Source organism: Micrasema longulum, unplaced genomic scaffold, assembly GCF_059751315.1.
Source record: "Micrasema longulum isolate JH-2025_06_02 unplaced genomic scaffold, ASM5975131v1 h1tg000581l, whole genome shotgun sequence".
NCBI lineage: Eukaryota > Metazoa > Arthropoda > Insecta > Trichoptera > Brachycentridae > Micrasema > Micrasema longulum.
In genome coordinates, this window is record NW_028277777.1 from 488,812 (window position 1) to 628,155 (window position 139,344).

Genomic DNA, 139,344 nt, shown 5'->3' on the forward strand with positions numbered 1-139,344 from the left:
GGCCAAGCCAACCGTTTTGCCTCCATTTGATGACAGTTGTCACCGGAGTTTACTGCGTCCGTTCTCTTAATACTTCATTTCGCACAAAGTCAAACCACCGCATACCAAATTTTTTTCTGAGACACCTATTCTCAAAACTCACAATTTTGCTGTTTTGGGCCCCACAGACACGATTCGCATCCATAGAGAAGAAGTATAGTGGTTATGCAGGCGTTATATAGGCGGTATTTGGTTTTTACTGAGTAAACATCTGAGTTGTAAACTAAAATAAATAATTAAATAAACTCGAGCGTAAACTTGTGTGTTCTGAATAATATAATTAAAATGATAAAAAATAATAAATAAACTTTCTATTTCTATGAATAATAAAATTAAATCCAAGTACACGCATTTTGCTTATTTACAATGGCATAATTTATTTTAATCCACCCTAAGAACTACGTTTTTTATGGTGTAAGATTTTGATGAAGTTATATTTCTTACATAACAATAATTAACAATAGAGGTGGAGAGGTGGAGAACATTTTAGAGACAGGAATCAGTGTGACCCCGTGTTTGTCTGAATGAAGTGAGTTTTTAATACACTGTAACATTGACCATTCTGCCGTGTTAGAGCATCCAGTCATTCTTTACAAATAATTGAACAAACTCAAAACATTGTTGAAAATTCCTTTGATTTGCATAAAGTGCTTTGTCTTGAAGTATTTTTGAAACATTTTAAGATGGGAGTGGTAAGTAAAATAATAAATCTGGTACTTTTACCCCTCACACGCAGTGACACCCTATTCAAATTGTCAATTTACATATTGTCAATATCCGATCGAAAATTATGGCCAAACTCCGCCACAGCCTCCGACCGGAAGGTGGCGGGAGATTCATTGCCGAGTTCCGCCAATGGGCGGATACAGATTCCGGATTTAACCGATATAAGCCGATTAACAACCCCTCAATTATCTCGAACCTGGCTCCCCTAAATGGACTGTATATTAATAATGGCCACCTTTAAAACGGCGGAAAAGAAAAGGATCCTCAATAAAACGATTGATATAAAAGTTTGTATGCATGAAAAGAATATTTGCTACAGTACGACTATCATGTTCGCAATAAAAAAACATAAAAGCGTTTTATTTAAGTCTCTTCTTTGATTTTTAAATATTTGAAAATAGTAATACTGTACATTTTTAACATTATTTATTCATGCGTAATTCGTTTTTTCGTAAAAGTTACAAATGATTTTTATTGAAATTTAAAATTAATTTGATGAAACGGTTTTTTCATTAAATAAATTGATTTAATAAATTAATTTGATCAATTTATTTAAATTTTTGTAAATGAGTTTTTCCTAAAAACTCTTTTTGTATGTGATTTTGAATAAAAAAGTTTAATTAGTCGATAATTCAAAGCATCTTCACAGTACACTGCACCACAAATATCGCGAGCAGCTTAGGCAGCTATATTTGCTCCTTCGAACGCAAATAGAAAAAGGTGTCGAAAATGCTCACCTTCTTCTACTTGAGATTGAACTTTGAAGGCTTATAATCACATTACGTAAAAGCAATTACAGTACCTTATAAAGCAGAAATTTTTATTTCAAACGACGCTTATTTTACTTTTAGCGTTCATTTTTAAATTAGGATAAAACCAGACATAACTCATGTTAACACCCAATACAAAAAAAAAACAATTTACTCCTTATAGAATGCTCATTTGTTCAAATTTCTTTTTAATGATTTGAAAATAAACTTGTCACCGATTGTGAGATGAAATAACGATACAAATTTAACGTAGATAATACTGATTTCCACGCTTTAAAAATTTTATGAAAAATTCTCATTTAATTGCTAATTTGTTTTTAATTACGGCTTCTATTACGGATTTGATGCATAAATTGCATGTTTGCCGCAAATGCGTGTATAAAACACGTATGCACTAGTGCTAGGGTTTAGTTTTGCATGGCAAGTAGAGTGGTTCTGCGGCCCTTTAAATAACCATGCAATAGTGAAACCCTAGTTATACCTATGTAACCAGCACCAAGTGGTGAAAGTAATTTATTACTACTGCATCGAATCATATTTTAGTCGACCTAACAGATGACCGAAACTCGCTCCTACTGAATTCTTTATAACGTCCGTCAACTTGCACTAAAAACATAAATAAATACACAATTTAAGAATATAATTCCTGAATTACTAGATTTTAAATTTGAAAGAGGTAAATTGAATTGGTTTGTATGCATATGTAAATGAAAAAAAAAATGTTTTTATTTTTACTTTAATCAAAAAAAATTTTAAAATATAATCCTTAAAAAACAAAAATTAAAATTTTAAATAAAAAAAACCTTATTCGAAAGCTTTAATCATTCCTTAAAAGTCGTTTTTTTTTAAACAATTTTTTGCGCCACAAAATGCCAGGAGGCTAACTACAGTGGTGAATTACAGATTATTACATATAATACTCAGGCTTGATAAATATTTAATTCACGTGATTTCACCAAAAATCAAACCAAGAACCCGTCATGCGCGGAAAAAGCGTCTAAGTCATTACACCACGGAGGCCGCCTATTTTAAAAGTTATTTGCCTTTCGAATTTGAAACTCTTCGTTCAATCTATAATTCCCGATTAATTTATCATTTTTTGCACCTAAACAACATTGGAAAATAAATTTGATCGTTTATCGATCATTTGATAAATGTAGGCAATATGATCAGTTGTATGCTTTGTGCTAGTCCGGGGACTACGAAATATTTCAGTGTTAAAACAAAATGTAAAAAAAAATATTACGCCTGAAACACATTTTACCATATAGAAACTTGCTGACAGTTAAACTACGATAGGGACATTTGTTTTTAATTAAAATTTTATTTGTTTAAGAATAAAACATAACAATTAATTTTCGTTTACCTTGACAAGGGTTTTTCATAAAACAATATTAGAAATAATAAAGCCGACATAGAAATCTGTTGCCACTTCGTGAATGTTTCCGCTTATTTGTGTTATTACCAATTCCGATCACAATGTTGTACCGTTAAGCCTACGAAATCGGAAAGTTGTAAAAATAACGAGAAAAGTCTGAACTTTGCAAATTCCCCGAGAGCCGATAGGCCTCGCCTACGCACGACCTACACATAAAATCACGGCGTAGAGGAATCGTAGACCGTAGAGCGAAGCGTAGACGTTTTGCGAAAGCCATTATAAGGAAAGGCAGGCACGTGTGAAATTGAAATTGTCTTCTGCTTGTTGTCCCTTTTTTATAAGTCAAACTCGTCTTTTGAATGCGAAATTATATTAAATGAATGCACTTTCATCTGTTTCCGAGTGGTGAATCAACAGAAAATGCATAAACGAATTTCCAAATAAACAACTTTTAACCACTTTTTTTAACGTTCGTATTTGTGTTTTGTTAAGTAAGATCCTTATAAAAACAGATTGAAAATGTTTGTAACATACATTATTTAACATATTACAACAGAGATGAAGAACATTTAATAGAAGGTAATATAGAAGTCCTGGCATCTACAGGGCTTATGACCTGTCAATGGCTGGTTTAAGTAGCCACTTTACACACTGTGTAACATTCACTATTATACCTATATTTGAACATCTATATTCCTTCAATTCCATCATCTCTTGATGAAATAATTCAATTAGATGAATCTCACCCGCATAAATAAAGGTTTCAGCTCTTGAACTTCACAAACATCAACAGATGAAAGAATTGAAGGAATATAGATGTTCAAATATACGCATATTTTTCTTGATACGGAATAACGTAGCTTTATTTTAAAGTTTAAACTTATTTGAAGCATTGTATTTTTTACTAAATAATAAAAAATAAAAATTTTGGAAAACGTGGAATAAAAAATATTTTCTAAAAACATAACATGTAATATATTAAAAAAAAAAAAATACAAAAATGTGGCTTTATCTAGTATTAACATGAATCAGATTAAAGATGAGAAAACGTTCTTGAGAAGGGAATATGGGGAAGTTAAGGAATTTACAGGGCTTATGACCTGTCATTAGCTGGTTTAAATGGCCACTTCAAATGTTGTGTAACATTTACCATTTTGCCTATGTTTAAACATCCTTACTTTCTCAAATCTTTTATCCAAAAGATGATTTTGATGTTGGTTTTGGTGAAATAAAAGAGCAAAAACCTTTCGGTAGTCAGATGGCAAAAAGGACCATCTGTAATTTTAAAAAAGTTTAAGAGACCTGAAATAAAACTCTAAAACTTTATAATAGTAAATGACTATTCCAAATGATGATGTTTTTTTTTCCTTTTTTTGTGTGTATTTACTGAAATATTGACTAAATTTTTCAACAACTAAAAAAAATTAAAATTACAGACGGTCCTTTCTGCCATCTGACTAACATTTTATTGATGACGGCGAGATTCAGGTTAACTAATTAATTCTCCTACATAATAGGTAACATTCAAGTTTCTATGTGAAAATTCTAGAAGGAAGTTCATTGTAATTTATTTAAAAAAATATATGAGTGATACTTTAATCCACAAATTTGGAATATTCAGTGACCGGTTTCATCGCTATCACGACATCTTTGAGACTGGTATCTTTATTTAGAAATCGTGTATTATAAATTCTGTATAAATGTATTTATACAAAACAGAGGTAAGTATAGAGAATACAAAATTATATGAGACAAATATAATGTAATTTAATTTAATTTAATGTAATTTTGTATTCTCCATCCTTACCTCTGTTTTGTATATATACATTGACTTTCTTAATAAAGACCAGTCTCAAAAAAGATGTCGCGAAAGCAATGAAATTGGGCACTGAGTATTCTAAATTTGTGGATTTAAAGTATCATTGGTCTTTTATTTGTATAATAGGTAACGCCTGAAAATGCTTTTTAATTTTGTTTGATTATTAGTGAATTTAATCTCATAGTGTGTAAAGTGACTAATCAAACTAGCTCGTGACTGGTCATAAGGCCTGTAAATGTCTAGACTTCCATATTCTGTTTTTTTTTAAAATGTTTTCCCTCTTTGTTACAACAAATTCAGATCTCAATAACTCCTTAGGGAGTACATCCAGCCTGTCTATAAATATTTTGACATACTCTAAACATTGTTAATGTACAAAATGGTGTATGTCATACAGTGTGTAAAGAGATCACTTGAAAACCAGATGATATGTACTCTCGTTTCTGTTTAGAGATCCATATTCCTTTCATAAACTTTTTTTTTTCATGTTTGTTGGAAATGTTTGTTAATCTTGTCTACAAACATTTGAAAATAGTCAAAATAATTTAAATAAATCAGCTATGGTTCCAATTAGGTCAATGTAAAATATTTGAAGAATGAGTTCTATGATTTTTCTCTAAGGGATCATTTCAAGTTAATCAATAAATTATATATTTAAATAAAATATTTTAATACAAACAAACATTTGTCAGCTTTGCGGTCTAGTTGTCTTATGAGACCTATCTTTAAGACCTATCTATGAGAACCATATATCCTCGTTCTCATTTCCCGACATGGCAGACAAGAAATAATTAAGTTTTCCTGAAATGACACACAAAACGTTAACCGATGATCTTAAATTTCAGGGCAAAACGACTGAGAAATACTGCATTTAGTTTTGCGATACACTGCATGATGCACCATTGGAAGCAGATAGACAGGCGTATGATGATACTTATTAAACAACTTTCATAATATTTATAAACATTTTTTTAATTAAAACATTTACGTTTGCAAGTGAAAATTCTTGATAGAAGTTCATTGTAATTTATTATATCAATGAAAGACGAGTGATACTTTAATCCACAAATTTGGAATAAAGTATCACTTGTCTTTTATTTATATAATTATTTTAATTGTTTTTTTGGTGAATTAAACATGCTTAAACCCCACGAAAAGCTTTCTTTGCTTTAGGTCTTTGAATCGTATTTTTCAGAGTTTTAACGTTTATAGCTCCCAAGTTGCTCGTTTGAAATAGCAAAGTTAAAAAGCTAATTACCCAGGGCACCAAATAGTATTTTGAAAGCTCTATTCTGAGGTTTTTGTAGAAGACAATACATTTTACTTCTTATAGAAACTCTTGTATTAAGCTGCATTTGAAATAATGAACAAAAAGATTTATTTGAGTTTAAATAATGCTATTTATGCATTATTCTCACTGATTAGAAAATTATACCTATCACATTATGCTAATTGAAAGTTTTATTTCCCTTTGACTACTAGTGGTTAAAAATCCACAAAAAATATTGATGCAAGTGAAGTTTGTCGGCCTTGTGGTGTTGGTTAGAGCGTTTGCCTGCCATGCAAGAGGTCTCGGGTTCGATTCCTGACATGGTTGATATAAAATATTTATTTAAAAGGGTGTTTTCACCCTAGAATATTTCATAGTCCCTAGACTCGTACCTAAAACGTGAGACTGATCATCTTATCTTTATGTAACAAAAATGATCAAGATACGCGATTAGTGTACCAATGCAGTGCCCTATGCACCATTAGGTGCGAAAAAGAAAATACGATGATGATTAAGTTTAAAATTACGCTCCGAGGTCTAGTGGTTAGCAGGTTTGTCCTCCGTGCAATGAAACATTTATTTTCAATTGTTTTTTATAGTAACTAACCCTTTAGTTATACACCAATGGCAGAGTATTTTAATAATTTTATATTACGTAATTGGTAAGGTGATTTATCTTACGCTTCAGGCTCCAGTCCAGATACAATAAAAAAGTAAAGTTAAAGAGCACAAACATCAACAGATGAAAGAATTGAAGGAATATAGATGTTAAAATATGGGCAGAATAGTGAATGTTACACAGTGTGTAAAGTGGCCATTTAAACCAGCCAATGACAGGTCATAAACCTTATCGATGCCTAGACGTCTATATTACCTTATCTAAAATGTTTTTAATCTTTTTTGTAATATGTTGATGTTAACAGCTCCCCAGGGAGTTGAATCCAGTCCTTGTCTACAAAAAATTGGACAAACTCAAAATATTGTTGATAAAACTATTCATATACTTGTAATTTGGATCAGAGCAGTGGTAAAAAAAACTTTTTACCATTGATCCGCTTACCACCATTACCATTGATACAGTTAAAAAAAACAGTAATTGTATCCAGCAGATAGTTGTTTCATTATTTTTTTTAAATGAAATATTATTAAAAGCAATCGAATTATAAGACGTTCCAATTTTATTTGATTTATAAAATAACATTTGCGAGAATATATTTTCTACCGATACCCAAATCACTAATTAAAAATATGAGTTGATCTAAGCTTGTAAATGAAATTAAATGCATTGGTTAGTAAAATTTCAGCGCTACAATTTCTCCCAAACTCATTGTTAGACCGTCACCCGGAGGGAGATGTGAAAATTACATTTTCATCTTAAAGTTTTAACTGTTACAAGACTTGGAAATGATCGCCGTACTCGGTAGCGGTAGCCATTTTTTCTCGTAATCAAGCCGGCGAAATAAGCCTTCTTGAGTTCTGTACTTAATTTCTTAATTAATATGCATAGCCCTTCATTTAATTTCTGGAATAAATTTAACACAGTCAGCTTCTTCCGAATTGAAATGAAACTACTTTTGCTAAACGTGATAATGCATAAATATCACAAAAACAATTAAAAACCTTTGTTTTAGAATCAATTTTGCGAATAAAAAGTTTAATTAAATTAGTTGTGGTGCTAAGAAATTTTGTTAAAAAAGAAAAATAATGATGTTGAAAAGATTTCATTATAAACAATTTTTGATCGATCTCTATTATAAAGAGATGAAAAACATTGTAGAAGTATATGTATTTTTAACAAAAGTTTTTTTTTAATAAAATAAATATTTGCATATTATGACTTATCAAAACAATACTTTTTGGACATTTTCAATGAGTCATAAATTCGAAACTAGCTTTTAGAAAGTATGACATGTATTCCGATCATTAGTTACATGAAGGTAAGGTGATCTGTCTTACGCTTCAGTTACCAGTCCAGAGACAGTAAAATATTGCTGTGTTATTTTACTATTTTAACAAATGTCTTACGTTGGCTCAGGTGGGTGTAGAACCCAGGACCTAAAACATGGCATGTGAATAAACCAACCACTATTCCACGAGGCCGACTTATCCCCTCGCGATGTCCGTTTTCAGGATTTTTATCTAAAAGTAGCCATTCATCCTGGGTTTCGATTTTATTTCACAAACAAAACTAATTTTTTTTATCCACCTAGATTTAAATTTAAAATAAAATCGTATGTTTTATTGTACATATTTCTTAACTATACTTGTACGTAGACAGTTATTACTATCCTTCCTTTTTAAGTACGGTTAATGAAAAAACCCCTTAGAAAAGCCCGGAAAAATATTTGAAGATTATTTTTTTGTAAACTTATAACGACAGAGATGGAAAACGTTTGAGATGGAGACAATATGGAAGTCCAATCTTTTACAGGGCTTATGACCTCTTTAAATGCTTAAGTTGAATATTAAATTCCCACAAATGTTGGTTCTCTATAGATAATTAAAATATGGAGAAAAATAGCGACATCCTTAGCTGAAAATAAGGACACAAGAATAAAATATTTAGAAAACTTTAGAAATACTGAGCTGTTGGTAAAAAATGTTCATTCATCCGTTGTATTATGTCAATCTTAATAACTTCCTAGAAGATAAAATCCAGCCCTTCTAAAAAAAAAATGGATAAACACAAAATACTGTTTTATTACTTGCTTGAAATGTATTTTTCTTATTATTTATTTTTATTATCACGCTTTTGATTTTGTAGACCTCTGTAAAATAAGTCATTTTGAATTTGTTGCAACAGGGGGAAACATTATTGAGAAGGAAATATGGGAATCTAGGCATTTACAGGGCTTATGACCTGTCATTTGCTGGTTTAAGTGGCCACTTTAAATATGAACAACTCCCTAGGGAGAAAATCCAGCCAGTCTGCAAGCATTTGGATATACTCAAAACATTGTTGAATTAACTTTCTGGTAAAAGAAGAAGCACACAAAATTGTAAAATAGTTTTCAGGCGTTGCCTAGTAGATGAATCTCACCTACACGATAAAAGTTTCAGCTCTTTTACTTCACTAAAGTTAACAGATAGAAGAGTCGTTCTCTAATTGTAAATATCCGTGTTTTTACTTATATTTTGTGTAAGTTATGTTTGTTATGTTACTATAGTTGATAGTAAGAAAATGTTCTTGTATATTTGGATACGTTTATTTATGTAAATTGTTTGATAACATTTTTTTTTTGAATAAAAAAAAAAACAAAAGCATTGAAGGGGTCCTGAGAGGTGGGGATGACGTGTTGGCCTATGTCCATACGTCCTTCTCCCCCCTCCTTAATCTGCATAGAGTTTGTATGCCTTAGGAATATTTATAATACCTTTCCTCTATGCGCAGCTGACAGAGAGTCCCCCAGTACTCTATAACAGCTGCGGGTAGATGGTGGGCTTAAGGGTCTCCCCTCAATAGATAGAAGAGTTGAGGAAATGTGGATGTTCAAACATAGGCAGAATGGTGAATGTCACACAGTGTATAAAGTGGCCACTTAAACTAGCCAATGACGGGTCATAAGCCCTGTAAATGCCTAGACTTCCATGTTCCCTTCTCAAAAATGTTTTCCCTCTGTTGCAACAAATTTAAATATGAACAACTCCCTCGGGAGAAAATCCAGCCAGTCTGCAAGCATTTGGACATACTCAAAACATTGTTGAGTCATTTTGGTTCATTATTCATAAATTCATAAGCACAAATTTCTATGGCACTGCATTGGTGCACCAACTTTTACCAACTGCATTGGTGCACTAATTTTTAATGACGTTTTAATGCTGTCGTAATTCTAAACTTTGCCGTGTCCTTTAGCGTGCGTCAGTGAAAAATTGCATGAATCCAAGAAAAGCGAGGTCTGTATGTAACAATTGTTGTGTGGCGTTCTGTTTTCTTTGTATACCCCAACGGAGAATCATCGCGAATGTTTGTTACGTATAAATTTATATATTTTATAATTTATATAAATATATATTATTTGTACAACTATCTTAAATAAATACAAAATAAATAGAAAAAAAGATTTAAAAAATACAAATATATATTATATAACTAAATACAATAATTGATATCAAATTTTCGATTATGTTCATCAAAAATAATATATACGAGTATCCACTCAAATCTAGCAATAGCAAAGCATTGCCGGGTTCAGCTCGTATATTATATAAAAGGGTATGTTTGTGTGTATGAGAGTACGTTTTCGGGTGTGTATAAGCGCGTGCATGATAAAAAAGAAAGTGGGAGTGAATCGCTGCCAGATATAATAAGTCGTATTTTATTTTGAAATGAATTAAGAGGCATGTGAAAAAGGGGCATATCGACATACAAAAAATGCATTATAATTACAACAAGAACTATAGAGGAAAGAGTGTTGTGCATAGTTAGTGCTACAGATCGGCAGATGGAATAAGTATTTATTTCTTTTCACCCGAAAGGGGATATTAAAATTAATTTAGGATAAATAGTAAATACTAGTTAAAGATTCGACTAAGTCATTTAATAATTTAAACAAATAACATATGTTGTCATCATATCATCATCATCATTCCATGTCCGCGTCCTATAGTTCTGACATAAACTGTCGACGAACAGTCACCAGGGGACGTCCAGGAGGTCAAAGATCTGATGCCTTGTTAAGTAGGCAAGCGTGGTTAATGCTCTCGGGAGACATCCGCAGAATATGGCCAAGTCAATCGTATCGCCTCCACTTGATGACACTTGTCCCTGGAGTTTGCTGCGTCCGTTCTCTTATTACCTACTAAATTTCTACAAAGTCAAACCACCGTTTACCTAAGATTCTTCAAAACTCAGTACTTTGCGGTTTTGAGCCCTTGCGATGTGCCACGATTCGCATCCAGAAAAGAGAATAGGTGTTATGCCAGCCTTATATAGGCGGCATTCGGTTTTCATTGAGTTAACATCCAATCTGCAGGCAGCCTTGTATGTGGCGCCTGCTACTCCTAGTCCCACTCCCATTACTTTTGATGTTGGATAAAGTGCGTCTACTTTTAAGAGTAAATAATTTGATTTGTTTGGTTGATTGGCTGCAGGTACAAAGTTTATTTTTTATTTTTTATAATCTAGGTGTTTTAACAATTTCCGTAGAATATTTTTAATCTTGTCAATAAAAGCAAGGTATTGTGGGCGTCCCACAAAACAGATGCAAACTCTAAGTTACTGCGTACAAAAGTATATTTAAAGTAGGTATATAATTAACACATTACAACAGAGATAAGGAACATTTGAGAGAAGGTAATATAGAAGTTTAGGCATCTACAGGGCTTATGACCTGTCAATGGCTGGTTTAAGTGGCCACTTTACACACTGTGTAACATTCACCATTCTGCCTATATTTGAACATCTATATTCCTTCAATTCTTTCATCTGTTGATGTTTGTGAATTTTTATTTTATTTTGATTAGTTTATATTACCTTCTCTTAAATATTCTTCATCTCTGTTTATTTATTTATTTATTATATATACGGCCTAAGCCAATTACAACAGTTACATGAAGAAACATAAATGCAAGAAACTGAACAAAAAGAACATAAAACTATTTGGCAAAGACAAACAAGGGCAAAACAATAATATTATACAATATATTAAAAAAAACGAAAGATCAAAAACTTTAAGCTAAACCATGTCAATCCAACTTCATCCCACACTGTTTGGTCGCGAAAAGATCTACGAAAAGCCGGAATATCTATCCCAAAAAATTCCAAGTCGTGTGATGAATTGACTAATCTACACATTCTGGACATTGGGGCATAAAAACCAAAGTTGCTCTTAGAAGATTTTATAATTAGCAGATTTTGACTTCTGGTGACGCGGTTGGGAACATGAAAAGAAATTGATTGGAACAGAGATGGGACATCACTTAAAGCATTAAGTATTTTAAAAATGCATATAAGGTCCATCTCAGTTCTACGTCTCTTCAATGAAGACAGATTAAGAGATTGCTCTATTTCAAAATAAGAATAATTACCCCTTTGTAATCCGAGCAACCATGCCACTTTTCTTAAAAAACGGTGTTGGACAGACTCGATATGGTCAATATGAGTCCTGTAGAATGGAGACCAAATAAGAGAAGCGTATTCTAGATGGGGTCGAACTAGTGGGCAATAAAGACTTTTGATGGTGTTAATATTTTTGAAGTCCGCCGTCACTCAATTGATAAAACCGAGAAGTTTGAGAGATTTAAATAGGTGCGAAGGTTTTCACGGTCACTGTTATCAATATTATGTATCTTTTTTGGGTGATACCGTGTATGTTGGATTTGATCCGACGTTTTCCCGACAGTTTTCCCTGAAGATGGCTCCTGCAATGGTAGCCGAAACGTCGGATCAAATCCAACATACACGGTATCACCCAAAAAAGATACATAATATTTTGAGAGATTTGTTAACAATATTATCAATGTGTTCACGGTAAGAGAGTTTACTATCTAAAGTAATGCCAAGATCCTTTATTGACGAAACCATTGAAAGTATTTTTTAGTTTGTAGTTGAATTGTATAAGTTTTTTTCGTCGCGAGAAAGATATTATTTTAAATTTGTCAATGTTAAGTTGAAGACAATTGATGTCGCACCATTCATTAAAATAATTAATATCATGTTGAAAAAGAAGACAATCACTGGGAGATTCAATCAGTTTAAGTACCCTGTTGTCATTAGCAAAAAGCCAGAATTTTGTATTTCGAAAAAAATTGATAATATCATTTATAAAAATTGTTGTAATATGTTAATATAAACAGCTCCCCAGGGAGTTGAATCCAGTTCTTGCCTACAAAAATTTGGACAGATTCAAAATATTGTAGGTATATAAGATTATTTGACTATTAAAAAAAAACTTATTTGTTTGATTTAATTTTTTTATTTGAAACAATGGAATGAAACTCGACACAACATATTTATGAAAACAAAGAGGACTGAGATGTAAAAAGCGAAATCATTTTATTTATTTTCAATAAAATTTAAGGAAAGTTTCGCCATCTGCGCGCAACGTGCTTCCGGGCCAGCCGGCAATGCCTTTGAGTAGAAGAGAATCGTCATATAAAATCACGTATACGGTTAACGTAATAAAATTCAAGTTTTTGGTATTGGCCTCATAAACAGCGGGAGAAAAATAGTATACCTATAAAATTTATTATCACCGAACAAAGAAAACATCTGGTGCCTTGGGGTTGTCTCGAAGGGAGAGAGATATGGAAGATTACATACCGCGTTGTATCGCCATAACTCCGACAAAACCAACCCTCTTAGAACTCCATACGTTTCCAGCCTTCTAATATGAGAACGCGTGACGTCATCAAAAAGAAACTTAACAAATTAAGGAGTACCGTGTAGAAGTATGCAACGTGGTTTTTATTAAAACAAATTTGTACACTTTGAAATATGGTCCAACGTTTTCACATGATATTCAATGGTGTGAAAACGTTATAAACGGATGATGTTGTTTTTATGTAATACAAAAACCCACACATTTTAAAAGTATTAGAACAAGATTTGTGCTTGTTCATACAGGGAACTTCTATGCTAGTTGGAAATGACAGAAAAAAAATGACGTCGATGCTTCATTTGTATTTATTACATGTTGAATAAGTTATAAAGCGCAAGAGTAACGGCGATAAATGAATTGCACTGATCTGAACTACTTCATTTCTGAAGTGAACTCTACTGAATTACTAATTGTACCTTAGGGTGCTACTGCTTTTACATTAGTGTTTCCTTTACTCCCGAGTGGGGAATTGAGGTTACCTTGTATTTGTCTTACTGTCAGCAATTTGACATCCGTGCTACAAAATCAGTAATTTAGATTTTAAAAATTATTTTGTTGTTTACGCACAGGAAATGCACGATTTACTTTCTGCACTGTACTTTGAACGATCGTAAGTCAAATGACAGTGGGCATTAGTTTCCGTCGGTTTTTTAAGTATATAACCATAAATATGAATTGAGAACAACCTTGATTTATTGAATGACCATATAATATGCATGGTCTCGTACTTTTTTTAAATTAAAATACAGGCTTCGACCAAAATTATGGCTCCTATGCCGGTTTTAACCGAAATATCCTGAAAAATATAGAGCTGATGGTCAGCTTAATTGAATATGGAAAACTTCTTTAGAGTTTTTCGTTAATTGTTAAAAATTATACACTCTCTGTTAGGTTTTATAGTTATTATAAGTTTTTAAAAAATAATATTAATTAAAAGGTAGTTATATTGTTGTTTTCTCGTGTTAGGAAGTTTGCAGTACTAGGGTGGTTCTGTTATTGTTTTTCTTCTTAATATGAGCGTTGATGTTTACACCTGCTCCCTTATTACTCATATACATCCCCTTCGCGTTCGGCACGTCTTTCGTGTAGGACATATTTTCCAACCAGTGGCGCACCTAACAGGTTATGTTACCTATTCATAATATTTTACAGTGAAATGAATGATTATCTTTAATAAAGTTAATAAACAAAGAGCACTTACGTCAAAAAAAAACTTTTACCCTTTAACGGACAAAATTTCTTTTTTATTTTTATTATTTTATTTTTTTAAAAGAAAAAATAAATATTTGTTTTTGTAAAAAATGATTCAAGTTTTAAAAAAACGCTTAATTTAGGAAAAAAATTGATCAATGCCTACATGAACATAATCATAATACAAGAGAAAAGGAAGACTCCCGTTTAGAAAAAAGGTTAGGTCACAAAATTCAATTTTTAATAGGGCTGTTAAAAAATATTATGAAATGGGAAAAAACATTTATGAAGAAAAAAAAAATTTAAATTCAAGCAGAAGGTTAAAAAATATGTGTTCAATAACCTGTAAATTAAATATATGGACGAGTACATTGTTATTATTAGAGCATACATAAGAATATATTTATGAGTGAACTATTTCAAGATTTAAAAAAATATAAATACCATTTAAGTGTTAAAAGAGGTAAAGAAGTGTACATTAAAAAATACAAATGTGGATATATCTGAACCTTGATTACGATTTAAATGGTTACCAAATAATCAATTGAGAAATTTTTAATTATTTTTTTTAAATCCCTGAAAATTTGAATATTGAAAATGACCTTTATGTATTGAAGAACGTTTATCGGCAACCAGTAATTGCATATGTTTTTATAAATACGAACATGCGACATGACTTTCTGGACAATTTTAGATAACTTCGTTAACTTTCCACAGTAATACGGGCCTTGATGTTAACTCTGACATTATTCTACCACTTTGTGCGAGTTTTGTTATCACACTTTATTACCTTAAACACAAAGTAAAAAAACTCTTGATAATCACTGTCTCTTTTCATCTTATAAAAACGATGCATCTTGCTGAGTGATTTAATTAGATCATTACATATCTTTCTCTCAAATGAATAATTTATATATTTGTCTCAAGTTCTCGATTTCGGAGATCCTGATAGACAACATATTTAATGAAAAATTATCTAATATACCTAAATACGTGATTTCTTTTCTTTTTTTATTCTAAAAGTGTACTTGAAGAAAACGAATTCATGGTAATATTTCTAGTAGCTGCCGAGATATTAATTAATTAAGTGAAGTTTGCAACGCAGGTTACACCACAGGCATGGGCGGGTTAATATTGTTGGTGATTTGTGATTACGAAATTCGCACGCCCCTGTCATCAAGTAGTACATGTAGAATATGTCTTCACGGTACTCACAAAATCTGAAACTTTAAGAATATCCACAGAAGAATAAAACAACTTTTATTCCGTTAGAAAATAAAATGATTACAGTAATAACTCCCTCTCAACTAGCGCGGGAAGTTTATGAAACTTTTATAGGCAAAAATAAAAATGATGAAAGCGTATTCTTATAAAACTCCATTATAACGTCTCTTTCATGAACTCAACAGTTTAAACTGCTTATAAAGATAATTTATTAATAGTCATATACAAATAAATGCATTCTGCGTTACTCAGTTTAAAAAAAGAAGAATATTCAAGTTTAAAAATATTTCAAATATGATAGGTAAAATTTTCTTATATTACAAACATGTGCGTATTTCTTCGTCCGCTTTGATACAAATGATTTAAATACAGTTCTGTGTGTGAAAAAAAAAACGGAATTCCGGTTAAATATATATTAGACTTGATGGCTATTCTCCGGTAAAAATCATGAACATGGAAAGTGCTTGACACTAGGAGGTAAGAATCATAACCTTGCTTTTCTGTAATAGATTATCGAGATACTTTACCGATGCAGTGCTTTTTACAGTATAAGGCGCGGATAAGGTTTCATGATTATAATGATGATATCGGAAGTCTATTTCTTAGAAAAATCGATAAAAATATTTTCGATTCAAAAGGGTCTCATTAAAACCCTTATATTTTGATATATTGATTTCCTTCGCATTATTTAGATTCATTCTCAAAAGTAAAGATAATGTTATCTGAACATCAATTGGTTACTACAGATCATATTGAAAAGATAATTAATTAGTAGTGCACTTCAAAGGCCATATAGCGTAATATTTGAAATACTCCAGAAAAAATAGTTTAAATTAATGTCCACCTGTCCGAAAACCTATTTCTATTCAGTAACTAAACCTTGGACCCACGTTTGGTAGTTCTACGCGCTAACCACTGAGGAAGGCAGTCATGTTTTCGATATATTTTAGAAATTTAAGTTATTAGGTTATAAATGGGATCTTTTATACTGTCAATAAAGTTGTTAGAGGGCAAACGAAAAGAGGCGAGAAGTTTTTTCTAGCAGAAGGATTTCTCAGCAATCCATCTAGCTCAGAGATTTACTCATCGCATTAGGGAGGCTACGTTTATCCCGCGTTTTTGGGGAATATCCCGCCAGCTTTTCCCGCCAGCACCTGTGCCGAGGACATTTCCCGCCAAAAGAAGTCGAGATTAGTGACCCGCTATTTTTTAACACCGTGGATCATTCGAAAAAACGAATGTAATTTGTTACCAATATAAGTGGATTAATCCTTGTCGATCCGATTCCAGGAACTGTTCGTTGGAAAAAAAATCTCAAGAACACGTGTAAAGACTACCCTAATATTTATCAGAATTAATTTTATATAATTCAGTAGAAATCTTTGATAATTACTCTTTTCCGTTTTGCAAAGCTTGTTGGGGAAGTAAACTAAAATGCATTGTAAAACTTATATTTATTTGAAATACCTCACCAACTGTATTTAAATGGTAAAAGAAGCTAAAAAAAAATATTTTTTTAAAGGTCCAGGCATCCCACATAAATAATCGATGTACAAAATAACTAGTTTTCATTAAATCTTTTATACACTTCACGGTTCTTTTATCATAAATCAAGTATCATAAAATAATAAAATGAAAACCACCAAAAACGTTTTCTTATTTTTTATTTATTGATTTTTTGGGATAGACAAATTTGTCTTGGCTAACATTGGATAAATTAAGAAATAGCTTATTTACCAGGAATTCAAAATTAGTCATCATACATAATATTGTCCGCATCATGGTGTTGTGGTCAGCGCATTTGCCTAGCATGCAACATGTCTCAGTTTCGATTCCCGACATGGTTGACATGAAATATATATTTAAAAAGGGGTTTTTACTCTAAAATATTTCATAGTCCGTGGACTGGCACCTGAAACGTGAGACAGATCATCTTACCTTCATGTAACACAAACGATCAAGATACATTGCGATTTGTATATCAGTGCAGTACCCAATGGACCATTAGGTACGGAAAGGGAATGATAATGAATGATCTCATTGTACTGTAAAATTGTAAACTCTCTTTTTAACGTACCAAAAATACTTGAATTGAATAATTTTAGAGTACCTGCTGTCAACACTAGGAGTACTTTATTGTTTCATTGCTCCAGTACTTCTTCCAACCAACAAAACAATTCATTGATACCGAGACTGCATATGTTAGGTAACACTTATGGAACGGCTGCAGACATTCTGTCCAATTCTTTACTATCTTATAAGTATACAATATCAAGTTACTTACTTGTTTATTTTTATTACCTTATACTTGTTTTTTTATTTTTAACTGTTATATCAAATTGCATTGTAGTATTGGCAAATATGCATTTCATTTATACATATTTTAATTTTTTCCTTTTTCGCGATAATATATGCTTGCTTGTTTATCAATTTGTTTTTCTTGCTTACCGTAACACTTTATTTACTGTGTTTGCTTTTCAAAATTTATTTCATAAGCTTTGCATTTTTTTGTTTATATGCTTACTGTTTTTTCTTGCATACCTTTGTTATCATTGTTTTTTTTTTACTTTGGAAAACTTTTTATTATATCCTTTCTAACTAATTTCACATACTTTTTCTGTATATTCTGTGTTTATTATTTAGTATGTTAGCATGTATTTTATTTTTGATTTTTTTGTAAATGCCTTTTGGGCGTTAATGAACAAAATAAATAAATAAATAATGATGAGTTACGTAAGATGAAAAATCAATGTGCTAAATATTGTAAAATTTAAAACCAGTTAAGATTATTAAACATAAATAACACAGGGTAATTTCAAAATAAAAATGATTATTACGATTTGGTTTCATTAAAATATACATCTATATTTTTTAAAGAAATATTTGCGTTCTTATGATTTACCCAAATATTTAATTTTGAGGACCATTTTCAACGAGTTGTAAATAGCTCACTATTAGAGAATGGAAAAGTTGGGGTAGAGAGGGATTTGAACCACGGACCTTTAAGCCGTGAGTCCGAGACACTAGCCACGGGACCACAACCCGATTCAAATTCTTCTTTGCATCTACTTGCTAATCAAAGAATGTTTTTAATAATTTTAAAAAAATACGAAGAATGCTGTATAATGTAGTAAAACTATTAAAACATATATAAATAGTTATAATGTTCTAAAATGCAAGGTTTATTGTTATTTTTTAGGCATATGCAACAAAACTCCATTAGGATACTCCGCCCGATCAAATAGGAAAAAATATACATATTTATGTTTCTATTTCACTCGCAATTTCTAAAAGTTATTTAACACGTGAAGAGAAAACGAAATTTCGCCAAAGTGCCGTCATTATTGTAAAATTCGATATCTTTTGTTTTTATGCGGAAAGAGAACTTTCGTTTCGGAACTTGATATTCATAGGACGTCGCGACGCCGTACGACAAGGTGCGCGCGTCTTCCACTACACAGTATAAGGGATGTGGGTACATATCTGTATATAATATAAGCAGCGTCTGAGGTAATTTCCACAAGACTTACTTTTGTTGCGGCCGAAGGTTGAGCTGAATATAAAACGTATTCGGTTAATGCGAAAATCCGCGGAAAGCCTTAACTCATTATAGGCATGAAGACTCTTTGGGGTTAGGTAAAATGTAATCTCTGGAATACGCATTATGCATGATAATAACGTAGATAACACTTTTGAAAAGAGTAGTAAATACTTACCATTGGTTTTGTGATTTTAAAAGGTTTTTTTAAATCTATTATTTATAAGTAAGCCCTTAAATCAATCATTTGACATACCGTGTAATATTAATTTGTAAGCCGATTTTATTTTTTCATTTATTTTTTAATATTTGTTTAGTGCCTACTCTCTGGTGTAAATCCCTTAAATTAAAACTTAGAAGGAATCGAACCCATGATTGATTGCATGGTAGGTAACGGCCCTGACAAAAGACAAAGCGGACATTGTGCAGTAATGCTTTTAACAACAACACCTCTATAGAACTTTTACTGTAATCGTGTAAATATTATGAATTTCACTTAATCTTTGTAAATAAAATAAATAAAAATTAAGTAAGAATAGACCATGGTCATAAAATGTTTATTCAATTATTCATTTGACAAGTACATGCAGAATTTCATACAACTCGCTTAATAATAGATAAAATTAAATTATTAAAACTACTTTTAAATCCAATCAATAACATTAATTTCCTTACAAGAATTAATACATATTATTTAAATAGCATAAATTTTCTCTACAACAAAACAATGTAAATTAAATTTTGATAAAATATACAATAAAATCAATATAATCGGGTTATTTTATCCCTTACAAAATATTTACAATGGCAGTGATATAATAGTTTTACACATATACAAAATTTCACATAACAATTTTAATCATTTTATTAATGAATATTTAATGGCAATAATAAATATTTTGGTAATTTACTAATACACGATTTAATAATAACTCTGTGGTACATACAAACTTTCTTAATCATTATTGATTAATTTAATAAACGGATTTGTTTCGTCCATTAATTATTTTTCTAATCAAGATTAATTATTGACAGAGGAAAGGATTTTTGCTGTGAAGAAAACAATTTATTCTTTAGAGTATATGAAAGGTTAAAAATATTTTCAATAAGAAATTTAAGTCACTAATTAATACAAAACAAAAAGGAAGTATGGAAAATGATATGAGAATTGGATATGTGTAATCAAATGTTCTAAAGTTACCCTTTGAAAATACCTTATTAAATGAGAAGTATGGGCTAAAATATTAATTGAAATATTTGTAGATTACAAAAATAGAAATGAATGTAGTATTTTTTCAACTCAGTCAAGGTAATAAGTATTTATAAATAATACTGTAATAACGCAGGTAATATTTTGTAAGCTATGAAACTTTGAGATTATTTTTTTTACTAGCAAACACATTTTATTAAAGTAGTGTCCCATTAATACATAAAAATAGGTATTTAGAAAAATTTAGAAGGTAAAAAAGCTACACGATTTAAAAATACTACATTTATTTTACAAGAACAGCTTATTCTTTACTTGAATACACTAATATCAAAAGCAGTCTCCCATAGTAAATTCGGTTATTCAGTAGTTTCTGCAGGCAGTCCTTAAAGCTACTATGCATTTGGTTTTCAGATATTTTTCTAAAATAAAAATTAGCTCACCAGAGAAAGTATGTGCTTAATTGAGAATTTTATTTTCAAATGTACATTTAAGTCATAAAAATACGTATCACAATTGAATTTAACTAGTGCAAAGACTATTATTTCTCAAAATATAAAGTTAGTTCTTTCTTGATCTTCCAAAACCTGAAGTTTAGATTTCAATGATGAAGTGATTCCGTTCACTGGGTTGAATCTTGTCACCATTGCTGCTGACAAAAATATATTTTTTTTTTAATTATTTAAAAAAAAAAGGTTTGTTAACGGTATTTTCACCACGAGTTTGTTATTTTTACATTTTAATGCACAAGCGAGTTATGAAAAATCATCATGCCACATTTAACTTTGAAAGTTTAGTTAATAACACGTACCATTATGCGTCACGGGTAGGCAGGTTCATGCATAAAGAGTATTTATACATTTTCGATTTAGAAATCACTTATTTCTGCATCAGTTTCAGAATTCTTACAGGTAAAGGGGTTTCTTAACCACGAACAGAAAGACCGGTCATGCTGATGCTGTTTATACTTAGCAGTGGTGTGAGCTCTATTACCTCCGTGTCCATGTGACCGATGGGCCCGACGTATCGAATATGAATCTATACTGGAACTCTCGCTGTCTCTTACAACACTGTCATATCCAGATTCAGCCCTTCGAGATATTGCCGCAGGGCTGTGTTTGGAAGTTCGAGGAGTTGAATCATGACCGCTATCATATCCATCTGGTTTGCTTATGATTTTAGTTGATCCTACCATTGAATTAATACTAATAAGTCGATGGTTGGCACCATCGGAAATTGGTTCAGTAGTAATGGGTAGCATTGTTGTTGATTTGTGTCTTTCCACATCAATGGGCTCACTTGATAATGGCCGTACTTCTAAATGAAGTGAAGCCTTTTTAGAATCATCGAAGATTACGTCATTTTTAAAAATAGACTCACCGTTTCCCATTGTTCGATTTTCCTCGCGAAGATTAGGATTAGATGCTCCATCAGGATGCCTGAGTGCGGCAATATTCATATGTTGTTCGTGCGTTAATTTTGTTGAGTATTTTTGAAACCTACCACCGAGAGGTTTATCAGGAAAATAAGGTTGATTATCCATTGAAAAATTCAGTTCATTCCAATCAAGAGCCGATCCAGGACGCGATATATTTTGCTTGCAGTTATCACAAAAGGTTTCTTGAGGTTTATATGCAGGTTCACTATATATCGAACTATTTCCATGAAACTCCTCGGTCCCATACAACATATCTGATAAAGATAATGACTGACAGTATGTTTGGGGTAAACTCATATTTTGATGAATCATACCTCTGTAGGTAGGTGAATTTTCTACGTTGGCCATTGCTAAACGAGATTGATATAGCTCGTGAAGTTTGGCAAGTTCATTAAATTTACTTTGATGTGAGTTTTTGTCATGTGACTTTTGAATACTTGGATAGTCTGCGTCCTCGTAATCAGGGTTTCCGTATAAATTATACGATTTTTTCAAGTATGGGTTTGAATGAATATGTCTTTCCATGTCGCTCATTACTGACATGGAGTCGGTAAAAGTAGACACGACTGTTAAATTTTCTTGACTCAATATCCTTAACGGATGTTCTTCTATGTTACTTTGATCTACTTCTGGTAAAGGATTTTCTCTAACGCCCATACAATATGCAATATCTTCCTCAGTAACTTGTAGACATGAGTCTTGCATAGGTACTGGTTCATACGTTTCATCTACTTCAATGATTTCTAAAACTTCATCGTCATCTTCTGCTGGGCCCTTACTCATGCCGTTTGCATCTATGTCACGACTGTGTATTGAAATAATTTCATCGTTCATTCGTAATCGTTCTTTAAGTCTTACATCTAAACTTTCCATTGAAACTTCTCTACTGCTAAGTGGTTGGATTAAAGGTAAAGCGGGAGGAATTTCAGCCATTTCTTCACTATCTTCATCATCTTCAACTTCAGGAACAGGAATTTTAAGGTGCATATCTGATAACCTATCACAAAAACAATTTTCATTTCTCTCAGTTTCAAAATCTTCCTCACTTATCATATTTGGGTTACACATATTTTTCAAACCAGTCCTAACAAATGATTCTTCTATTGAGTTATTTTTAATGATATCCTTACAGATGGGCATTACTTTTTCGGAACAGTCAGTATCCTCACATGTTTTGAATTGCGTCATTTCTTTGTAAACTGTTTGTTGTTTGTTTTCAACCCTTGGTGCGACGCATTTTGTTTTTTGAATTTGTGTGGTTTGGTTTTCAACCCATTTACGAATCATAATTTTTTTATGGCTATCCATATAACCGTATCCAATATTTTCTCCTCCGTGGTTTCCTAAGAGTTCTGCATGTAAGGTTGTGACTTTAGGTGCCTGCATTGGACCATCTACCCAAGTCTCACGTTTTTTTACGTGACTTACTTCTTTCATAAAGTGTCTGGCTTCGGCCACTTTTGATTTAAGTATTCTTGGCCCATCAATCCATTGCTCGTCACTACTTGATGCCGGAACTACTGGAGTTACTTTGTTTGTTACATCTTCTGTTGTACCATATTTAAGAGTATTTTTTTTTAGAGGTGATGATTTATTTATTAATCCATGAGATGGAGAAGATTTGAGTGAACCGGAACCTTGGAGCAAAGTTTTTATGGGAGAACCTTTCGGAGTAATTGCTTTATGAGTTGGGCTTCTTTCTTCAACAACTCTTTGTAACGTTGGAACTTTGCTATATTTTTGCTCTGCGTTCGATCCTTTTAATAATTTTACCATGGAGCAGCGGTTGTCACCGGTATTAAGATTTGGAATGTAGACTGGGGGGTGTTCACCATCAGTTGCATCATCAGAATGACCAACGTATATCACAGTATCTGCTGAAAGGTCACTACTTGAAGGATCTGGTTCACTACTACTAGCAGCTTTAGGAGCTTCTTCACCGGAACTTCCTCCCGATCCCGCATTTGCATTAGGTGTATACTTAATTTTTCGCCGTCGCATTCTATGAATTCTTGAAGCTAATTGAACAGTTGTAAGTGTATCTGTATAATGGTTTTCATGTGGAGACACATGCACTATCATTGCTGCATGACATGTTAAAGACCCAAGACACTCTTTGAGTACATGAGTAACATTATGATCTCTGTACGGTAAATGTTTTTGGCCATTGAAAATTGCCAATAAAATATTTCCTACACCAGAAAGGGGTATTCCTCCACTAGACTTTCCCCGTTCTGAATTTCCTAAATCAATAAGATGTAGACGGCTTCTTCCGCCAGCAACTGTAACAAAAAACAGAAATTAGATTTTGAAAATTGAAAATCAGAAACGACGATTGTAAAGTTATGTAAAAGAAATATACCTGCTCCTTTAGTACCAACACTATATTGGTAAACGTGTAGAGTGTAAAGTAAATGACTATCTCTTCCTTCATCTTTTCCTGGTCCTCTGTTTGCCAAAGCAGCATCTAAATAAAATGCTGCCTTTTCGGGAGTCTGAACGCGAAGTTCTGATTGGTTTTGCAGCTGTGTTCCAAAGAGAGGATCATCTCTAAGGTAGACTCCTGGTGATTGCTCTGAATCTGAAAAATAAGTTTGCATTTGATGAAATGACTCGAACAAAAGTTGCTTTCCCAAAATACAGAAGATTACATGATATGGAAAAATCAATAGAAAGTGTACGACTAAAAAAGTAATGGTTAAAATATTAATTTTGATATCGAAAGCAAGGGTTTTGGTTTACCTGTAGCATGTGCCGTTAAAAGATCCCGTAGTTGGTTAGAGTGACCACAGAGTTCTACGGCCGAAGCTCGAACAGAGAATCGCGTTCCGTGGCGTGCTCGTCGTTCTGCTATACCACGGAACAACCAAGAAATAGCACTAGGCATAGCACCCATTCCATCTTTTGTTGCACTGCCCACCATTGTGTATGATTTTCCTGTAATCAAATTAGAATAAACTTGTTAATTACTGTATAATATTAAAAGCATGTTTTTAACAATATTTTGAGTTTGCCTTAATTTTTGGAGTATGTAGATGAAATAATTCAAATAAAGAATCTCAGCCGTATAAAAAAAGGTTTCAGCTCTTTAACTTTACTAACACAAACAAATGAAAGACTTGAAGGAATATAGATGTTCAAATATGGGCAGAATGGTGAATGTCTAAAATGTTATTCGTCTCTGTTGTAATGTGTTGGTACGTTTTTAGTTCAATTCCATTTTCATCATAATTTTCACCAGCGACCGAGTTTTGTTGTGACCGAAATCGTCGGACGTCAGCCTGTATTCTGTTTCACCGCAGTTCCACCAAAAAATGTCAGTAGGAAAATTCAGTTTTTTAAAACTATGTTAATATTGTAAAATATGCAATTTAATAATTAAAACAATCCAATGTTAATAATTTAAGCTAATTATTCGATTGTAACAACACGGTCGGGAATAATTGTTGTCAAGATCAATTAACTTTTTTCTACTACTAAAAATCATTTTACATCAACAAACTACAACAGATACGGAGAATATTTTAGAGATGGTAATATTAAAGTCCAGGCATTTACAGGGCTTATTTTTTTTTTTTTTTTTTTAAACCAATCAACAGGCTTAAGTAAGCCCTAATAGATTGGCATTAATGAGTAATACTTTATCTGAACATTCTAAAAATCTATTTAAATTTACAATGTGTAAAATTAACAAAAGGTATGTATATAGCATAATCTAGGCAGAAATGGCAAGTGTGACACCGCGAGTCAGGAGATGCCTGCCCTTGCTGTAGGAACACATATACATATGTACGTATTCGTATGTTACATACGCGCGAGTTTTTGTGTATTTTTTTTATGTTTCTATTTTTATATGAAAAATACCGTCAGACTAGGGAAAATTAGACAAGTCCGCATCGCTGAGAAGTGGTTAACGTATTTGACTACATTTTTAAGGCCCTGCGTTCAATTTCTGGCAGGATGGACGCTAAGTATTGATTTTAATGATTTTTCGAACTGCACTGTATCATTGTTACTAGACAGGCCCCTAAAGGGTAGGACTGACGTACTTTCATGACACAGATGATCTAACTACGCTAAATTTGGTTTACTAATGCAGTACCCTATGCACCTTTGGAACGCAATGGAGGTGATGATGACAATGTTTTTTGCGTTGCAATTTTTTTCGGTTTTATTGTTTTAATTTATTTTGTTTATTTATAAAAATCCTATACATTTCTACTTTTACACATCTAGTAAATATTATCACCGTGACTCTCCAAAAAAGAGACGAACTCTTGAGTAAGACTTGCGTATTTATTAATTATTTAAAAAAAATATTAAGAACAAAGGATTCAATATTAAATTGTTGTATTATTTTTTTCATTTTCATAGATTTTTGACAGTTTAAACATATTTATATTAAAGAGAGGTAAGAATTTTTTTTAACTGGTTCAAAATTAATAAAAAAAGTGTTGAAATAAGGAATGTGAATTTTAAAAACCTATTATTCATCTTTAAAAAAATTCAGACTGCAAACCTACACAATACTTTTTGCACTATTCCTACTACATAAAACAAGAAAATACGTTTTGTATAATCGCAATATAAAACAATATGAAACAGCGTACACGCAATGGTGTTACCTTTTCCTCCACGACACTTTTACGATAATTTTGATTGCATGGTGTAGTCAAGATGCTTAACATGCATACCTGAAGAGCCATTTTGTGGCTCAGTGGTAGCGTACATCTCGCGGGGTTGCTGTTTAAACCCGGTTCCCTACAACGCTAACGGGGTACTACTTTAACCTGGTTTCAAATTAAACAGGGAACTTCACCCTACAATGAAGGCTCAAGATTGAGTCGTTTGGCTCGGGTGCGTAAAACACAGGAGAAACAAAAATAAACACAGTATAATATTTAAAAAACACAGAACATACAGTTATTTATATTTTTATGTATGTTAAACTATTTTATTTTACATTGAATATGTTTTGTAACAAGTTACATTTCAAGAATTATTTATTTATTTTTACACCACAACAGGCCTGGAATTATAAAAATAAAACATTTATTTTATTGGTTGGATGGGAGAAATCACCATTTGGAAATAAGCCTGCCAATTTACAGTTAACATTTAGTATAAAAAGTTAAATACATAGATATAAGTGTATCTACTATTATCACATAAAAATAAATTAAACGAGTCCTTAAAAAATATTATTAAAAAAACAAAACCAGAACGTATTATAATTTATGTTATAAGTTTATCATAATGTATTGAAGAAAAGTGTTTGCAATTAGTTGCTACACATCAATAGGGACGAGGTTGTCAATTTTTTTAAAGTTCGAGATAGCAATTAGCAAAAATTGACAAATCTGCTTTCCTTCCATCCTTTTACTTGTTTTTGCTTTTTATATATCTGAATATTTTAATGTTTTTTCAGTATGTATTTTTGTATTATTTAATCTAGTACTTACTCTTATTCGGCATAATATTGATGACGCTCATTTCTTACTATATTAAAGACTGAGTTTCTAGAAACCATATCTCAATTATCATTTCTACTATGTTTTTATATGTTTATATATTTTTCCAATGGATTTTAATGATACTATTGTTGAGTTTTTTTTTAATACTACTATATTTTATTATTATTTTGATGATTTCAATTATACTATTCTTTTGTATATTTGATTTTAAATGAATCTTAATTTGTAAAATTTACATTTTAATATTTAAACCTGATTGGAATTATATTATTTATTATTTATACCTTGTTTTTGGGTTGTTATTCTATTGCATCATATGTCATTATAATTTTATTATTATGGCTTGACACAGGCACGGCCAAAGAAGTCTTAATAAGTTCATTCATATTTAAACAAGTGTAATTTTTAATGAATAAATAATATGTTTAAATACGTGTTAATAGGTAAGTACTGGTATTCACCCATTGTATAGCTAAAATCGATATATTCCATCTACAAATTAAGCTATTAATTAATAGACAGCTTTGGACTACCATTTTTGGACTTATACTATATCTTTGTCGTTCTTCCTTGATTTCTGCATCCACCAGCATTCACATCGTAAACTTTTTAATCGTTCTTTTGCTGACCATTCGCTCTACGTGTCCAAATTCCTTAGAACTCCTTTCTTAATAATACTCTAGCTAATCAAATAAATACTAATTTTGTCTGCCTCGTAGTCTTATGGTCAGCACTTTTGTCTACCATGTAAAGGAGCTAGCCAAAAGCCCCTAGATTGGCATCTGAAGCGCAAGATTGATCATCTTAGCTCTATGTTACATTTTTTTAAAATCTAAATATACTGCGATCGTTGTACAAATGATGAACGAAAAGGGGAATGATGATGAAATATTGAAGAATAAAGAAAAAAAAAATATATGTATTGAATTCTTATTATATAAGAATAAACTTGTAAGATTATTTTTTTTAAAATACTATATTTAAAAGTTCGAATATTTAAATATGAATTTACCTATTAAAAAGCGTACATATTTATTTATTTACATACATAAGGATATTGTACATCTTTTGAGACAATAAGTCTCAACTCTATGGGACTAAAAGTTTTGTGTTGAGATGGGACGAGCAATTATATGACACAGACACATGAGTATATGACCATAAATAAAGGATGAGGAACATAAAAAAAAGATTCTAAAAAATAATAAAAAAAACATATATATGGCACGTCAATATGGTCAACAGTAAACTCAAGCATTTGGAAAATCATCAAGGAGTTTCCCACTCAAATCCCTCCCACTAAGGAAAATCTAGTCCTTAACTCCTTTCTTGAAAATAATTTCTGTCCTTGAGAGCTTAATACGTTCTTCCAAAATATTGAACACTCTCGGTGCGATAAATGAGAGATGTCTCTGAGCAAAAGTCGTACGGGTTTTTGGTATAATATAATTCATGCTCTAGGAAAACCTCGTACGGACATTTTGCTGAGACCCCTTCTTATTGTTTGACCAGAAGGGTGTTAGTGTTTCTTTTAGAGTTGTCTCATAACCAAAACTGTTTTTATGAAAAACGATTTTTTATTTTTATTTTTTAGATGAATGGTTTTTATAGATAAAATAAAAATAATTTACTTACAGTATTGATACTGCTGGTTTGTTTTCCTATAAATGGGTAGGACAATAACAAGAACAAATAAATTAAGATTTTTTCAATACTTTGTTATTGCGTGTGTCAATTGTTAAAACTCCAATGCATCAATCTGACAATTTTTAAAAGTTATTGCGGTATTCTATACAAATTAGAGAAACTATAAAAAATTACGTTTGGTAAGCTTTCAATAAAGTTTAAACTGTTCTAATCGTTCTAGTGGCAAGAGTTATGATTGAACGAATAACGAAGATTGTCACAAAAATTTATTGAAAAACTTTAGCAATCTGACCCGAGCGCCGCAACGCTGGCCCGAGCATTCGCGATTTACATCGCGTAATCATCAATTTACATGCAAACCCAGTTTGGCGAAACTCAAAATGGTGGACTGGAGAATATCCCGACAGGCGACCAACTAGACTTCAATATTAGCGGTGACAGAACTGTTCACTGTTCAGTCAGACGACAACCTACTTTGGTTAACGAACGGAAGTGTAAAGAAAGACTTTGGGGGGAAGAAGAGAAGAACTTTAAGACGCCGCGTTGTGAGACTTGTATTTACTAGTTTTTAGTGGATCCCATTTTGAATGCGATTTCGAACTTGTGGAAATTTGTTTAAGGAAATGTTTCAAAAACAAGTTTGCTTCAAATTTTTTTACGTTTTTTTATGTAAAAAGCAAATTGTTATTTTTATACCAAATAAACGTTGAAAAAATTGAGTTTATCAAGTATAAATACGTGGAAGAATAGGAAAAAATCTTTTAAATTGTTACGTGTATAAATTTGTTGCAACAGAGAGGGATAACAACTTTGAGAAGGGAATATGGGAGTCTAGACATTTACAGGGTTTATGACCTGTCATTGGCTGGTTTGAGTGGCGACTTTACACACTAAGAAACAATGTTTGAGTATGTCCAAATGTTTGCAGACTGGTAGAATTTCCTCCCTAGGGAGTAATTCATATTTAAAGTTATTTCAACAGAGAGGGGAAACATTTTTGAGAAAGGATATGAAAGTCTAGGCATTTACAAGGGGAAACATAGGCAGATTGCTGAATGTTACAGAGTGTGTATAGTGGCCATTTTAACCAGCTAATGAAAAGTCAAAGGCCTGTAAATGCCTAGACTTCCATATTCCCTTCTCAAAAATGTTTTCCCTCTCTGTTGTAATAAATTTAAACACTGTGTTACATTTACCATTTTGCTTATGTTCTTACTTGACTTCCATATTCCCTTCTCAATAATGTTTTCCCTCTTTTGTAACAAATTCTGATCTAAATAACTTCAGAGAAAATTTAGCTTAATTGCAAACATTTGGACTTATTCAACATTGTTAAATCAACTAACTGGTAAAAGAAGAAGTATACAAATTGAAAAAACAGTTTTCAGTCACTGCCTAGGATGTGAATTGGTTCAGCCGGATAAGTCTCACGATAAAGGTTTCAGCTATTTTACTTTAAAAAAGTGAACAAATGGAAGATGTGAGGAAATGTGTAGGTTTAAACATAGGCAGAATGGTGAATATTAAATAGTGTGCATCCCCTGTTATTGGCTGGTTTATTTTTTATTTATTTACTCTTTTAGAATTTCGTTTTTTTTATACATAATAATGTTCCCTCGCTGGGGTATCCCGTGCCGAGGGAAACATTTTACCTTCAGTATAATGAAACATGCCTCAAACTATTTATTTAACATGGATAACAACATAAGAAAATAAAAAACGTAATTAATCAAATTAGCATAATTACCATCGATAACACAATAAGCAATATAAAAAAGTGTCAAAATACACTCTTCCATTTGTTGACTTTTGTGAAACAGTTAAACAGTCAAACAGCTAAAACTTTTATCATGTGGGTGAGAGTCATCCGACTGAACCAATTCACCCACTAAGAGAAATGCGTAGACTCCCATATTCCCTTCTCAAAGATATTTTCCCTCTCTGTTGCAACAAATTTAAATATAAACAACTCCCTAGGAAGACGATCCAGACGGTCTGCAGGAAATTGGACATACTCAAAACATTGTTGTTACGTATTGCTTAAATGGAAAAAAAAATTCAAAACCATTTTGTAGTGCAATAATAACCGTTTACGATATTTTTTATATTTGGTTATTATTTTTATTTTTGACACATGGTGATTAGGCTCTGCCAAGAACAAAAAATGCTAAGTTGTTTATCTTACTTGTAAAAAAAACGGGGTAATTGACTAAGCAAATATTCAATATCGATTTGATTAGCATTTAAACTCAACGTCCATGCACGATCACCCAGCGCGGCGCGGCATGCGTATTACGATAACCAGAATTTAATGAATATTAAATAATTAACATACTACAACACAGATGAAGAATATTTTAGAGAAGGTAATTTTGAAGTCTAGGCATCTACAGGGCTTATGACCTGTCATTGGCTGGTTTAAGTGGCCACATTACACACTGTGTAACATTCACCATTCTGCTCGTATGTGAACATCTTTATTCCTTCGATTCTTTCATTTGTTGATGTTTTTGAAGTTAAGTGCAGAAACCTTTATTTATGTGGGTGAGATTCAACGTATTAAATTATTTAACTTACGTACTAGGCAACGTCCGAAAATCATATTTTTTCAATTTCTATACTTCTCTATGGACCAGGTGGATTTATCAACAATATTTTGAGTTAGTCCAAATTTTTATAGACAAGGACTGGATTCAACTCCCTGGGGAGCTTTTAATATCAACATATTACAATGGATATGAAGATCATTAAAGTGAAGGTATTTTTAAAGTCTAGGCATCTACAGGTCTTATGACCTGTCATTGGCTGGTTTAAGTGGCCACTTTACACACTGTGTGACATTTACCATTCTGCCCATATTTGACTTAGACTTCTATATTACCTTCTCTAAAATGTTCTTCATATATGTTAATATTAACAGCTCCCCAGAGAGTTGAATCTGTCTTTGTTTCCAAAAATTTGGACAAACTCAAAACATTGTTTATTCAACACAAGCTTTACAGACGGATATTCTTTGATATTTTTTTGTTTCATTTGACTTGCGTTTATGTGTAATTTCTAATAATTAAGATTTTTTGAAGTTTGTGCAAAATATTGTGACTAAGCAATCTTGAAATTCAAGTATCTACTCAATTCAGATAAAAATAAATTAAGACTTTAGTAAGGGATCTAAAACGTTCATTGGGTAATTTGAGTAAAGCATTGTTACGAAGAGGAATACGAAATGCAAATTCCCTTTCTCTATTCTTACTAGGGAAGGAATGAAAAATAAATTAAGTGGCTTAGCAGGTGGCTTAATCCACCCCGAGCTGTGTGAGTATTGTCATATACTCGTACGTGTACAGTTGTATGGGTTCCGACTCGCTGTTCTGCGGCCGCCTTCCTTTCTTCAATAATAAAGGGGCTTTGGTTAAAGCTCTGCACAACTATTAAAGCTCGTCTGCAGTACTTCGGATATTCAATGTGGTGGGAAGTAAAGTGATGATACTCAGATACGAACTGAGATGAGTTGTGTACTTACTTGTAGAACAAGCCAAATCCGACCCAGAAAATATTGCCTAGTCACAGAAAACGAGTAAAATGATTGCATTTTTTGTCCTAGTTATGGATAGTTTTATATGAAGTTTTACCAATTTAAATAAATAATGAAACGTACTCGTAAAATATTTTGTTCTTGGTCAGTTTAAGCGTACTTATACACATATATTGATGAGTTTAAATATTTTTCAAATAAAAAATAGTATAAAATTTTGCAAACACTGCACTTACATAACAAAAAAATAAACTAACAAATTACAACAGGGATGTTACAACCTGTTGTAATTTGTTAATCTTAATGACTTTCGAGGGGGTGAAATCCAGTATTGTGTCTACTAACATTTGGACCAACCCAAATATTGTAAGAAAAAAAAAATATTTATTATTTTTTTAAATCAGTATTCTCATTTTCTCAAATATTGTTCTTTTTAAATTTAAACTGGAATTGAAAATATTTTGAATTTATCCAGGATTTTTTTACGTAACAATTTTTTGCAAAACGATGGTAATGTTATATTTTTTTTTAATAGAAAAATCAACCAGTTTTTTGTTATGCCGCATGTTTCAAATGATGATTTAAACGCAATTTAAAAATCGCTTGTTTTTTTAAAAGATGTATTATAAGAGAAATAAAATAAATATTCAAAGACGTTGCGTAAATCATTGCGTGTTTAAGAACATTATAAGTTATGTAGTAAAGTAAAATGAGAAGTAACAAATTAATGTAGGTATTCCTAGAAATATAATACGCATTTGTATGTGTATTGAATTTATTAATAAATCAGCTGTTTTCCCCTTTGCGAAACATTTGTAAAATTTTAATATTTATATATGTTATTACCACCCAGGACCCCAAAAGAGCTTCCTCTTAGAATTTTCTCCCAGTACTTGCATCCCGTTCCGCTCTTAAGATGAGACTAAAATCCTTACTTACTCCGGCTTATAAGGGGATTAAAACAGAAAACAATTACATCAATGGGGTTTCTGCTCTGTATAAATGCATGTCCCATATACGTACATCGTCTAATTGGCGAAAAAGCTTAGATGTGGAGAGATGTGGGTTTGTAGTCTATATAATCTCGAGGTAATTGCTTCGCTTACGTAAGTATGATTTGAATTACTAAGCTTATTAAAATTAATAAGTTCAGATTAAGTTTATTCGTCATTTAATGAGCAAAAAATATGTTTGAAGAAATGGGAAAGGAGACAAGCTCCGATTTTCTCGTTAAATTTTCTTTACCCAAAATTATAAACGGACTTTATTAATTTATATGAATACAACATTTTGTATGAAGGATCTTTAAGAGGTTTCAACAAATATTGCCTCATTAATATAATATTTTTTAACCGTATCATAAGGTATATTGTAAAAATATGATATTTAATAGCGCAAAAAGAGAAAACAACAGAATATTATTTAATTTATTTAAAAGTAATGTTTTAATTTATCTAGGTTTCGGGAACTTTTTTAATGGTCTGGAATTGATTGTTGATATTGATATTCAATAAAAAAAGCTAATTATACTTCAAATAATAATCAATCGTATTTTACCGAGTCCAGCATGTCCAAAACAGAATAAACATCCATCAGATCCATTGATGACAGCATGAATGACGTCAGTTAATGCGCTTGCTGATATCTCCGTCTGTAACAATTCAAAAGTAGAAATTGATTTTTAAAATATATAAAAAAAATACAATTCATAAAATATATAAAACATGCAACACTTATATGCGAATCAACGAATTTGAAACAACCAATGACCTATTGCAATACTTCCACGACACCATGTTTTACCACAATTATTTAGACGATGACAATGATTTTAATAAAATATATTGTACTTTTCGATAGAGAGGAAACTATAGAGAACATGGAAATCTAGCCATTAACAGTGCTAATGATGAATCTTCGGCTAGGTTAAGTGATCATTTTACACATTGAATCATTTACCATTCTGTGTTATGGCAGTTGATTTCCATACATTATTCACGTATGGGATTTTTCTATTCTCTATATATGTATATATTTATTTATTTATTTATTTATTTATTCACACTCTTTATCAAAATACAATTCCATATTCACTTCACTTATTCCATATATGGTTGTAATATTACATTCTTACGCATATTGGTTAACCATAATTGAGAATGAATGTATGGAGAAAACAAGCGTCACCTTCTGAATCAGATCTTATTAATATAATGGTGGGTTCTGTGGTACAATAGTTTAAGTGCATTTGTCCAGCATGGAGTTAGAGGTTTGAGTCACAATTCATAGTGTTTTTTAGTGTTTTATCCTTTAATTTACTATTGTTATTAGATACGGGCACTTTGACATTTTTTGGTGAAAGAAATATTACGTTCTATAACGGTGTCAACAAACCTTAAAAAAATGTACGATCAAATCGTTTATTTCCGTTTTAAAAAGTTATTTTCTGACATCTAAAAAATAAATAAAAAAACAAAATTCAGTATAAAAAGGAAGAAACGTTAATTTTAAATTATCTATAAGGTCAGGTAGGGTAAAATGTCGTACGTTTATGTCAATTCAAATTAAATGCTCTGTGTTTAGAATTTTACTATTTGTTTGTTTAATTTTCCACACAATGAAAGTTTATTTATGGTTATTTTATACAATAATACTTTTTGCATCAAAACCATACAAAACCGTAGTGTTATTAATAATAATATAAAAATCTGTACTACTTTTCCACTTGTCGCGTTACCCGGGGTAAGAGTATCATAGCAGTTTATCTTTTTATATAGTAAAAATAAAGTTATTATTTCTTTTAATCTAAATAATTAGAAGAACCACCAATGGAATTTGCATCTCTTATCAATAAAATGAGCAAAAAAAAGGGCTTTTGTTCTAATTCGGGGCAAGAGTGTCAAACAAAATAATTCGAATAATATTCCTCTTTTTCAAAAAATTGCAAAGCAACATAAACATATTTGTTTCGATTCTGGAACAAAAACGCGTCTCTTTGTCTAACCGACTAAGCAAAAAGGCCCTTAATTATATGGATTTTGATTTATAGGCTTTTGTATCTCTTTCCCCGTAGTGGTTCTTAGCTCGCCTGCCATAATATATTATTTTACTACTATATTATTATGCTTTAGTTATCATACTATATTTATTACTAAAAAAATATTGATAGTCGTAAGTTAGGAATAGTTAAATCATTAATTACATTCTTTGTTGGTATTATTATATTTTATATTAAGTTCGGTGTGCATAGGAACACACATCTGAAACGAAAGTATAAGGTGTTATGATTTTCAAAAAAACTAAATTCTTTAACTTAAGGCTGCTCAATACTCATTGTATGACTCAGTAAAAAACCTTGTTCTTATGTCAGTGTTAAGACTTCGCGTAGAGTTAAGCGTCACATAAGTAAAGCACGTTAAGATTGTGCTGACATTTGATTAAGAAAGAACCCTAGCAAGATACAGCAGGCCTTCGTTTCTCAATTCGAGGGTCGCTATCAAGTTTCAAAGTAGTGAACATTGGTGAAAAAAGAAATCACGTAGATACATCAATAATCTGATAAATATTCTCTGTCTTCAAGCGGAGGTAAGTCCGTCTTGCAGTATAATCTTTGCCTACCGTTCTTGAGGTCCTGAGATTATGTCGGTTGTGGTCCCGTGGCTAGTGTTGCGGACTCACAGATCAGAGGTCCGAGGTTTGAACCCCACTCTAACTCAACTTGATTTCCATTTTCTAATAGTGAGTTTTTTACAGCTCGTTGAGAATGGCCACCAAAATTGAAATATTTGGGATAATTATAAGAACCTAATATTTCCTTTTTTTTTTAAATAAAAAATTCCTGGCAGGGTGGACGTGAAATTAATTTTAAAGGTATACAGTTCAAACTGAAATATTTCAATATTTTTGGCCTGCAACTGAAGTCTAAGAGTAATTACTTTACCTTGACGTTACAGATAATTAAAATACTCTCCATTTGGTTTTCCGAAATAGGGCCCTATGCACTACGGGGGGCGGAAAGGGTTATGATGATGATACCAATTTTATTCAAAAATAAATCTGAATAATTTATCTATAAAAATAATGCATAAGACGAAGATTTCTAGAAATGGTGGGATTAAATCAATCAGCTGCCAAATTATTTGTAGAAACTTATATCTTAAAATTAATTGAAAAATTGACTGAAGAAATGCAATAACAGTTTTGAGAATGAAAATAAGAATTAAGAAGTTTAAGCACGTTGCTTTTTAATATTCATGGGAAATATAAATACTTTATTTACCTTCGATACTTGATTTATTTTTGAATATTTTCGTTTACATGGGTAACCCAAAAAAAAACATTTTTGGGTCCAATTTCAGCAAGTTGTAAAAACTTAATGGTAGAAAATGTGACTCAAGTTGCAGAATCGGATTTAAAGAAATGCCACAGGACCAGATCATTACTACGTAGTGCATTGATTTATCAGGGTTGTTGGTAGTACACGAGTACTGAGAATTCTTTATAACTCGTTGGTGCGAAGTAGACTCCAGAGTGGCTCGATGATTTGGGGACCGTGTGAGTTAAAGTACTCTTATGGTGAAGAGGGTTCAGAAGAAATTTCTTCGATTTCTCTACATGAGGGAGTGTGGATATTATCCATGGCTTTATCCCACTGAGTTCCTCCAGGATATGCTCGGTTACTACAGTTTGAGGACCATAGTGAATATGTATTTAACTACGCACTTATTTCGATTGTTGCGCGGTATTATTGATTACCCTGAAATTATGCGGAGCATTAGCTTTTTTGTTCCGGATAATTACCTTAGACAGCGTCAGCATAGACTGTTTCATATTCTAATATACAGGACCAACCTGTCAATAGTTATGCCTGTTAGAAGGACTATCTCTATGTTGAACAATATTACTTTGGACAGTTACATTTTTCACGTCTCTGAGGGAGTTTTTTGTTACAAGATTCTCTTACTTTTTTTACATGTTATTTTCTGTATATTATGTAGACTTATGTGTTATTTTTATCTATACCTAATTTTACCTTATTATTTTAATTATTTTTATATGCATGAATTGAGGTATTCCATTTTGTAATGAGCATATATATAAATAAAAAAAATTAAAATCATATGCAGCATATATCGATCATCTGTTGATCCAAGGTAAAATAAACAGTCTTACGCTTCGAGTGCTAGTCTACGGCAAGGAGATTACAGTATAAAACCGACCGTATTTGATACAAAACATTGTTTCTGTCAGGGATCAAATCTGGGAACTCAAGCCCGGTAGACAAACGAATCAACCGCTACACTATTAGGCAAACATATTCCCCTAGATTTACTTTAGCAAGCTTTTAAACAGAGAGTAGTCATTGAATTGAAAACTCTCGTGAAGATATCCGGTTCTTATTAAACAGAACTGTATTTTCCACCGGCCCAGACCCAGTGAAAATAACAGCACGTGACTTAACCCGATTAAATGGGTAAATTTTTAAAAGGTTTCTTTACTTTATTTTTGGTTTTGAAGGAGGTCACGATATTGAAATATTTGAGAAACGATGCATTTTGCACTGCGGAACGGGCATATCGCACCTAATATCTGTCTACAGGTGAACTATACCTTTACTGGTATCTGCCCCTGTGATACAATTCCCTGAAGGGCATTGGGAGTGATTTAAAGGTTGCATTTCTAGGGTGCGAGGGGCCGGTCACGGTTGATTTGTGATTCAGTGTCGACAGAATTCGTCTGGGGTGCAAATTATGAACTGTCATGGTGCATGAAGCGTTGCTTTAAGGTCTCGTTATTGGAAAACGATTTGAAAGTTTAAATTACTTTGGTGATGTGATTAAACTTTCTTAAAACCATAATTAGATTGTGTACATTGTATATACTCGCACAACTTACATTACCTACCGAATAGTATAAGTATTACAATTGAACTTGGTTATGCAGGAAGCAACCAGACATAGGAAAGTGAAACTGAGATAATAGTACCTTTGTGAAAAGAGTGTATAAACGAATCTACACATCAGTTGAAATGTATTTGACTTTAACAAATGATAAACAAGGAATATATTAGTTTTTTTTTTACTTTACAAACAAAAATTTAATAACGTAATTGACCAGTTTTAATGATTTTTAAATTCGTTAAGATTTTCTAGTGCGGTGGGTGTTTTCTGCAAATTGAGAAATGCCGTTTTTGTGATCGAAACTATTTTTTAGAAAGTGAATTTTACAGTTTTTTGTATGAACGCGGTCTGACTGTTTGTAGCAGAACATAGAATTGACCTTACTGCACCCGATAACATCAATATCTCATTTTTTCAAAATTGTGGACTGGCTACTTTCTGCATAACTACGTTCAATTGTACTACTTATAAAATTCAAAATATCTTAGCTAAACAATAGAACTTTAGAGTTTTTAAATATTTTGCTGGGTAGTTTGTATATTTATATTGTTGGGAATGTGACGGTGTAAGTCACATGTTAATGAAAAGTCCTAGAGACGGGTTCGCCCCAAAATCGGTAGACATTACAAAAACAGTTATATTCATCATAATCACCATTCCCTTTTCGCACCTAATGGTGCATAGAGCACTGCATTGGTACACCAATTGTAGTGTATTTTAATCATTTGTGTTACATAAAGGTAAGATGATCAGTTTTACGCTTCAGGTAACAGTCCAGAGATTATAAAATATTCTAGTGTAAAAACACAATTTTATACAAATATTTCATGTAAACCATGTCGGGAATTGAACCCACGACTTTTTTCATGGTAGACAAACGCACTGACCACAACACCACGAGACCTTAAAATATATATATACTTATATTATATTCTAATATTTACTAACATTAGTTGAGTAATCCAGCGATCGCTTATTAAAATTGATTTCCAATATTTTAACGATGTTTCACAACAATAAAGGATTCAGCTCTTTAACTTCACTAAAATCAATAAATGGAAGAATTGAAGGTATATGGATGTTCAAACATAGGCAAAATGGTGAATGTTACACAGTGTGTAAAGTGGCCACTCAAATCAGCCATTGACAGGTCATAAGCCCTGTAAATACCTAGACTTCCATATTCCCTTCTTTAAGGTATTCTCCCTCCCTGTTGTAATTTGTTAATCTTAACGACTCTCGAGGAGGTGAAATCCAGTCTTTTGTCTACTAACATTTGGACAAACTCAAATATTGTTATAACATAGTGTTTTGTGAATTTTAAATTAAGATGTTCTTGATAGTACACATCTACTGCATTTTATATAAAATTACCTATCATATTTACCACTGGAAAACTGTGATTAATGCATAAGAAAATAAGGGTTTAAAAGTTGATCAAATTTACCAGGTAGCAGGTAGCAGGTAGTCTACTTGGTTTAACTTGTGACAATCGGGAAAATCGCTTATCGGATCCTCCTTCCAGAGTGGTTGTCGGTAAGGGTGGATTTATGGCGGAGACCGTTGTAAGTGTTAACAAGACCAGCTTTGATTAATATACTCGAACTGCAGGGTGCATTTAATCAGAGTTTATCGGTTCAATTTAGTGGAGGTTGTATAATGCACATACATGTTCTAGTAGTTGGCAAATTTTGAAGATAATATTACATAGTAACCTCAACTAAACAACTGAAAACGTTGATTTACTACTAAAACATGAACATTATTAAATAAATTTCCTTCTCGTTATTTGTCGTTGCTATGGTATCGCGCCAAGAACAATTATAAATAATTAGGTAAGTGACAAACCACACAACACTACTTTTTCTTATTTTTTTTATGATACATGTTATTAACCATAATATTTTCACGAATTTCCATCAAACTATAAGTTCCGGAAAAAGTTGCTGACAAAAAAATCATGAAATACTTGGGTTCAACTTTTATGGTGTTATCGTATCATTTTAAGTTTTCCGTCGTCCATTTACGGTAAATTTTTAATGAAGAACTAGATAGGTATTTTAACATTCGCTGTATTGAAAACAAATTATTTATTTACAAACATAAGTTTATTGTACATTATTATTATTATTATGGATAACTTATATAGCGCCATTTTCTTAACAAAATACCTCAAGGGCGCTTTACATAGTGATTCTTTTAAATTTGTAATTTAATTAAAATAATTTATTTTGCTGTCACATGCTACGGATTTATTCAAATGATTTGGAGAACAAGTGGGTTTTAAGTTTTTTCCGAAACATCACTTCACTTTCACAGCCTCGCACCTCTGCTGGGAGAGCATTCCATGCTATAAGGCCTGCGACCGCAAATGCGCGTTCACTAAATTTAGTGCGCTGTTTGCGTAGAGGTAAAATAACTTTTCTTCTCGCCGTAGACGTAGCTGATCTAAGCGTTAGACGCCTGTCAGCTAGTTTATCTGGAATGTATAGTTCCCTTAGATATTCCGGAGCAGAGTTGTGCAGTGACTTATACATAAGCCAACAGAGTTTGTATTCGACCCTCTGTGGAAAACGTAGCCAGTGTAGTTCCCGAAGTAGTGGAGTGATATGACTGAACTTGGAGATTCCGAAAATCAGTCTCGCTGCGGCATTCAATACAGATTGTAGGCGAGTCATTTTGTTTATTGATAGACCTGCATAGATACTATTACAATAATCGACTCTAGACACTACAAACGCATTTATTAATTGACGGGCGGCATCAACAGGCAAATTTTTGCGTATGCATTTAATTTGTCTCAGCTGGTAGAAGCATAAACTTATCGTTCTACTTATTTGAGCGTCAAGAGAAAGGTCAGAATTGAGTAAAACACCCAGTAGTTTAACGGTACGTAAAGCGGTACTCCCTACATTGGGTAGGGCCGTATCCTGGATCAAATTCTGTCGTCTGGCTGAAGCGACCCATAGTTGTTCAGTTTTTTATAGGTTTAATGTTAGTCTGTTTTGAGCCATCCAGATTCCTATTTTCTCGATGCATAAATCAATTAAATTGACAAGAACACTTCTCTCGCCTGGTTTGCAATAAAAATAGATCTGAGTATCATCTGCGTGGCAGTGAGACCACAATACACATTCTTTGATAATGATCTCTATATCTTTAGTGTAAAGGAGATACAGGAGTGGTCCGAGTACTGATCCTTGAGGCACTCCTGTAGACACCTGAAAGTTGGTTGAGCTTTTACCCTGGAACACAACTGCATATTCTCTCTCATTAAGATATGAACTGAACCACATATGTGCCTGATCACGGATACCATAAGTTTTCTCCAGACGTTCAAGCAAAATATTATGGTCTACAGTATCGAATGCAGCACTCATGTCCTGAAAAGCCATCTACATCAGATTACCAGAGTCTACCGCCGTTATAATGTCAGATAGTACTCTTATCACTCCCGTCTCCGCGGAATGAAAACGTCGGTATGCCGATTGCCTCACCGAAAATAAAGAATTCTGCTCGATATAGTTAACGAGCCTATGACAAACTAGTTTTTCTAGTATTTTTGATACGATGGGAAGATTTAAAATAGGGCGAAAATTGGAAAGATCTTCCACATAAAGTTGCAAATACATTATTAGAGACATACGTTCCAATTAGGGACGAGCAATTATATGACACAGAATCATGAGTATATCACCACAAATATAGGATCAGAAACATAAAAAATAGTTTAAAAAAAATATATATTTATATTTGAGTTTGTCTAAATTTTAATAGACTAGATTCAACTCCCTGGAGAGCTGTTAATATTAACATTTTACAACAGAGATGAAAAACATTCTAAAGAAAGTAAGTTGTTTCAATTTATTTATTTTATTTACATTTATGTACATTACAAAAATATTTCAATGCATATTTAACACGAAAAAATTCATACTAAAATTTAAATACACAAAGATGGTAAAATAAAAATACTTAGCAATTATAGAAAAAAGATGCTCTTCTTTCTGAACTTTTTTTTACCAATATAAAAGATGTCGATATCCGAAGAAATACGCTTGAGTAAAGATATTGCTTTTCCTACTGGCATTACCATCGGAAAGTTGGTTCTGCAAGCAGGAAGATAAAACAGCTTAAGCTGCTTATGTCAAAGGTAGTCATTAGGAACGTAATGAAAAATACTCTCCATTACACCTATGTTGATCGTAATACCACGGATTAATCGAAAAAAATACATAAGCAAGTATGCATTTCTTCTTTTCTCCAAACGATTGTAGCCAAGCATTCCCAGTATGAAGTTAGACGGGTACAACCACGGATAGTATCCGCACTCCCTTAAGTAAAGAAATAAAGAAGTTTAGGAATCTACAGGGCTTATGACCTGTCATTGGCTGGTTTAAGTGACCACTTTACACACTGTTAGACCAGCCAACGACAGGTCATAAGCCCTGTAGATGCCAAGACTTCTATTTATTACCTTCTCTAAAATGTTCTTTATCTCTGTTGGTTATGTTAATATATTGAAAATGTTTTCTGTATTTCAAATATCTAAAGAATAATAATTCGTTTAATTAAGGAATTCACTAATTTGATTAATTATAATTAAATATTGAGACCCCCGTCATTTTGGCAATCTTAATCAAGGCGTCTAGAAAGGATGTCTACTTCCGGTTCCGAAATTCTAAGCGGTCTGAGTTAAGGGCGGCCAGGTCTTTCACTCCGGGAAAACCTTTGTAGGGAGATTTTAATTTACCAAGCAGGACCACGGTGGACGAAATGCCGATTCAACTATCTAGGAAGTGAATAAATTGGAAAGCTCAGCGGATGGACAGAGGCAGGGACGGTGCAGAAGAGGGGAGGACATTAAAATACTAAAGCTCTAGGATTAATCTAGACGAATCCCAGCGATATTCTAAAATCTAAATGCAAATACATAGGCAACTCGTGACCAGCGAACAAAACAACGTTAATCCACGGTCAACCCTTTATATCACCTTTCATTCATTTTTGACCGTATGCAACCAAGAAATAACCCCATTATATTCTACTTCATTACATACTATTAGTCCATAACAAATTAAATTTAACAATGTTTTGAGATGTCCAAATGTTTGCAGACAAGCTGGCTTTCCTCCCTAGCGAATTATTTAGATCTACATTTGAGTAACAGAAGGAAAACATTATTGAATAGGGAATATAGAAGTCTAGGCATTTACAGGGCTTAAGACCTGTCATTGGCTAGTTTATTATTATTTTTTGATTATTTATACTTTTAGAATTTTGTATTTTTTTTTATAAAGAATAATGTTCACTTACTTGAGGTATCCCATGCCAAGGGAAACATTTTACAATAAGTATAATAAAACATGTTTTAAATTAGTTATTTAACATAGTTAACATAATAAGATAATAAACAACTTAATCAATCTAATTACCCTAATTATCATCGTAAACATAATAGGCAATTAAAAAAAGTAGCCACTTTATACACTGTTTAATATTCACCATTCTGCCTATGTATAACGTACACATTTGCTCAACTCTTCCATTTGTTGACTTTTGTAAAATAAAATAGCCGAAACCTATATCATGTGGATGAGATTCATCCGGCTGAACTAATTCACCTACTAGGCAGCGACTAAAAACTGTTTTTCAATTTTTATACTTCTTCTTTTACCAGTTAGTTAATTTAACAATGTTGAATGTATCCAAATGTTTGCAGATAATCAAAAATTTTCATCTCGGTAGTTATTTAGATCAGAATTTGTTGCGACAGAGGGAAAACATTATTGAGAAGGGAATAAGGAAGTCATGTAAGAACATAGGCAAAATGATAAATGATACACAGTTTGTAAAGTGGCCACTTAAACCAGCCAATGACAGGTCATAAGCCCCGTAAATGCCTAGATTTCCATATTCCCTTCTCAATTTTCCCATTGTTGAAACAGATTAAGATCCAAATTAAATTAAACGAAGATTTTCTGTGAGTAAACTTGTAAAATAGTATATACATGTTTTTAAATTAAATCTTAAAATAAATCTGTCAGTTGACTATGCCTGTATTAATTATAATATTTACAATACACTTTTTAGAATCCAATTTATTTGCAAATCCTATATTTTTTTAAAAACTTATATTGAAAATCACGTTATTTTTCAATAAAAATATACAGTTCGGTGATTTAACAAGTTCTGAGATCATGCCTTTTTATATATTTGGTAAAAATGCCAATAGTTTTTCTAATATTAATAAACTCTATCAATTGTTTTCATATAGTCGTATTATGCATATTATGTTTGTTATCTCTACATTGTTATATTTCAATGAAAAGTGTTTTGTTTTAAATGGCAGAGTTGCTTCTGCACTATTTAACTATTTTACTGAAATTTAAATTGTGAATATTATTATTATTTATTTGTTTATTTAACAAATAGTAGTCTGCATTACTTTACGGGCTGTTTAATCCATTACGCAATGCAGACTGTAAATATAAGTTAGAAATTAATGAATATAAGTAGAGCTGCTAAACTGCCGATATGTACAGAAAAATAGATTCATATTATCCGCAGAAGCCGTATTCAGCAATCGAATTGCCCTAATAATAAGTGTATTTCGACATACAAATGTAAAACAGTGCATGAGATCTCGCTCTAGTATAATTATTGAAAACACACAAACTGATTTCTTTAAGTATATTTGTATAAACTAATATGGTTGATAACTAAGCAGTTGTTTCGAGAAATACATTTCAAATTTAGAAAATAGCAGAAAAATAATTAAAATAGTAAGTGACAAGTTAAAATAAAACAATTTAAATACATTATTAATTCATTAATTTAAAAAAAATGTAAAGTTAAAGAAAAACATGAAGACTACAATGAGAAGCATTTTTGACGACAAATAGTAAACTTTCCTACCGGAATTATGACATTTCCATCCCCAAAAATGAAGAAAATACTCATATTGAATCGTTTAAATCATAAATCTGGAATAACTGTTTCCATTTGGTTAGTAATTAATTTTGTACCGTCATTATTAAAAGTGAAGTCTTAGTTTTAATAAATATTCAATTCAAAATGGGTGTTTTTTCTTTCAAACTTTGATGGAAATCAATGGAATTTATTACGAGCCTAGCGAGAGAAAGAAAAATCTATAAAAATCTATTATTAGAATTTATATCATTTGTGTTTTATTTGTTTAAGGAAATTGAAGTTTTATGGTAGTATTATCCAGAAATAAACAGAAACAAATACTTTTAGGTTGGATTAAAGATGCTAAATTCTTAAGCCAGGTTTAGATGGTAATCAAACAGAGTAGGTCTTCATTGGTTACACAAAACCGTTACTTTGACTTGTAGTAAAACTAAACTGAAATGAATAAAGTTGCTATTTCTTCCCAAATCTCAGAAGCCAGTCTCGTTACCTGAGAGAGAAGAGGAAAATAATTAAGAGGATTTTCAGTTTCCTCCTAGCAGGATTAAGTATTGTATGCGGTGCAGGCTCCAAAATAAACCTTCAGATTAAAAGATTTACTGGACGGCTTAAAAGTTATTTGATAATAACAGAATGCAGAATATTTCAATTAAAATGTAACGAATTTTTATATTTTTAAAAAATTCAATAATTTTCGAACTTCTTGCTACTTTGTAGGAAAATTAAAAACATCGCCTAAATATAACATAAAACGTGATTTATATTTAAATGTTTCATAATGCTGTTACAATACCACAATATAAATTAAAACTGTAGTTACCTCCTACCTTAAAAAATGATTTAGTAATCTATTCCAAGATAACAAGAACCAATATTTAGAAATGTACCTTTGAAAATCAACTACAAAACCTGATTCATATATTTAAATACTTATATTACAGAAATAGGTAGATGATATTTATCTCAAAAATTATTTTGAAGACAGCAACAATAATATTCATTTTAATTAAAACGTCGGGAAAAATATATTTAAAAAAAATATGATATTTCATTGTTTAACCGTAGTTTTTACAATAGTACAAAAGGTTAAATAATTAAGAAATCAAAATGCTTAACTGTTTAATATTTTGCATTTGTATTAGATTTCATTGTGGGCGTTCCAGGTTTCCATTTTGTTCAGTAAACAAACCTGTCGAGCAATTGACAAGCTTATTGCGCCAATACGGGATTTGAAAAAGAATAACTGTACGGAATATCCCGTTTACGATTCTTTCAGGGTTTGAAAACTTTCACTGATTTCGCGAGAAGCTGGCAGGATCACGTGCGTACATGGGAAGTTGTATATCCTTCCAACCTTACCCCATGGCCGGCAAAACTCCGTGATCAATGGAGATAATTTAATTTTGACAGCAGAGGTTGTTTTCAAACTTGAAACAGGTAGCCTTTAGGGCTGCCGATAGTAATTTTTGGGTTTTGTTATAAACTTGACTAATTAGACAATATTATTTATGTACTTTTTTAGCTTTGTAGACAATCTAAGTAACATAATTAATATTTAAAGCACTTTCAATACGTTGTTAGCATTCTTATACAGGTCCTGATCTAAATTAGTCCAGTAATTTAAAACTAAATTTACGATCAGCATTAAATTCAATTCGAAAATCAATATATCTTTGATTTTTTCATTCAACTTGCGTAGAAAAAAAAACACAGTCGATTTTAATTACGCAAATGTACCCACAGGAAATAAATTTGATTATAATATGAGATTTCTTTAAACTCAGATAAAAACACGTAGTTAAATCATTATAGAGTGAAACTTAATTTAACATTCATTGTATCACACGACATTTATTTAATTGATTATTATTGTACAAACAATCGTTAATCTCAAAAGACGATTTAAAAGTGTTGAATAATAGGAAAAAATCGTAAAAGCTGGTATTTAAATTGATTTAACTATAATATTTTGACAATCTGAAAGCTGTTAAATAAATTTTCTACGAGTGTTGCACTTTTTCATGGGACATTAAAAGGCAGTAACGTGCCAAAGTAGCTTTAATGCCCCTCCGCTCGTCCACTTGATGGGGTCTTTATGATCGCTGAAAGGGTAATAAATTTAAACAGCACTAAAAACAAAGCATAATCAGCAACGAACGTTAAAACTAACAAATTTATACGGCCCTGCCACCTTAAACAAACGTCACGGGAACCCTTCGCCAGCAAACGTTCCCTGAATTGATTGTCAACAAATCTACTTCCAAGCAAATATAGCAGGGAACGAGAACAGGTGCACTCAACTTTGGTACAAAACCTACTCAAATTTACTCATTTAAGTTTGAGTAAAAATTTAAAAAATACAAGTAGTAGGCCAAACAAATGTTTTTGTTTCAAATTGAAGTATTAACTTTTTTATACTTAGGATAATACTTTTAATGGGTTTTTATCTATTTTAGTAATTCAATTAGGTATATAGAACTAGTACCTACGTAAATAGTTACTCCATTTAATTTATTTATTTTTTATTGCTCATATTTATGATATTTATTGTCAATTTTTTATACAATTTCATTGTTATTTGATATTTCATGTGTATTCATATGAATAAATACTAAGGTAAACTCATATTTGTTATTTAAATACTAAAGCAGCTACTTGAAAAATAATATAGAAATATCGTCACCATTTCCCTTTTCTCAACTGTGCATCGAATGCAGCATATTTTGATCAACTTTGACGTAAAGGTAAGGTGATCAGTCTAGAAAAAATGATATTTTGCAGTGTAAGACCACTGTCGATATTCCCATTAATCTTGCCAGGAATCGAACCCGGGAACTCAAGGGTGGTAAGCAAACGCGCTAAATGCTATCCCACGAAGCGGACTTATTTTCACTTGATTTTTTAAAAATATTATTGATTTTTAATGAAAATCCATATTACCTTTTTTAAACTAAGCGTACCATTGAAATTCTCTACTATTTCCTAACGGAAAACATATGTATAATGTTTATATTCTACTTTTGCGGAAGTTTCTTGTTCAAATAAAATTCTTGTAGCTGCACGTAATTCTCTAGAACCGACAAACTTTATGGATAGAATAAAATTAGAAAGTAACAATTTGATCGAAAATTTGCAAAGCGAGCTCTCCTGGCTAGGTCTTGGCAGATCTACCTAGGGAGCATAGTGGTCACGTGGCTATGTGCTGAAAACTAGCAACTGCGAGATCCTTCTACATCCGTTTTCGAAATACACGGAGAGACGGATGGAAAATTCAAACTTGAATCACTTCCGGTGTGTAGAGGCGGGCAGGTGTACTTAGAAGGATTCCAAACATCTTTTCATCTTTTTACTTGTTCGTTACTTTTTTATAACCAATTTAAATCTTTTGTAGGTAGGTACGCATATTCTAAAAAAACACCAGTGATATATTTATAATTTTAGGTAAACAACGCTAAAATACTATCAAAAAAATTGTTAACAAGAAAGGCGGAATGACACGGAAATGACATAGAAGAACACTACTAGTATCTGAAAAAAAATACGAGAATGCTTAAAAACTGTTTAAGTGGATATTTGTATTTTTAAAAACACGACATAATTAACAATATGTATGAAATATATTTTCAATGATTATTTTTTAATTTTTTAATAAAAAAATAAATCCCATGTCCCGTGCTGAAGGAAACATTTGGCGTACTTTGGAAACATATGCCAAAAACATAATTTACTCAACAATTTTACTTAAACCATTTATCCTATAAGAAAAACTATAGTTAAAAACGCTTTTTTTCTGCAAAATAAGAGAGTAGCTACTTGATCAAAAGTATAAACATGAATTATTAAACTAGCTTATGTGTAAACATATATATATATTTTTTAAATAAACTTTATTTGCATTAATATAACTGATCTTTCCAGCCGTTAATTATATCGGTGAATTCATAGTTTTTATTAATTATCGTTTGCCACAGAAAATGGCTTGGTAGGGTTCTAGTAACTGTAAAAATAAACGTTTCTTCAACTAATCTAAATGTTTAAAAAATATATTAATTTAAATTTTAAAAAAGTCTGTTTGGCCTGAAACACTCATCAATCTATGCGCACTTCCATTATTTACTTCTTGAATAGCAATTTTATAGTGTGAGTGATTACTCACTCTATAAAATATTACAAGGAATTACTTAAGTAGACTAAATTTTGACCCAAAGTCATGTTAAACAAGTATTCTGTTTTGACACGCTTTAAAATTATTTTGAATCAGGGTTGAGTGTCAAGTAACTTCTAGCATTTGCGTTTTATGTCGTGGGAGGTAGTGTTTTTTTTTAAACGCATATAGTTGTAGAACGGTGGCCTCCGTGGTGTAGTGGTCAAGACGCTTGACTCACGCACGGAAGGTCCCAGGTTCGATTCCCGGTGAGAACACAAAAATTAAAATGTGATTTTTCTCAAGCCTGGTTGTTCTGTAATATAATTCACCACTGTAATTAGGCCTCCTGGCCTGTTGTGGTGCAAAAAACAAAATGAAAAATGAACGAAATGAAAACGAAATGAAGAACCAAAGGTTCTGTAAAACACAAATTGGAAAATTAAAATAAAATTTTTAATATAAATTTAGTTTAGAGAACGTACATGATTAATCAGCAATTTCTCTCGTCACTCAGTTAATATATTTGGAAATAGATTCAACAAATATTTGTCATTTTCCAAATTTCCACATAAGTTTTCCAATTTATCTTTCAACTTAAAGTAAATCAAACTTTAATGTCATGTTAATCCAATAAAAGTTAAGTTGATAATTATAATTCAAATGTTACACTCCTACCTTCCAAGAAAACTTTCAGATAATTATTACATAAGTCAGATGTTGTTAGAAATTGTTCTTTACTTCATAGAAACTTAAATTTAGTCCTATAAATAAGGTATAAAAGCAAAAATGTTATAAACATTGAAAGTGATAAATAACTTGTGAGTCTTGTTAAATACATAAATGATAGTAAAAAGAATGCATGTGTGTATGTATCATGATTCCTTATAATGTTTTAATATATATATATTTTTAAATAGGTTCCCAAACCTAAGTCTACATACTTAACAACTTTAACATTAAAAAATTCGTGCCGAACCAATTACAAATTTTTGCCTTTAAAAACTACACAAATAAACAAAAGATCCATCAAAATAAGTTTAAAACGTTTTAACACTAAACACAATTTTCCGTTAAAAAAGTTACAAATTCGATGGTTGCAACGTGAATTCAAATAGATTTTTTTTTAATAATTACGATTCTCTAACTAACTCATTTTAAATTCTACATACCAAAACAAAAAGATTTGATTCTATGATAAAACTATGAATAGGCGTTTCTCAGAAATTAATGATTAGTATATTCATCAAACTATTTGTAGGTGATAATTTTACTAGTAAAGTAATACAATATTGGGTCACTGCTTATTTAATAACTTTTTTTTAGTGTCACAAAATATTTTTTTATATAAAAGTGCCTTAGGTCATTCTTAATATTAAAAAAAAATATGAATATGATTTTTTTACATGGTTTTTAAAATTGATAAAAGCCGGATTCGTATTTACCGAGCGTTATTGTTTTGTAAATATATTATTTACCTGTGGGTCATCGTGTGAGAAGATAGCGTCGAAAGCGAACATTTTCGGCGCCGCAACGCCCACTTTCCTGTCTTCGGGGGCTGTACTGGCGGCATCACCACAGAGAGAAGGGTCGTATAAGGTCACCTGCTTCTTCCGCTTGTCTAAGCTGAAGAACTGTGTAGCTCCGGGTCGAGGATCAGCAATAGGCGATGCCACTTTCAACATTACTTTTACCTGAAGCAAAATAAATAATAGTAATTAAAAAAAATAATTAAACAACGCGGATCTATCTTACAATAAAATGAATTTTTCCCATATCTGGTGAAACTGTAAGCATATTTTGCCAAAAGCAAATCGAAAATTAAATCTTTCTTAAAATTTAATAAGATATTCCGATTCTGAGGTTGTTTACAACCGAGTTTAAAAAGCTCAATGATTGAAAGTGAGAATCAAATTGTGGTAGAATGCGGTACAAACTATGAACTTCTAATCTGTAAGTCCTCGATACTACCACAAAATATTTTTTACATTCCGCGGAATTTTATTTACAGGATTTTGAGTCATTACGTAATTTGGCCTCATCATTTATTCAGTTTTATAAAGAATTTTAATTGAACCGAAAATGAAAATAAACACGTATTCAATTTCACAGTAAACCATTTTACAAATAATGAAGTTACTAGCACAATTAATTGCATAATTACGGTGAGTTAGTTATCTCTGTTAATTTATGATTTTATTCGCAGCTCGTATTTATAATTTAGTTAAAATTGTTCAGAAATATTTCACAACAAGCGGACTTAATTATTACTGAATTTAAATTGTAATTCGATCGAATTAAACACTGTTTTCATTGTACTTAACTCATGAATATAAAAACATAAGTTACTATAGGTATTTAGTTGGTATGATGACAAATGTCAACTTCGAAATCCGATTTCCAACGAAATTTTGCATTTTATTAATTTAGTGATCATATTGGTATTTTTATGACTTTAACATAATATTAACAGCTCCCCAGGGAGTTGAATCCAGCCCCTGTCTACAAAAATTTGAACAAACTCAAAATATTGTTAACCAAATATTGTTGATTATTACTTGTGTATGTATGTAAAGTAAAAATGTAAAACGAGAGAAACATAAACGGTTATAATTTATTTGATCGCCTCGTCGTCTAATTGTCATCGCGCGTTTTGTACCACGAAAGAGTTTCTCGGGTTCGATTTCCATCACGGTTGATATGAATCATTTATTTTAAAACGTATTTTTAAACTTTATAATTTCATAGTTCTTGGACTGGCTCACCCTATACATTTCAACTATTTTTCATATATTTATACATTCAACTATTTTTCTCACAACTTCGAAATTGTTTAAAAACTTATCAGTGCATGTAAGGGTTGCCTACTAAAAGCATGTGGTTTCAAATCAGCATGTGGGTTTTATATTTTTGTGAAACGAATATAATAAAGGTGTATTGTGGGTTTTGCATGTTAGTTTAATTGGTGTCAAAACCGGTAGACATGAAAAAGTGTAAACAATTAATCCATTATATCTGATTATGTCTTCTAATCTAATTGATTGTATATGTCCAAGCCCTGGAAATGCCCAGACTTTCATTTCCCTTCTTCAAAGTATTGTCCATCCTTGTTGTAATTTGTTAGTCCTAGAATGAGTTTGCAAACTAATATAAGTACAATCATGTCAGGTACACATGTTATATTTTCTGTTTTGATGAAAAAATAAATAAAAATAATGATAGATACTTGATACTAAACTTAAAATGATTTTATAATTTCATAAATTATACGATAATTGAATTATATATAAACCAACAGTTCGCACGAACTATGCACAGGCCTCTCACTTGATTCACTTGGTGCGTAAATATAATGTATTCTTGAATGGCATACTCGTAAATATATTTAACTGTAGTAAAACCACTTTTAAAATCAATTATTTTGACAAAATTCTGATTCTTTTTAAGAATTTGTTTTTACATTATAAAATTACGATGTTTCTATTCACTTGTATCAAACACACACTCACTCTTTTCATAAACCCACTTTCACACACATATACACACCCTCACATATTCACATACCTACCAAAACAACACTCCACTCCCTTACTCACGCATCCTCACACACTAAAACTCGCACACATGCACATCCGTAATAATATCTAACTGAACTGGATTTTTATAATTGTATTTATGTGGATAATTTATTTGTCTTCATTTTTTAATTTTTTTTTATGATGTTGTGTATATTTTTTTATATTGCTGTTGTTTTTTTTAATAAAAAAAATACAATTAACTACGTTAAAAAAAAACATTTTACAATACCATGTTAAATAGTTTTTAGTCGACTTTAAATTGCCGAGTCTGGAAAATCTTACAAACTGAACAGTCAGACAGTTTATTGAACAGAAATCCCCTATAGTTCTGGTAGTTTCCGTCTGCACGTGTTGAGTGTTGAGGTATGCAAGGTGTGTCGTTCATTAGCTGATTGGCTGATGGTGCTAATTGACCAGACCACGTGGGGTGTCCCCGCTCTCCCCCCCCCCGGTGACACGTGGTGGTAACCTCTAGGGATGTACAATGTACGGCATAAAAATATCTAAATATCAGTTTGTATTAATGCAACTCTTTTGTGGTTATGATGTAACACGAGTCTACAAAGAATACAGGACTTGGTATACTTCTCTTATTTATTTACAAATTTAAATGATGAAGATTTATTTTTTGTAATCTTTAAATGAACGTTTTGATGTTGGATTTGGAAAGTAAAATTTGTATAAATATGCTGGATTATTATACCATTATAATGACAATAACACAATAAATCAGTTTAACGGCGTGGGAAAGAGCACGAGAATATTATTTTTTAACAAAGAATACAAAGACGTAGTTCTGAAATGGACAAAACAAAATAAGAAATTCGTTCAATCAGTCAATTAATAGGAGTCGGGGAGAGTGCACGCTAGTTACATGGCCGGCGTATTTAAGATTTTGAATTTATTGTTCCATGCCTAAATTAAATTATAATTGTCATAAATTTTGAAAAAGGAATTATTCAAAAGTATGTCTTTATGTTTTTTTTTCAAATGTCTGAACTTCAGAATATTCTAAATAGGTGCGAAGGTTTTCACGGTCACTGTTATCAATATGTTTATTTTTTGGGTGATACCGCGTGTGTTGGATTTGTTCAGAATATTCTGTCTTTTGCTTGTGAAAACACGATGTTACATCTCCGCGTGTAAAGAAATTTTGTAGCACAGCCTTTGCTAAATTGTTTATGTCTCTTTTTATTGGTGAATACCTACGTAGGGGGTCTACGTTCAAGTTGAACGGAAGGAATGCGGTGATGTGTTTTGACGATGCCCGGTTGTTTCAATATAAATTGGCGCATCAATATAAAAAAAAAAACATGTATTCGTCCAACGTCACAACATGCTACCGCATTTCTTCCGTGTGCCTTGAACGTAGCTCCAACTCTATGGTGAAATTGGTTAAGTAATTAATTAGTTTTGTCGTTTAGCAATACGATTTTTTCTAATGGAAAGATTTTTTCGTGACAGAAAGTAGCTTGTGTCGATTGGCGGTCCTCCAAATACCTCTATGAAAAAATACGACGATTCGTCAGTCTATGGCTACATCGCATCGTTATTTTGTTCACAAATCCAAAATCTAACTACAAAACCAAAACAAAAAGCAAACCAAACTAACCATAGATAAAGCTGGTCAACTACCGACATTTACAGATTTCATTTTAAATTAATTTTTTTTGAAATCCCACTTTTTTGCTTACTATTTTTTTAATAAAAGTAAGTTCTCATTTTTGATATTTTACATATTTTATCAATTGTACATTTTTAATTCGGGATGAAAAATAAGTATCCTATTTTACTTCTTACCTATCTGGCTACCTACACCTATGAAAACAATATGTCATTCGTTCGCCTCATTGCAACGTGAAGAAAACACAAACAAACACACTTTCAAATTATAATAATATTAGTAAAGATTATTAAACTGTGGAATAATTTAATATTCGCTGTTTGCACGGGGAAAAGCAAAGACAAATATGAATAATTATTGGGAGAATTCGTCAGAAAAAGTATTTTAATAATTATGACACATTATCAAAATTATGGATAACGATTATGAAAAAAAAAATCATATTTAAATTTATTTCAACAGAGAGAGAAAGAAGAAGAAGAGAATACACCTTGTTTTCCTCTCTGTTTAAATAAATTTAAATATGAATAACTCCCTAGGGAGGAAATCCAGCCAGTCTGCAAACATTTGGACATACTCAAACATTGTTATAATAAAATCAATTTATTGAAAAAAATATGCTACCTGGGGATTGGACCTGGAAAGGTTAAGAATAATTTGTTAGTTCATAAGTTTACTTAGTGTAGTTGGATAGAAATTAAACTAATGAGTTATAATCGCTAAAATAACCCTTTACATTTCATGTTATTAACTTTTTTTCAAAAACATAATGAGCTTGAAAAAGTATCCTTGTTTTTAGAATTGCATTCCTATTCACTGCAAGAGGATTATTGTACAAAGCGTAAAAATAGAGGGCGAGTGCATGTACGGCCACAGATATGTTAATTAGTCGAAACAGTCTGAACTGTTAAATTAAGCAGGAAATATTTTGAAAAATAAACGTGAGAATAACGTTATGATTATCTTTTTTTTTTTTTTTTTCTTAATGAAATTTATATTAACGACTGTTAAGTAAATAACAGCATTTATCAAAACTATTCCTGACCGATTACCTTTCTTTCCCATCATTCCCTTGACCCATCCTTATGGTACCTACCTAACATCAAGATAGAAGAAATTCAAAATAAGAAGATTTGGATATAGAACAAAAACAAAACAACATTTTTCACTTTACATAAAATATCATAAACAGTGGTTGGATTCGTCGCGCGTCGTTGAAAACATTGTTACCTTTTATAGTGCATTTTGTCATCTTGTGCCCAAAATTGAAGAACATTCAGATCATATTAAAGGTAGGTATCCATTCCATGTTCCTATCCTTTCTTCAAATATTTCCCTATTACAAAACTGAATAAAATTCGTTTTTTATTTATAGTCCGCCTTTTCGTTAAGAACGACCTTTTATGCATTAAACTATGTTTCACATCTTGTGCATAGAAATTAGAATTTTATAAAATTGAAGTTTGTTACATGCGATAGCGTTTACTGTTAAGTGATTTAGTTTTATTTAAAGTACTTATTTCAGTAGGATATCACAGCATAAATAGTTTTCATCAAAACCGTGCTATGTTATTCTTATTGGATATAATATATTTGATTGTTTTGGTGTATTTTTTTTTCCCAAATCATTGAAGTTTATCATTACTTTCAGAACGAAAACTTATCATAAGATTTACGTCGTCTTGCTTTAAGAAAAACGTTTTTTCCCTAAATTATGCTAGTAGCAACCGAATACTTTCAAAGTAAAACTAATGTCAAAGTTACATAGAACTTATATTTTTGATTAAATATAAATATCAGCACTTTACACAATAAAGTTTGTAATTAAAAAATGTCCAAGTATTTTCAGAAGTTTTAATTAGCCAGTATTCTAGTTTTCTCATGAAAATTCTATTAACTTTTAGTGTCTCTATAATAACTCGTGAAGACATTCGTATGAACGATTGAAAACGTAGTTTATCTAGTTTTATTATCAAATAAGACAATTTAGAGTCAGGTAAAATAGTATGAACTGAATAATTCATGGTCGTTAAAATCAAAATGTCACCCATCGACTTGGCTTCCCGGCAATAAAAAGGCTATTGAGGTTTCTTGCGGTATTCCAGAAATGCTTACGGCAGCGTCGGACGTTTAGGGTAGGTAGAGAAAGGAAAAGGCAAGATATAGAAACTATCACCGCAGTCTGGGATGACCACATTAAGAGTAGTTTAACTGTCAGCCCAAATACACACCCCAACTCCTGTATTCTGTATTTCTTTATTTTATAATATTTTGAGTGTTGTTAATTTACGGAAACATTGATGTTTTTAGAAAATGAAGATTAAGCCTTTTATGATGACGTAATGGTTTTATAATTACTTTACACTTACAAATCAATATTCTCATAGAGGTGTAGGTATTAATTATAAATGTTAAATAATTTGAAGCCGGTTGTGGTCCCGTGGTATTGTTGTGGACTCACCTATTAAAAGTACGAGGCTCAAATCCTTATCTAACACAACTTGATTACCATTTTTCTAAATTTTAAGAAATAGTCTGAAAATTGAAACGTTTGGGTAATAATAAAATCTCAGATATTTCTTAAAAATAAAATCGATTTTTAATTAAATACCTACCTTTATTAAAACAAATAACACAACGCAGATATTTTTTCGTACTAAAAACACTTATCCCTTCTTAATATTATAATATTATATTTTGTTTTTTTTTGTTTTTACATATTTCCATCATGCGATATTTTTGCTTTACATAATACAAAAGTTCGTTCGAGAGTTTAATACCTGTAAGCGAATTGTGTAAATAAATTCTGTCATAATATCCATGAAACGAAATGGTATGTTTTCTTTTATAAGTAATCATATGCGTTTTGATGATTATTTATAAAAATGCATTAAAATATTTTATTGAAAAACTTCTTATTCTTCACATATACGGCTTTCAAGCATTTATGTATCGATATTATAAATTCGTAGATTTGAACTTGTAATAAATACATGATTTATTAATAAACTGTTACTGTTTATTTTAGTTTAGTGACTCTAATGGCAAAATAGACACTTATCGTAGGTTAAATCTTCTTAAAATTCCCTTGAATCGTCCAAGCGCCCACTGGAATCTAAACTAAGGGGTCGATAAATACTCTATACAAGAGAAATTCTCTTCGAAATGGGGTTGTCATCCGACTCCATTCAAACTCGGAAGCATTCTTGCATAAAATTAAATCCGGCCCAATGTTTTATGATATTATTCCCGCGAAGTAGGGTTGCTGTAGGCGGCAGCGTGACGTGGAGCAGGTGAACGAAATTATCACGTTTCGTTAGAATTATAAATATCGGAAAAATCCCACCCGTCCCCTGGATGACAGTACTTTAATCGAATATCTGACAAGATCCCAAATCTCAAGCGTATGAATATTTCCCGGATATAATTTTGTTGGGAATTGTGATCGCTGCGAAATTTGTATTTCAAGATAAATGGTTTATGGCAGGTATCGTCGACGCAAAGCGACGTGACGTTGTCAAAATTATTGAGTGTAATTTGTTACATTTACAGGAAAATTACAGGTGGAATAAAAATAATAATGTCATTGCAAAAAACAAAAATAATATTTCCGTTTAGTCAGTTTGTTGTGTTTAGACAGGCGCCGTGGCGCAGTTGGTTAGACGGACTGAAACTGGCATCACCAGGTTGAATCCCGTCAGTCAATAGAAAAAAATCGTTTTTTTTCCATAGTAATAAAGTCCGCAGAATTAACAGCGTATTGAAAAAACCATTTGGTATAGAGTTTTGAGATATTTACATTTTTTTTAATTAGAACAAAAACAAGTTTTCTTTAACACAAAATATACGTTTTTTTTATTTTTCAACCAAATTTATATAAAAAAAATTAGGTTAGAATTAAAAAAAAATTAACAAACTAAAAAAAAAGAATAAAAAAGTTTTTTAGCTACCTTTTTGTTTAAAATTATACCTCTTAGGTTTAAACAAAACCAGTTAAAAAAAATATGGCTTTCTGAGCGGTTATTGCGTTCATTCCATTTTTTGTTTTAAGACTAATCCATAATGTGATTTTTCTTACGTCATAAAAAGTTTATGTGGCATAATCTCACTACACCAGCGAGTTTAATACATTGCATTCTTTATGATCAAATTGTGTAATAAATAAATTTGTTCGAGAAAGGTGTAAACTTTATATTACAAAATTATGTCAAGCTTATATTTTCTGACGTTGACAACATGTCACCGCATAATTCCTCCTTATTCTATTTTACGGAAGTGACAAAATAAGTCTGGTGCAAAATATAACCTCAATTTTTTACTATTATTTCCTAAAAAACGTTTTTTTACGAAACTCAAAATTTTCGTTTTTTTTATTTTTGTTTTATTTGTAACTTTATTTTTTCCCTCGTAAGATTGCTAAAGCATTGATATTAAGTTCGGAGCTCAATTTATCACTGCATCTCATATTATCTTGAACAAATCAAACAAACGTTTTTAAGATATATTCAATTTAAATTGAATTAATTTATCTATCAGAAAAAAATACAAATCCGTAATTCTACCTTTAATTTTGAGAAGGAGCTAAATAAATGACCTTTTATAATTTGTTTTATTTTTTAAATGATAAAAATAAATTACTTTAAACTGTTAAGATACATAAATTTTCATATCCCCCATAGACCTTACCAGACTTAGTTTTGCAGTCTGCATCATTGTACAAATTGTTCATTAAATTCACCAATACTGGCATAAAACGATGTGCAAATCAATACAGATATGTTTTAAATTAGTTTTATACCTCGCCTCAAATGATTTAGTCATGTGTTCTTGGAAAGAATCAACAATAGCAAATTTAATTAATTAATTTAATGTTCACGTTTTTTTTATAGTCATTTGTAGTTGTATATGCTTGTTAAGCTATTTATGTTAAGTGTGATACAAAAACCCTTAGGATGTTTAGATACGAATAAAATAATTTTTAGAACGGAATAAAAAATAATTTAAATCGAGTTGACACACTTACTTTATTGCAAGGAATCGAATTAATCTAATGTATCCAAATCAATATCAATGCATTAAACTACTAGTATGGTGGTTCATCTGGTTATCAGGTGGTTCTCTTGTATTAAGGATGTTAAAAATACTTGAAAAATTTTATATTTCAACAGGCAGGTGCCGTAGTATAGTTCGTTAGACGGCAAACTGCGAAACTGGCGTCGCGGCTCAATTCCCGCAGGTTGCAAGAAAAAAACTCCAAGAAATATTTTTTCTCAATTGGTCTAGACAATGTGGTGTATTTTCATAATTTCTTTTTATATTTTTGCTTTCTCACCTACTGCCGAGCCTATAAATTAGAGGATTAATGTACTTATGCGCAACTGCATCAAACTGATCATTATTTTTATGTATACAGAATTATTTATACATATTGCATTTTCACTGTTTAGTGGTTTTATCAAAAAAGCTACGCGCTCAGTTTTAGGAAGTATATTAAATATTATATGAGATGTTCGGCAGAACGTATTTACACCCGATCATCAATCACGTGTTAATATTCAAATCAATCATTCTTTTGAGAGTGTGAAGGGAGAGAAAGTGGAAGAAAAGTCATCTCCTTCAAACAACGTAGTCTTGAAGTACGCCTCCGCCTGTACTCTGCACAATCCTGCCAAGTATCATAGATCGCATTAACTTTCACGAATACAAGGCATAAATCATCGACTCGTACTTACACCCCTATGATGGCGCGGCGTCACGTGGTACGCACACGGCTCGGAAGAAAAGCTCTTTGCAATGTGCAACGTGAAATTTATTAAGTAATTGTAATTGTAAACGAGTCAGCTAAAATTCACTTTTCTTTATGCCAAAGGAACGAACGTTGACTTATTAAAATAAAATAAAAATAAAATTAAAATAAAAATTAAAAATTTTATACTACAAAGTAAACGCTGAAACAATGAATAATTCATAAGATTATTTTTAACGTTTTGAAATACTTCATTCGTTTCAATTTTTACAACACAACCCTTAGTAAGAAAGTATAGTGGTATTTTTTTCTTGTACATCATGTAAATGCGTTGGTTTATTTGTAAATGATCTTTAAAAAAATTAGCACATTTCGAATATACAAACCTACTCATGTCGTCACAACCTAACCACCTAAAATAGGCATGTAAACAATATCTTGTGCATCATCTATCGTTAGCCCAAAGCAACAGTGCGATGATCCAAATTTTCTGATTTTTAAATACACATGCAGATATGTTGATAATTAAATAAATAAATGTATTCAAATAATACAATAATTACGTAAGAAAGTAAATATATGTAAACGTTTTCATAATCTACTTCAAATAATTTAATTCAGTCAGACCCTTTGTACACCAAAAGTCCGATTATCTCAAAATATGTTCTTCGGAGATACCGAAATATGTGTGTAAGTCTAACTGACGTATTTCTTATTTATTGAATAAGAAATTATTTTGGACGTTTATTTATTCCGTTTGATTAGAATTTTTCCATTCTCTTTTGTATTTTCATGTCGTAACACGGGACATGATATAAGCAGCTCTAAGACAGACTTAAGAGAACAGGGTGTGCAATACATTCCCTTGTTCATACACGATATACATAACTCATCTTTCTGCAGGTGAATAATGCTACCTGGAACCCTTGCTTGTGACGGCACGTGTAAATTATGCATGTATACACAAACGCATAAGTGCTTATGTTTAGCAAGAAATAGTATGCTTTTTTTGGTGGTGTTAAATTGACTGTAACAATTTTATTTAATTGTGTTTTTAATGCATACTTATGTTTTGTTCTCTTTTCAATTAAGCAGAGAAACGTTAAAGTAACATTTTTTAACAAAAAACTTTTAATTTTAAACTCTTCATCATTGAGTTCTCATAATTCGAAATATTTATTTTGATATCTTAACTAATTTTATGATTTTTTGTGTATAAAACTTAAAACTAAATCTTATAATATTGTATGTTTCTCAAATTTCTGCAAATATTTTTTACCCCCTAGATGGATCTAGAGTTTTTAAAGATAAACATTTAACATCAGAGATGGAAAACGTTTAAAAGAAAGGATGGGGCACAGAGGCGTTGCCTAGTATATGTAGGTGAAATAATAGGGAAATATCACATACCACGAATACCGATAAAATGTATGAAATGGATTTTGAATGATAAATTGTATTCTCAAAATCAATATGGATATTGTGGAGAAATGTTGTCATAAAAAAATATTATGAAGAAATATAATGAAAATACGTTGCGAGAAAAACGTCACGAATTTGGCTTTGGTTATTGTGACGACAAGATTTGTGATAATGTTCTAAACAAACGTCAATGGCCAGGAACAAAAAAAACATGAATCGTGTCATAAAAGGGGCGTGGCCAATGGAACGACCGTTTTTTTGGGAATTCAAAATTACAAATTCAAAAATATTTTTTATGCTGCTAATAAATAGCAAAAATTTTTTTTTACTGGACAGTATTTCACAGACCGTATATACTATTTAAATGTCAAAAAAAGCGTTATATTTCCCTAATTAGTCAGATGAATCTCACCCGCATCAAAAAAGGTTTCAGCTGTTGAACTTCCAAAAAATGAACGCTTGGAACAATTGAAAAAATATTTATGTTCAAATTCGTAATAAACATAGACAGAATGGTAAATGTTACACAACCACCAAAACCAGCCAACAACAGGTCAAAAGCTCTATAAATTCCTTAACTTACATATTCTCTTCTCTTAACTGTAATTTATCTTTGTTGTAATATAATATAAGACCTAATAAAATTATACATAATGTTTTCATGTTAAAATATATTATTTTGTAAAAAAAATACGTAACAATGCAAACCGCAATTTAAATACATTTTTTCATCATCATCATTCCATTTCTACACCTAATGGTGCAAAGGACACTGCATAATTACACCAATGGCACTGTATCCTGATCATTTTTGTTACATTAAGCTGTTAAGATCAGTCTTACGCTTCAGGTACCAGTCCAGGGACCATGAAATATTCGGGCGTGAAAAACCCCCTTTTTTAAATAAATATTTCATAAATACCATGTCAGAAATCGAACCCGAAACCTCTTGCATGGTAGGCAAACGCACAGACCATTACATTTTGAGACCGACAATTCTATGCCGATACATTTCTTTAAACCACTATAACCATTATTGGGGAGGTTGCTCGACAATTGTCATGAACCCTTTAATCAAGACGTAATAACCAATTCTTACAGGTATGCTTCGATGTCCTCCAACTTTCCCATTAAAACCATTATCTCAATTACTAAAGGTACTTGATATTCGTTCAATTTATATTAAGACAGTATTGTCAATTTTCTGGCTAGGTGACTACGGGAGGAGGTCCCAACAGAATGCCCGTACGAGGTTTTCGCATAACCCCAACTACTTAATACCGAGAACACGTACGATGTTTGTTCGGAGACACTTTTCATATATAGCTCCAAGAGTGTTTAACGTCTTGGATGAACATATTAAGTTCTCCAAAACAACGTTTATATTTAAGATGAGGATCCATAATTGGATTTTATCGAGGGGTAGAGACCACTGTATAAGATTGCTTCGGCAATAAATGTATAATATCGATGCTTTCTTCATTATTATCCATATACGTATATATGTATATCATCTTTCAATAAACTTAATAGTTATGCATAATTATTTGTAAACATATATTTTAACTCTATTATTATGTTTTATAAATTACACATTCCACCATGTATGTATACGCGTTACCACAGTGTTACTATTATTACTTTATTGTGTTATTTTGTATTTTTTTTAACCACAATTAATTACCTAATTGAATTACAAAATAACTATGAATTAATTATAAAATATTGCCATGTATTTTCATATAACTTTTCTGCATTCCATTTTTCGACATGTATAATTTTTTATTATTTATACTTTCATATTATTATTTTGTATATTGTTTTGATTATTTTGTATATTCTTTAATATATTAATAAGGGTTTTTGTTTTATATATATATAGGAGTCCCGACTTAACAAGGAATTTTCTAACAAGTCGGGGCATACAAAAAATATAATTGTGCTCTATGATAAAATTGTGTATTTTGTGCATTAAATAAATAAATAAAAAACTAAAATATTTTTTTTATTATGGTATTTCGCTTCAGATTATGATATTTTTATTTGCTTATATTCGCACGAGCAACTGGCAGTTTGCGAACGCGACAGTATCTACTTAATAATATTACGATCCTCTTTTTATGGGTTCCGTTTTAAAATACGACTCATAGGGTTGGGAGGGAGGAAAGTGGGTTTAGGGTTGTCGGAAGAATCTCCCTTAGTGAAGGAAAGGCGGAGTTTTTATGGATGTTGTGATATTTAAATTAAGAGGTTCTTAATAAACATTGTAGCCAGCTAAATTCCCGTAAAGTGTTCCAGATTTAAGGATATTATTATTTCATTCGCCTCACTTCTCCCCGTGGAATTTATGATTGTTATTATTCAGAGAGGTTGACATTACTTTGTCATATAAAGTTTCGTTTTATAAAGATTCACTCCGCTATAAATTCCATAACTTTCCGAAGGCGGATTAAGTACTTCCCTTGAATGTTTATAAGCTTTTCATTAAATTATGAAGTTAACATATTACAACAGAGATAAATAACATTTTAGAGAAGGTAATAAAGAAGTCTAGGCATCTACGTGCTTATGACCTGTCATTTTCTGGTTTAAGTGGCCACTTTATGCACTGTGTAACATTCACCATTCTGCCCATATTTGAACAGATATATTTCTTCAATTCTTCATCTGCTCTTTAAGTTCACAAAAATCTACAGATTGAAGAATGAGCAGAATGGTGAATGTTACACATTGTATAAAGTGGCCACTTAAACCAGTCAATGACAGGTCGTAAGCCCTGTAGATGCCCAGGCTTCTTTATTACCTTCTCTAAAATGTTTTTCATTCATCACTGTTGTAATATTTTAATATTATCCCCAGGGAGTTGTCCCCAGTTATGTTCCCGAGGGAGTTGAATCCAGAACATGTCTACAAAAATTTGGACAAAATCAAAATATTGTTGAAATAATGAAGTGTTTAAAATATTTTCAATAAACTGTAACAGTTTTTAATTATGGTGGCTTATGGTGGGATATTGTTTTAATTCTTCGTTTTGTCTTTTTTTTTGTACGCAAAATATTTATTTTTTTTGCTTTGCTTCCAAATTTTCATTAATCATTTAGATTTTTTGTAGTGTATTGGTTTTGGCCAGTTAAAGTCAATAATTCGAGTTTCGGCCGTGGTTTTGGTTTCGGCCAAAAATCAACGGAAACTTCGTCTCAGCCGAAACCTACGGTCGGGATGTGTCGGATTACGTTCGGCTGTATTCGGGTGCATTTTATGGCTCGTGACTTTCATATTTGATATTTGTAATTCCTTTATTGTTAGTCAGTTAAAGTTCCTAAAGCGTACATTTTGTGGCCTTATGCTTAAACTAATTCGTTTCGTAAATTCGTTCGTATCGTATGAGAGGAACGAGAGCGAAATATGGTTTTGATTGCGTTAGAATGAGATGGATATATGGCGAACGAACAAACTAACGAAACGAAATTGTGACAGAATAAGCCTGCTGTTACATATAATTTATATGCATAACATAACAACGTACCTTAAAGCACTAAAAGTATACAAATTTAATTATTTAATTTATGCCTTTTATTTCATTGTGTATTTTAATGAGCAATTATTTTAATTAACTCGTAAGGTATAAAAACAATAAAAGCCATTCATTTTGGGCATTTTGACTGACTTTTAAATAAAATTTATGAAAAAAAAACTTTGTTATTAGTGTTACACAATTTTTATTTTATTACAGTTTCGGGATAGCACTCCTCCCATCGACGGGTGATATAGAACTAATATAGTAAACACTGAATATTGGTTACAATGTCATAGAATATATTTTTATTTTATCAATATTCCTACAGAGATGAGGTAATATTTTTTTTTTTAATTCAGGATTATCGATATTCGAGCGTTTACAGGGCTTATGACCTGTCATTGGCTGGGTTGAGTGGCCACTTTACGTACAACATTCCCCATTCCGCTTATTAGCGAATATCGACACTGGTATCATTTTGATTCTTGTATATATCTTATTAAATGAGAAAGCTTTCACTAGCGTGTTGGAGCACCATCTATGTATTGATATTGAAGTTAAGTATTTTTAATTATTTTTAATTTTAAAAAAAAAAAAAGAAAAAAAAAAATATATATATATATACCTACTTCCCCTCGGGAGAAATCCAGATTTGTGTATGTACAAAAATACACATACCAAAAAATAATGTCATAGAATATACTTGACTATGTTCCCTTTGCGACCCCCCTCACCTCACTCACCCTCTTAGCCCGCGTCTGTTAACACTCTCTTAGCCGAGCGATGTCTTCCCACACATTAAATCTTTATTACTTAATTATTGTAACTTCCACTTATGTGCTAAATTTTAAGAAATAAATTCTGCTTAATGTCTTGTCCCTCATTGATCATGTTTTCATATATGTACTTTAGAAAACTATCCATTCATTTGCTAACACCTTAGATAAGTGGAATGAAACTCCCCCTGCTCTAAGTTTCGCTGATTAATTTGTTTATTTTTTGTTTAAATTCTACGACATTGTGAACAATATTCATTGTTTACTATATTAGTTCTATATCACCCGTCGATGGGATGAGTGCTATCCCGAAACTGTAATAAAATAAAAATTGTGTAAAAAACAGTTTCGGTAAGTATTTTTTTATTGCTATTTCATGTTGTTATTGTACTTATCACAATATTTTTTTATAAACCGTTATGTTAGCCTGTACTTTAATTTATGTACATACAGGTATGTAAATAATAATGATTTTTATTTCAGCTCGATTAGGCGTAGTCAACAAAATCAATGATCAATCGTGCACTTTTTTTGATTTGGTAACATAAACACGTTTTTCCAGTCGAAAATCAGAATAAATATTTACATATGTAATATAGGTTTGTATTCCCTGAAATAAAGCTTGGGGCTCCTGCCAGATATTACGACTTGTGTGTCCCGCGTCATAATGGTGCGGGCCCCCAAGGCGGGCCCGGGGACCGTATGGGGTCCGCGCCACTACGCCACCCCCTCGGAGATAAAAACACCTGAGGGTGGAGGGGAATGACACACCCCAGTGACGAACTGTATTAAATTACCAAAACAACTTGAACAGTTTTATGATGAAGGAATGCGTTTTACTAAGCGGCCAAAGTGGTAAGAAACCTCTCCGATTTACTCTCTTGGTTAAAGATGTAGAATAACATTTTTTTATTTTATTAATTATTTATTTTAACGCACAAATGTGTACATCAGCAGAGACAAAAAATATTCATAAGAAAATATGAAAGTTTTAGCATTTATATATGAACAACAAACACATCCTGTTATTGTCTAAAAATAATATTCTTTAATTTTATATAAAATTCAGTGGTTATTTTAGTCGATGACAAGTTGTACGCCCAGTATATATCAACATTCCCTTTACAAATGTCGAGCCATAATCGGCAGAACAACGTAAGCGACATTTTATGCGAATTTAGTTTTTTAAAGAAAAAGTGTTCCTTATTGCCCCCTTCACGAGTCTTAAAAACATCATAGCTCTATAAAATTCACCTGCCACATTTAAAGATATTTATTTTATTGATGTAATAGCTTATATTTAAATTTAAGTTATTAATTTTAAAAAATACTTGGTACACTTCCACTTATTTATTTTAACCAAAAGAAGATGCCCGTTAGAGGGTGAAAGCGTGGAAGTGTACCAAGTATTTTTAAATTAATAATTTATATTTTAATAACTTATATGTAAATAAAAGCCTAACAAGACATCAGTCGAGTAAAAGGTTTAAAATTCGTCAATTATAATTTTATAACATGTAAATATTTTTTATTGAAAGTTTAATTTATTTGTATATTTTTTTACAAGGTAAATGAAAAAACTGATAAAAAAAATTGTTGCTAGGACACTCCAAACAAAGTGTTGTGGTCAATATTTTCTGATTTTATATTGAGTGTACTGCAAAATAAGCGATGTTCTTTTTTTCAGAAAGAGCGCACGTTTTTAATAGAATTAGCAAAATCGGTGTATATTTTTTTAAGATTTTAAGAGAAAAAAAAATGAAGTATTACTTTGAAACATGTCGTACAAAAAAACTATCGATAACATAATTATACGTACTACTAAGTGAAGCTGTAAAGAGTACTTTTAATTTTTTTTTAAAACACTTAAATAAATATTTACATCTTTATAATAGGATTTCGGATGTGGATAAATGTATTTTCAAAAGAATAATCATTCGTTTTGTGAAAATAACCCGGGAGTGTAAAATATGTTAGAATTTTAAATTATTGGTATTTTTAGTTTAATTTTTATTTTCTATAGTCTGAGAAAAAATATTAGTTTATGCGAAGTATTTCAAAAAATTTATTATTTTTAATGGAATAGGTGTAAAATTGAAACATTAAAAAAAAAACTGAAAATTAGAGTTTTGTACACTCAAATGTAACAAAGGAATTTTAGTATGGGACAAAAATCGTTGATCTATTCCAATTTATTTCTCAATTTTATGTGTGTTTTATCTTGCTTAAAAAATGATATGCGTACGTCTCAAAAAGATGCGAAATGTTTCATATAAAAATGAAGAATAAAACCCCGCATGTGTGATAAAAATCCGGAGAGAAAAATCATAAACTCGCATTTTATAGACTCGTAAACCGCGCATGTAATTTCTTCGCGCATCACTCATCTACGGGAAAAAGAGAAGGTTTATATTACGTACACCATGTAAATCATACACTTTACTTAACATCAGATCTCTCACAGATCCGATAAAGTCCATTGTACAAACATTTCAAGAGGAGCTTTACAGAAAAGCTCAGACAACTGGAACAGTTTTGATGTTACGAATGCTTGTGATGTCAACATTTCATGTATGAATTTATTAAGTAAACATAAACATGAAATATTGCTGACTGAAATTCATCCATTAGAAACAATAGATTCAAAATTATTTTTGTTTTCTTTGAGTAAATGTAGGTACTATTCTGAAATGTATTTAGTTAATCAATGAAATAAGTTTTTTTAGTAATTCAGTAGTTGTAAGTATTTAAGATTATATTTATAGTTTATTTTAAGTTCTTATTAAGGTGTGCCGTTGCATTAAATATTTTTCTTATTTAGAACAACATTGTTTTGCCTCAGGACTTAAACAGTGTCCACGTGTAAACGGCAATTTGTAGGACAAAAAATGTGCCGAGACATCGCCACAGAGATAGACGGGCGGGCTATCTCCCCAGAACAATTGAACGTAGTTATGCAGAAAGCAGCCAGCCATAGAAAAATGAAACTGAATTTATATCACTTTTGTGTAAAGAGTGAATAATTATATCTACACAATAGTTAGAATAATATTTACTTCGCTAAATAATAAATTATGCATAAATTAGGATTTAATACAAAAAAATATTTAATTATGTATTTGACCGGATGAAAGTTGACTGAATGCTGTCGAAATGCGTTCTGTCAGGCAAATGTGAGGTAAAACTATGTACGATAGGTGCACACATGTTGAGATCCGTACATTATGTAAGGCTGAGATAAGCATTATCGACAAAATCAAGAAAGGAGCTCTGCGTTGGTTTGGACATGTAGAGCGAATGGACAGCAAAAGAATGGCAAAAAATATTTACAATGCGAATGATGATGGATGTAGAAATTGAGAAAAACCGAGAAAGACATGGCATTCCTAAATCCAACAAATACTTGAAGATGGACATGTTAAAAGTCGGAATAATCGGCACGCGTGCATGAGAAGATGTATTAATGTAGAGGAAGCGAGATCTGAATGCAAATATAGAGTGATCTAGTATTTTTTTCTCTCTGTCTATCCTTACGGAAAACGGCGTGATGGTTGGTTTGTTTGTTTTTTTTAACCAGCTTAAGTGATTTTTAAAGTCTGGCTGACCATATAACCCACGACGTGCGTTTTGAAGAAAAGAGCCAGTCCTAGTAAAATTCTGATGTATGTTGCGTCAATATGTATTAAACATGTTATTTTATAATTTGGTAATGTATCTAAAATAAAACACTTATGTGGATTTCATTCGTATTTATTTTTAATTATGCAAGAGTGTATAATGTGATGCGTTTTGTTTTAACATGGAATTCCACCAATTACCTGCATATACAATAAATATGTAATCAATTAGAAACTTAAAAAACTTACTTAAATAAAAATTAAATTAAATAATTTATCGTAATTACATGAATAACAATTTTATTACATGTTAAAGGAATTCTTGTGATTTAAGTCTAGCTGACCACACAACCTAAAATATGCATTTTGCAGAAAACAGCCAGATATATTGAATGATACCTCATTAAACTTTGAATATTTATATCAGGTCACATTTTGTATTAAAACATGTTTTTTTTAAATCAGCGAATTAATAAAATTGTAATTCATGTATTAATCCACTTTAATTTATTTAAGAGAACTAGATTGCTGGAGGCATTAATCATCCCTTCATCATCTATACTGAACGATTTTTCTAGTGCCGTGGATATTCTTTGCAAATTGATTAGCCGTTTTTGTGATTAATGCCATTTTCAGAAGGTGATAATTCCAGTTTTTTGTATTAGAGCGGCCTGTTTGTTTCTAGAATCGACCTAACTGCATCCGATAATACAAATATCTTGCGCGTCCTCTTACTTATCTTTTTCAATTATCAATAAAGGAAGGCACGTTTCCTGAAATATGGAAAAAGGCAAATATTACACCTGTGCATAAAAAAGGAAATAAGAGTCTTGTAGTAAATTATCGACCCATTTCTCTTCTTCCCATTTTTAGTAAAATCCTTGAAAATATAGTAACCGATCAGCTCTTCGATGTTATAAAACCACATATCAATCCCAATCAACATGGATTCTATAAGAAACGGTCAGTTGAATCAAATCTTTGTGAATTTACTGATATTGTTTTGAATGCAATGGATGCAGATTTTCAGGTAGACGTTTTATATACGGATTATTCAAAGGCTTTCGATAAAATAAGTCATTCGGTCTTACTTCGCAAGCTTTGGAACATTGGTATACGGGGGAATCTGTATCGTTGGATATGTTCCTACATTAGTAACCGCAGTCAATCGGTCTCACTCAAGGGATTTAATTCATCATTTAAACCAATCCCATCAGGTGTCCCTCAAGGTTCGCATCTTGGACCCTTATTTTTTATTATTTATATCAATGATATAAGTTTATGCATTCAAAACTCAAATTTTTTGCTATACGCTGATGACAATAAAGTATTTAAAATTGTGTCTTCAATAAATGATTGCGAAGTTCTTCAAGCTGACTTAGATAGAATCTGTTGCTATTGCAAGGACAATCAGTTATTATTGAATTCTGATAAATGTCTTGTCATGTCATTTACTCGAAAGAAAAAAAGTATACTATTTGACTACAAACTATCTGGGAAAATTGTCAATCGTCCAATGAAAGCGAGAGATTTGGGTGTACTGATGGATGATAAGCTTTTATTTAGAGATCACATAAATACAATAGTAGATAAGGCGTACAGACTTCTAGGGTTTATCTTACGAATCTCTAAGCCATTCTCATCACCAAATACATTAAAACTTCTTTACTATACTTATGTGCGAAGTCAACTCGAATTCGCTTCATTAGTATGGTCCCCTCAATATAATGTATATATTAATCAAATTGAAAACATTCAAAAGAAATTTATAAGGAGCCTGGAATATCGTTTTGGTAACATTGAAAATGATTACGGCGCATTTTTGATCAATTTTAATATAGAATCACTACAAAAAAGGCGCCTTAGATATGATTTAATTTTTCTTTTCAAAATTCTCAATAACATAGTTGATTCGCCGTATCTTTTACAAAATATTGGTTTCCGTTGTCCTCTTCGCTATACTAGATTGAATTCCCTTTTTTATGTACCAACTTGTAAAAACAATTATACCTCGAATTCATTCATTAAACGCACCTGTAGAAATTATAACGGACTCAGTATTGATGTAGACATTTTTAACTGCACGTTGCATTTGTACAGAAAATTTCTTCATGGGGTCGATTATTTGGGATAGTTGCTGAATGTACATCTTGAGTGGTTTATGCTATGCATATGTGCCGCATGTAATGTATATGTTTGTGTATGTTTTATATGTGCGTTCATGTGTGTGCATGGATGGCTCGGAGTGTACATTTGGTATTTTTATTTATTTTAATTTATTACCTCCATGGAAAACGCAAATGTCAACAATTATCTTTTTTTCACTTAAAATTCTTATTTATTTTTTATTTTTTGTCACATTTAATGTTTATATCTTTTTAATTTATGAAAACTTAATTGGTCTTTTTATGTTAAAAAAATTGTTGTTTTTAATACTGATTTTGTATGACTGTATGTTTTCTAAATAAAATAAAATAAAAAATAAAAATCTCATTTTTAAGAAATTGTGGCTTGGCTGCTTTTTACATAACTATGTGAAATTGTTACCTTCCCCCCCCATCCGCACGCGGGTTGAATTGTCCTCGTATGAAAACGCATGGACCCTGTGAACGTGTCGCTGCCGTACATTTTTTCTGTTGAAAATGGCTGCCGCAAAAACCCTTTTTATTATTCAGTTTATCTTTTAATTTACGATTCCAATACACCTTGGTATAAAATTGCTAGTAATTTTCGTGAACTCGCTCGTAACAAAGGTCGTCGTGTTTTCATTTTCTGCGGCCGATTTCTCGTACTGTCCCAGCGTTCTGTCTTGGGCGATTGAAGTTGTTTACGGAGCTAGAACAAGACAGTGATATCATATCTATTGTATTGTCCAGATGTAAACGGCCCTTTAGGATTAGGAGAATTGATTTTTTATTTAAATTTCACTGATAAACCCTCACGGGTTACATACATTTAATAAAATATTTTTACTTTTAAAATTCACATTCTACTGTTATAAACAATATTTTTAACATCTTTTGTAAAGGTTGTCTGAGTCTTTTGTTTAGTTTTGTCCGGTAGTTTATTGTATAATTTCAGTCCATGGTTTATTAGTCTCGATTGTCCTTTTTTGTTTTAAAAGGTTGTATATGATATTTTTCTGATATTCTCGTAAGTTTTAATTCTTCGTCTACAATTACATCAGTAGCTAATTTATGATTTTTTTTAAGAATTCTAGTTTGAAGAGTTCAGTTACATTGAATTGTTTAGTTTGTTTAAAAAGTTCTTTAGTTGCTGTTAGATAGGGAAGGTCATATACTAAATTAAATATTCTATTTTGCTGTCTTTTGTAGTCAGTTTATGTCATTTTGATTTCCTGTTCCCCATAGTAGTTGCATATAACGCATTTTGGATTTTACATAGGCTTCATCCATTTTTTTTTCCTTTATTGGAACAAAGTTTTTGATTTAAAAAAAAAATTCGATAAAGTTGCCACTTTGTTAATTAAATTGTTGATCTGAATTGTCCATGTCAATTGTCTTGTCTATTGTTAGCCCTAAGTATTTAACATGTTCAATTTCAGTTAGTCGTTCATTATTTATGTAAGCATCTGACATCTTATGTCTTTCCTTATGGCAATTTGCTTAGAGACTTAATGTTTTATTTCGTCGCCCGGGGCGGCAAATTTCTCCGCTCTGCGGAATGAATCTGCAATGCATATTATGCACTATCTCATCGGTATGAACACGATCCTAAGCCATAAAGTTGGCTGCGCGCGATCTCATGGTGCTTGGGCTGTTCGTTCTTTCTCGACCTCCCAATAGCTATAAAGTGAGACCTTTTTACCGCCCGCCATTGCGACACAATTGACCAGAATGGGCAGACACGACAAGATGAATGGACTTTGGGTTGGCGGTGGAATTCCGTCTCTATTCGTGGTTTTTACCAGAAACGAATCAAGATAGACGATGGACGGTACAGAGGGTAAATAATCATTCACAATACAAATGGCTTGTTTACTTTTAACCCTATTTCGTTTATAAGAAATCCTCTTTTTACTTTTATTCTTCTTTACGGTTCAACAATGAGGAAGTTCAGTGATTTTACTTGATTTTTCTATTTGTTAATAAACTATTTAACTAAGCAAAAACTGTTTGTTTTATTTTTTGTATTATCATCCTATATTTATATTTTGTGTCGTATTATCATCGCTATAATTTTTTCATACATTTAACATATCTATCTCAGTCAGTAAAACATCTAGATGCCTAAGAAATGGGTTTCAAATTGGCAATACAACAATAAATATTATATGATATGCCGATGACGCATCTAAAAAATGTGAAGCTGTAGATGACCTATGAAGAATCCTAAATAAGTTTCACTTGGTATCACAAAAGCTGAACATATCGATATCAGTAAGTAAACAAAAAAAAATTACAGTATCCAGACAACCTAAAAGGTGTTAGCCCATTGACAACAAGCTAGTGGAACAGGTCATGAGTTTTAGGTACCTAGGAATAGAATTCTTAAGTCATACCGATTTGTACACTGAAGTCCGAGAACAGGTCAACAGAGCATCGGCTGTGCCGAGGTGTCTGAAGAATGTAATATGTGGAGATAAGGATAATGTGCGTATCGATAGCAAGGTCATAATATACAAGACATGAGTGAGACCCGTCATGGCGTTAGCTGTGGAAGCGAGGGCTTATACTGTAAGTACCAAAGGGCTACTCAAAATCTCTGAAATGAAAGCCTTAAGGTCCATTACTCGAAAAACTGTCCTGAACTGAATCCGTAATAATATCATTAGAGAAACGTGTATAATAGAGGTGGTCGTGCAATGGAGCAGATCTAGACGAAGATACTGGAAGGACCAGTGGGCAGAATGAACAGTGACAGTCTTGTGTATGCTGCAGCCAATGAAATCCCATCTGGACAACGCAACGTACGCCTGGAAGACCACCCAAGAGTTGAAGGAACAGTTAAACCTCATCATTTCAGGAGGACACATAGTTTTTTGTAACACAGATCTTAAGATCTTTTAAACCACGAAGAAGAGGATTATTTACAAAAATCTCAATTTTTGTTAGGAGATTATTAACAAAAGTTACAACTTTTTTAAGTATTACTTGTTTTCGGTAATAGATTTCTCTGGATTATGAATATTTTTGTGAATGGAATTAAATTTGCTTGTTTTTTATATATCTTTTTTACAAAATAGGTTTTTCACGTGTACTTACATACAGGCTATAGTTAATTAAAATTTATTCCCAAGAGATTATTACCTAAAATTAAATCTGAAATATTGTATTAAATACCACTAAAAAATTAATTTGTTTGAGATTGATTATTATTTTAAACCGGAATTGATTGTATTAGTGAATAGTGATTATTTAATAGTGAAAAGTTTACATGTTTCTATTTTGAAAAGATTAACGCAGTAGGCGGAGAAGGTAAGAGTTTATTATTGATGCATTTGGAAAACTGTGTTCAAACACTTACACTAAAAACAAAGAAAAGTAATTAAAGTTAAAAACCTTTAAAATGATTTATTCTCAGAAGTGCAAAGTTGTGCATAGTATAATTATTAGGAAGCTATACGTATTTTTCTTTACGGCCTAGGCACAAATACAAAGGATTACGGCTGGGAAATGCAATGGAAAAGTGCTCTTCGAGGTTCGTGCGGTTGCTTTTGTAAGGCAAGGGGTAAAGGAAAAAGGGGAGTATGTTAATCGAGAAGGGGAAGGGAAAATATACAAACTAAGGACTAAGGGAAAGATGCACTTAAGGCGTAAGAAATAAGATTTTTTTTCCTTTGGGATGACATTTTAAACTTAATAAATAATATCGACAGTACAAATATCGTTATTTAAAAAAACATAGTTTACTGTTAACATTGGCCATTACATTGATACATACCTTTGATACAAACCTTATTTTTACCTTTGGGATGACATTTTAAACTTAATAAATAATGTCAACAGTACAAATATCGTTATTTAAAAAAAAACATAGTTTACTGTTAACATTGGCCATTACATTGGATACATACCTTATTTTTACCTTTGGGTTGAAATTTTAAACTTAATAAATAATATCGACAGTACAAATATCGTTATTTAAAAATGCATTGTTTACATTGTGAGGTCAGCGTAATCGTTTAAAATATAAAGGAGTGTTTCATTGGTTCGGACTTGTGAAGCAAATAGACAGTGAAATAATGATAAAAAGGATTTACGATGCAAATGTCGATGAATGTTTTTGCATTAGGAGGCTGACTGAAATAGACGTGGGTTGACCAAATTTAAAAAAATACTTGAAGAAGGACAAATCAATAGTGTGAATAATTGTCGTGCAAACATGACAAGGTGTATAAATGTAAGCAAAGCGAGGTCTGCAAAGACAGATTAAAGTAGCGGTCTATCTTCTTTGCCTGTTCCTACGGAGAAACGACGCAATGGTTTGTTTTATTTGTTCGATTTGAACATTTAAGAGCGGGCCTCAAAGGTAGTATAAATTCACTATTATTTGAGGCAATTAAAACGTTATTGAAGGTTAGGTGATCATTCATACGCGTCAGATGTCAGTAAAGAGACAATGAAGCGTTGCAGTGTAAAACCACCTCATTTTGCTTTCTTTTTTAAAATTAATTTACGGACCAAGTTCATTTTTAACATACATTATACCGAAAAAGACAAATATATACAGTTAAATTAAACTGGAACCAAATAATAAAAGAAAAGGCACATAAATATAATAATAGATGTAAGGAATTTATTGAATATTATTATTATATAATTAACAACAAAAATAATTCAGATCCTGATTTTCGTTTACAAGTCTGATCGTTCGGGTAGAGGTGCTTGGAAACCATAAGTGAGGACCGTTTTCACAAAGTGAAATTTCTTTAAAAAAAAAACCAAATGCCTTTTTTTATTGAAATGGGTTGAAATGTGAGCTTTATCGATTGGTGAAATAAAACTTTAACAAAAAGATATATATGCGAAGTTGTAACGGTTCAAATATCTTGGATTTATACAAAACGAAATAACTAAACTACATAGAGTTTTTACAAAGTGAAAAATCTACATATTTTTTTGGGGTGCTAAGTTTTTTAAAATCGAAAAAAAATCACAAACAAAACATGATTTTGGCCAAGAAAAAAAAAGTATTATAATAAAAATAAAATAATATTATTTGAAATATATTTTGTTATCACTTTATTTGTGCTTTTATGTATTTAAAAAATATATGGGAGGTAAATACCTAAATATATATTTTACAAAAAATGAGTTTAAAATTATTTCATGCAAAAGTTAACTTATTTAATTCCCAACGTAAATCAATTTTCCATGCATTCCTATCACAAAAATACGGAGATATTTATTTTTGTGAAAATTCGTGAATTTATTTTACTGATTCGACATTGTTGATTTTTAGTACACGTGTAAGGATTTTATATATCGATAAAATGTAATTTTTATTTTACTTGAAATCGTAATAGTTTTATTTTTAACATGAAAAAACCTTCTCTTGAAAAATTTACATTTTGTAGATATTTCGCTTTGTTAAAACGGTTCTCAATTAGTCTTGCGATGACCGAGTAAAATTAAAAGAAAAATTTCTTGGTTTGATCGATATCTCCAAAGGGAAAGGAGCGGTGTTCACAAAAATTCGTAGCGTACCTACACTGTACTGCCGGCGGGCAGAAAAGCTGCCCTAATCTCATTTAAGCCCTACTAACAATAAGGAGAACGGTTGAAGGTTCTGTTACGATCGATGGGACGAGAGGAATAGGACGAACGCAAGTGGCAGCCTTTACGGACTGGATTACGCACATCGTTTACGATCGACAACGCCTTTAAAATAGAAAAGGTAGCCGAGATTTTACGACGCTGAGTTATAAATAAACCTTCAGATTTTTCCTGCTGCACTTTAATAAATGACTTGGCTTAGTAAACGAAGTGAAGGCCCAGATTTACGTGACTTTATTTATTCTTTATTTGTACCTTTTCCAGCGAAGGCAGGAAATATTACTTTCGCTGAAAATTCTAATTAAACAATTCAATCAATATTTTTTGTCTATTTTTAAGTATAATAACATGAAAAATTTAATCTGAATTACTTAGTTTTTATATCTTATTAATATAAATGGCACAATTGCCATTTACAAAACATATAATACGACAAATTTGGTTCAATACATAATAGAGAATAAAAAAAAATGTGGTCCTTTGAAAAATTTCAAAAGGTTTGTTCTCTAGGAAAAATACACCTTATAAAATTATCCGATGCGTGGGGAATAAATATTTCCGAGTTCATGGAGTATATTTAATGCTTTGCTTAAGTAATAAATAAGTTTTATATTTTTTCAAACACGTAAACAAAAATATGTTTTCATGGGACCAAATAAAAAATGGCTTAACTGTTAAATTACAATATGACGATACATTAATCTAGAAAGTTAAATGGTTCAATTTCATGAAGTTTATACATATAAATAAAATAATCTTTTAACGTTAATTACGAGAAACAAGTATTTAAGCAATAAAATAAAACTAAATGTTAGAAATATTTGTAAATAACCACATACCGACTTTTCGATGTCTACCGGTTTTGAGACGTACCCGTCTCTTATTAAAATATCTATCGTGTTGGTTTTATATTTTTGTGCAACAACTATGGTGAAGGTGTATAGTGGGTTTTGCATGTTGATTTGCATGTTGGTTTAATTGGTGTCCTGACGAAGAGATGGGTACGTCTTGAAGCTGGTAGACATAGAAAAGTCGGTAAGTGGTTATGTACAAATATTTAATCATATTTAGTACAATGTTTAACCACAAAGTTAATGCTTTCAATATTAATAATAAAATAAAACTTCTCTTTTTGTTGAAAACATCAATTACTTTGATAAAAAATAAAACTGTATTTGTTTTATTGTTAATTATCTTGATTTATTTATTTTATTATAAGGAAAATAACTTCAACAGAAGTACACATTAAAAATATTTATTTATTTTGCACTACAACAGGCCAAGAGACCATATTTTAGTGATTTAGTGTGCACAGAACAACCCGGCTTGAGAAAAATCACATTTTAATTATTGTGATCTCACCGGGAATTTAACCCGGAAACTTCAATGCAAACGTCTTAGTCATAAATACCACGCGGAGCGCTTGCAATAAATTTTAAACTATAATTATTGAAATTACTTTGTACCCCGAATGGTTTTAATAAACTAATGCTTAACCCCGAATTCTTCCAATGTCTCCATTGCTGATTTATTCATTTATGCAAAATGGTGTTCTCAGTACTCAGTCCGTAGGGTAAATCTGGAACTAAGAACTCCGGATAGAGGCTATAAGATATACAGGTGATTTGGATCTTAAGTAACGGTAGAATTTAATTGCTGGAATCAGAGTAAAACGGGGTATTTATTTAAGTTCACGCGGGAAACTTCCTTCTCCTATCGAATCCTAACGAAGCTTTTCCCATTTGAAAAGTTTTTGCGATACCTGCTTTTGTACATAGCTAGGTACCATTCCCGGGGATAGGTTCTTCTCCCCTAAGAACTGCGTCACCGCATTCGGTGAACTTTCCTTATTTATTGTTATACTTAAATGTAAAGCAAATATTTAATAAAGATCGCAAAACACTAAAGGTAATTTTGGAAGTGATTTATTAAAAATGTTTTAGAAGTCTCGTTTCGTTAAACGGAGAACTTTTAACGTAAAATAATTTCGTTTTTCTTTTAATTTTTTATGTCATAATTGTCTGAACTTCTGGGACCTCAAGAGCGTTCGTAAATTAAAATAATTAAAAGTTTTTTCAAAAGTTCATCTAATTTTTCAATGCTTTTATTTTAAATCACACAAAACAAATTCTAAAAATAAAACCATTTTTTTTTCTTATCCAGTATTCGAAATTGGTATGGTGAAAACCCAAAACTTGTAAGCATGTGTGTAATATTTAAAATAAGTTGTCAATATTACAATATACTGTGTAGTTAACGAATTCGAAATGTAAAACTTAAAACTAATATTTATCTCGTTAACGAAAATAAACATAACGCTTTCTAGTGTTTTGTTGTAGCGAAAACTTCTATGTTGGCACTGCCAAAACCACATCTCAAAATATTCTCTGATACACGAGCCTCGGTTAACATAATAATATGCTTAACCGCAAACCTGTGCGAAAGCTATACAATATTTCCTAAGGAAGCTATTAGTTAAAATGAACCGCGGGTTGAACAACTGGAACGAGAGTAGTGAGTAGTCAAGTACTTTCATTAATATTTTAACTTAGAATTTGAGGTAAGAGTATGTAAACTGTATATTCTACAAAGACAGTCTTGCTTCCGATAATCTAGGATTGGGGTAGTTAGATTTGCGGCAAGGAATGTATGTTTGAATGTTAAATTAATGTTTTGCGCTTAGTCACGTAATTGCACTTGTAACTTTTACGCCGTATTCAACACGGAAGCCAACGAAAGGGCCCCTTAAACAAGTGACTCTTCAAGTTTGGATAAACTCTCGAAATGGGACAATTTATATTTAATAATTAAAACAATTCCCAAATATCAACTAGAGGTATTCATGCACTTTCTAAGGTTACAGTTAAAACACTATTGACAAACATACATTTAAAACGTATTAATTAAAACGCACCATTGACTTTCGCATATAATGCCGTATTTACGATTATTCTTTTAAAAAAATGTTTAAACTGTGAAGATATTCTGGCCCTAAGTAATTTAATCATTTCACCACAGTGAATTAGCCACCATGCACGAGTTTTCACGTTGATTCTGACCAGTTTAAAATTAGTTACAATAAAGTGTTTACTGAAGTAAGTGTTTACCTAAACTGATATCCATGTTGTAAAATCAATTACCTCACCCCCAAAACTAAAATGGTTCGTAAATACTGAAATTACACCATTCAATAATGATAAATAATACAAACGTAGGTCAGAGCAAAAATAATCTGTAAAATTTGTTCATTTACGTTTATTTTGTGGAAAGACGTTAGTATTAAATAATTAATTACATTGTTTTGTAAACGTATTTTATTGTTTAGACCATACAGTCTTTTCACTATTGGTGTGTGATCTTCAAAAAGTATTTCAATGGTTGAATAAATCTATGTAATATAAATTGGGAGGAGTCGAAGGAACTAATGACCATTGAAGAAAAACAAAATTTGTGCCAACCAATAATATATATAAATCAGTTCATGTCTAAGCGCTGGTAATATATAATAATATATAATAACACAGAAACACGCCAATTGTTAATAATAGTTAGTAAAAAAACACTGCTCTAGTGCCATAATCCAGGGAGAAAATACAGGATACGTTTGTATGAAGAAAAGTCAGACCGCGTTTCCTTTAAAGAATTATTATTATTATTATTTAGGAATTTTGCTGGTTTGTCTTTCAATTTTAAGTATATTATATTTTGCTGTTTTTTAAAAAAATATTTTACTTCCACTAAGTTGTTGTTTAGTTTTAATTATTCAACTATACTTTATATTATATATAACATAATCCATTGTTCACTGCTGTGATTATTTCCGTAAAACTTTTTACCATAAAAGGTTCTTTGAACCGTTGATATATAAATAAATAAATAATTCAATCATTGTTAACTGAACGTTTTTTATAAAATAAAAATAAATAAAGAATATTAATCTCTGGACTTAACTGGCCACTCACATCCAAAGATTAACAAAATCTACATTTTTGCTATGTTATTACTTTTATTATTATTTAAACTTCAACGTACAAAAAATAAGCGCTTTGGCGGACTTATTGCAAAAAGCAATATCTTCCAGCCAACCAAAAAACAGGCTTGTTAAAAAAAGAGTTGGTCAAATATTTGTACTTAAAAACGAAAATATGTACATAAATAAAACCTAATTAATTTAAAAGAACTGCTGTTATTTAATTAGGAGAAGAGACTTACACATAATAACATTAAAAAAGTAGATGATGTTATACATATCAAAGGACAAAGAATGAGGAATCAGATAAAAAAGTATCGAAGGAGAGAGAAAAAGTAACCAAGGAAAGAAAAGAGATAAAAATATGAATTTAAAAAAAAACATTAAAATATCGGGAGTTCAGGATTCTGAGGGTATAAAGTAAAGTTTTAGGCGTTTTTTGAAAGTGGTTACAGAAGGTGTATTTTTTATAAGAAGAGGTAGCTCATTTCGAAGTCTAGCACCTTAAACGGAAAAAGAATAGCTGAAAAATGATCTGCTGTGTCGAGAAATGGAAAGTGTGCTCTCCTGAGAAGAGCAAAGCAAAAGACCATGATCAGAAAGGTAAATGAAATTTTCAGCGAGATATTTTGGAGCACAATGGTTGTTAAGAATATTGTAAAGAATAGAGAGAGATTGAAAGTTTATGCGCTGATAAAAATGAAGCCACTCGAGTTCGGAGCGAAAGGGTGATACATGGTCATACTTTTAAAATTGAAAATAAAGCGGATGATTTGATTCTGCAAATGCTCCAGACGATCTATGAGTTCCGTATTGGCGTCAAGGTGGCAAATATTAGCAAAGCACAGAGAAGATAATATTATAAATTAAGACATTTTTTTTTGGTTGAGGTTGGAAGATTTTGACTTATTTGACTACACACCCCGGACCCGGGAAGGAAAAATACTTATGTGAGATAGTCAATAACAACAAAAGATAATTTTAACTATACCTAAGTATTTCATGTTTTCATCTCTGTTACAATTTGTTTCGGATTTACGTATCCGAATTAAATTAAACATCGAAAGTACTGAGACGTTCGTAAATATCACAACGATATAACTACCTACATATAAGGACTGTTGTTAATTTTGAATCTAAATGCATAATATTTGTAGGTGTTACTTGGATTCAACTTTTATTGGAGTTTGTTGTATCTAAATACCAGAGGTTAGAGTAGTGGTTGTTGGTTAGTAGTATCTATTTATGAATAGGGTTCAGAACCCGGAAAATGTACCCTAAGGCGTTTGGTTATGAAGGCTCACTAGAGAAACTTTAACTGAAGATAGTGGAAAGGCTTTGCAGCAAAATAAAGTCTACGTAATATTCTGTATACCCTGTGATATGAAAGAGTTGAAAATACCACGAAAAATGCATCATATGAATTTCTTTTTATACCTACTAAAGAACAACTTGAGACAAAACAGTAAATTTTTCTGCGTAAAATCTTTATTTTTTCTATTAAGTTGTAATATTTTAACAAAATATTTCATAATAGTTTTTATGTACAATAAAACGAAACTTTAAAATTAAAGTTGCCATAGCAAGATTAAACAAATATTCCAATAAAAATAACACATTTCAACCAGTACTACCTTATAGAAAGCCATAACAGATCCTCTGACTGTGATATGTTAAATTTTTACAAAATTTGACTATTTGCTAAGAAAGCTAAAATAATTATTCAGCCGACCTCACCTCATGAATTATATATATTGATTAAAAACATTTATGTTTAAGTAACTTTGTTTAAAATATTGTATTAACTCGCGATTAACATAAGTAACTTTGAATAATATCCACTTACGAACGTTCGTTCTTAAGACAAAAAAACAATGTGGTTTCATTTACATGATTGAGAATTAAAAAAACTTGTAGGTACCAATAATTTATGAAATGCCGAGCTGAATAATTATTTTGGGACTAATTATTATTTTTACGAAGACTAAATAAATTATACGTGAACGATAAATGAAATACTTTAACTCTCCTAAATGCATTCAATAAATTTGTTTCAAAATATCTTCAATGATTATTTCATTCTGTTATAATTATTTCATTGTGAATCAAGAGATTCGACCCTTTAAAGCTAATAAGGATGCAGCAATTCTGTTAAAAATAAATATTACCTTTTAAAAATTTATCATAAAAAAAAAATTTATACTGCTAAAAAATGTAATTTTTTACCTTTTTGTTATTTGAATTTTTTGACAAATATTATGTTCGTACATCGATATAAAAAAATCATTTGATGCGAATTTCTAATGTAGATACTTCATGATTCTTACTGTTCTTCTTCTTTCTGTCCCATATCAGGTCTCCCCGACGTTAGCGATCACTCTAGAGTAGACATTCCGGTCCTGCGCCAACTGGAACAGCGCCTCAACCCCACGCACTCCCGTCCAGTCGCGGATGTTTCTCAGCCAGGACATCTGTCACCTTCCAACTTCACGCTTTCCCTCGATTTTCCTCATCATGATTAGCTATAGAAGCATATATTTACTTCCGCGTATGATATGGCCCAGATATGCGAGTTTTCTCTGTTTTATTGAGGACAGTAGTTCTTTTTCGGCACTGGCTCGTCTCAGCACTTCCACGTTGGTCACTAAATATGTCCACGGAATTCTTAGCATTCTCATGGAGTTCACCTTGAAAGTCCATGTTTCAACCCCGTAGAGCAGTATTGACCACACATAGCACACTTGACCATTTTCTGTCTCAATTTTAAATTAAGACTATCACTGCAGAATACTGATTTCATGCTGTTGAATGATGATCGTGCTATCTCTATTCTGCATCTAATTACCTTATCTGGATCCAGATTAGAAATTATTTGACGGCCGAGGTATTTAAAGTTAGTCACTCTCTCGATTGTTTGACCATTTATTCTCAATAAAGCATTATTGTGAGGGTTCTGGCTAAACACCATCATCTTTGTTTTAGCCACATTGATGTTCAAGCCCATTACTCTACCAGCTTCGTCAATTTTACTAAAAAGTTCCTGAAGGACACATGCGTAGTCAGCCAGGATAACGGTTTCGTCAGCATATCTGTTGTAATTATAGCATATCCGAAGAGTCCCGACTTAACACGGAGTTTTCCAACAAGTCGGGACATAAAAAACATATAATTGTGTCTATGTAAAATTGTGTATTTTGTGCATTAAATAAATAAATAAATTGATAATTTCACCGTTAATTCTTATTCCCTTTTTGACACCAGAGAGAGCATTCTTAAATATCTTGTCCGAGTATAAGTTAAAAAGTAAAGGCGATAATATACAGCCTTGTCTCACTCCACGCTTAATTAAAATATCTCTCGTTACATTGTGACCTAATCTTATCACATCTGTCTGCTGCCAGTAAAGATTCTTTATAAAATTAACATCCTTGTCATTCAGCTGGCACTCGTGTAACAGTTTCAGTAATTCTGAGTGCTTTACTCTGTCTAATGCCTTTTCGTAGTCAATAAAGCGAGCCAAAACGTATTTTTGCTGAAATCGACATTTTTGTAGAAGGACATTCATTCCTATGTAATTAGCTACATTAATATTTATTTTTGTACGCCCAATAGGCATTTTTAAAGACATATTTATATATAGACAGTTATTATAAAGGAACGTAGAAATACGCAATGGTATATAGTATACTTGGTGGGAGTGGAAGCGGGAGAGATGTAATTATAATTTAATTCGATTCAGTGATCGTTTGAAAGAAGACAATTTGCTATCGAAGACTAGTATGTTTGTTGGCAGACCTAAGAATTCTGGGCAAAGAGAATGAAAACTATAGTTAGTTCTATGGTTATCGGTATGAAAGAGTTAGTTTTGTCTGAGGTTTCTAGCTGAGATATTTAATTTTATTGAGCTCAGTAGTTCAGGCGCATCAAAGAGCAAGTTAAGAATTTTAAATAGAACAAGAAGGTTGGATTTATTTCAACGGTCTTGAAGAAAATATATATTTAAGCTAGTTTCTAACTCATTATACGTATATTGGTATTTTGATAAGCCCAACCTCCGGCTTATTCTTCTCAAAAATCGATGTTGAACTGATTAATATTCTTAATGTGAACATCATCACTATCGTCAATAAACAACGAAGCTGTTTTAATAAATAACCTTAACTGAATCAACTTAATAACACATAAGATTATATAAACCTGTCATAAATAATGCCTATCTATAGTAAATACTGTTGTAAAAATGTGTCTAGAACCCTACCCTAGACATACATTATGTTTTCGTTCTAGAAATATGTTCGTTCTTCAAAATTCAAAGTCCTTTGATGCACTGGCCGGTGATAATCCTTAAATGTAAATCTTTGAAGGACCATACTAATAATCGAATATGCGAGATCTACCTTTGTTGGGAACAATATCGGAACCTTTACATGTATTATACATTGTACATAAGCTTGACATACGAGTTGTAGGCTCAGTACATTATCCTTGATTACAAAGGGACGATAAAATATTTATCGATGTTTGTCAGTACAAAAAAAATATATTTACCTTAAAAAAACAAACAAACCGTCCACCGTTTTCTCATAGGAGTAGGCAGATAAATAGTATAATACAATATCACTTTGTCTTTGAATGCACGCTCGCCGATAATTCTGACTTTTGACGTGTCCATCTTTAAGTAATTGAGGAACGCTATCTTTTTATCGTTCTTCCTCTTTTTCTGTATCCATCGACATTTACATCATAAATCATTTAAAACGTTTTTTTGATGTTCAATTGTTGTACATTTTAAACCAACGTAGAACTCCTAATGGTGCATAGGGCACTGTATTGGTACACCAATTAAAGCAACCTAATTTTTTTTTTGTTACGTAATGGTGAAATGATCAGTCTTTCGCTTCAGGTGCCAGTCTAGGGACTATGAAATATTCTACAGTAAAATAACTATTTAAAAAAAATATTGAATGTCAATTATATCGGGAATCGAACCAGAAACCCCTTGCATGGTAGGCAAACGCGCTGACTACTACATGACGAGGCTGAAAAAAGTTTTTTTTATAATAATTAAAATATATATTTTTTTTCATTTAATGACCTGTGGGCTGTCCTGAGATGACATTTACCTGTTCTTCCATCTTTTTGGTGGTCTTCTTAGAAGTCTTCTGCTGCAGGGGTTTTCAAACTTAATGATTTTCACAATCCCCATATCTTTCGTGCGGTCCACATGATCCCTTCAAAAGCACCTTCTGCTTCTTCCCCACCTCACTGAGTCTTAAACATCAAAGATAGACCTAATCGTTTCATTTCTGATCCAATCTCTCAAGAATTCTCCCTGCGGTGAAGCCAAGGGTTCTCATTTTTGCTACTCAAAGGAGATTTTTTGTTGGTATCGGCTCTCAATTTCATCCCGTAGGTCATGATGGGTCAGACGCATGTCTTGTACATTCTGACCTTACTTTCAGTGAGCATGTATTTGTCCCGCAAGCAGCCAGCTTTAGCTGCTACTTTGTTAGTCTTAGCTCCTACTTCACAATATGGGTCACTATTGCTAGAGATCTCTACATCAAGGTATGTGAATCGTATGATTTGCTCAATATTAATATAAATACAATCATTACAATTTTCGTACCACGGAAAATTTTATTTTACAAATGTTGGTAAATCTTGTTCATTTTTACTGATGATATTTCATTGGTTCCAAACTTTCGAAATCTTTCTTCTTTTAAAAAACATGCAGTTTCCTAGATTCAGAGTAAATATATGAACACTTTTTTTCTGGGATATATTTTGTTGCCCTTTAATAATAAGGAATATTTTGATGTTTTTTTTTCTTTTAATTATTATTTTAAAAAAAACATATAATCTTTTACAGAATATTTTATTTTCTCTTTCTTATGTTACTCAAAAATATTATAACTGTCTATTTATTATAGGAGCAAAAATTCATTAACATTTTCTTATGTACCCACGAACAGGGCATGCCTTTGTGGGATTTTTTTCGTTTACTATTTTTACTATATTTTTTTATATTATTGCTATGAAATTATCGTTTATTTTTTTAAATACTCTGTTTTACCTCTTTTGTATATTGTAAAAAAATAATAAAGAATAAAATAAAAAATCATTTTACGTCTCATTGTTATAGGTGTCCTGTCTACATTACTAGTAACTCGGAACCTGAACGTCGGATATCCTCTACAGTCTATCTGACTGTGAGGCCTCATATAAAATTCATTATTCTTTGTCTGCCGACTCTACTGGGCCACTGCCTACACCCGCGGGGACGGAAATACGACGAGTCGAGCTATTAAATATATTATTGTAATATATTGCAAAAAGAGATGACTAAAATCTTAAAAATGGAATACAGAAGTCTACGCAAACGTTCAAACGTAGGCAGAATGGTGAATGTTACACAGTATGTAATTTGGCCATTTAAATTAGCCAACGACAGGTCATGAGCCCTGTAAATGCCTAGATTTTGAAATTCCCTTCGATAAAATGTTCATCATCTCTTTTATAATATATCAGCATAAATAATTCCTCAATAACATCCGATATGCTGACGATACCGTTATCCTGGCTGACAACGCATGTGTCCTTCAGGAAGTTCTTAATAAAATTAACGAAGCTGGTAGAGTAATGGGCTTGAACATCAATGTGGCCAAAACAAAGATGATAGTGTTTAGCCGAAACCCTCACAATAATGCTGTATTGCGAATAAATGGTCAAACAATAGAGAGAGTGACTAATTTTAAATACCTCGGCAGTCAAATCACTTCTGATCTGGATCCGGATAAGGAAATTAGATGCAGAATAGAAATAGCACGATCAGCATTCAATGGCATAAAATCATTCTTCTGCAGTGATAGTCTTAATTTAAAACTGAGACAGAGGATGGTCAAGGGCTATGTGTGGTCAATACTGCTCTACGGGGTTGAAACATGGACTCTCAAGGTGAACTCCATGAACCGATTAGAGGTTTTTGAAATGTGGCTTCACCGGAGAATGCTGAAAATCCCGTGGACAGATTTAGTGACCAACGTGGAGGTGTTGAGACGAGCCAGTGCCGAAAAAGAACTACTGTCCTCAATAAAACAGAAAACTTGCATATCTGGGCCATATCGTGCGCGGAAGCAAATATACGCTTCTACAGCTTATTATGATGGAAAAGATCGAGGGAAAGCGTGGGATTGGAAGGCGACAGATGTCCTGGCTGAGAAACATCCGCGACTGGACGGGAGTGCGTGGGGTTGAGGCGCTGTTCCAGTTGGCGCAGGACCGGAATGCCTACTCTAGAGTGATCGCCAACGTCGTGGAGACCTGATATGGCACAGAAGAAAGAAAAAATAATTCCTGAAAGAGTTGAATCCAATTCATGTCTACAAAATTTGGATAGATTTTATTTTTGTTATTAATTTAATAAACTTGATTTATTGAAATCAACAGTCATATACGCACTAAAACGGTTACAATATAATAGCCACTTAATACTTGACTAAAAATTATTTCAAACTTATAATTAACAATATAAGTGATGTGTAGTAAATAAAGTTATGTTAGACAAGTATAAAATTTAAAAAAACAAATGTTTATAAAACCAGCAGGTCCAAGATAAAAAATGAAAAATATTTTCATGCATGGCGTTGCCTAGTATGTAGGGGAAATAATTCGGTCAGAATGTCACCCGCATCAATAAAGGTGCCAACGACGCGATTCATTTGACTTTGTTATTTCATCTACATACTAAGAAACGCCAGAACATATTTTTCATTTTATATACTTATGAGGCCAGTTGGTTATATCCGTAATATTTGGAGTTTGCTCAAATTTTGAACAAAGCCTGGATATCACGGATTTCACCCCCTTAGGTGTTATTTGGACTAATAAACTGATTTCTGATAAACGGATTAAAATATTACTATTATTTTTTTTTTCTTATCAGATGACGAGCATACTCAATAAATGTATTAATTTTTACCCAGATTCGATTGTTGAAGAGATGTTGAAAAAAGATGATTGAGTCTACTATTAAACCTGGGTATTCTGCATTTTATTAGTGATAACAGTTCAGCAGAATCAATTTCGTTATTTAGGATTGTATAGTAATACACCTGCTCTTAAATTATTCTTCGATCTTTAAGAGAACTAATTTTAAAGTGTTTTGCTGCATCTACGTTATTCGGAAATTTTTTATTTGTTTTGTAATTTAAATGTTTCATAAATTTCCTTTTTTTCTTTTGAACAGTCTGTTTTTTTGGTTGGCTGAAAGATATTAATTTTAGCAATAAGTCCGCCACAGTATTTATTCTTTTTACTTGAAGTTTTAAATAAATAAAAATGAAAAACCTTTTTTTTTTTCATACAAATTGTCTTCATTTAAGGATGCAGACGAGATTGTTTTTTTTTCAACACGGCCTTTAAACACGATTTATCAACTTTAAAAATATCATTATTTATTTGAAGCGCATTCCACTGGGATTAAAATTGCAATACCAACATGTTTAGGAGCCACAACTTCCTACAGGAATATTGCACCCTCGTGCAAAAATATTTCCTTCCGGGATCATGAGTCGGCTATGAAAAATTAATTTCGGGAAACAGTTGAGCCAGTATTCGTTACTTCAAAACTCAGCAGTAAAAATACGTATCGTGAAATATAATTTTAGCTTCAAGTATGTATGTTTTTAATTAAATGTAATCATATTTTACTAGTACTAAATTTACTACAACTACCATTACGCCTTTTCTGGCATACATTTCTTGCTTCTTCCTCATTCACACATCTTGTCATACCTTCCCTTCGGTTCAGCCTGCTTTTGACATGACCAGACTTTAAAATTTTTAGTTTATCTGATTATGCCACGTCTTTCTTGGTCGTCCTCGTCTCACGTTACCGTTAAATTTACTCTTTTGTTTTATCAGATCTACCAGTATATACACTAAGTAAACAAAATCTGTCAAAAAAAATTTACTGTCAGTTTAGACATATAAAATAAACAACATTTTCATTTCGTCCAAAGGTTTGTAGCCGATGACCAGACTACAAACATTTAAACAAACAAAAAAATTTTTAAACAAAAATAAATGAAAATGTTTTCAAGCATTGCGCCTAGTAGGTGAATAATTTAGTCAGACAAATTTCACCAACATCCATAATGGTTTAAGCTCACAAAAATCAACTGATGGAAGAATCAAAGAACTATGCGTTTTCAAATAACGGCAAAACGATAAATGTTACACACTGTGTAAAGTGGCCACTCAAACTAACAAATTCATAAACCCTGTAAATTATGCCTTGACTTCCATATTTCCGTATGTAAAATGTTTTCCATATCTGTTGTGATAATTTAATTGTTTTTCTTATTATAAAACTATTTATCCTAAAAAATATACTAAAAATGTCATGAATAATAGATTTTTTAGGTTAAAAAATACTTAAAATGAGGTTGATCAGATTTACCTAAGTATTTATTATAAATAAATTTTGATCATAAACTAATACGAAAAGAATACTTTGAACAAAAATTACGAAAAATATGTTGTTTTTATTTAATAATAATAAAAAATACCCCAAAATTTACTTTATTTTCTTTTTAAATTATGTGATTAGCTGTTCAAATTTTTCTAAAAATTACAACTTTACAAAAAATGATTTCACGCCAATTCATAAACAACTTAAAATGTAGATTGCATAAACTTTTTAATTGTTTTACAAATTGCAAGGGCTTTTTCCGAGGAGAGCAATTTGAAAAATTATCTTCGCGATTAATTATTTTCTCCAGACTTACTTAAGTTATTGGTCTTTTTATTGTGAGGCCTTTCTTTCTCTTTCGTTTGTAGGTGGAATTACGTGGAGCCGTTTCCAAGTTACATGAAACAAAACTGTAAAAGCGGCAATTAACTCAGACTTCATTAGAAGGTATAATAAAAAGTTTCCACCCGTAACTTAGAGTAAATCCTACAAGAAGACTGCCTTCGAACTTTCCCTTTACTTAAACAGCAAAACTTTGAGGTGCGTGGCGGAGGATTATTTTTGCAAATAATTACCTAGTTTACAAGAGTAAGCTGCTGGTAAGAATATGTTGAAATTAAAACTCTATACAATATAAACATTCACGTATTTAGTGTACAATAATTATCAAACTTAATAAACTGTTTTGTGTGAACGAATTCGTTGACATTGGTTTAAATTGTGATAAAGATATTTGATTTTTTTTAAATATTACAGTTTTAAGGTGATTTATAACTTTCAAGAAATATTGAAAATTTAGACGTTACGCGGAAATGTTGGAGAAAATGGTAAAAACAGTATTACAAAAGAGTTTTGAAGCGCAATAAAAAAATAAAATATCTAAAAAGAATAATTTAAACGATGCGACGCGCGACGTTCATAAACAATGACTGTTGAAGGTACAAAAGCCATCGTAAATATTTCATAAATGGGTTGTTTAGTAAACATGCAATCTAAAAATACATAAATATTATTCCATAAATTGAGTGTGAGAACAAGGAAAATACTACGTATTCTAGAATAGTTTCAATACTTTTCCCTTAGAAATGTAATACCATTTCATTAAAATACCCCTTTTCTGACGGTTTATCGTGAGCAGACAGGTATTATTTAAGTTACAAAAATACTATTGGATAATTAAGAATAATAACAGCATTGTTCACAAAAAATTTATTGTTATTACGTCTCTATAAACGTATAACTGTGGGAGTGGCAACGGAAATCTGGACTATAACTTTGATAATTTTCAAGTAGTCCATACATTTTCGTATTTACTTAATAGTGTTACGTAGCTCCCCGCAGGGATAATACATCCCCTATTAAATAATCGGGACTTAGGGGTAGAGGAGTGGTTGGGCATCCATAGTGCGTGACAGAAAAATATAACATTTATTCTCCTTCTCATAAAGGAAGTTTATGCCCTTCAAATGGGCGCGTTATAAATAAATTGGGCTGTTTGATTTCATATCGCACGTTCTGTATTCATTCATTTCTGTTTTTATATTTGTGTAAACGGCGCCTCAAAATTACGATTATGCCAAATGAAAAGGCACGACTGTTACTGAGCTCAGCCATGCTATCATTCCTATGTTACTGCGGTCTTAATAAAATATTTGGTAATTAATTTTTATTTTATGTTCCAGGAACGTGGCTATTGATAATATTTTCTACGGTTTGTAGTTTGAAAGTTTCCGTGCCTCGGGGGTCGTTAGTTCACCACAGTAGAAGGAATTTGGTCATTGGGTTAATATTAAGGAGACCTACATTTTGAGCATTATCATATTTCTCCGAAAGTTGTGGTTTGCAAGACAAATTCTCGAAACAAGCGTTCTTCAAAGTATAAATAAACATGAAATGCCGAATGTTTACATTAAAAGGAAGAATAATAAGTTGATTTGAGTTAAAGCTGATATCAACAGTTTATTTTAATTGTAAGTTTGACCTAAAAGAAAACATTAACTTGTATTTGTATCCACTTTGGTAATTCCGATATCACACAACTGGTAGAGAACAATGTGCGGATATTATTCATGGATTTATTCCACTGAGTTTCTCCAGGGTATGCTTGGTTACAGCAGTTTGAAGACCAGAAGGAATGTGTATTTAACTTCGCACTTCTTTCAATTGTTGCGCGGTATTATTGACAACCTTGAAATTATGCGGATCACCTTAGATAGAGTCAGCATAGACTGTTTCAAATTCCAATAAACAGGACCAACCTGCTTATGGTAATGCCTGTTAGAAGGGCTATCTCTACGTTGAACAATATTACTTTGGACATTGACATTTTTCACGTATCTGAGGGAGTTTTTTGTTACAAGATTCTTTTACTTTTTTATCATATTATTCTCTGTATATTATTAACACTTATGTGTTATTTTTATATATATCTAATTTTACTTTATTATTTTAATTATTTCTATGTATATGAATTAAGATATTCTATTTTGTAATGCACATATACATTAATAAATAAAATTAAAATAAAAAATGAAATTGAAATTGATTATAAGAAAATAACTGACTAAGGTATTCATCTTCTTCGCAATCTTTATCCTGGAGACTAGTTAGCAGCAAAGTCCTGAATCTCGCGTTCCATTTTCTGTAGTCCTCTGAAGCTCAAAATACGAGTATGAGGCGTAGTTCAAGTCCTCCCACACCTGTTCTAAATACTCCCGTCGGAGGCGCCCTCTGTGATTTGTCTCCTCAGCCATTCCTCTATTACCTATATCATGCAGGAGACCCTCATGGTGCATATATGTTTGATCCATTAGGGTTTCCTATCTGAGATGGTTTTGATTAGGTGCCTCCCTTCTTTGATTATTTTCCGAACATCGCCATTAGTGTCGTGTTCTGTCCAGGAAAAATTCTAATATTATTCTGTAACACCACCTCTCAAAGGCCTCTAGTCTTTTTTTATCGCTTTCTGTAAGGCGCCATGTCTCACAGGCGTACATCAATATTCCATACATATGTCTTGGCAAGCTGCTTGCGGAGCTTTAGGTTAATGTTGTTTGACGCGGAAATCTTTATTTTTTTTGTTGAACACAAGCCTCGTTTTATGAAAGCGGCAGTCAACTTCTCTTTTCGTTCTACCATTCCAGATGATCCTGCTTCCAAGGTACATAGACTCTTTCGCGTTTTTCAATGTTGCTCTTAACATTACTACATTTGTTTGGGGCTCATTATGGACCACAGTCATCACTTAAGTTTTTTCCTGTTTATTGTTATCTTATATTTATTATTTACTACATTCTCCATGGATGTCAGAGCTTCCGTGCTAAGATATTGGTACTGGTATTAGATATTTAAAAACCAAAGGTAGTGGTTTTGGATATTTTAAAAACATGCCAAGTAAAGTTTTCAGATGACAAATTTATGATCTTAGGTGATGGATGGTATAAAGACAGAAGATATAAGTCCTAACAAGTCACTAAAACGCAACTTTACATCGTCAATTCGCACCAAAAAACCAGATTAATAATTTGAAATTGATAAACAAGATAAACAATTTGAAAAGCTGGCTATATAGATTAAAAACTTACAAATTCTTATTCCAAGGGGATTTGTGTACTTATATGTGATTGAATTTTTTTTGAAAATTACGTTAAAAAAAATAATTTACTCGCATAGCATATAAACCCCATAGGAAGCGTTTATACACCAGCGATACAATATAAAAACGATATCTATATAAAGTACAAAATATTTATTATGTGAATACAAAAAAAAAACAACAATTATGTTGATCGATTTTATTGGATATACTAGTTCAGAAATGTTATTGAAGAAGATTCTGATTTAAACAATACCACTAAAATCTAACCGTGAACCTATATTATCTACGATTATATTGACAAAAATCGTGTAATAATTGTGAAAAAAACTTTTTGAAAACATCGTAGGGCTGCTAAAAATTTGCTTTAGTTAAAATGATGAGTCAATTTATGTTAAATTCATAGAACTAAACCACAAATTTACGATTATTATAAACATAAATCATTACGAAATAAAACGCGATATAACTATTTCACGAGTCTGTTTCACAAGGCGATAAAGTATTGAAATGTTTATTTGAGCATTAAATCAGGGAAGAATAATTTGATAACATCCCCTTGTTAGAATTGTGACTCGAAATCACGATTGACTTGTGTTAGCTCCTCAATATAATTCAATTCAGCGTGAGATATTTATCAAAAAGCAACAACTTATAAAAATGGTTTCATGATTTTTGTTATTTGCATTTTATTTCATATTTAAAAAAAGCATACTTTTTATAGTTTTACTATACTACGCAGTGGACTTATTTATTTATTTATTTGCTAACTCTCAAAGAGCTTTTACGGGGTTTACCTAAACTTGAATTTTTAAAAAAAAGATTTTTACCAGAGAGCCGAATGAATGCACTCGTTCTGTTTATGGTTCTGGTTCTATTTTACTGTCAGAACTGTATCCTTCATCCTAAACAGACAATTATTTAACTTCCGAATAATTGTAGATTTTTAGTACCAATTATTTATTGCATATCTTGAGAATGGCTCAGCCGACCCAAAATTGGTAAATAATCAGCAATGAAAATAAACATTGTCCTGGGTGTTAATAATAAAAGTATTCTGTCTGTTTTTTTCAAATAAAGAAAAGAATGACAAAAAACGATGACGATACAAAAAAATATAATGAATTAGTCAATAATTTATATCATCTTACCGTAAACTGCAAATATAGCGAGCAGCTTTGGAAGCTTTATTTCCTCGATTAAAGGCAAACAGAATGAGGTGTCGAAAATGCTCACATTGTCTACTTGAGATTTCATTTTGAAGGTTTGTTATAAAAAAATATGTATTTAACGTAAAAGCAAATATTATATCTAGTAGAGCAGAAATTTTAATTTTTAATGTTTTTTTTTCTAAAAAAGTTTTCCTTATCTTTTACACTTTTGGTGTTTGATTTTTAAATAAGGAAAAAAACGGGACATGAGAACACATAATACAATAATGTGCCTGCTTTGTACCTTATAAGTTTGAAAGAATTTTTATTAATTACAAAAAGGTGTTTAACAGCTGGATTCACGATATTCTCCATTGGTGGTGGAATTATTAATGAATTATACCCTTATATGCATTTCATTGCATGTTTGAACCTAATGATAATTGATTAGGAACCTGCATGTCATTATACTATTGTCCCGTTTATTTCATGATATGTAGCTACATAAATGTTAAAAAATTACATATACTGTAACATAGACAGATATATGCAGATAGTATTTTTAAAATTCAAAATAGATGTTCAAAAAGGGTAGAATAGTAAATGTTACACAGTGGGTAAAGTAAAATAAATCAAGACTGTGAACGACAAAGCATTCGTTCTGTAAATGTCTGGTTTCCATATTCCCTTCTCGAAAATGTTAACCATCTCTATTGCAACGTACATGAGTTTCGATAAACTCCTTTTGAGCTAAAATCTGGTAGGTAGATTATTTTTTTTAAATTTAGGACGCATAAACAAAACACTGTTCATATACATAAGTTTATTTTATGCGGTCGGTTTTTTTATTTTTGTTTATTAGCATAATACAATTTCCTCCCACGAACAAAAAACCATCCTCCACTTTAGTTGAGATACGTACATGTTTATGTAAATGTTTTATTATTTATGAGACTATCAAATCTTGCATAAAATTGCAACATTGTAAACATTTTTTTAAATCAAAACATTCTTTGATTATGAATTTTTGAAAAATCTTAACTAAAAAACAATTACAAGAAATTACAATATAATGCATTTTTTATCGTTTAGCATTATGTGAAATTTAAAAAATTGAGTGACGTCTAACTATTAAGTTTTTTTTCCTGTATATTTAATAAAAAATTTTAAAATAACAAATAAACCCACAAAAATAAAAAGCGCTTTAAATTTTAATGTCCTGCAAAAATAATTGTGAATCAAAGTTTTTATTCCTTGTTTGATATTTCGTGTTTTTGACGTACTGTTTGTATATTTTATTCGTTGAAAAATATTCCTTTGTTAGTATAATGAAGTGTTCCTTCTCTTGTTTTTGTTCTAGTTCTCGTAATTAAATTTTGTTAAGCAAAAACATAATTTTTATACGTGTTAAGTAAACGTTAAATATTGAATTAATGTCCAGAGCCTTGATAGTTGAACTGGTAGACGGCTTTTTAAATATGTTTTTTTTGTATGTTTTTAACAGGTAAATATTACTTTAGAAAAACTGTAATTACTCCTACGATAATTTGTTGAAATAATTCTTGAAATTGGGAGATTAGGGAGGGACAAATGCAAATTGGAACTAATTTAGACACAAAACAACGTTGAAATGGCCCAAAACATTAGCAGGATTGTTTTTTCAGACATTTCAGTATGGTCGGCTGCAGAGATATGTTAGGTAGTCCCGGTCGATGATTGTCTGGCCCATAGCCAAGGTCTATGGCTTGTACCTTGTATCTATGTTCTATGTTCAGCCAATGAGGGGGAATGTTCCTACACGTTGTTCGCGAAACGGCCAATATCAATATGCTTATGGAAACATTCGCTCTTGTTATGGAAATATTAGTGACTACTTGTTGAGCAACCTTCTTGTCAGCCTAAGTTCTACACGGATTGTATGTTTGAACTAGTGCTTGAGCATTTTGCAAATTTTGTCGGGGAAAATGATTTTATGAATGATAAAAATTTACCATCAAATTATAGAAGAAATGGGAATTGATAATACTATGTACAGGATAAACTTCCATTAAGTAATATTGCGTTACTAAATCCAACGATTTTAATGAAATATTTATGCAACGTATAAAATATGCATGAACAAATTTATAACCAAATATTAAATAAATACACTATGAACTTTATGACAATTTTTTTGTGGTAAACCACAAATTTCGTAAATAAATCATTCATCCGCATTTTGGTATATAAACTATTTCAATAAATTGAATAATACACAAATGTAATATTATGCACATTTTATGATATTTTTATTTTACATGCTACTCGTATTTTTTAAAAATAAAAACTGATAATATGTCAATTATAAATATTTCTGTCCATTACCTATTTGGGAAAAAAACAATGTTGGGGAACATTAATGTGGTCTTATTTGTGAATAGATATATAAAACTTATTATGGAGTAAGAATATAATATGCAGTTCTACAAAAAAAATGCCATCTTAATAAATAGAAAATGATTTCATAAAAAAAATACGTCCGCGTTGAAAACAGAGAATCAAATTTTATTGAAAAATAGGAAGCAACTCTGAATATAAACTATCTCTCCTATTTTCATTTGGCGATCTTTTACGAAAAAAAGATTTCATCTTATTTTGTGTTTCTTTTTCAAGTTGGTGATGCGTCGCACTTGAAAAGGGTCCAATAATCAATAAGAAGCTTATCCCAAGGGTCCTCCTAGATTGGTTTTATTGGTCAATACAAATTGACGAAAGGGATGTATATCATAAGGTGTATGGTGTTGGAACGTTCGCCAAAGCTCTATATAAATTCTGGACGTTCGTAAATTGCAGAGAGATAGAAGGCTGGCAGGAAACAGTTCAATAAAACTATCCCCCACGGGAGAATACAGCCTGCTCAAAATATAAATAGGCTTAACGTATAGAGAAAGCGTTTGTTTTCCGGGTTAATAGGGAGGAAATGTGTGATAAGAAAATATTTGGGGGGAGCGTTTCCTGTTAGTTATTGGCTAGTGGATAGAAGCACGTTCAAATGTTATGTCCAATATGGGTTAACTTTATTTCTTTGTTTCATAAATCAATCTTTATATTGTACGCACAAAGCGTTAACTCAAATTAAATAAAGTACCAATCAAAAACCTTCAAAACGAAAAAACCACAATTTTCTATAAATCAGATATCGATGTCTCTATACTTTAAATACTCGTTTGAATAGTATAGGTTTGTTAGGAAAGGTTTGTTTATTATTTGTTTCAACTTATGTTTTCGTCAGCATACGTAATAACTTGACGTGACTATTGACCATACATTAACAATAATATTAAACCCTTGGCATTAACTAATTTCACAATAACATAATTCAGATATTGATTAGAATATTAAAAGTGAATTTCAAAGACGAATAAAATAAAAAGTTAGTTTTATTTCAGCAGTGAAATAATACATTCTTCTTTACCTAGTTTTACTGCCACCCCGAAATGAAAGTTTTTACCTGGAAATTCACAGCAGATATCCAACCACACCTTTCAATTCCAAATGGCCAATCTGAATTGCAAATAGATCCTCAGAAGTAGAAACTAGGGTCGGTTCTGTCAGTTCAACCGCTCACTTTGTTCAGTTGTGATTCACATTTCAATTTTCCTCAGATATTCTCATCTAAAAATGGAAGTTTTTCAATCACCAACCCTCTCAGGAATTTACAAAATAAAAAAAGATTTAACTTGCAAAATTAAAGTATATTATGCCGTTATAAATATTTTTAAATAGAACATATTGAAATTACAATAACCATCTCGCAAAGTTTATCTCTGATGCAGCAAGATGATAATTAAAGTAGAACAGAAATAACATTAAATTTTTGTATGTAGAGCTAGTTCGTTCAATTGAGATTCGACTTGATAGATAAAACGCAATAAACGTGAAAAATTATTCAAAATATTCGTTTTCCTGTAATGCCTTATTCTCTTGCAATGCTTTATTTTCTCAGTTTGTTTTATGGCGTACGAAAAAAATGGATTTTGTTTTGTAAATGATTTACAAGAAACGTCAAAAATATCAGATCCTTTGACATTGAAATGTGAAAAGGCATTCCGGATTATTAAATTTGCACGACTTCAGAAGTCTTTTCGACTTGATTTTTTGCCTTTTCTTTCTGATTTGTTTATTGGCGTTGGAGTCATTTATTTCAACGAGTTTTTATCAAAGGAACGGGATGAGTTATTGCAACTTCTTTCTAGAGAAAGTTTTCAATTAACGTTCACGTTTTTACTTTGCGAAACGTTCAGAGCTTAATGCCAATGAGAGGCTTTCTGCAATTTCTCATTCCTGGCTAAGTAAGCATAAGTAAGCATGTAACATTCCTTGAATTTCAGGGTTAGTTAACTTTGAATAGATTACCCTCCTTGGGAAGATTTCTCTGGTGTATTACGGGTGGTGATTTAGGCTTTCTTTGTTTGGAAGGTCTCGCGTAAGACATTTCGGGGTAAACTATTGTTACGGATAAAATGCTTTTTACACAACACGGAAAGGGCGGGAGGATCCTATTTATTCAAAAACTAAATTTAAATCATGTTCAATCACAAAAAAAAAACACAAATACCACATACTTATTTCACGTGAAAATTAGTTCACGTTTGTAAAAGGTTTTTTGTTAAATTTTAAACTAATATAAATATTTTTAAATTAAATCTCCGAGATTGTTGAATCAATAGTGATTTCAAAATAGAGTTTTGTGTGTTAAATAGAGCCAGAACCCCTAAACGAGTGTTTTCAACTCGATGGCCACTCTCAGGTGCAAATTCTAAAAAAAGGAATGTCCGCCTGAAGTGGCGCGTTCGTCTACCTAGAGTGGATCTGAAATACTGGTTTTAAAAGTTTTCTTTAATTGCTCTTGGACTGGCACCTGAAGCGTAAGACTGATCACCTTACCATCAATAAAATGAAGATGATTTTTTCGCCCTACACTGGGGCGGATAGGGACATAATCATGAAAATAGGTATTATACGTAAATTAAACTATAATATATTATCATACATTATCATCATAATCATTCTCTTATTTTTATCTAATGTTGCATAGGACTCCGCGTTACTGAACCAATTGCAGTGTATCTCAATAATTATGTCTTCATAACTTTCATGTAACAAAAATTATCTAGATACGTTGCAATTTGAGTATAAATGGAGTGGCCTATGCACCACTAAGTGCGGAAAACAAAATGTTGATAATTTTTTTTTGTTCTTTACGGAGTCTTAATTCGATGAAAGAAACATGTTTTTACATTTAAATATTAAAATATAAAGTATTCAAATATATTTGTGCCAATAACTTGTTAAAAATTATAGTTTGTCATCGGGTGCTCGGACACTAGTTTTAATTGAGATTAAAAAAAAAGAGTACAGACATAATATTGTACACATATAAAATAATGAACATAAATTTAGTTTTTTTTGATAGTTTGAAAAAATAAAAAAAAGCATTACGAAGAAAAAATAAAAAAAACTCAACATAACCAAATAAAATTTTCTAAAATGTTTTTTTAAAAAGTAGAAAAATGGAGAGAAAAAGTACAATTTAATTAAATAATAAACATAAACTTTAGTATGCTTGTATTTGAAACTTAAGAAAAAAATATGAAAGTAGTGGGTGCTCATTCATCCAACCAAAACAAGATAAACGATGAAAATGAAACAAAATAAATCGAAAATGTATTGTTTTATCTACAAGACAAAAATTGAAATTTCCTATTTAAATTCATTTTTAAAATGAGAAATAAAAAGGTTAAAAAGAAAATAATGAAAATGCATTTAACGAGACAAAAAAATATTGTATTTTTTACATAAATGTTTTACATAAATAATAAAATGATTAGCACAAGGTACAAAATATAATATAAATTATACTTCAATTATTTTAAGTTTATCTTTCCGTCAAAAATATGAATATAGGTTGCAACCTTAAAAACCAAGTTCAGGTTTACTGGCTAGTTTCACTGACTTGCGAATTAGAGGCCCAAGGTTTGAATCCCACTTTATCACATCTTGATTACCATATTCTAATACTAAGTTATTTAAAACCAATTGAAAACGGTCCAAATTTTTTTTAAATTTGGGTAAATCATAAGGACGTAATAATAAAAAAAAATTGAATACCTTATAGATATATGATTTCATTTTATCTTTTATTTTACAGGGACGTATATTATGTTTATTTCACTTTATATTTTCTTTTACAGGAACGTAATTTAAAATTTATTTTGCATATTATTTAAAATATTATAATAAGTATGTATCAAATGAAGGGTACACGGCAAAAACGGACTCATCAACAAATAATCAATTTTACAGGAGAGCAAAATTAAGAATAAAAACTTGGAAAAAAAACTAGTTTAAATTTAATTTAATTATTTCATGTCCGCTCCCTAGTTGGAGCATATGGTGTCCACAAAGATCCTCCAAGAATCTCTGTCTAAAAATAAAAAAAACGTTCCTTGAATTTTGATTTATGTTTGGGTACCCGATATACCATATTTTCTTTCCCACAATTTATCAGACAAGGTACCACATTTTATTTGTTTTTAATATTTCATTATATTGAACTCATTCAGTAGAAAAAAAAAACATTAATACCTCTTTAGACTATCTTTTCTGTGTACCCTTCATGATTAAAATATTTTGATTTACCAACGCAATGATCTATACACTTTTCGGTGCGGATAAGGTTATAATAAAGATAATTTGGACATACTTTTCCAACACCCGTGGCCTCCTTAGCACCTATCCTCCTGAGCAGGGCCGGTGGGGGCGCGGGGGGCACCCGTTGCAGGGCCGCGCTAAAGCCTCCGCCCACCTCCCGCGGCCCCACGGAGCCCGCCCCATCATCATCCCTTCGCCGCCTGTGAGGAGACCCATTCAGATTTAGTTTGGCCGCAGCTCTGGAAAAAAGATAAGACTTAACATTTAAAAACAAACATAGTAAATCTAAATACGTTTCCAGCTTAATATATATTTTTTTACGTATTTTTTTCTCTCTTTTCATTATAATTTCAACTTTTTGATCAAATTATTATATTTTCATTCTAGACTTTGATTGCAATAATTTACAAACTATTGATACACGTAGTGTAAAATTGAATATTATTGTAATATTATTAACTTTTTCTAAATAATTCTGACAAATTGCCTACGTACATTAGTATAAAAAAAGGGTGAACAAAACTGTAAATTGAGTTAAACTATAACATAAAACAATGGTTTAAATTGTATTTTGAGCATAAATTTGCAGTCAATTGCAGATATTCAAGGATTAAATGTAATGCTTTTCAACAAAGAAATTGAAAAATTACTTTATGATTGAAGATGACTTAGATCTTCAGCTGCATCAGACGGCTTAATATAAAAGCTCCAAAGAATCCTTGAGAAGTATTCTCACGCTCATACAGATAATGGGGGAAATTCTCAGGTTGGCGGAAGGAAAGATTGAAATAAACGGATACATTTTATTTTCCACAGCAGTTGAATGATTAATGACAAGTGTACGTGAAGCAAATGCAATAAGGGGTAACTTACAGTCGTATAAATAATGCATAGGTATTATAATGTTCATTCTTGCCAATTTTTCAACGTTACGTCTTGAAGTGTACTTAATTGTTTCAGATCCTCTACAAAATCTACCCCTTTTATAGCAAAGGTTTTTCTTACGAAAGGTTTTTTTACAAATTATTTTCACGGATTTTTTCACGCAATATTATTTTTCGTATATTTTGTAATTTATAATTTTATGATAAAAAAGTGGGATATTATATTTCAATAATTTGTCAGTTTTTTTTAAAAACACTTTTGCCAGCAGTGAAAACTAAACAAAGGTTTTTCAGTTTTTATTGTTGTATTTGAAAAAAAAAGAAGTTTATTGTAGACATATATATAACAGCTTGCCCACCACATACGGCACACCGAAAAATCTGCTCATTGCCGAATGAAAAAAGCTGGCCAAAAGAGCTCTCTGTAATCTGGTAGCCTTAGCATCTTTGTGCTGAAAGAAAGCAATCTAGAAGAACATAATATGCGCTTCATTGGATTGAGAACAAAGGGAAGTGAATTTTATATTTCACAATATAACAACTAAAAGAAGGGAAAACGGAAGTCTGGGCATTTACAGGGCTTCTAAGGGCCTGCTTTTGGCTGGTTTAAGTGACCAATTTTCACACTGCGTAACATTTACTATTTTGAAAATGTTTAAACACCTTAAAAACTATAAAAAAGTATTTGGATGACTTTATAATGATATACGGAACAGACGGTTTAAAACTTTTTTTTCGTTATCATGCATTTAATATATTATATTTTAAATGATACACGCATTTTTATGCCATTTGCTTTTATTTTTCATTTTCTGATGCTGATTAATAATAATTTTATGTTTATTTAATTTTACATATTCTTTTTCGCATATTTTTTTAATGAATAAACAAGGTTAAGTAAACAGCCCTTACAGGGAAAACATGTTTTTTTTTTAGGAAGTGTTTTTATGTGAGGGTTTTTATTGCATAAACTACCAAATCTTTCGAGGAAAAGATTTTTCATTTCGCAGTTCATGTGGAAATGATTGCCCTTTCTTTTGTGCTTATCAATCGATTCTACCCTCTACAATAAGAAAAGAAGTTGCATACCTACTTGCAGCAAGGGAAAATCCTACTAAGCGCTCCCTTTTATTTTATGTCCCGTCCTAACGATAAGATTTTTAACCCTATGAGTCAAAGTTGACATTTGCACCTGATGCCCTTTTAGGGTAGGAGAGGAAACATTCTTTTAAGACTCGCTCAAGTTAACCTTCTTGTAAAGGTACCATGAATTGGAGTTGGGACATGAGTTATACAAAAGTCAGCTTGTCTAGACATAATGCTGCAATATTAAAATAAACTTAGTAAAACTTTGTTTTTAACCGCTTATTTTATATTTATTCTATCGACCGGTTGTAAGGCTTTACAAGCTTTTTTATCACACTAATGAATCTCACTATTGTATTCAAACAGTGATTAAACAATATTACATTGAAACGCATGGAGCTAATAAGTCAAGCTCTTTTGTCTTGTTGTTCTGGTAAACGTGGGAAGATGAAGTGAGATACATACAATCTTTATAAGTAGACAGGAGTTGACCAAATGAAATATTGTTTATTTGGTTATTCATTATGTTTTCCTTATTAAAAATTGCTGTTTTAAATTGGAAGATTTCCTACTTGTCTTATTTTGATATTTTATTTTCAGCATGAAGAACTTTTATAACAGTGTCTTAATTATTTTCAGATGGTTTGCGAATTCAGAAGAACTGTTATTATTTAGGCACCTTAGGTGTTCCTTTATTGTCATATGACAGTTTCTTTTAGTTTTTCCAATACAAGTTGCAACGAAATCATTTCAATCAAATTGGTATCTGCCTGATTTATTATATTTAGGGACTTTATCTTTGATGATTTTTTAACAACGTTCCTTTGTTATTAGCTCATACATTTAGATGTTATCTTTAGTTTAATTTAATTTAATATAATTTAATTTATGTTTCGCTTTTAAAATAAAATAAGATAACACATTAGTTTATTGTACCTTGATAAAGAAGCTTGTGTAACATGAAATATTTATTTAAAAATGTGTTTTTACACTAAAATATTTCATAGTACCCTGGACTGGCACCTGAAGCGGAAGACTGGCCATCTTAACTTTGTCTAACAAAAATAATCAAGATACTCTGCAATTGGTGTACCAATACAGTACCATATGCACCATAAGTTGCGGAAAGGGAATTATGATTTAATGGTTTTGAAATTTATTGATTTATTAACGGACATTGTCCATGTATACAATTTATAGGTTTTAAATATAAAAATAAATGAATAGTTAAAAACATTTAAAAAAAGAAAACAAAAACATAGGGACATCAAGACAAGTTCTAGACTATTTATTTAGTGCTCGTTTAAATCGTTGTAAACTTAAATCAAAAAAGTCCAGATCTTGTTTTAAGTTAACAATACGACAAAAACGGGTCATTGGAGAATTAAGACCAAAGTTTGTTCTATGCTGATCGATGAATAGTACTTCATTATTTTTCAACCTACGAGTCGGAATATTGAATTTAACTTGTCTTAGTAATGATAGAATATCGATTTTACCATTTAGTTTGCTAAACATATACATGGAATCAATATTAGTTTTACGTTTTTGTAGACTAGAAATATTTAACATTGACTCTATATCAGCATAAGAATAATTACCTTTCTCTAGTACAAACATTCACGCTACTTTTCTAAGCAAGCCATGAAAAAATTAAACGATTATCCATCACCTTTTAAAAATTCTAAATTCAAATTCTAAAGTTAATTTTTTTAGCGTCCTGCAAAAATAACAAAAATCACTCACGCGGTGTTATTAGCTAAGTGATTATATTATGTATTTCTAGATTATCTATTCGCGTAACAAATATGCGAAGATAACCAGAATGCAGAGAGCTCCTTCGGGCAGCCTTTCGCGTTTGGCTACGAGCAATTTTCATTCGTATATAGCAACCGCTAAATAAACTTTAGTCCTTAGATACAGTGAGCATGCTGTATTACTAATCCAGTTACATTATTATACAGTAAAATGAGGCATATAGGATATAGCGTTATGCGCGTTTCCTTTGGCACATAATCTTAGCTTTTTCCTATTTTTTATTGAATGTTCGACGATTATATGGACTTTTAGAATATAAGTTGAGGATTTATTTACCAACGTATAATAAATACTTAAAAAGTAAATAAACTTTGACCAGAAATAGAACCAGAACCCTGGACGAGTGTTTTCCACTCGATGACTACTGTCAGGTAAAACTCGGGTAAAAGAAAACCGAGTGAAGACAAGTCCGCCTCGTAGTATAGTGACTAGCTCATCCGCCAGTCATGCTTGACTGAACTTGAATCCCAGATTCGATTCCTGGTAGGGTTAACGTGAAATAATTTCTAAAAGTTATTTTTCTTTATTTTCACTCTTTCACTATTTCACTATCCCTGGACTGGCACTTGAAGCGTAAGACTTATCACGTAAGAGATGACAAGCTTATGACGCATTATTGGTCTATTAATATCAGTGCCCTATGTACCACCGGGTGTGGAGAAGGAAATGATGATGATGAAATGCGATATGTTGCACATGAATACGTTTTGTTTTTGTGTCATTTGGAAAACTTGTAACAAAAAAACTATGAAAATTATAGAAATGTTTTCTTATAAATAAAAAAAGTTAAATAAATAAAACAACTTTGTTTTTAACCACTATTTTTTATTTTTCACCGACCGGTTTCAAAGCAAACAAGCTTCTCTATCAAGGTTTACGTAACTAATGAATTGATTCATTTTTATTTTATTTCTATCATGTTCACTAAATACTACACTTGGACCCAATAAATCAAGTGGTTTTTTCTTACACGGGTGGTCATTTGATATCTTTATTTTCGAAGTAAGCCAGGAGAGGACTAAAATAAATATTGTTTAATTGGTTATTAATTATTGTTTTCTTATTATGAATCGCTTTTTTAATTTCTAAGATTTCTAAGTTGTCTAATTTTAATATTTTATTTTCAACATGAAGTACTTTCAATCCAGTGTCTTTATTGAAGCTATGATTATTTTATCAGATGATTTGTGAATTTGAAACCGGTCGGTGAAAAATAAAAATTAGTGGTTAAAAACAAATTTGTTTTATTATAATGAATAACCACAAAGTTAGTGCTTCAAAAATAAACTTTATATAAAAAAAGTTAGCTAAGTTTAAGTCTTGATTATGAGGAAGTAACCTTGAAACCAGGGAACGTATAGTTGTTCTAAGTTTAAGTCATAAAGAGGAAGTTGTCTTGAAACCGGTTGACGTATATTTAAAAATTAAAGTGGCTTACACAAATTTATAAACAAATCATGCAAAATGTCATACCTCAGTGTGAAAAATATTTTTAATGTTAAAAATATGAAATAAATTAAGTATAATAAAAAAACGCGAAACTAATCTCAAACACTTTGCAGACAACAAAATAATGTAAACAACTTATTTAATTCTACTTTCACCTCAATATGGTTTCTACACATCTGTTGGATTGTATTGTAAAAGTTCTAACCGAAAAAGTTTGAAATATACGTTTGTAAACGAAAAAGTTAGCTTTCATTGAAAATATTAAAAGGTTTTATAAAATACAATATGTTAAAAACATTAATATGAATATTTTTTTCCACAGATCTTGGGGCCTGTTCAGATATGATATTAATCTTGGTTCTCTGATGAAGACTGCCAACTTTCTCAGCATCTCTTCGGTGGTCGACGACCCTCTGGAGTCTCGTACATCACGATCTTGGGAATTCTCGCTGTGTCCATCCTCTAAACGTGGTCTCTGCAGAATCTTCTTCTCTGCGTATTCTATCTCACAATGTCTTCTATATGCGATCTGTTATGGTTATGCGAATATATTTGTTATGTATCCTATCTCTAAGGATTATGCCTGTAGCAGGTCGCAATTTTTGTTCATTTATGATGTTCTAAGAAGATGCTTGGTTCTAAAAGTGTTCGTTCTCACTTCGATGCCATAAGTCATTATGTATATGATGCATGTTTTGTATACAATGTTATCAAAATTTAAACGGTTTCAAAGCAAACGCAGATAAAAACAACCTTATTATTATTATTTCTATCTCAAAAAACATAAACATTAAAATAAAATATACATAATTCAAATATTTAAGCTTATGTTAAAATAAATTAAAATTAACGTCCAAATAATTTTTGTCGACCAATACTTTCAGTGAACTCAGCAAAAATCATATTAATTAGCATATTGTCAAAATATAAATAAGTAACGTAACGATGTAATTGTAGACGGAGAATTAAAACTTGAAAAAAACTGTAGTAAACATGAACACAATACGAGAATATCAGAAAAATATCATATACAATCTTTTAAAACGAGAAAAGGACAATCGAGACATATAAACCATGGACTGAAATTATACAATAAACTACCAGACAAAACTAAACAAAAGACTCAGACAACCTTTACAAAAGATGTTAAAAATATTATTATTAACAGTAGAATATGAATTTTAAAAGTGAAAATATTTTGTTGAATGTATGTAATACGTAAGGGTTTATCAATAAAACTTAAAAAAAAAAAAAAAAAACATATTTAAATTTATTTCAACAGAGAGGGAAAACATTATTGAAAATGGAATATGGACGTCTAGGCATTTACAGGGCTTATGACCTGTCATTGGCTGGTTTAAGTGACCACTTAACACACACTGTGTAACATTCACTATTCTGCCCATGTTTCAACATCCACATTTCCTCAACTCTTCCAGGCTCTTTTCAGGCGTTGCCTAGTAGGTGATTTGATTCAACCGGATGAATCTCACCCGCATAATAAAGGCTTCAGCTCGTTCACTTCACAAAAGTCAACACATGGAAGAGTTGAGGAAATGTGGATGATGAAACATGGGCAGAATGATGAATGTTACTCAGTGTGTAAAGTGGCCACTTAAACCAGCCAATGAGAGGTCATAAGCCCTTTAAATGCCTAGACTTCCATATTCCCTTCTTAAAAATGTTTTCCCTCTCTGTTGAAATAATTTTTGATATAAACTATTATTGACAATTCAATTTGATAAATTAAAAAAATATCGACTTGTTTTTTTTATTACCCTTTACGTATTTTTATTTGCTATAATATCAAATTGCAGATAAGAATTGGCATATACACATTTCTTTTTTTTTCTTATTTTTTCGCAATAATATGCTTGCTTGATTATTATTTATACAAAAAAAAAATTCTTGCTTACCGTAACACTTATTACTTTGTTTGCTTTGCAGAATTTAATTCATTAAATAATAAATTTTTCGTTTTTTGTTCATATGCTTATTGTTCTTTCGTGTTTACCTTTATTGTTATTTTTTTATTATATATTTTCTAATTTTTATAAGTTTCTAACTTTTCTAAGTAATTTCACATCTTTTTTCTGTATATTTGTGTTTTATTTTTAAGTATGTAAGCATATATATATTTTTTTTGTAAATGCACCTTGGGCGTTCATGAACAAAATAAACAAATAAATAAATTTGAAAGAACTAATATTAGTTTTAACATCAATGTTAATAGACGCACCGGGTAAAGTGATCACACTAACCAGCAATGACAAATCAAAAGCTCTGTAAAGGCCTAGTCTTTCATATTTACGTTTCAAAATGATAATTTTTTGATAATTTTTTTAAATGGGATAAACAAATTACCAAATTGTTTAAAAGTTTAAGGACAGTTATAGGCAGCATGTTTAGAATAAAATATTTTGTGCCAATAAAAACATGAAGACTTCTTTATCAATCAATAGCAGAATCAATTATAAGGTACGGTATTACCAGTTGGGGCCTTTCTTGTAAAAGCAACATTAAAAAAATTCAATCTTTACAAACCTCGGCTCTTAAATGAATTAACAGATCACCTAGACTTGATAAAGAAGAGGTTCCCGAACTTTTTAAAAAGCAAGGGTGCTTGTCCGTAAATGCTATTCTATAGCTCAAATTTGTTACTAGATACCGATTTGATAGTAACTACCAGAAGAGGCATTTGCATTTACATAATACAAGGCTAGCGCAACGCGAAAGCTTGTCAGTACCGAGGTTTGTACACAAGTATGGCCAAAGAACACTTCTTTATACAATTACTAAATGTTTTAATAAGATTCCTGAGATGATTTTTTAAAAAAATGTTGACAAAGATTTTATGAAAAAAATAATAAAATGGTTAATGTGTAACAGAGCGTTATATTAATTATCATTTGATGTCATCTACTTTAATTTTTATAAATATTTTTTTTGTGAAAATTAGGTATGATTTTCGTTCTTAATAATGTTTATATTACTTTTTAAATTTATATAATTTCTATAACGTTTCTTTTTGTAAAGGAAAAATAAGAAACCTGCTGACAACCGGTTTCGCGGTTTAGTGGGTTTCATTATTTTTCCTTTTATATTTTTCTGTACATGTTTTTACCTTCTTTAATAAAAAAAAATTCTACATCGTTGTAATATATTTTAAAGTTTGATTGGATATTTATTAAGTCATGCTTTATCCTTAGCAATCGTTATTTTACAATATAAAGCTACGTTACTATACTCTACTTGAACACGAAATCCCAGTTAACAATCCATCAAGTCCCATGTCACCTACAGTACATATAACATGCATGTAAGTATTAATGATTCACGATCACACATAACCGTTACATACTGTAAATCAATTCGTTTATTATAATATATATAGATAAACCACGATGAGCTCGAGAGTTGACTTTGGCGTTGTTTAATATTATGTTTTAATATTTTAAATTTTAATCCGTTTGTTACACATATGTACATACATATATATTATAAGGTAGTCATATTATTTCTTACAGGGTTCGTAATACATAGGAGTACTCATTATGTTGTTTTTAAATTTGGTTCTAGGGTCCCAAATACAAATGAAATACGTTTTTTAAACATCATATTAATTTAATTTCTTGCATAATCTTACCACATAAAATTATTGAAATATTTTTCCACCGAATTCTTCCAATAATAGTTCACATTTTTCGTTCCTTTTCCCCTGTGCAAACAGCAAACATTTTTTTTTTATTCATAAAAAATAAATATTAGCGTTCTTATAATTTACCCAAATGTTAAAATTTTGGGGGCCATTTTCAATGAGTTGTAAATAACTCACTATTAGAAAATAAGAACCAAGTTGTGGAGTGCGAACTTCAAGCTTCTGATCCGTGAGTCGGAGACACTAGACATGGGACCACAACCCAGTTCAACAACTCTCCACAGTTAAATAATTTATAATACGTTGCGTTGGTCAGTTTGCACATGTGGTTCCTGCATTTTAGTCTCTTATTTCCAGCCATAACCACAAAAATCCGGATTTCTTGCATTCGATTTTAAATGCCTTCCTAAGTCTCCGCTACCGTTTCGCGTTACTTTAGATAAGATTCAACGTGTAGCAGCGGGAGGATCGCGATGTCATATAGCATTCTCTCGCAACAGTATTTTATGAAAAAAATTATGGATTTCGCAGAAAACTCAATTTTTTTATCTTTTTTCATCTATTTTTTTTTAGTTAACTACCTACTTAATTAAACTCTCTAACGAGGTAGATATATAATATGATACTTTTACAGAAATAAATATTTAACACATAACTATTTCAGACAACATGAGCTGCTCTTACTCCGAAAATCAGTTGGTCAAAAATTGTAGATATTAAAATAACAAAAAATATTTCTGTCGTGACTTGTATATAAATTTAAAATATATATCTTTTATTAAGAAGTCAGACAGAAATTGTCCAATACAAAAATTAAAACATAAGTAATGTAAACAAAGCATACTGCTACCTTGAATATAAAGTATATTGCCCTTATATTTCTATATTAAATTGTCGATAAAAATAACCCGCAGTAAAATAAATTCACAATTTAAAACTAACGTAAATTTTAACGGTTTGTTTTTGAATAAATTATAGGTTATTAAGTATCATAACACATACTTACATAGCCCCTCCCTAAACTTAGCCGGATAACACAAAAATATATTACACTATTAGAAACACCATAAAGATGAATGACCGTCATATTTTTGGTAACTATAATGCCCTTGATATTAATACTATGCGGACTTCCTAACTTGTGAATTCTTTTTTAAGGGTAAGTTAAACACCCCACGATAGGAGAGGGTTGTAAAGGATAAATTGGTCGCGGCCATGCAAAGTTAAAATGTAGACACTCCAAGTGAATTCTACAAAAAACACATTTTGTAATACAATCTTTTTTACCATTGACGTTCATTCCATTTATTTAAACCAATCCACATCCTATAGTCATATCTTTAGTAAAAGGTTGAACATTTGTCTTTTTGTGATCTGAATTCGAATATTTTAAGAATTTTTAAAATATTTCTCATCATTAAAAAAAATAATGCAAAAAGTAATATTAAAACAACTTTAAAAACAAATGCAATATTTATGTGAACATATTTAAAATACACAAAAAGTCAATTTAAACTAGATTGTGACGAACTAACACACAAAAAATATTAAAAAATTTCATACACACAAATAAAACAATGCTTAGAATTTAAAAAATAAATTAAATGAATCGGGTTGTGGTCCTGCGGCTAGTATTGCGGACTCCCGGATCAAATATTCGAGGTTCGAACTCCACTCTACCCCAACTTGATTTCTATTTTCTTATAGTGAGTTATCTACAACTCGTTGAAAATATTTCAATATTTAGGTAGATTATAAGAACACTACTTTTTTTCGTTTAAAAAAAATATTAATACATTTTATAAATTATCAATAACATATTGCTATGTATTATAATATATCTTTTCTGCATTCCATTCTTTGACATGTATAATTTTTCATTATTTATATTTTTCTATTATTATTTTGTTTATTGTTTTTATCATTTTGTATATTGTTTAATATGTTAATAAGTGTTTTTATTTTATAAACAGAAGAGTCCCGACTTAACACGGATTTTTTTAACAAATCGGGACACTGAAATTATACAATAAACTACCAGACAAAACTAAACAAAAGACTCAGGCAACCTTTACAAAAGATGTTAAAAATATTATTATTAACAGTAGAATTTGAATTTTAAAAGTGAAAACATTTTGTTAAATGTATGTAACCCGTAAGGGTTTATCAATAAAATTTAAATAAAAAAAAAAATAAAAAAAATTATAATTGTGCTCTGTGATAAAATTGTATATTTCGTGCATTAAATAAATGAAAATTTTAAAATTTGGTAAGGTATCCGAAATAAAACAGTTTTATTGGATTCAATTCTACTTTTATTTTTATTACGTTCCGTTTCTTGGTCTATGTAAAAATCTTCAACACTTGTTAAATACCACTCCACCCCCCCATAAACTATTAACATTATTATGCAGCAATTTTTGTTAGTAGATAAGAAAACATTGTAAATATTTCAGTTAGTTTGTTAATGTTTTGAAAAGACGAAACGCGTCACATATATTTTTAAAAAAGTAGAATTAAATCCAATAAAAGTGTATTATTTTGAATACCTTACCAAATTATAATATGGAATACTGCCAATTATCTGCATGCACAACAAACAACATTTTTACACATTGAAGTCTAGATTTTCGATAAAAAAATATTCGACACCCTTATCCGTTTGTTTACGAGTTGGTAGAGTTTATTTAACAAGCGCCATTAATTAATAAAACTGGTGAGACGACTTCACATAGAATGACTCAATTACAAAAGAACATATCCCATATATAGCAGCAGAGAACCGCTTGTTTGAAATTTATATAACCTGTAACTCTAATATTTAATAAAAATAAACTATTCTCAACTTTAAAAAAAATATGTTCGAAATAACCCAATCCATGAACAATAATAATTTCTGAATCTTTACCTCAGAGGATAAAACACGGAAGTCCACTTTTAGCCATTTTTAAGTTAAAAATGCTGAATTCATCGCAATAAGCTATTTTATGCGTAAATAAAACAGCCAATTTTTTATGTAAAAATGCTTTTTAAATGCAAATAAAAATCCGTAGAGTCCACTTTGCTTTAATGAAAAAAACACCAGAAGTCCCAGATACACTAGTTTAATATGCACTTTTATTATTTAAAAAAAACATTACTTTACATTGAAATTCCTTTATAGGTTAAAATTATCTCATTTGTTTCAGTGTGTCACCCGTGATCTGTCCTTTAAAGAACAGATATTTCATTATAGAAGTTTAGTATAGAGCCATTGAGTGGACAAATACTTTAGGGTCTGTTTAATTCGTCAGTACGTTTTGCACGTTCAAGATTTTTTTCCAAAAATGGTAAAAAAAAAAAAAATCTTAGAATACCTAAAAACATAGAAAATTGACAAACTTCCGATAACAAAAATACCACTTATGTAAATCAATAAAAATATTTTTTTCATTGATTACTAATTATTGAAAAATCCCTCTAAAAGTGATGTCATTTTTTTAACCACTAAGAAAAAAAAGCCTCATGGTCAAATGATCAGCGCTTTTGTCTTCTGTGCATGAGGTCTTGGGCTCGATTTCCGATATGGTTTGTACAAACATTAATTAAAACCATTAAACCTTTAATAATATTAATGTTTTTTGTTGATATTTCTTAATAAAACTCCATAGTCAATGATTATGATAAAATTATAAATAAACCTATCAATGAAACTTCTTGGTTTAGTTTTGCTTTTTATTATTTTGACCAACGAGCGCTTTCGCTTTAGTGGGTATCTTCAAGACTCTTTAACAAGGGACAGACTGTTCCCTGTTAAATTTTAACTGGGGACAGACCGTCCCCTGTTAAACTATTTATTTGATCTTATCTCCAAAACATGTTAAGAATAGTATAAAAACTGTAAATTTTGTAAACCATTCATTAGTCTTGAAGATGCCTACTTAGGCAAAAGCGCTCGTTGGTTAAAATAATAAAAAGTAAAACTAAACCAAGAAGTTTCATTGATGAGTTTATTTATAATGTTATCATAATCATTAAATTTTTGTTTAATATTTTTGACAGAATAGGTACATCTTTATACAATACGTTACATATTTTGAGTATGAAATATTCCCAATCAGCTAAAGTGCTAGTATAAGGGGATATATTATATTATTGACATGATAGTTTGATATTTTTTGAAAATACCAATGTGACAAAATCCATCAATTCTTTCATTATTCATTATTTCAACTCTTTTGAGGGTAATAAGCTTCAATGAAAAGTTGATAAAATTATATACCCTAGCACTCGTCACATGGACTGTGAGAGCAGCTGTTAATTATTTGGTTGTTAATTATTTAAGATTATTATTATTATTTCATTTACAAAAGTGTAATTATACTAGCAGCGGTTTGTGTAGCAAAGCGCTTCTCTATAATGATGTTTATATTGAAATTCATTTATATATGACATTGTTTACAATATTTTTAGTCTTTTTAAATTTTTGTATACTCGTACGAGAACTGAGTACAACACTCGGGAGTTATTAATATTTTACAACAGAGATAAGGAATATTTAATAGAAGGGAATTTTTTTTTAATTAACAAAAATAAATCTATAGTTTGGTCATGTCAAAAGCAGACAGAACCAAAGGGCATGTATGACAAGATGTATGAATGTGTAAGAAGCTAAGAATAAATGCCAGGATAGACGTGTGTAGTAGTCCATTCTCTCTGCCTACCCCTACGTTGAAATGGCGTGATAGTAGTCGTATTAGAGAATATATTAGTTTAGGCATTGACTGGGCATTTTTAGACATTTATTCAGAAACTTGTATAGACTCAAAATATTGATAAAACCATCTGATTCGGTCAAAATGCCACACTCATCAATAAAAGTTTTAGCTCTATAACTTCACAAATATCAACATATCGAAGAATTGAAGAAAAAATCGATGTTTAAATATAGGCAAAATGGTGAATGTTACACAGTGTATAAAGTAGCCACTTTAACCAGTTGGTGACAGACCATAAGCCTTGTAAATAGCAAGACTTTTATCTCATTTATCTCTGTCGAAATATAATATACTATTATTTTTGACAGAATAAGACATTGCTTTATTTAATTTTTTCTCAATCCGTGTAATATTATGTTTATGAAAATTCCAACCTTGTCTGAGAACATTTTGAAAAACTCAAAATATTTCTGATTAAACAAACTATTGCAAGAAGAAGTAGTATTAAAATTGAAAAATATTTTCAGACGTTGCCTAGTACATCTTCAGTCTGATGACTCATCAGTAAAGGTTTCAGCTTTAAGACTTTTTTAACTAGCAGTAAAAAATTATATTTCTATATTTGTTCTTTTATTTTGGAACACAACAGCTGTAAATAAAATATTTATCTTTAGTTTTTGGTATTTGTTTTTTATTTATTAGTGCAAAAAGTATTTTTAAAACACAAATTATTTTTTAAAGTTTTAAATTGCTTTACATATTTCACGAAATATGTAGCTAATTTTTCATTCTAATCATTATGAACATTTAAAAAACTTTACGCTGTTTTAGCGAGCTTCAGGATTGTACGTTATTTTTTACGCACAGGGAGATTCAATAAACTTACAAAACAAATAAATATCAATAATAAAGTTACAATTTTGGTTTTAGTAAAGGTTAACTCCTTGGGAATCTCTGTTGGACTCCGAGTTCCGCAGTGCAGTGGATTAATTATTGCTACCCTGTCCACGCGAATTGTTCCCATATTAACGCATGAATTATGTAAACACAATAAGGTAAGCCGGTGTAATATGCTCTAAATTCGTTATGGTCTCATTTGAAATGTACAAAATACGGTAACTATTACCCATTGCATACTTTACGGAAGCTACTTCTACTACTACCATAACGCCATTTCTCCGTAGGGGTAGGCAGAGAGGATGCCACGTCTATCCTGATATATACACACATTCCTAGCTACTTCAGTTGTGTCTGCTTTTGACGGGATTAGAATTGAGATATTGCTTTCTCTGATTATGCCACGCCTTTCTTGAACGTCTTCGTCCAGCGTACCATTCTTATTTCACCGTTTTCTCTCCATCCATTCATTGTACACGACCAAACCATCCCATCGACTCTTTCTTAGTCTTAATTAATTATGCCTGTCTCAGATTTGCACTCTGGCCTGATTTCACATTTCCTAAGAGATCACATTTCAATCGGGTTCACTCTGCTTTCATCTTTTGTCTGCTAGTCCCATGTTTTACACCCATTACAAATTTAATTCAAGAAACAAATATTAAATAAGTTTTAAATAAATAACTTTCACGCGATACATTTTTTCCAAATGATTTAACAACGAGAAAAATATTTTTCATTGCTCTTGCGCTGATGTGTTGGATATGCTGAAAACAAGTGCAAGTGGTCGAATTTTAACCCCCCTTACCCTCATTTTAATCTTTCACAAACACAAAACAACTATTAAAACTATAAAATATGATAAAGTTTGCGCGATTTGCTCTTTTTTGCGCATTTTTGCTCTGGAATAATCTTAAAAATTCGCCGATTACACCAAAATGCGTCTTACTAGTTTGTCTGTCAAAAAGCCACCAGGCGTCCAAAATGGTTGAAAATTGACACAGTAATTATAAACGTGTGTATTAATTTAGGAAATAAATATATACTTGCAATTACGTTTTTAAATAATAAAGTTTAATATCTCGTGTTTTTCAAACCACATATTTAAGTAAAACATTATGTTTATTATACTGTTTCTCTCTGAAAGAGATGTAAACTTTGGTGCTTAGAAATGAATTTACATTGAATTTAAATTAATAGAATGATAAAAATTTGTATCCAAAAAAATATTTACATGTTTTTATAATATCCTTTAAATATTATCTTTTTTTCCGTAATAATCCGCTGAGCTTCTATTGTAGGGGCTTGTCAGCAGATAGAAAAGAAATTATATGGAAGGAAGTTTTGAATAATACACCTCAACACCCAGAACAATTGAGAAAAATCATTGCTGGATTTTTCTTTACAACTGGCGGGATTGAACCCGCTATGCCAGTTTCACAGTTGTTTCACAACTGCACCACGGTGTCTCCCTTTTTAAACGTTTTTTAAATCTTGTTTTGAATATTTTTTTTATTTTATTTCCTTTATTTCGGTAGAGTTTTGATTTATTTCCCACATAAAAAGCCTAAACCCAGACTTTCATATTCTTTATTCAAATGGTAGTGTTCATTTGTACAACATAATTTTACGTATTATGCACATTAATTTATTTTTTTTATAAAAAAATACATTAAGATATAAGACCTTGATGTAAATATATATTTGCGTTTTTATTCAAATAAAAGCGTAACTATTAATCTTTTGCTGAATAAAGCAAATTTTTAATTAAATGAAATAAATTATTTCAAATGTCAAAATTTCAACTATTGATTAAAACACGCTGCATTTGATGTAACAATGCAGTGCTCTATGCACCACGGGGCGCGAATAGGGAAAATATAAAATGATGAGGTACTCATGGTTTTTTCTTTATGTTTAAATTTTCTAAAGAAACACTTTTGTGAAAAACAATTTATTTCAAGCGAAACAACAATAACTGTTATTTCTCATAAGTCAATATATTATTCACGTTAGTTGTGGTTGGAGTACGGAACTACAGGGATTATTTACCGACTCCTGTGTAGCGGCAATAAACATAGCGCACTAATTAATATAAACCGCCAACAGAGCTTATTAAGGTGTTTCACTAACGAACGAACTATTCATTTTATTAAATAGCTTCCTCTGTTTTTATCGTAAATTAAAATGAATCTTGTTTTTAAAATCACGTGTTTTACTTAACGATCCATAGTGGTAAATAATGAACTGATTATTTTAAAAGAAGGTAAAGAACGATTTGAAATAATTGTTATTAAATGTCAAAATGATTTACGCTGCGATTAGAGTAAAAGCTGTTAAATAAATCATTATTCTCAGTGTGCAATCATAATAAATTACAAATGCAGTGCGAAAGTTTTTGGCGTCCGCTACCAAGTAAACTCCCCCCTCCCGTCTCCATAAAGCGCCCCAGGCCGATAATTCCGACTTAACACAGATCCACAAAATCTACTAGAAAAAGTTGGCAAAAACGCAGTGAAACGAGGTGCTACGGGAAAGTTTTAAAACTCACCGAGGGGGAGGCGAAAACGAGGAAGGGGTAATAATTTATTCGGCAAATCTTTTTCCTCTCGACTTTCACAAGCTTTGACATGTATAAAATACGTATCTTAATCTGAGTTACCGCTCCACGCCCTCCAGCTGCAGTCGGCCCGGAGAGTGTTTTGAAAAATAACCGTGGAGATTGCTTCTGGTGTGTAGCGAGGATATGAATGGAAGTTCTCGGCCTACCCGAGGAAGTAGCTCGCCAAAAGGCGAAACAAGCGGAAATGAGAGAAACCATATTCCGTTTTCCTTCCTCGGTGCAAATATTCTACTGGGGGAGAATCACGCGATATTTTATTTCTCTGGAGAATTTACATAATGCCATTTTTATAGTGGAATACACCGCACATTTGAATGCAAAGATTTGGAGAACGTAAGAAGGGTACGCAGTCTTACATTTCCAGCTGCATTATGTCTTTGTATCGAGACGCGAAATTTAAATAAGCACTCCATCGCTGCGCGAATCGTTTTACACGGTTCCTTCGGCTAAATTGCGCGATGTTGACGTATGTACGTTGGATGTGGAACATAACTTAGCTTATTCCGACCTCCCGGTAACTGTAATTCGATCATCGCTTTGAAATCACGAACCATGTCAATTATGAGTTAGAGTGAAAGCCAAGCTCGTGGTGTTCAATATGGAAATGAGAGAATATGCGCTTAATGTGACATTAACAATTTAGAGTTCGGTAGGCGATGTACTAAATGTCATCTTCAGGCAAGACAGCCGAGAACATTAATCTTGTGTATTCCATATACGGAAGCACTCGCGGAAACGATCGGTAGCATCACGACTATACCCACTTGACATTTGGCAGCTTATTGGAATGCAGGTGAATACTCGACTATGCCGGTATTCACACCAATATCGTGTGACTGAAATAAATCATTCTAAAGTGAATTTGTTGGGGAATACAAAGCGATGTCAAATCATCACGCATCACGATCGCATTATTTTCCCATGAAACGATCCCAAAAATGTTGTCTCCCATTTTTCACGTATTTACTGTTTTACGTAGAAATTTTTTTCCAATACCAGATAGTAAGAAATAAAGCCAATGTTCGCAAACACAACGTTAAAAAAATATGCCATTAAATAAATCTTCTCAACAACGTAATAATTACAAAACATGAAAAGAAAAACTTTAACAATATTTTTCAATGTAGTTAAATGCTAATAATAAAAGACATAATTTCTTGCGATATTGAATAATATTGAACGGAGATATTCTGAATCAGGCAGAAGAATTTGTGTATCTGGGAAGTACGTTTACTAGGGATGGAAAGACCGAGAAAGATATTGAAAGGAGGGTGAGTGCCGGGAACAGGGTGAACGGTGCACTGTAATCTACTTTGGCAAACAAATGTTTATTGCAGGAGGCTAAACTAGCAGTTCACAATAGAGTTCCAGTGCCAACTCTAATGTATGGGAGTGAAAAATGGAATTGGAAAAATGATAATTAAAGTAGGATAAATGCTGTCAAAATGCGATCCCTCAGGCAAATCCGTGAATTGTGTAAGGCTGAGATATGCATTATCGACAGAATCAAGAATGGGTTGCTGCGTTGGTTTGGATATGTATAGCGAATGGACAACGAAAGAACGGCTAAAAGGATCTACGATGCGAATGTTGATGGATGCAAAGACATGGCACGATCAAGTCCATCAACTACTTGAAGATGGACATGTCAAAAGTAGGAATAATCGGCGTGCGTGCATGAGAAGATGTATGAATGTAAAGGAAGCGAGGTCTGTACGCCAAGATAGAGTGATATGGCGTTCTATCCTCTCTGCCTACCCCTACGGGGAAACGGCGTGATGGTTTGTTTGTTGTTTGTTAGTTATTTCTAAACATTTAATAAAAACTGAAGTCTTTACATTTTGATTCTAACTATTGCAGGTACGCAAAACGTATAACCGTAAAATAATAATGTGTTGTATTCGAACTTAACACAGGGCTGTCGGCCTCATGTAGTTGAGGATACGTTGTTGTGTTTTTTTTTTGTAATATATTTGTATGAAAAAAAAAATATATATTTACAACCCTAAAACGAAAACAATGCTTTATTTAAAAAAAATAGTTTTGTTTCCTCGAAGTTGAAACAGAACACTTATTTATAGATAACTTGCAATCACTTTAATAATTACCCACCGGTTAACCTAAATATAAGACAATATTTTGAGTTTGTCCAAATTTTTGTAGACAAGGACTGGATTCAACTCCCTGGGGAGCTGTTTATATTAAAATATTACAACAGACCGGCTTATGACCTGTCAATGGCTGGTTTAAGTGGCCACTTTACACACTGTGTAACATTCGCCATGCTGCCTATATTTGAACATCTATATTCCTTCAATTCTTTCATCTGTTGATGTTTGTGAAGTTAAAGAGCTAAACCAGCCATTGACAGGTCATAAGCCCTGTAGATGCCTAGACTTCTATGTAACCTTTTCTTAAATGTTCTTTATCTCTGTTGTAATATCTAAATATAAGACATGAAACAAAACTGTTTTCCATAATAAAGAATAAAGTGCGTGATTTACATGAAGAGAGTGAGTGAGGTCGGACAGTAGAGCAAACAGATCGGTCGGTTTATTGATTAAGATGTATCTCAATCTCTCCGCATCTCGTCCTTATTACCATAATCGCGGGCGAAGGCGAAGGTTCGCTGCTGGCGTTCATTAGTTAGTGGCGACAACAATATTGCCGATGAAAGGTTAAGTGGCTCGGGTGAGGGAACAATGGAGAGCGAAGATTAAGGGCGGCTCGTGTATTGTCTGGCCTCTCCTGCGGCGAGGCGGCTCGCTATTTACTAGGTAACCTCGACGTACTTCGCGAATATTATATATCCCACACTTCTTCATTCATCGGCGAGCATCACATCGTGAGATGAGGGCGATTAAATTAAAAGCCTCACTCAGTAGAGGAACTGATTCTGATGTAGAGTAAAAATAGCCTTGTAAATGATTTGAAATTTCCGATCGTACTCGGAATATTTATAAAAGTAAAATATTTAATTCACTTTTAAAAATATTTAAAATTCATTAAACTTATTTACCTTATTTATGTTATTATACATTTATTACAGCAATTTACATTTTATTATACAAGCAATTAGTTTATTGCGTAGTACGTAAACATACATATTTGTGTGGCTAGGATCTAAAAAAGCCAATTTCAAATTATTTTTTTTTCTTCCCAACATTTTAGAAGGTATAATGTATAAAAAGGGATATGAAAAAAAAAATTGACTACTCAATAAACACATACGGTTACATATTTTATTCAGATTTTTTTCAAACACGTCCAACAGTTTATTTTAAAAACACAAAATATCTGAAAAATTACTTTCCCGTAATGTTGCGATTCACAACATTGGTCCTTTTAAATGCAAGCCACAGACTTTTCGTATATTGCTGATGAGTAATCAAAATCGCCTAAAAAAGTAAGCTTCCTCGTTCTAAGACGGTATTAATTTTTTAGCATAAATATCATCCACTTAAAAAACTATTTTTATCCATGTTTGTAGTTTTCCCGTTTAAAACATAGAAATTTAAAAAGAGAATAAATTGAAACATAAATATAAAAAAAAATAAGTTAATCGTTTTTTTTTTAAATGGGTGTAATATTTCAGTCTCTAGACTGGTATCTAAAGCGAAAGACTGATTACTTTACCTTTATGTAATAAAAATGATCAAGATACGCTGCGATTGGTGTACCAATGCAGTGATTATTTTTAATTTAAATAGAGTTGTAAAGTAATACATATGATGAAAAGTACCTCTGAGTCATATACCACTATTATCTAAATCTTAAGTCATTACCAGTAAAAGAGAAATCAACTTACGTCCTCCTACATCGGATAACGATTTCTAAAGGTTTTAAAAAACTGTTTTACTGTAATTCAATTTATATTGATTTTAAGAGGCATATATTATTAGACAATTTTATATAAATTTGTACAAAAATAACAAGTATGAATGAATTTTAATATTTTTTGTCATGAAATCTACTTCGATTATGTCAAAACCAAAATTTATGTTATCTTAAATGAATATGAATGATATTATTGTATTAATAGGTATTTGTTCTTTTTATTTGAGTTGGGCTTGTGAAAACTTAATTTCACGTGTAAAAATAATTCATATAATAAATAAGATTGCAAAAAAAATATCAATTTTGGGAAGGATCAGAAGATATATTGATAAGGACTCCTGCAAAACTATTTACAAAGCAATTATTGAACCACACGTTAACTACTGTTGTAGCATTTTATTTTTATCAAACAAAGAAAACATAGATAAACTAACTGTATTACAAAATAAAGCCTTTAGAATCATTTTGAAAAAAAACAGATATACGAGGGTAAAGTCGATGGTAAATGAAATGAAATTATTAACATTTAAACAAAGAATATTTTACAATACAATGATATTTGTTCATAAAATTATAAACTCTAATAAAAAAACAGAATTTTGGAAAAAAATTGATCGGAACCAGCATGAACACTATCACAATACTAGAGAAAAGAACAAAATTAGACTTCCATTTAGGAAAAAGGCAAAGTCACAAAATTCAATTTTATTTAAAGCAATTAAAAAGTATTACGAAATGGAAAAAAATATTTATGAAGAAAAAAACATATCAAAATTTAAAATAATGGTCAAGACATAAGTATGTGATAAACAATTTATAAATTAAATATATTTTCAATGTTATTATTAGAACACACATAACAATATGTATGATATGTGTGCCCTACTTTAAGATTTAAGATTTAAATATTTGTTCTAATTATTGAAGATATTCCTGCTTTTTTATTGCTTTTATTTAATCATTGATGTTGCAAGTCATTAAAGTTCATAGGAAATACTAAAGTACTATGGGTAAAAGGAGGGGGATCCCTTTCAGCACTCAATACGAGAAAACCTCCCCAAAAACCTCCATAACTCAAGTTGGCACAACTCTTGAAAGCTCCCGGGGAGACCTCAAGCCTTATTGCTTTAATATTTCTACTTTAAAGTCTAGGCTGTTTGGTTCACACCCTCTGCAGCCCGCCGACCCTATGCCAGGGTTGGAAGGAACGCGAGTAGCTTGGATTACTGGGACACAGAGTATTTGCGCCTATGTGAAAGTTTTCATCAAATGTTTGACATCTGGATAATTAATTTCGGAATTTTAATCAAGAACTCTACGGATGCTCAGATATTTAATACAAATGTCACTTGTGAAGTTAATCATTTTAATTCAAATCAAATCAGCTAGATAATGTTTTCAACAGCATTATGCTGTTTTACCATAGGAATAGATACGGTACCATACCGTAGGGTAGAAAGCTATAACTTTATTTGAACACAGGCCGATTTTTCAGTGTTTTTCAAAAGTACCTACATATTATCTTGTTTTACGATTAAACACTTTAATTTTGATAACTTGTCATGTAAAAGCCCTCGGGGCGTATATACAAAATAAATAGTAGTTTATTTCTTTCCATAGTATGCAAAATTACGTTTTTATTTATTTATATATTTACGGTTCCATGAACCTTTTACATAATTACAATAAAACCAGTGAAAAAAAATACAACAAAAATGGTATAATATCAAAAAAAATAATGAAAAAATCGAGAAAAGTATACAATGGTAAACAGTATAAATATTAAAAAAAATATTACATCTGTCACAATTATAAATATTTACCTTGATAAAAGAAATGTTAATAAAAGAAAATAGCAGTTTTTATAAAAGAGAAAGTGAAGAAGAAAAAAAAGAAAGTGCTTTAAAAGGAAAGTTAAAAAGTTAACTTCATGGTTTATATAAATATGAGTATTAAACAATAGTAAATTTAAAATATAATTATACACACAAGAGTAAAAAGTTAAAGAAAAAGTGAAGAACTAATTATTATTTGAATTTTAAATTGTTAATTCTTTTACACAACACAGGAATTGATCATCAGCTGCGTGGTATAAAATAAATCAAAATCAAGCGTTAAAAATATTATATTCTAACAATCAGAAATATTTTGACAATGTTTGATTAGGTCCAAATGCTTGCAGACTGGCTGGATTTCCTCCCTAGGGAGTTGTTCGTATTTAAATTTATTTCAACAGAGAGGGAAAAAGTTTTTGAGAAGGGAATATGGAAGTCTAGGCATTTACAGGGCTTATGACCTGTCATCGGCTGGTTTAAGTGGCCACTTTACGAACTGTGTAACATTCACCATTCTGCCCATGTTTGAACATCCACATTTCCTCAACTCTTCCATCTGTTGACGTTTGTGAAGTAAAAGAGCTGAAACCTTTATCACGTGGGTGAGATTCATCCGGCTGAACCAAATCACCTACTAGGCAACGCCTGGAAACAATTTTCCAATTTTTATACTTCTTCTTTTACCAGGTAGTAAATGCCTAGACTTCCATATTCCCTTCTCAAAAACTTTTCACCTCTCTGTTGAAATAAATAAAAATATTTTGGTTTAGTCTACCTCATTGGAGCATTAATAAGTACCAGATTTGGAGTAAATAGGGTTACGGCCATTTACATGATTTAGTTTTGATTTACTAATATTTTTGATTAAGCGACGATTACTTAATTCTGCTTTATCTCTTAATTTGAGATCATGTACTATTTTTTAAGGATAATTTCAAATTATAATTTAATAAAATAACGCAATTATTTATTATGATTTTGTTCGAGCAATAATTATTATTGATCAGTGTGATCCATATACCAGGATTAAACTTATCTCAGATAAATTAAATATCTTGAATATTAAAAACATAAATTTGTTCAATGCTGTGGCGTTATTTGCTAGTTGAAAAACAGACTGCTTTTTGTGTACATGCCAAAAAATATTAAATACAATGAGAATTTCCACAGGTATGAAATGAGAAGTGGAGGTGGATTCAGGGTATCCCAAGGTGGGACTGACAGGAACTCAAAACAACCTTCACTATAAAGGTTAAAAAATGTTTAATAAGTTGCCAGAAAGTGACGAAAAGCACTTCTAGTTTTCGAGCAAAATGCTTTTTGTGTGTTAGGGATAGGAATAATTAATTTGTGTATTGTGTAGATAAATAGATAATTTAGGTTAGATTTATATGGGTTTTTTAATAGTGCTACACCAGTAGGTAAATTTTAATTAATTTATAAACTAAACAAATAAATAATTAGCTCTAATACACATAATTTCAATTAAACATTTCGCTTAATTTATAACTAATAAAGATTATTTTACAATTTGTAACATAAATCGAGAAATGAATATTATATTAAATGGCATGACAAAAAACAATAAAAAAAACTTTCCGGCCCTAAATATTTCTGAACACAGAACTAGGCACACAATATCATTTTTCAAACTCAAAATATTTTTCTGCATTCACCCTCAACTATTCGTACCGCAGAAATTTCAGTCTGATATAATATAATCAGCAAGTAATATGCTTCGTTAGTAGATTATGACTCACGAAAGAATATGGTATAACAAAGAACACAACGTAAACGAATATTTGCTTTTCAAGAATTGATTTATTGCAACATTTTTTTACATTATGAAATATTCAACAATAATTGTCCCAAAAAACTGTAAACTAATACTTAACAATTACAACAGGGATGGAGAACACCTTAAATAAGGGAATATGGAAGTCCAGGCATTTACAGGGCTTATGACCTGTCATTGGCTGGTTTAAGTGGCCACTTTACACCATGTGTAACATTCACCATTTTGCCTATGTTTGAACATCCGAATTTCTTCCATTTGTTGATTTTAGTGAAGTTAAAGAGCTGAAACCTTTATTGTTGTAAAGAGATTTATGTGAGTGAATTATTTCACATACTAGGCAACGCCTGAAAACAATTTTTCAATTTTTGAACTTCTTCTTGGACCAGTTGGTTTCATTACAATATTTGAGTTTTTCCAAATGTTCGCAGACAAAAGACTGGATTTCACCCCCCCGGGAGTCATTAAGACTAACAAATTAATTGTTAAATAAATTGTTTTCAGGCGTTGCCTATTATGTGAAATAATTCAGTCACATGAATCTCTTCACAACAATAAAGGTTTCAGCTCTTTAACTTCACTAAAATCAACAAATGGAAGAATTGAAGAAATTTGGATGTTTAAACATAGGCAAAATGGTGAATGTTACACAGTGTGTAAAGTGGCCACTTAAACCAGCCAATGACAGGTCATAAGCCCTGTAAATGCCTGGACTTCCATATTCCCTTATTTAAGGTGTTCTCCATCCCTGTTGTAATTTGTTAGTCTTAATGACTCCCGGGGGGGGTGAAATCCAGTCTTTTGTCTACGAACATTTGGAAAAACTCAAATATTGTGAACTAATAGTTTGTCGTCGGGAGTTCAGAGATTAGTATTGATAAAAATTTAAATTAACAATATTTTTAGTCTATTCAATTTTTTGTAGAGAAGAATTGGATTCAACCCTCTTAAATGTAATAAATGTTTTAAAAATAAAATAAGGTTGAATCTAGTTCTTGTCGACAAACATTTGGATAGACTCAAAATATTGCCAATAAAACTAGCTGGTTCAAAAAAAAATTAAAAATTGAAAAATATTTTCAGTCTTTGCCTAGAATATAGGTGAGATAATTTGGTCAGAACGTCGCCCGCATCAATAAAGGTCTCAGCTCCTTAAGTTAAGTGAAGGAATATAGATGTTTAAACATGGGCAAAAGGTAAATGTTATACAGTATGTAAAGTGGCCACTTATATCAACCAATGACAGGTCAAAAGCCCTGTTAATGCCTAGATTTCCCTTCTATAAAATGTTCTTCATCTTTATTGTAACATATTGATAATTTTAATGATACGCCTTTTGTTTTTCATAAAACAAACGGTTATTCGACCATTTCATAAAGGATTTTCATAAGGGAACTTAAGTCACTTGTAGTTTTACAATTTGCGAGAACCTCCCCTACATCAAAATATTTTCTCTCTATTAAGTCCGATAATTACAAAACCCTGTATATGCATTTTTACTGCAAAACGCAGAATTATTGTGCGCGCTATCTCTATTATTCGAGTAGTTGGCTGCATGAAAGCTTCCGGCGCATTATTGTAAGTTACGAGCTTTCGCAAATTAGCGAATGCCCCCGGAATACACCTACGTACCCTTATGTGACACAGATCACAGACGGAGATAGCGACTCCCAGACCTCTGCGCGGCTCTATATACTGTGTGGAGATCTATAACCTTTATATGAGACTGCGGTCACAAGTGGGGACAAGTGACTCGTTGCAGATAGCCATCGGCACGCGTGCGATTAATGAAGCATTTAACGCAGACTGCAGTTTTATAAAGTGTCATTTCATTTAAAGAGCGTATAAAAATAAGTCTATAAAATAATTCAAATATAATACATTTCAGTATAACATTCTCAGAAGTTCAAAAACTTATTTATTTTAGAACTGTAACATTAATTTAAAAGAACATTGTTTTATCCTGATTGCTGTCGAAATGCAATCTCTCAGGCAAATGCATGGTAAAACGATGTATGATAGGTGCAAAATGTCGAAATTCATATTTTATGTAAGGCACATTATCGACAAGATCAAGAAAGGAGTAATGCGTTGGTCTGGATATGTTGAGCGAATAGACAGCGAAAAAACGCCAAACAAGATTTGGGATACAAATGTTGATGTAGGCATTAAACCAGAAAGACTAAAACACGGCACGACCAAATCCAACAAATACTTGAAGATTGACATGTCAAAATTTGGAATAATCGGCGTAAATGCATAACAATATGCATTTCTTTATGCTCCTTACCTTAGGCATAAGCAGCTTAAGCTTTATAAATAGTTTTATCTTCTAGCTTGCAAAACCAGCCTGCCAATAGTAATTCCAGTAGGAAGAGCAATGTCTTTACTCAACCGTATATCTTCGGATATCGACATTTTTCGTGTTACTGAAATAAAATTCAGAGAGGAAAGTATCCCTTTACTTTAATTACTGGGTATTTTTATTTTACCATTTTATCACAATTTAATTGCCTTCTCTTTTTTTGTGTTATGTATGACTAAAATATATTTTAGAATGCACATAAACGTATAAAATAAATAAATTGAAGTGAATGGAGAGGAAGTGAAGTCTGTACTCAAAGATGGAGTGATATAATAATAATAATATAAAATGCCTAAATAGTGCGGAGCCAATTCTTTTTTTTGAGGGCCATTTTCAACGAGTTGTAAATAAATCACTATTAGAAAATGGAATCAAGTCGGGGCAGAGTGTGATTCGAACCACAGACCTTTAGTACGTGAGTTCGAGATACTAGCCACAGGACCATAACCCGATAACACAACCATATAAAACAATGTTTATTTATTTATAATTAATTTGGGGTTCTTTCCTCTCTGCCAATGCTTTGTTAATTATTCATTTAAAAAAATCATAGATACATCAACTTAAATGTAATTATTACATTTTTAACATTTTTTTCATTTGTTTATTTAGTTATATCTGTTATAATTTATAAAACATCAATTGAGTCATTAAAATAACTATTAAACGATATTTTTATCTTCAAACAACAAAAAAAAAACATCCAGCCGTTTCCTCGTAAGGGTAAGCAGATATAATAGAACGCCATATCACTATATCTTTTCGTACAGACCTCGCTTCTTGTACATACATGCATCTTTTTATGCACTAACGCCGATTATTCCGTCTTTTGACAATCCCTTTTTTTTTAAATTCAATTTAGTTTTTCAACCTCATAAAATATATTTTTAATTTCATTTCTTCGACTTAAGTCATTATTTTGATTTCTTGAAAAATATATAAATATATTTGGAAAGATAATACACATTTTTTAAGGAAAATAATATTTTTTTTTTAAATTTTTTTTTTATTATATTGAAAACATATTATACATAATTATATACAATATTCCCAAGGAGGTTTTTTAAAAAAAACTCATTTAGGGACATACAGATAATAATTTTTTTAGAGACGTTTTTGAATTTTAAACTATAATATTATTTAACAAAAGCAGAAAAATTAAAATTATGATATACTACAAATTAAAAAGGGTATGAAAAATACTTGAAAATAACAGAATAAACAGAATACTAGGCATGGAAATAAATTCAAAATAATGTTTACATTATGCAATCTGGGAAAGAAAATTGAAAAAGTTTAAAAATTCCATGTATGTATATATGCATACTGGACTAGTACAAAATAAAATCATTTTTTTTAATTAACAAAATATGCGCACACCCAATACAGGTTAATTTTTTTATCAAAAACGTTATTCTTTACACAATTTAGAAATTCGTTTAATTTTTAGAGCATGGTGATTATTCGTAATGTAATTTATTTACTCATAATAATAAAATTAAAGCCAAACTGTTATTATTAAATTATAATTCACAAAAATAAGTAGAGCGGCAAAACAGGAATCGAGAAACATTTTGAGTATAAGAAAGTAGTAAATTTAAAAATTGTTTCGGAATATTATTATTTAAAATAAAGGATGTGCTAATTTATGTTCATCATTTCTAACATTTTTTCCCTTAATTTCTGACAGTTTTTTTGACTTATTTTACATTTTTCAGCTCAAATTTGTGTTACCGGGATGGAATACGGTAACGTTGTAAGTATTTTTTCATTCAAATAAAAATACAAGTTATTATCTAAACTTCTAGGTGTTTCAGTTTTGAGGAAACGTATGACAAAAGAGCGCCCTACTTATTTAAACAGGACTCATATCTTGTTTGTTTTTCGGTGTTCTCACGTTGTTTTATAAAGGTGAAGAGTATCAGGGCGGTAACAACTAAGCGTAAGGTGTACAGTATACAAGCAAACATCCCTGTTTTAAGGAAGCTAATATTTATCTCTCATGTCAGTATAAGCATTGTGCGCAAGGCGTGAAGTTGCAACGGGGGAAAAATTCAAGATGAGGAAAGCGGATGTCATTAGCCCGTTCGGGAAGTTAGATCCCATTTAGTTATCGACTCGTTAGTCCGACCCTTATAATAAAATGCCACAGGGAACCCTAGCTTATTTATGGTAGATAGTAGTTTGCCGAATGAACGTTTTCGTTTCGACTTTAGAAAGAAATTCATTTCACTTATATAAATAAAAAACAACAGTAATTTAGGTAACGAAATATGTACACCACAAGTGGTCGAGGATTTAGTGTATTTGTTTAGTAAACATTTATAGTTAAATGTCCGTAAGTCATTGATTAATAAATAAACCAATGTCCGATCGATTAAAACTACCATTAAAAATGGAAGCTTTTAATTAAGATACAAGGTTATATTTTTTAACGTAAATGTTAATGTATATGTATTGAATTTATATAAACATTATATTTTGTAGTAACATTGTATACTTACGAGTATATTTGTTTATCTGAATAAAAAAATAAAAAAATTTAAACATCCCGTGTAAACTATTACCTACTTGACTGATAAATTAGATACCTAACATAAGCATTCACAAACATATTATTTTGTATAAAAGCTATTGGGGATACTTGAAGTTGTCAGAATGTTGACCTTTTCCGGTCATCTAAAGCGATTGATTTTCAAATCTTTATAAAATATTTGAAAAAGGCAAATAAATGCCTAACTTTACAAATGTGTATGTTTAACCAACAAACGTGAAACCGGTTACATTGCAAAAAAAAATGTTTTTGTTACTATAAGCAATCAAACTTTTATAGTTGAACGTGATTCTGTGCCCATTAAGGGTAAAAAATACAGTTGTGTATGCAAAATAGCACCAGAACCTTGGACGACTCTTTAAAACTCGATAGCTGCTCAGGTAAAAATCCCGAATAAAGAAATCTAGTAATTGGCGTGTTCGCCAGGTTTGCTCACCATTCTTAAAGACCTGGGAAGGATTCCTGGCAGAGTGGACGTGAAATATTAATTTAGAAGGTTGTTATTCAGTACAATAGTTCATCGTTCCTGAACTGGCACCTGAAGCGTAGTACTGAACACATTACCTTTATGTAACAGATCGTAGAAATATGCACTATTTGGTTTACAAATGCACTGCCCTATGCTCAGACTGGAATGATAATGATTATTACATTTATTTTTAATAGTAAATTAACGGTAGGTAAATAAATTAAATCATGTTGTACCAATGTTCCTGTAGTTATAGTCATTTTATGTGTGTACTGTTAAATCGCGTTGCGTGTGGAGCTAATTAGCGCCATTGTATCATATTTGGCGATCGTTTACAAGTAAAATTTAAAGCAGTTACGTCACGATATTTTCACCATCTGTGGCTAAATAATATCTTTGATATAATGAAAAAAAACTCCTTGCGATATTTACTCAAAACATTATCTATTTAACTTTTTTGTGCATTAACGAGCTTGTTTCTAAATGAAAATTTCTTTCAACGACGTCTAGAGTTTTGAGAAATTTGTGAATTGTTGGGTTTTTTTATTTCTTTGGAAATTTGTTTAATATATGATTTTTTAAAGATGTCACCAATTGACGGTACAACTTTTTCTTTAAAAACTGATTTTGTAGGGTAATTTTTAGGCTTTTTAATATAATTTAATGCGTAAACATTTTTTTTAGATCAAATAACTCATCTTCCGATCATTTTGTTTTAATGTTTGAATAAAAAAACACTTAAATTACTGAATGAATAAAATATAAAAAAACTTAATTTGCTAATCTCAAGTAAAAATTCTGAATAAGGAAATCGAGGGGAGAAAAGTTCCTTTTGGGGTATTCGCCTACTTTATTTGAGTTCCTGATAGGTTGGACATAAATATTGTTTTTTATGGTGGTTTTACACCGCTGTATTTCATTGTTTCTGCTAGCCCCTACGGCGTGGGACTGATCACCTCAACTGTATTATAAAAAAACAAGTGATTGAGATAATCTACGATTGGAGCGTCAACGCAGTGTCCCATGAATCACTGGGAGCGGATGAGGTAATAATTATTATGAAAATAATGAATATTATAACAATTAATTAATAAAGAGTTTACACATCCTTTTTTGTAAGTTTTGTTTGTTTTCCAATAAATATAACGAAGGTAAAGATGTTTGTAATTACGAAGATGTTTGCTATGTATGAAGTCTTGTTCATCTCAAGTAATCCCTACATCAAAGCACTAGGCATTGTCTCACAATACCATTGTTCCCCCAATAACCACTTTCCAATCCTCCGGGATTACCTGTCTATCGTTACCTTTAATAGCCGAACACATGCGACAAATGATAATTATTAATGAGATCAGACCCTCCAGGAATGAATATGTCACCAGAGCCCCAAGCATGTCATGCCTTCGTTTCGCAAGTTCGTTTGCGTCCGATATACCTATTGCAAGCTAACACAATAGAGTTTGCAACAAGCTAAGGGTATGTCTAATCAACTTTTCCTTATCATTGCTCTTACAGATGGAGGTTGGATATCATTGCAGCGTTCATACATCGTTCTATGTATGTACTTCCAGGGTTTTCGAAAATGTCCGCGTACTGAGAACTCTTCACAACTCTTTGGAGCAAAGTGGACTTGAGAGTGGCTTGATGATTTGGGGGACATATGAACAGAAATACTCTCTTACAAAAGAAAAAATACAAAAGACGTTTTTTTTTAGTTTATTAAAAAAATATATAAAAGTATGTAATATTATATATATAAGAGTCCCGACTTAACACGGAATTTTATAATAAGTCAGGACATAAAAAAATATAATTGTGCTCTATGATAAAAATGTGTATTTTGTGCATTAAATAAATAAAATTACAACCAGTTAATTTTTTTTAATAAATTTAATACATGTGTGTATATACATTAACGTCATTAGTTTCAGAGATATCTCTACATGAGAGAGTGCGGGTATTATTCTTGGCTCTACTCGACTGAGTTTCTTCAGGGTATACTTGGCTACAACATTTTAGAAAGTAGGAGGAATGTGTATTTGACATCACATTTTTATCGATTGTTACGCGATAGGGTCTATAATGTCTTTCGTTTTTATGAATATATTGTATAACATTATTGTATTGCCCTTGTTTGTGTTTGCTACATAGTTTTATGTTTTTTTTTGTTCAGCTTCTTGTATTTATATTTCTTCAAGTTTGGTTAGGTTAGGTAAGGTAAGAGGCTTAGGCCGTATATAAAAAAATAAAAATATAACTCTATGATTGTGATTAGCATTGCTTTGTTTTCCGGAAAAGGATTCACCCACCACATTGACAAAAGTCTCTTTTATGTATTTTCTTATTTTTATAATTTGTAAGTCGGAAATCTAAGTTTGTAATGTATATGTTATTACGTCGAACCGGAGTCGTGGATATCATAGATCATGCAGCAAAATTAAAAAGACAGTGAGCAGAACACTTGGCGAGAAAAGGATGGCAGGTGTATACTCAGAATAATAAAGTGGAGACCATGGGCAAACAAAAAAAGTGTTGGAAGGCCACAAAAAAGATGGATCGATGACATTGCCGGTAAAACATGGATAGTGAAAGCGGGTGATATGAAAGAATGGAGACGTTTGGAAGAGGCCTTTATTCAGCAGTAGAGAGAATAAACCTGATAAAGAAGATGTTATTATGTAAATAATTGAATCAAATGAATTAAAAAAGCAATACTGACACTTGGCAGTTGTTCTGAACAAGGACTGATTGTTATAGTGTTACCAGTCTAGGAATTTCTTCAGCAAAGTGATGCGCTTTCGCACTGCACTGCTTTTTTTCTTCAATCCTTCCTTGTAGAATGACAAGTCATATGTTATTTAGTCATAAGTATTTTTTTATTTTCGTTCATCGTAGAAAGTCATCGTTTTGACGTCCACCCGGAGATTTTTAATATTCTCCTGTAGCACCACATTTCAAACACTTCAATATTTTTTTAAGTGGATTGGGTGAGTATCCCCGCTTCAACACCTATTGAACATAACCATCTAAAATCATACGTACCATACACAGAATAATCTGAGGCTGTTTTACTTAGGGTGAGCTTAGCCGAAAATGACACATGGCTTAAGAATATGGGGCTTACGTTTAGAATCTTATACTGACAGGGTTTTGAATGAACATGTTAGGGTATTAAAATACATAAAACCAAAAAACATAAATCAGGACGCAAAAGACAGTGACAAAAGTTTATTTGATCATGTTAATGACTTACCCGTCGGAAAACTGTGCCAGCACAAAATAATGACTGACTATTCCAATATTATAATTAGAAGCACCCAGAAGATATCACACTAAATGAGGACTCGACAAATTTCGGCTCTGAAGATGAGAGTGCCCCGACGGATTTTTTTAAAGGGGACATAACAAGTGTGATTTTGAAACTATCTTATTTGGAACTACAAAATATTGTCTATTAAAAAAATTTGAACAAATAGTAAAAAAAAAAATTTGAACCCTCTTAAAGTTAGTATTCGAGTGACAATTAACAATTTAGTGTTTCGTAGTATGTCATTGGACAATATTAAAAGTACGTGTAACTATATATAAGTAAAATCAACCGATTGCAGAATACGGCTGCGAGATATTGAATAGATTTATTTACTATTAAGCTTGTTGTCCAGATGTTTTTTAAAATTAATGTTTATGCAATAATTTTTATTTTTAGTTTTCTTTAATAATATGCATGCTTCTACTTTCCATTATGTTGTATCCCGATTCAACACAGGCCTCTTGGCCTCATAGAGTTAGTGATACGTTGTTATTTTTTTGTAATGTGTACCTTTATTTGAATAAATAAATTTAAAGAAAATATTTTTCAAATAAAATAAATATTAAATGTAATCCACAGACAGACCTCAGATTTGCGGGGACAAAATGTTATATTGTGTGCTAATTTAAAGATTAAAAAAATATACAGATAAAAAAAAAATGCGTTTTGCTCTCGTTACTACGTCTACCAAACACAACAAGTGATTCACAAATCGGACAAACATGAATACACACTCACATAACATGCATTAATTATAATTAAAATAACTCACGTACGAGGATACAGCGTGTATACGTAAGAATAAAGTTTTATTAGGAATATTTTGAGCAATAAAAAAGAATACCTGTGTACTTGCGATGTTTTTCTGGGTTTTGCCAAAGATGGTTTTTTCACACAAACCTTCCAACTGTGGTATGGTACAAACTCCTCATACGACTATAACGCACAATTCACTATGATAAGAACATGGCACAACAACCCATAAAAGTATACCCATACAAGTATCTAAAATACTGTAAACACCCATGAACTTTAATTACCTAAGTATTTTCAACATTTTTTAAGTTTGGCTAAATATTTGTAGACGTAGACTGGATTTCACTGCCCTAGAAAGTTATCAAGATTACTTTTTTCTTATTTCGTAGCATGACAAGTGGCCACTAAAACCAACCAATGATAGGTCTAAAAAAACCTAAAATTCTATATTTCCTTATCAAAAATGTTTTCCATCTCTTTTGTATTATGTTTTTATTTTATGTTCATTTGATATATACGCATATTATGTTTTTTTTTATAGATATATTATATTGTATGTAAGAACGAAATAATTATAAATATGAAGCACAGAATAAAGAAAATATTTCTTAATAAAAATGAAAGAAATAAAACAAATAGCAATAATATTTTATCCGGTTAAGAGTTGTTACAAAAAAAACATGTTAATGAACTTAGTAAATAGAAAATAAATATAACAGAATAAAACAAGAGTAACAAAAAATGTTGAACTTTGTTTATCCAAACTCCGATCATTCTGATTGCCAAATATCGAAATCGTTAATAAGAAATAAAAAATAAAGAAAATAATAAATTTCTTCGCTAAAGCAATTAACTTTGCTGGAGATGTTTAATGATGTTTTTAATGTAATTCCAATAAAGTTATCTGTATTATTTCAAAAATAATAAAAAAGTGATTTATCTTGTGATCTAAGAATTCATTTTGCGTTTTTTTTCAAAACATCGGCTTAATTATTTAATGGTTCATTTTTTTATCCAGATAACAATCGGCACTCATTAATCCGGAAAATACTTTTTTCCACTATACTTTATTGGTTTATGTACAAAGTTTAGTATGTGAAATAAAACCCGGATCTTGGACGAATGTTTCGATTTGACGACACTACTCGGAGGGAAAAATCCTGAAAAAGGAAATCGACTTGAGACAAGTCCGCCTCGTAGTGTAGCCATTGACGCGCACCCCTACTATGCTAGATGAGGTCCTGGTATCGATTCCTGCAGAGTTGACGTGAAATATTGGTTTGAAAAGTGGTTCTACACTGCAATATTTTAGAGACAAAGTCCGACATAACCCTTAATGCAATTTGCCAAACTAACAGTGAATGGATCAATGAAAACAGCATATAGTGTTAAATTTAATTAAAATCTAGGTTATTGATTGATTTGGTGTTTATTTTGTAGAACTCCATATTTAAACTTATAATTAGAAATCAAACACTGATTTGAGTCTACTGAACACTTTATTTTATTTTTACAAATATAAACATATAAAAATAAAAACTTCGTGACAATTGTTTCGCCTTATTAGGGTATTTTCAAACAAATGTGAAAATTATTTGGATTGAATGTCCTTATATAGTTATATAATTCAAGGTACTTAAGTAGAAAATAAAAATAATCTTATGAACTATAGCAAGTACATTAATCATAATTGAGGGAAAAACCAATGGTTAAGGGTGAGGCTAAGTGTTTAAAAGGTAATGGGGAATTTAGGTATTTATATTTGAATTTCGGGGAAAATATAACAAAGTAAGTATTTATTGACATACAAGTATGTATTGTGAGATAATTAATGAAACTTTATAGTTTTGTAAATTACGATAATTGTTGTCGAAACTAAACACTTATTAAACACTTAGCCTCACCCTTAACCATAAGGACATTCAATCCAAATAATCTTCACATTCGTTTGAAAATGCCCTAATAAGGCGAAACAATTGTCACGAAGTTTTTATTTTTATATGTTTATATTTGTAAAAATATAATAAAGCGTTCAGTAGACTCAAATCAGTGTTTGATTTCTAGTTATAAGTTTAAAATCTAGGTTTGTTGAATGAAATTTTAAAATGTAACTCGTTTATTGACAAAATAAAATATTAGCGAAATCAATAGAACGACCCCGGGTCTTTAAAACGGTTGATGGATTTTGTAACAAAAATGGTTTATGCCCACTGCAATTGGAGTACCAATGGAGTTTTCTGTGCACCATGTGGATGAGAAAATAATGATAAAGATGCACAGAAGTGAGCCCCCGTGTTGTATAACCTAAACGCTTGCCTCACGCTCGGAGCGGAGGGTTTCAGGTACAATTTTTCTAAAGCTCGAGTGTACTGTGCTTGTAGAGATAAGGTAATCAGTCTTACGCTTCAGGTGCCAGTCCAGGAAAGATGAAATAGAGCATTGCTTAAACCAATATTTTAAAAGCACCCTACCGAGAATACAACATATTAACGCAGCATTGTAAGCAAAAGCGTCAATTACTACGAGGCGGACATATCTTCATCTGAGAGTAGTCATCGAATCGAGACCACTTATTTAAGATTTTGGTTCTATTTCACAACCTGAACTATATACTACATCTGCTTGGATACAGAAAATTAAAACAACTCATTTCGTTTTGTTGTAGTAGCCGTACGAAACAACATAAATACAAAAATCAGTAATATGAATTTAAAGGCAGACTCATAAAATTGAGGCCGTTTTGAAATAGTAATATTAAATGAAAGCAAAAGAAGAGAACGCTTAAGCCCATTGTTCTAAGCCAAGTTAAAACAACACAACATTCTTTATTTTCCTAACGATCCTCAACATGGCCACTCA

The 139,344-nt window shown here is 31.3% G+C and overlaps 1 protein-coding gene across 1 annotated transcript; it reads right to left on the reverse strand.

Moving 5' to 3' along the window:
* Nucleotides 1-19,802: 19,802 nt before the first annotated feature.
* Nucleotides 19,803-103,725, reverse strand: LOC148280425 (kinesin-like protein CG14535). The gene is made up of 8 exons (XM_088228418.1): nucleotides 103,696-103,725; nucleotides 102,505-102,708; nucleotides 51,028-51,243; nucleotides 34,130-34,223; nucleotides 24,662-24,856; nucleotides 24,282-24,500; nucleotides 21,475-24,201; nucleotides 19,803-21,130 (listed from the first exon to the last, which is right to left on the reverse strand). The coding sequence occupies exons 1-8, from the start codon at nucleotides 103,723-103,725 to the stop codon at nucleotides 21,030-21,032; spliced, it is 3,786 nt and encodes a 1,261-aa protein (XP_088084544.1). The 3' UTR covers nucleotides 19,803-21,029.
* Between the last annotated feature and the right edge of the window lie 35,619 nt (nucleotides 103,726-139,344).

Coding starts and splice junctions, on each gene's coding strand:
- LOC148280425 (XM_088228418.1), bottom strand. CDS start 103,725: ATGAGCAGATTTTTCGGTGTGCCGTATGTG. Junction 34,224..51,027: donor TCTCACACGATGACCCACAG/GTAAATAATATA, acceptor GAATTGTTACAG/ACGGAGATATCAGCAAGCGC. Junction 24,202..24,281: donor TGTTGGTACTAAAGGAGCAG/GTATATTTCTTT, acceptor TTTTTGTTACAG/TTGCTGGCGGAAGAAGCCGT.